Source organism: Varanus komodoensis, unplaced genomic scaffold (assembly GCF_004798865.1).
Source record: "Varanus komodoensis strain SLA01 unplaced genomic scaffold, ASM479886v1 scaffold28, whole genome shotgun sequence".
Lineage (NCBI taxonomy): Eukaryota > Metazoa > Chordata > Lepidosauria > Squamata > Varanidae > Varanus > Varanus komodoensis.
Window position 1 is genome coordinate 14,016,709 of NW_025335727.1, and position 144,179 is coordinate 14,160,887.

Genomic DNA, 144,179 nt, shown 5'->3' on the forward strand with positions numbered 1-144,179 from the left:
GAAAAAATCCGTTTAAATTAAACACCCTACAGATCCAATCTCATGTCAGTTGAGACAGAAAAAGAGTCCTACAACTTACAGTGTTCCCTAGCTGGCAAAAGAGCTGAGGCTAAACCATCAGCACATTTTAGCTTAATGCACTTCGTGCCAGAAACTAAGCCTGAGGAGAGGCATTTCGACTTTTGCCCTCCGGCGAGGGCAAGGTGGCACTGTGAAGATGCTAAGAAACCACCAAATCATTGATGACCAGGGGAAAGGGGTGTGGCCAGCTGGCCAACCTGGGGGAGCTCTACTGGGACCCTAGCAGACTAGACTGGTCCCCAGTGAACCATGTCGCAGCCCACAATGGGTGGAGGCTAGGGCTACAGCCATCCCACGCAGATGATGTTCAGGCATCCGAGACAGACTACCTCCACTGAGGACCAGCTGACGTACCATTTTCTACACCGTGTTGGCAGCTCAGTGTTGATTTTTCCCAGAGGATGCCGGTAAGTGCATCCTGAACTGGTTTTGTGACTATTCTGATGTACGGTCCATTGGAATGCACCTATATACATTCACACTGCATCTTTAAAAATATTCAAAAATTAGGATGAACAAGTTCCTGGTGTCCCATGATGTGATTCTGGGCTGACACATTCACAAAACCAGCTCAGCACTCCTGATTTATTGAGAGGGTTTATTTCTGATTTCTTAGAGCAACTGGCTCTTCTCTTCAAATGGCTTCCATCCAGAACTGCCCAGCTGAGACCCGTCAAGAAGGTTGCCTAGGAGAGAGCATGGACCAAGTAAAAGGTTCCACCTATCAGCATTCAGAGCCCCTTTGCATGCAGAAAGCATCTTCTGTTCACAGAAGGGCTGTTTTGCACCTCATGAGAGAGAGGGACTGGGCAACATGACAGCTTTCGGTCCCTTGCATAGTTTCCTTGCTGTTTGCCCAGGTGCCCTAGCCCTGGCAACTGATACTGTCTTGCCGGCAACTGACATTGCTGTGAAATATGTGTTTAATTATTTCTGTAGTGCCCAAGGGCTGTAAACTATCCAGCAGTTTGTAGAGGCTTCCTTTGTGGCTGTAAACTGGTTGGGGCAAAGGGGTCATTTAGTATGCGGGGTTCAAACCCCATCTGTCCTTAGTCATGCTTCCCCTAGCAGCCATTTTGTGGCAGTGCTTAGGACACTTCCTCGATTGCCTAACATACCCTCAGAATAAAAGGCTCCCTTCTTCTTGCACAAGAAAACTGAAAGTAAGTCAAAAGACATTCTTCTGCTTGGGCAGCAGCTTTCATAACTGGACCTATAAGAACAGTCTTGCGCAAGTTCTGTAGAACAGCAGGAGCTGCTGTCTTCCTTCCACTCATCCCTCTTCCAATTAAACCCTCTCTTTCCAGAAGTAACCAGACAGTTGCATCTGGGAAGCTAATGAAGGCATCAGCCCTGCCCTGTTTTTTATCCCAACACGTGGAATTTGCCTTTAGCTAGCATGGTTAAAACCCATTCATAGATCTATCCTCCTTTAACAGGTTAGAGAAAAAGGCTTGGTTCTGTTTCCAATAAATGGAAATAAAAGCAGTTATCCTGAGATTAAAAAAACAGTTATGAACTACTTCTTCGTTTTTTCTTTCTTTTTAAATAAAGGCCTATGCATGTTTAAAGAAAAGCGTTAAAAACATTTTTTTTCATAAATCTAGTTGTGAAATGCCGGACACAGAACAAAAACAATGTCTTTTCCCAAATTAATTCCACATTAGAAAGATATGTGTGAGCAATTACAAAATGGGAGATTGTTACAAAAAAGTTAAGGTTTTTTTCTTAATCTTTTGGTGCCAGTGGAGGTAAAGCTACAAACTTTTCAGATATAATGTAAGCTAAACTAAATGACTGGTAAACTAACAACTAAGAAGCATGTTAAACAGTTTCTTAACTAATAGTCTAATACAATGATTTAAAATGTAGCAATTTTCCTCCTTTTCAACTCTTACATCAGAGATAGTCAACAGAGAAGCTACTGCTTAAAGGTAATTCTTCTTGGATCCTTTGATTTTAATCAAAGCCTGGAATAAATATTGCCACACATATTGGCAATTTTGGGAAGTGGTTGTTGTTTCTAAAACTTGTGAGGCAGCTATTCCACACTTTATGGAGTCCTAGTACTTAAGCACAAGCAACCACGGAAGAATGGCAGATGGGGGAGGGAAGGAGTACCTACTGCAACTGTGTGCTTAGCACTGAAATCAACTGGCTGCGAAGAGGAGACAATGCTGTACAGAGATGTATCTCTCCCTTGCCAGCCCCCAGCAGGGAAGTTTCATCTTAATCTTTATTTGTGCAGGTTTGTATACACTGGGCTTATTTATTTTTCTGGAGCACACATGAGGCAACAACAAGAAAAGGCACACCATGTTCGTGCCATGACTCTCCTGACCTGAACAAGCAGTAGGTACCCATTCCTATTTGGAAAAGCCACGGGGATGCGGAGTGCATCCCTGCTACCGCATGTGTGTGCCAGACAAGCAAATGGTCAAGCGGATCCTCATGCAGGAAACATTGCTGGTCTGTCATTGCTCAGCCCATCCATGCTGATGATCTTATACCAGTGAAATACAGGCTTTCCTCAACCATGAAGTCTGGTGTTTACTTTATGACTGTAGCGCCTGACCATCCTTCAGTGGCTGGTGTCAGATTAATCAGACAGAAGAGCAAGCAGCAGTTACAGACAAGTGGAAATAGGCTAGAGGACACATGTTAGCAAAGACACCAAAATGAAACCTCCATGTGCAGCAGCAGTCTATCTCTGAATGCTGCGAGGCAACAGAAGAAGAGTATTGCCTTTATGCCTTGACTGTAGGTCCTCGGAGACAAATATCTGTCCACTTTTCAAAGGAAAGTATTGTGAGATGCGGCAGTGAGAAGAACCAAGAGAGCTCTCTCAGCAAAGCTAACCAAATAAAAAATGCTGAAAGAAGGCCTCAGATTGGTTGCTATCAGAACCCTACACATGCAAAATGGATTTAAAGCTACTCTTAAGTTCTACACAAAACTTGAATCAGATCATGATGCAAATAACATTAATGGAACTCCAAATATGAAAAAGAACATATGTTTTTTGGCTTCAGATGTTTCCACCAGAAACAGAATGGAACAAAACCTCCAGAAGCAGGGAGGGAAATGGTTACTCTTTATAACCATTTGGAGTAATATTTTTGCAGATGTAAAGAAAAAATAGGCCACTGAAGGCTGAAGTCAGCACGCTTTCCCAACAGATGTCTAAAGCAGCTTAAAATAGTTGAGGAGGAGTTAAAACTGCAGTCCTAAACACTCTAACAAGAAACCTAATAAGGAAAAAAAGCGCAATCCAGTGGGGCCGACCGTGACAAGGGTGAGGGGCAATTACCCGCCCCCTCCTGCAACTGGCAGCTAAGTCAGTCTTCCGGAAGCAGACCTTGCAGCCTCCCTGCCCTCCACAGTGCCCGCAGCCTCCGGAACGGAGGTCGCTTTCCAGCCTTGCTCGTGTTCTTTCCACGTCGGCTGCAAGGAGTTCCCAGGTCGACGCTGACATTCCGACCTCTCCTACGCCATCCGACGACCCCTGCGGTTGCCTCGACTCCGCCACTAGAGGGCAGGGCAGCGCAGTGCCCGGACCTTCGGGCCATCTACAGGCTTTCGTGGGTGCTGCAGTGAAGAAACGGGGCGGTGGCTGCACGGGGCGGGCCTTCTCCGTTCTGACACCCCACGTAGGGAATGTCCTCCGTACGGGGGTTGCCTGGTCCCCACATTGTTACTCTTGGAAAGCAGCCAAAGGCACTCCTTTTCTCCCGGGCATTTTAGCGCTTAATCCTTAGATGCAAGGACTTATATAGTATATAGTTTACACGGTATACTATAATACACCATATTATAGTAAATAATCTATACGTTGCATCGTCATTGTCCATGTCGTTCTTTCCCATGGTGTTCCACTGCTCCCCAGAGACTTTTTCTTTCTGTCGACACGTGCCTGCACGCATTTTGCTCTCACGACTACTAGTTTGCGGGCTGCCCCGCCTCCGGTGCCCGGACACCTCGGCTTGCCCGGGTGCGACTCACTCACACGGTCAAGGAGCGTTAGGGGCCACAGAGCGGGCGCGCAGGCGGGCAGGTCCCGCTTGGGGGAGCCGCGGCTTTCCCCCGGCGAGGCGGAGACCCTGCGGGCGAGCGTGGGCCGCCGCGGCCGTCGCCCAGCCGCCTGCCGGGCACGCCGCGGCGGGCAGCGCGGGAACGGCGGCAGGAAGCGCGTGGGCGCCGCCGAGGAGGACGCCTCCGGCTGGGCGGGCGCGGCGAGGGGAGGGACCGGCGCCCCGAAGGCACTACTTGTGCCGGCCCGGCCGCGGCGCAGAGCCCCGCTCCGCTCCGCTCCGTCCAGGCACCGCTCGCCCGCACGATGCCGCGACTGCCGGCGCCTCTCCTCCCGCCGCTGCTGCTGCTGCTGCTGCTGCTCTGCTCCTCGCCCCTTTCGGCCCGGGACGCCGGGCACGGCAGCTGGCCCGCGAGCAAGCTGATCCGGCTGGACCAGCTGCTGCCGCAGGCGTCCGGAAGGGCGCCCGTCGCCTCCGACTCGCGAGTGACGCGGGCCGCCCGGACGGCCGTCCAGTACTTCAACTACTTGCAAGGGTCGCCAAGCTCCCAGCGGGCGCCGGGCTATGTCAAGAAGGCTTCGGTTAAGGTAAGGAAGGGACAGGAGGGGAAGAAGGACGGGCCTCCGACAGTCTCAGCCTTGGGCGTAGCTGGAGGGAAATGCACTCTGGACATGGCTAGAGGCACAGCAACAATGTTGCTGCCCTCGGGAATTGGATCTGGGGAGCTGTGGCACTGGTGAAGCCTTAGAAGGCAGGGAACGCGTTCCTCGGAATCGTTGACCAGTTTCAGGCACCTCGAGCTGAATGATGCTTGGTTTTTCTCGGGTAGTGCCGGTATTATTCCCCCCCGCTGGGCTTCTGTCCCTTAAGATGGTGGGCAAGTTGCAAATAAAGTGTTTTCAGCTTTCTTTATCTCTTTTTCGGGAACGGTTGGCCTGCGAAATTCCTATCTCGATTCAACGACACAGAAATCTTGCTAGGGGAAAAATAAAACTTGGTAACTCTTCTGGACCTGTCTATGCCCCATGCGCCCTATTCACAAGTAATCCTTGTGACTGCGTCTACTTTGGGGCACTTTTCAAAGAGCGCATCAAAGGTGAGCGCATGTTTTACCCAACCAAAACCGTCCGAGGCGCTCCATCAAGCTCGCCTGGGGGGAGAACGCTCTAAGGCAGCTTAGCCTGCCCGCAGGAGATGGCCAAAAAGCGCAATGCATCTCTGGATCGCACCAGACCCCAAGGCTGCAACAAGAGAAGCGCACTCGCATCCGTGCTCCTCTCTCGCAGCGGAAGAGGCTTTTGGCACTGGAAAGCGCAAAACCCACCAGTTTCGATTCCTGAATTTACCATTCTCTCTCGCCTTCTGCTGTGGACTCTTGAATGGCGTTTCTAGACTGGAAACCCCAGCATTGTTCCTATAGACAGATCTTCCAGGTGACAGTTGTGAACCATTCATAACGTCATGCAATGGGGCCGCCGGGAGGGGTAGAGGGAGCCCTAATCAGCTAAGGCAAAACTGCAGAGTGTTGTATCCTGTTGGTCACTTAACAAAAGACCGTCAGATGTGAATTTCTTTCTTTGGCTTAAAGTGGCAGCAATTTTACTTACAGATCTTAACAGAAGAGCCAGAGCTAAGCTATTCTGCTGTGGTGAATACTGGGTCATGGGGAGGAAATGCCTTATCTGCTTGCTTCTAATAACTGAGCTCTTTTGCTGAGCAGTACGGTGACCTCCTTTTTTCCATTAAGCTGCATTTTACAGTTCTGGATGCTGCTTTTTCCAGTGCTGGTGGAGCATGACAGGCCTGGAGATTTTTTTGCAGTGTGATAGAAGGTGCATGAAGGTTGCACTGACACAAAGTGGCTAGCAGCGGAAAGCAGAAATGGCCAATCCTGAAGTAGCAATTAATAACAGGATCCAAAAACAGCAATACTCAACATTCACAAGTTATGACCAGGACAATACAAAATATAGCCAAGAGGCAAATAGACGGTAACTCACATAGAGCTAAAACTACATTAAGGCAGCCCCACTGCCCAAAAGTTCAACCCACAATCCGATCTGGCAGAAGAAGAGAAGAAGAGGATCCAGTGCCTCAAGCAAGAGATGCCCCTTGCATTGCTGGCTCTGTGCTCCCCTAGCCCTGTCTCACCAACAAGTGGGTGAAATCCCACATCCCTGGAAATGCAGCCAGTGCTCTCACAAGAAGCAGAATGCAGACTGAAATGAGGATGACCTGGCCTGCTCCCTGAAGGGCCACGCCAGAGCACGCCTTGTCTCAAAGGAAGAACCTGCCTTCACCCCAGCAATCCTTGCCAGCAGCCAGATGGAACTGCCTTCTTGGGTGGGACCACTTCCTGGAGGCATCTCTCTCTTCCTAGATGTGGCTCTTCATGTTTTATTTAACCACATTTAATATTATCTATAGATTTTAATTTTCAGCCAGAATAAATTGGGGGTTTTAATTTATGCTATTTATATTTTTTGTATTTGTATTGGGCACTATGTTGTCTATTTATGCTTATTTATGTAAGCCGTCCCGAGGAGTTAAGTGATGGGACGGCATATAAAAACTCCAAATAAATAAATAAAATAATGGTCTTTAGCAGCAGGAAGAGTGAGGTCTGCCAGTGCTGGGCATATGGGAGAGCACCTGCTTTGCACGCAAACAGTTTCCAGGTCAACCCCTTCAATCTAAGGCTGGACAGTGAAGAAAACCAATAGGAAGAAATGGATGCACTCAAAACATGGTACTGGAGGAGAGCTTTGTGAATCCCCTGGACCTTCTGAAAGACAAGTAAGTCCTAGATAAATCAATCCAGGACTTTCCCTGGAAGCAAAAATGACAAGACTGTTGCTATCATACTTTGGACACATCATGAAAAGGAGTCCCTGGAGAAGACAATCATGTTATTTATTTATTTAAAACATTTTTATGCCGCCCCCATCGCAACAAATCCTCGGGGCGGCTCACAACAAGAATGTTAGTGAAAGTTGAAGGCAGAAGACAAAAGGAAAGACCAACTCTGAGATGGATTGACTCCCTAAAGGAGGCCACAGCCTTGAACTTGGAAGAGCTGAACAGAGAGCAGTCATGGGACAGGACATTTTCATTCATGGGGTTACTATAGGTCAGAGACAACTTGGCAGTGCATAACAACAAAAATCTCCTGGTAGCGCAAGGAAAGAACTCCTGAGACCCTTGGTGAGCACTGCTGGGCTGGATACATTGAGTATGAGACAGCTTCTTACGCTCGCATGGAAAGCCACCTAACTCCAGATTGTCCCCAGTGCCACTACCGCAGCTGTTTTTCAACCTGAAGGGATGGTCCTTAACATGCATTCTCATAGGCTTTGCAGATGAAAAACACGCAATGGAAATTTCAGTAAACGACCGGTTCCTTCAGTTATTCTCACCATATACCTTTTAAAGTTAGGGCTCAGTGGCTAGTCTGGTGTCTCTAGTTCAGGGGCAGTGAGAGGGCCACATTCAATTTTGGAGAAGCACTTGAGGCTTCTTTCTGGGGGATGAGGGAGCAGTCCAAAGACTGACCTGGGGCCGGTGGCAAATGGGCTGTCAAAAAGACAAACAGTCCCAGCATGTTGTTGCTTAAAGGTTTAATTGATGGTAATTAAGCCTGAAGAGATATACCAGCTTTTTCACAACTTGGTGGAGAGGGAACTGCACAAAAGCTGAGAAATCACTAAAGAGTTGTGTGTCAACGGAAAAGGTATAGGTCAGGGAAAGGGACTGTTGGCTGCCCGGGGAACTCCAGACATTTGCAACCTGGGCCTGAAGTTTAAATCCTATCTCCATCCCGCATGTAGGAAAGTCCAACACAATTATAAATGGTAGGACTCTGATAACCGGACATCATCTAATAAAATATAATCAGGAACAAGTAGCATCTGTCTGCCTTGTGGTTCAAAATTTTCCCACCCACCCCCATGATTTCCGTCACCAAAAAGCAAGGGATTTAAGATTGTCAGGTCAAATCTCCCTATAAAACCACTTAAATTAGAAGCAGTCAGCATGTCCCGGAGCAGTACGCTTATGTTGTATAAAGGAGGAATTATTTTGGTCTTCTGCCATTGGTTTCTTTAGATTACCTGGAGAAGGAGACTTATGCATTTGCCAAGATACTCTAATTTTACAGCCACATTCATTTATGTGTATCAAATTGTATGCATAATGCTTGGTCAAAGTGAAAACAGCCACCCTGCTACTACTTTCTGTAATGCACTAGTCATTTGGGCTGAAATGCTATACACTTTCAGTCTGGGAATAAGTTCCACTGAGCTTCACAGGACTGACTTTTGCATAGGATCAGATATTCTTAAAGTGCTGTGTCCCTTGTTGTCTACGAACACTCAAAAACTGAGTTGTGCCAGGATAGAATTACAGAGAGAACAGGAGTACCTAATGAAACTATGTGTACATTTTCAGAAACCTTGAAGTTATTATCTAAATCTGCTAAGTAAGTTATAATCAATGCTACAGTCAACACAACTGCAAATCTGGAGATTTGCTGTGCTCTCCAAGCATGCGGATGTAAACTTGTTTGGCTCTTTGGAACAGCCTAGTACTGGTGCAGAGATAAAACGGGTGGCTTGCAACAAATCCCTCACTATACCTCTCCAGCTTCAGTTGTGGAAACTTCAAAGACTGCCTTACAAATCTAGTCCAAGTGGGTTAATACTGAAGCTGTTGGTGTCTTGGAACCTGCTGCAGGCGCTAATCTCCACTTGAGTATTCACTCTTGTCTAGCATTCAGTCCTTCTGAAAATAAAATTCTTGAAGAGGCAGCAAAGAGCCCTGGGCAACTTCTATTTATTTCTCTCTTTTACTATGGAGGTGTTTGAAGGTGGGGGGGGGGGGAGACCAGAGTAAGCGATCTTTGTAATGTTTTACAAAACAAACCAACTGCTGGCCAGGATTGAAGGAGGGTGTTAACATTTCCAGCCTTTGGACTTCATCAAAAGTATGTTTTTTGGATACAGATTGATCTGAAGCTGTTCTTTTGAGGGAAAGGCTCACATCTTTGGAGTAAAAAAACATAAACACAGCACCTTTTCATGTGATCAAAGGGCCTATGCAAGCCAGACTGCCTCTCTGATGCTCCCTGATGCTGCTTTGGTACAGCAGTTGCCAGCAACAGGGGCTCCCGTGCCTTTTATATCTTTTTGGCATGGGAGTGCATGGCAGAGGTAGCCTCTGCCAAACCAGGCTGCCCAGTCATCTGCTTATTACCCTTCTTGCGGGGGTTTGGCCATTCTTAGCTTATACGTTAGTGGCATTTTGTTGCTGAGGCCTGGGTCATATTCAAGGTCTTTCTTTGGAAGACTAAAACAAAAAAGATGGTCTTTCTTGGAACAACTAATCATCTTGTTTAAATTTATTATGGCATACCGCCATAATAAGGCTTCGGCGAATGGGGCGGCATAAAAAATGTTTTAATAAATAAATAAATAAATAAATACCTTTTTTCATCAGAATGTTTATACCGTAATAACTCTGTTGCTCTTTAAATTGGCACTAGACTCTGACCTGGTTCACATGTTACAGCAATTCCCAGGTTGTTTTATTTAGGAATTGACATGGCCAAGCATGAGCTTCTGCTTTCAAGCAACAACCCAGGAACTTTATTATTCAGGGTCTTTATTATGATGGCCTAGTCCAGCTCAGAGTTAAGCCGGTAGTCACACACAGGATGTTCTGGCTGTTTACTTGGTTATTTATTTTTATACTGCCTGATAGACAAAGTCCTCTGGTTGGTTTACAACAGTTCCTAAAGCAGGAACACACAATCAAGTTTTCTTCAATGCAAAATTTAAAAGCAGTACAGCAGCCAAGAATAATGTGCTATACAGTAGACTTGTTAAAAATACCAGTCATGGGTACCAAGCTCATGACATTAAATATTTTTGGATGCTTTAGGTACCTAGCAAGGCAGAGTCAGACAGAAGGCAAGGACAGAGGCAGGAACAGGCGGGACCTGGGGCATGGTCAAAGGCACAACTGGAGGCAGGACGAAAGCATGAGACAGCCAGCACAAGGGGCTGTGTGGCTGCTGCAGCACCGCGTTCTGGAGTCCTCCAGGGCTTCCGGCTGCACTGCATGATTGCCAGGCTCCAGCCCCCGCATGTACCTCCAGCCCCTGCGAGGTTGAGAAAGGCTGACCTGTCTAGTTTCTACAGTAGCCTGCCTGGTGCCCGTGGGAAGCCCACGAGCAGGACGCGAGTCCATCATCCCGCTCATGTTCCCTGGCCACTCAACATTCAGAGTGAGTGCCCCAATGCTGGAGGTAATATATCACTGCCTTTATTCGTAGCCATTGGCACCCTTTTCTTCTGGGGAAGACATCATTGGGCACAATGTTTGACCGATGATCTGCCTAGCCAACTTTGTAGTTCGCTCTTTCTTCAAGGAGCACAGTCATATATGTTGAATTATGAGAATCAGTCCCCACTGCTCCCTCTAGTGATCCCATCATTGCTGCACTGGGGAAAAAAAATCATTGTTTTTGTATAGCTGCCACTTCTCCTTTGCACTTCTGTTCCTTAAGTGTTCAGGTGGAATGATATGAGCAATTAGACTCGATAAGCCTGTCTTTGGTGCCCGGCCATAGTATAGGAGTCTCCCTAGGATGGAAGTTGGCTGTGTTCGGACTGCCCTCTTTCATCTCATGTCCAGCACTTATTGTTCCACCATGGACTGCTGTCCAACTGGGAGAGCTGGTTTTCATGACATGACAGCCCACTGGGGGTTGCACTGTGCCAAGTACTGATGCATGGCACATGTGAGCCCCTGGCTTGCTCTGGGTTCGTGTGCAAATCCAGGTGGCAGGGCTTGTTTGAAGTTTACACCATTCTCAAATAACCCTAAAACAAGCCATGGGCTGTTTGAAGGTTGGCTAGCCATTGCATGGCTCTGTATGACATTCCAGGACAAGTGGGCACCCTGGCAAACCAGCTTTGTTTAACAAAGCTTAAGCCCATTAATGTAGGAGAAACATAGGAAATAAGCCATATTTATGAGCTTGCTTAGGTTTGTGGTGTTAGGCACTCTTTTTCTGGGTCTGGGCCTCATCTAATGATTTTTGCAGGCCTTGAAATGAAACCCTGCATTAGCAGATAGCTACCTTTCCTTTGATGCTTTTGGGAATGGGCAAAGTATGCAATTGCTATGCTGTTTTTAAAACTCTTGTAAGAATATAACTGACAATGGCTACATCCAGACGCAATGCTAAACCACTTAGAATTTAGTATTATGTGAATGAGGCTCATACCTCTTCGCTAGGAGAAATGAGAAGGTTTTTGCTTTGTTTTTCAGCTACCCACAATTTGTCATTGACTTGCTTTGCATTCTCAGTGAATGAAATAAACCACCATGGCTTCTTGCAGCTACTATACCTGCCCGAAGCATGCTGGCTGAGTAGCCCACTTCTGTTTGTATCACTGTCATTTCTGGATGAAAATGCCATTAAAAAACTTCTTAAACAAATGATACTTCCTGAAACTTTAACAGCACTTGGTAGCCAGATGTTATAATTAAAATCATGCCTTAAGTTAGAAATCTCATTAAGGTTTTTCTTTCCCCCCCACTGTATTGAAGGATTAATCTGGTGGAGGTAACATGAGTCGTTAATGCATTTCTTTCCTAGTGAGGTTCGAAAACAATCATTCCATTGTCAGGCTTGTGCCTGCTGCTTTGGAATGTCTTCCACCCTTATCCATCAAATTGCATCCTTTTGGGCTAAACAGAAGAGGTGCTTGAAAATGGACCTGCTGTTTTGGGCAAGATCTGAGGAACCAAAGCTGTGCTGTAGGCAGGGCTGTTTCCACATGTCCACACATTTAAAATTAGCAAGAATTGCAACCTGTATGTAATGTAGGTGAGGCAGTGGCTGTACTGAACCGGTGCCTGGCCGAGGTAATGGGCTGGATGAGGGCCAATAAACTGAAGCTCAATCCAGACAAGACGGAGGTCCTGTTGGTTGGCGGTTCGGGCTTCGGAGAAGGTGACCTGAACCTTGTCCTGAATGGGGTTGCACTCCCTCCTAGGGACAAGGTCCGCAGCTTGGGAGTGCTCCTCGACCCGGAGCTTTCACTTGAAGCTCAGGTGACAACAGCGGCGAGGAGCGCTTTCATCCAGCTTCGGCTGATTCATCAGCTGCGCCCCTACCTGGAGTACGACTGCCTTGCAACAGTGACTCATGCGCTGGTGACTTCCCGTCTTGACTTCTGTAACGCGCTCTACGTGGGGCTACCCTTGAAGACGGTCCGGATACTTCAATTGGTTCAGAATAGAGCTGCCAGGCTGCTGACGGGGACTGGACGTTATGTTCACATGACGCCAGTTCTCCGTCAGCTTCACTGGCTCCCCATTGAAGTCCGGGCCCAATTCAAGGTGTTGGTAATGACCTATAAAGCCCTAAACGGCTTGGGTCCTGGTTACCTGAAGGAGCGCTTACATCCATATTTGCCCAGTCGCCCCCTGAGATCGGCGGGAGAGGCCCTTCTCCGGGAGCCCTCCGTGAGAGAAATTAGGAGGGTGGCTACTCGGAGAAGGGCTTTCTCAGCGGTGGCGCCTAAGTTATGGAATGCGCTCCCCAGAGAGGTCCGCCTGGCGCCGTCGTTATTTGTTTTTCGGCGCCAGGCTAAGACCTTTTTATTTAAGCAACATTTTAAATGCTAAATATAATTGAATTTTATCTGGCCAGGGCGGCTTATTTTATAATGTGAGTTTTAATTAAGATTATTTTATATGGATTTTAACTTGTTTTATCTATGTTGTAAGCCGCCCCGAGGCTTCGGCGAATGGGGCGGCATAAAAATGTTTTAATAAATAAATAAATAAATAATGCAAACTGCATCAAAACTGATCAGAAAACACTTGGTCTGGCTTGCTCTTCTCACTTGAACAGGAGCTAACAGCAGCAATCAGTTGCTGGAATTTTTCACAGTATAGAAATAATTATGTTACCTGGAAACCTGATGAGTTGCTATTAAATGAGATACCAGCTGAAAAATCTGGCAATCTACTGCTTACTTGTGCCCCCGGATCACCTGTTGAAAGTACAAAATTCCAGTCTGGTGCTGTTTGGAAGCTTCTTTATATTTCTAGCATAAGAACTGGATATGAATTGAAAACAGACCTTAGAAAGGTCCTAAATATTCTATACACACAACAAGTTTCATCTCAACCTGTTCTACTTAATGCCAGAAGATTTAATACACCTGCTTGGCTGATGATATCCTTGAAGAGGTGGATTGGTTTTATTACAAGGTAGCAGAATTGAGCAAGGTTAGAGAGGGTTTGTTTGTTTTTTAAGAGAGGCTGCTTTTACTTTCATTTATGATTAATTCATTGCATAGCTGGCAGAGTCTGGCAATACTTTTCTTTCCCACATTTTAGCTGTGCAGCTTAAAACTTCCCAAGTACATAAAATGGAATATATAATAAATGCATAAGCGAAGGTGGCAAGGGATATAGCATCCAGGAAAATAACTCAGCTATCTCTCAATTTCTTCTGCTTAATTTTGGCGTAATCATGCCCTCTGCAGTTAGAAGATTGCAGCACCAGTGGTCATGAAGGCCTTTGGAAAAAGTTTCCCTTGAGCACATAGAGACCAAAAAAAAACCTCTTACAATAGCAATCCTAAACTCCTCACACCTTGAATGCAATGGGATTTACTTCTGAATAGACAAACATAGGGTTTCCCTCCAAACTTGAAATGAGTGCTAATTAGAAGACTACCTTTTATGCAAGCAAACATTTACAACCAATAAATCAAGGGCCTATTGCCATAGACTTACCTTCTCAAAAAAACAAGCTAACTCTCAACCCAAGCAGATCTTCAGCCTTCACTGAAACCATCAAGCAACTTCCTACTTCTTGTATTGCTTACCTTGTCAGTTCTGTGAAAGATTAAAAGGAGCAGGAGCAGGGAATGGAAGGGTTGGATCGGGAGATGCATCGATCCAAAGCTCCTCCAATCTTTAATCTTGCCCCTAACAGAGGGACATGTATGCTGGTCCTGGAGCTGTTTGAATTGGGAAGGAAATGGGTCAAAAGGCACTCCTGGAACTGGAAGGGAGGGAGGAGGATGCCACTTCTCCCTCACTGCTGCTATTTTTGAAGAGCCTTTTTGTACATGTCAGTGGTTCCAACCTCTGATCATTCCAGCTCTTTTGGCAGATTGTTCTGTTCAGTGTCCAGAAATTTCCAGAAGAAAAAAGTGGATACCGGGCGGAACTGGTTTCTTCATTACATGGAATGAAAACACCCATGTTTTCTGTTTGACAATTTAAATATTCATATTTTTAGAAAATTACAAATGCAATATATAGCTTATTTTATGTTAGATTATAAGTAAGTTTCATATTTTCATGTGCACTTTGGAGGTATTCACTGGATAATCAATATTTCAGCTACAAAATTTCAATATATAAATCCATGTTTGCTGCTTTAACTTGGTCACATACTTTCTCCCCAGTTTAGGCTTGTTATTAAAATGGAGGCATGACCTCCCTGGTCTGATTCAGAAGGACTGTTCAACGCTTTGTAAACCACAGGGAATCTAATTCATTGCAACAGGAACCATGATGTATAATCCTAGGAACAAACCTTTCCCTCTTCCGGTTGTGAGCATGCAGAAATAAATACATAATGTGTGCTTCCACTTGCGATTTCACTATTGGAAGTTTGTTTTATCACAGTCTTACCTAAGTCCATCTGTGACCTGGAAATCATGGGTACAAATCCAACCTCCTACACACAGTCACTAATTAGCAACGGGGAATATCGAGCCCAGCTTTCTCCAACCTGGTGTCGTCCTCCTGTCTTGGACGGCAGCTTTCATCCTTACCAGCTTCTGGGAAGGGTGGGGGTTGCAGCCCCACATTTGGAGACCATCAAGCTGGAGAAGGCAGCCTCAGTGACCCCCTACATAATATGGGGATAATATTGGCCTCTTTTATAACCTTTACTTAGAGCGAGTTGATGCATAATCACACTCGATAGCTTGTAACCCTGCAGCTGTACTGCTCTACAATTCCCATTAGCCCCAGCCAGTGTGGCCAATATTTCAGGATGAGTTATAAGCCAAAATATCTGAAAGGTCAGAATTTATTTACCCCTGGTGTACAGGCAGCCCTTATAACCTGTATTATGCAAATGCTAATTATTACTTTTATTTTTTAATTAAAAATATAAGCATGCACATTCAAAAACAATATTCAAATTGGAATCAATACACACAAGCTGTATACAGTATTTAATGGTTAATTCTTCATCTTGAAGTTCTTTTTGAATGCTGTGTTCATTAACCGCATAAATCGCCTCCATTCATAGGGATAAAATTCTTTCATACCTTGTAGAGCCCTGAAATCTGTACTAGTGGCTAACAAAAAAGGTCTCACATTTTTGCTGTGGAAGCAGCTTAGATACATCCTTCTGTCCATCAATGCAAAGTATTATTGCAGTTTGATCTGACATTGTAAAGTGTTGCCTATGCTTTAAAAATGCTCTGAAGTTTAACTGCTTCTTCATTCCCTTGCAGACTATCCCAGGAGTTGGGCGCAAATACTTCCTGCAGTTTTCTACAAAAGATATTCAAAGTGGGGTAGGTCTGCACCTCAAAATGGAGCTTCTTGCATGCTTTTAAAAATACAGCCCACCAGTTCCCCCTTCATACCATTGCCCTCTCTTTTCCATGGCCGGCCATCTTTCTTGTATCACTGCTTGACTAACTTTCCTGGATATCACGGGCTTCTTGTTACACAGCAGCTCCCCCAGTGATGCTTCAGGAACACTTGTGCAACATAACCTGTGAGCAGCAGCCAAAGGCAGAGAAAGCATGTCCACCTGCTGTCTTCTAGACAGTCAGGTAGGAGATGGGATGAATCTTGCCCGTGCGACGGCAGGCACCGCACGCTCGGGCTGGTTGGGTGCCTTTGGTGGACAGTCATGATGGGTCCCACTGGAGAGACATTTGCTCACTACCACGAGATGCTGAGCAGTGTGTGCAAAGGCCTTTCTTCTTCATAGTCACAGCCCAGGAACATCTTCCGGCTGGTACAGCACATGGCCCGTGGGCGCTGACCTCACTCCTCTTCCCTTTCATAACATTCACGTCTCCTTTCGTACAAAGTTGGCCTGACGTGTCTCCCTGTTCCTTCCAGCTCCGAGGAAGAGAATTGATGCTGTTAGGTTCCCATGTTTTCCTCAGTGGCTATTGCAGGTTTTCTCTCTTAACTGGACTTGGGAGAAGCAACATCTCTGTGTCGTGAAGCTCTTAAGGACTCATGCAAATGAAACTGATTTATACAGAATCAGATAACTGGGCTCATTTAGCTTTTCTAAATCAAGGTTGATCAGAGCGTGGCCCATCAAGCCATTTCTGGCTCTCCACTAGACATTTCTATATGTGCCACTACCACCAATCATCATCATCATCATAGCATGGTGTCACTTTTAGGGATCTTTCTTGCTAGCCTACTGAAATTTCTTTCTTAGTGCCAGCAAAAGAAATCCTTTGCTTACCTCCAAGTTCTTAGCTCAGATAGATAGATAGATAGATAGATAGATAGATAGATAGATAGATAGATAGAGGAAGGGCTTAGGGTTAACAGTGCTAGCAAGCTGAGCTGCTTCTCCTCTCCCAGGAGTGTGTCAGCATGAGTGTCTGTGCACACATATTTTTATTTATAACATTTGTAGGCTGCCTATTATGCCACAGCACCTCTGGGCAGCTCACAATCATAAGATAAAAACCACAATCAAAAAGCTAATTGCAACAATTAAAAATACAGATAAAATACAAAGCAAAGTTTCAGTGGCATCAACTATTAAAATATTTTTTTAAAAAAGGAAGGTCTTTGCCTGGTGCTGAAAAAAGAATAAGGAAGGTGCCAGGCAAATCTCCTTGGGGAGAGCATTCCAAATATGGGGAGCAGCTGCAGATGCAATGCTTGGAGCCAAAACTATTGAGGAGTGCTGATCTATTTTGATTGATTACCCCAGAGCTGCAGACCTGGACAAGACATTCACTAATTCCTCAATTCTCTGAGGTGTTGTGATTAGATTTCTTTGAATTTTTTTAAGCATCTGCCCATGTGGTGGTGAGGTATTCTGCAACACTGGCATAGGGATGGGAGGGAGTGGGCTGGTGGTGGGATTCATAAAACATTTGGGAGTAAAAAGTTCCACCCATTGTGTTTGTTTTTTAAGAAAAATCTAGGGACGTGCCTTGCAACAGTGTTCTACCTGAAGAAAAAGCCTAAGCCATTTGTTGAAATGCAGTGCTTACTCAACAAAGAGAAAGAACAGCGCCTGCATGATGACTTCGGCTTGTACCTTAGCATCAGAGGTATGTCTGGAGTCAATAAATACACTGCTGTATATCCCTTTCAGATTAGCAGCTTTGGTTAGCTCATACCCATTCCTGGAAGGTGCTCGAGGCAACTTCACCCAAACTGGTGCCCTCCAGTTGTCTGGCCAACAACACCCATAATTGTTGGGAACCAGGCTTGGGACAGCTACTCCAGGGTGGCAGATTTAGTGCACCTGCACGAAGTAGAGTTGCAATAGCTGCTTTTCCATGTACAGTCACTTGTAGAGCGTTTTAGGGAATGCTAGCCATTTTCTTCTCTTTGTGGGAGAAGTAGGGCAGCCACTCAATATCCTTTTGCCTTCCCAGTGGACAGAAGTTCAGTCTATTGGTAAGGAGAGCTAAAAATGAAGCAGAAGAAATCCATTGCTGTGCTGCTTCAGAATTCTTGGCAAGGAAAGAATTTAGGATTTTATGATCAGTCAGCACAGATTTTTTAACATGTGGTGTCCATGTGGGTTCATCACTTACATGACAGACACACATACTGGCAAGTTGAACATTGGATCATTAATCCAGAGAGAAGTGTCACATGCATTGGTAACTTCCCGATTAGATTTCTGTAACGCGCTCTACGTGGGGCTGCCCTTGAAGATGTCCGGATACTTCAATTGGTGCAGAATAGAGCTGCCAGGCTGCTGACAGGGACTGGGCGTTGTTCTCATATAACCCCTGTTCTATGACAGCTTCACTGGCTCCCCACTGAAGTCCGGGCCCAATTCAAGGTGTTGGTTATCACCTATAAAGCCCTCAACAGCTTGGGACCTGGTTATCTAAAGGAGCGCTTGCATCCATATATGCCCTTCTGCCCCTTGAGATCGGCAGGGGAGCCCCTTCTCCGGGAGCCCTCTGTGAGGGATATTAGGAGGGTGAGTACCCGGAGGAGGCCCTTCTCTATGGTGGCACCCCACCTATGGAGTGCGCTCCCCAGAGAGGTCCGCCTGGCGCTGTCGTTATTTGTTTTTCGGTGCCAGGCCAAGACCTTTTTATTTAAACGATATTTTAATTGTTAATCTGTGTTTTATTTAATGGTTTTATATTATCGCCGAGAATGCCAAATTTTTAATATTGTTCTATGCTTTATTTATTTTCCTTGTGAGCCGCCTCGAGGCTTCAGTGATGGGTACGGCACAGAAATGTTATACATACATACATAAATAAATAAGTTCTTTTTTTTTTAACTAGCACACTCGCTGTTGTTGGTGTATGTGGTCAACCTTCATGGTATCTACTACCCAACTAACACGCATTAAAAAGTGGACCACCTCTGCCACCTTAAAATTGTTTGATTTCTATGCTGCCTATTAATGGAGATGATTCTTTGAAAAATGTTAGAGATCTCTTTGCTAAAGTTTAAAAAATCTGGTTGAGGGTACTGCCTTCCTGCTTGCACACGCACAAGATACCTGGAGCCAGTATCTGCTTACCATAAACATCTCACTGATACATTTGCTAAACCATTCCTATCTTCTGTCCCTTGCAGATAGTAATGAGCCCCCCCTCGAGCATCTGTGGGCTTTGGCCAGCATTGGCAGCAGTTACATTGCATGGGAGAGGTCAACTGAAGACTTTGGTTACAACATGGCACAAATCAAGAGCATGAAGCAGTGGGTAGGTGAAGCTGATGTAGTTTGCATGCAAAGGCAGCAGCCCTGCCGGAGGGGGTTTTGTGTACCCCCAGAAGCTTGGCTTTCCTGTTGGGTATCTTAACGTCCTTAAGTACACCACCTCCTGCTACACCATTATGGGAAATCTCGGTGAATGGTTTTCCACAGTTTTGCAGGCCATAAAAGCACTCCTGTAGCCTGCCAAAGCCACATGGTGCCTGTACTCAGTTGTTTAACCTATCTACATAACAGATGCAGAGCATTCTGGGATGTGCACAGATGGCTGCCTGGTCCCAGGCCACAAGCAGCCCATATAGATCTAAGATGAACAGCCTTCATACTGAGAAGGTTCATGCATATCTTGCTTGGTCCTCAAACTTCTCAGACTGGCAGATGTTGGCAGTTAAATTCTCAACCCGGCAGGGTTTTTCAGGCAAACTAGCATGATCCTTTGATGGAACGGCATATTGGATTTCCTGACAGTCCCAACACAATTCTGCTCCAGGGGTGCTGTGGGGGGGCACTCCAGTGGGGAAGAAAGATTTTGTAGTATGAGCAGAAGTCTGTTATTACTGAATTACATTTATATCCCCCCTTCTTCCTCTTACAAGGAGCTCAATGGGGTTGACATAGTCTTCTTCCACGCCAGTTTATCTCACTACTTTGTGTGGTAGATTAGATTAAGTGTAACTATCCCAAAGTCACCCAAGAGCTTTGGCCAAATGGAGGTTAGATCCTGAAACTCCTAGGTCTCTAGTCCAGCATCCTAATGAGCCTTCCATGCTGGCTCTCAATGTTGTGTCTACACACAGCATTTTATATGACTCCTGGCTTGCTAGATGTTTTTAGCCACTATATATAGGACCAGTAGTGGTTAAGACTGTCTTCCTGTGTGGCTGTAGCCTGTAATTCTATTCAAGGCAGGTGCAATGTAGTCCTAACTAGGTGTAAAGTAAAACTCATTAAATTCAATGATGCTCACTCACTTGTAAGTATATTTAAGATTGCAACCTAAATCAGCAGGACTTTATAGGTTCATGTGCTGAAGTGAGCTGCTTTCTCTGCTACCAGATGGAGACAGCACATATGCATTGGTTATTGAAGAACTGGCATAGCCTCGCTGCAATATATGGAGCTAACATGCTCCAAATGGAAGCTATTTTGTGCAAAAGCAAACCAGCTCTGTTCATGGTGTATGAAGGTGGTGAAGAGAAAAATATCTGAACTACATTGACAATACTTGTAATAAAAGGACATGGATTTACAGAAATACCATGAAGAACATACAAGGACATAGAATCTCAAATACACACCTCCCTACCAGACATTTGGCACAGTGTTTGATGACTTCATAAATTACAATGCCTGAATGCCAACAAGATTTTTTTTAATGACATTTTAATTTTGACTGACAATCTTTGTTCTATTTCTTTGTCTAGAGAAGAGCTGATGATGCACTTGAGTTTGACTACACTGTTCTGCTTGATAGTGATGCTTCTGAGGTAAGAAAACCACAGCACTTTAGCAATTTTCTCCTAAGAGATGTCGAATCTACATGAGTGAAATTACAGAGCAGTAATCTTATTTCTTTAGCCACATTTGGAAAGCTTGCAGAGCAAAGGTGTTGAGACACTAAGCCAAAGTTAGGAAGTCCCTGCCATGAAGTCACTAAGTTTGAAAACTCATACACACTTTCTTCCTAGTGATCTCAATAGGACTTCCTTCTGAGTATACATCTATACAATTGTACAAAAAGTGGCTGTAGTCAAGCTACTGTTTCTCATTCCAACAACTCATCCACAATCTAGAATTACTACCAATATACAACATTACAAAAATAATTGAGGGACTGACTTGGTTCACGCAATCAAAATAAGCTACCAGATTGTTAGAGGGGAAAAACAATCTTCTAATAAACCCATGATTTGTAGCAAGATTACTGGAAGTTTGTTTCCTTCTCCAACAAACCATGGTGGATGACATGACAAGCCATACCCAGGCAGTGGTTATTGAAATCATATTTTTTTTAACATGTGAACTAGAACATTTGTAACATAATTCCATGCATACTTGAAGGGGTCTATAGGTCTATTCAGTAGGATTCCCCCCAAGAGGACTTTAATACTCCAAACCTCTACAGAAATACTAATTTTTTTTACATATTTCTGCAGCCTCTTTCTTGCCATATGCGTGTTATCTGGCACCTGGAGAAGCCTCTGAAAGTGAAGTATGACTGCTCTGTGGAAGAGGGATCATCTGAATCTGCTGATGGTTCTGGCACAGAACTGGGATCTGCTAGTGGGTTTTTCATGGAAACAGAAAGTAATTTTTAAGCAGGAGGAATGCTTGTGTTTATACAGGTGTAAACATTTTTATAATGGTGTGGAGCACCTATTGTTTTAATATTCCAAAATCAGTATTGTTATTATACTTCTATATAAATCATTGCAGTATATTTGCAAATTTTGCACTAGTCATTCTGATCCACCATGAATATATTCTTTTCTAGGTAACTTCATGGACAAAAAAGTGTTTGTTTTTTGTTTTTGTATCTTCCTAAACCACTGTTTGCAGATCCTTTAATATATGTAAGAAGAACTACTGATTTGTCATCAAATGCTGGAACTAGGGATAACTTTGTATGAGACAAATTTTAATATATATCTGAAGAAAAGTCTTGAAGTTTTACAAACCACCATTTTAGTGAAATATTTGATAAAATATTTTAAGTTTTGAAAAGCAGTATTTGAAGCTCTTAACTTATCTCCAATAAAATGAATAGTGGTACATCTTGTGTGTGCTATTTTGTATCAGTTTGTATCAGTTAAGCCACTTCAAAATTCATTTTCCATGTTGTACAAAGATGACAGAGTGGGACTAGAAAGGAAAACTGATAAAACAGCATAAATTATACAAGCAGATAATGCAGAACTAAAGCAGCTGATCCAGATAAGGTTAGATAATAATATACTATGATTGACCTTTAAAAATAAATAGCAGGATCCCCCAAAACAGTTTGACTGTCTTACTATGTGGGCCTAGTATAGGTCAGAGCCCATGTGCCTGCTATTAGCATCAGAAGAAAAACTTTCTTGGTACAAATGGAAGCCTTGCTCTGATGCAAATAGAAGGTGCAGGCTGGAACCACACTGAAGGCCAAAAGGTTACAGCCCTTCTGTTAGACTCCATATCAAGCTTCTGCACCTGCTGCCCAATTCTGAGCAGCCATACCCACAGTAGCTAATGGTATATAGGGTGCCCTATCTGCTCTAGCCTTACTTGTACCAAAATCCTCTTGCTCCGTTGATTGCTACAAATTTATATAAATGCCATCGTTTTTTATGCTATCAAGCATCATATTTCACTTAGGCAGCCTGTTTAATGTGGATTTTCTTCCACGGAAGCTCCCCAGCCTGCCCGTTGATATGGGAGGTTATAGCAAGTCACACAGCAATCCGCTCATAGAGAAGTGAGCTGGTGTGTTGTGCTGCCCTTGCTGGGACCTCCCATGATTGTTGTGGGGGTAAGACAGAGAGCAGGACAGGGATAAAGCCTCTTTGAGGTCATTATAAAAGCGGGACTAATCAAATAAAGACTGAAAAAAGACATGCACGTGGGCTAAAGTGGCAAACCTGTTTATGGGCTTTCTAGCAACCAGTTGGGCGCATCCACCACTTGACCAATGGACTGTATTCCTCCCTCCCCAACAGCAGACCCCCAGGCCTGCCTTCTTTGGAACAGCCCCCACCTTGCACAACTGTTGAATGCTATCTGGGTGAGGCATGTAACTATACAGATTCTTTTTGCCTCTGTTCCTGTACTCAGAATGCACGTATTTTCAAGTTTGGCTTAGGTTTTGCTTTTTGCTTTTTTCTGGTGGGCAGGGTGTGGACTGATAAAAAAAGCCCCTCTCCAGGACTGCGAGAGCACTGAAACCCTTACCTCAATCACAGCAAACTGCTCAGAACAAGAGTTTTGAAACAATTTCTCCCAGCATGTTGTGATTTAAATGAAAACACACCCACTTCTGGTACACGGAGAAAGTCATGAGTAATGGAGGTCCAAATGCGTGCTTTTCTTTTGTTGTATGAATCGAAGACCATCCCCTACTTTGGACTCAGGCGTGCTCCCTGCAGAGGCACCAGCAGCCTCACAGACAACTCTCTCTCAGTAGCCACAGTATTGTTTGTACAATTTTGAGCTGTCAACTTTTAACTTATTTTAAGGTTTTTTAAAGGTTAACATCACTTGAATCTTTTAAAAAAAGAATGAAATCTAGCATTTCCAGAATTTCTGTCATACTATATTAAGCCACTCTCTGGGACTCTATATGGAATGGCTTTTCTTTATTGAAACTCTAGGACTTATTTCCAAGGCAGAAAACAGTGTGTCTACCTACAAAATACAGTCTTCTAAGAAGTCCCAATATTTCTAAATTCATGCTCCCATATTCTGCACACATGCAAAAGTAGGTGAGGAAACACAAGGAAGCAGATGCATTCATCAAGAAAGAATGGGAGACCTTCCTGCTACCAAGTTTATACCCCGGGACTATAGAAATACAGGGAAAGAATGTTGCAGCCTTTCACACTCTCCCTTTGGACAGTTAGTAGTAGTTCTTTCCAAGGTGCCCAAAAATACACAGCAAAGCTTTGTTTTTTGTCACTCCCAATTTTCCCAAGTAATTGCCAAAAAACAATTGCCAAATAATTTCTTGCCCTTTGACAACTGCAGAAGACTGCAGTTACATAAAAACAGCACTGGGGAATGTGGATGAATAATAGGTTGTGGGGGTACCTGCTGGTTTTGAAAAACAGCATTTAGAGCGCTGAGCCCTCAATCTGCTGGTAAGCCGAATTGGCCCCATCAAGCAAGCTGATGGCTTGCCAAGTGGTTCCACTCACAGCTGTTGGATCAGTGATCCGCACCAGAACCTTACTACAGAAATCACCATTTCCTGACCCGAGTTAACCCAGCTTCAGTGCTCTGTGTCACACGGGGTCATGTATTTCCATTTATACCAGAGAAGTCCAGAACCTGCTTGCCTCCACTGACCCTTGCAAGTTTGGACAGAAACAGAAAACACTGTTGGTCGTCTATCGTGTTCCACCAGCTTTTTGCCTCAACTGCCTTTTGCTTGGCCAGCTAATGTTCTCAACCTTGCCTACCACAACAACTTGAAAGGATTTTTATTTTTATTTTTGCTCAGAGGCATTAGGAGTTAAATGCACCTAGTCTTCAGCTTGAGGAAGAGATTAGTTGCACCAAGGGAAAGGCATCTTGCATTGATCTATATTGAGGAGGACATTAATCTACCAAGCACAGACTGTTATTCTGCACCCTCTTTTGTTGTGGCTGTGACTGGGTTATAACTCAGTTTCTTTTACATCATATTTGTTGGGAGCCCAGCCATTTTGTGCAGCTTTTCCCTGGTCAGTTAGTAGGAAGAACATCAGCCAGGTCCCACAGGTTAGGCACACATCCTGTCTGTCATCCTGACCATCTGCAGCCAAGCCAGACTCTCAGGAATTTGTTTGGCAGTAACGGAAGTCACCGCCTTGAATTTAGAACTACTACGCAGGGATGTCATGGATAGGACAACTTTTTGGAGGACCTTCGTTCATAAGCCAGAGGTAACTTGATAGCACATAATTTTAGTTTGGGAGGATTGTTCTTTTTAGGTTTTTCTGAGAGCCTCTTAATTCACATTTTAATTATTGTTTCGTATTGACTTAATTATTGTCTTTACTGTTTTACAGCTTTCCATCTTTAACTCTCTTCATTTCAAACAGTGAAGAAAGCATTCAAATCATCTCTCATTTTTTAAAAAAATGACAGTCATCATCATTATTTTCTTTGTCGAACAGAATCTCTCTGGAGCAATTACTTTTGATAAACTCATACATTTTCTACCAGGCGTCATATGAAAAAGAAGACAAACTTTGACTGTAACCTGAATATAGCCTGTCATTATGCGTAATATTTTGATTTGTTAGTTTATTTCTATTAGTTAATGGAACTTGAAAAGAGGATCTCATCTGAAAAAGCACTGAAATTTTGCTACTCAATGATATATGTAAATATATACATACATATTGTTTTATACCTGATTATATGTATATTAATTTTTTCCAGCTCAAGGAAAACCTGACTCTGACCTTGGGTGCTGTGAGAATTGCTTCTACCAGACCCCACAAACGGGCGTTCTGCCCAGGTGTCTCAGAGACTACAAAAAGGTCTGAGTGTTAGGAGGCTCCTTAATACCTGGTCAGACTATCCGTCCATGTTCTGAACACTTGGCACAGCTCTTCCACAGCCTCAGGCAGCAATCTTCCAATTCACTTATTATCTAATTCTTTTAACACAACTGGGAAAGGTCTCCAGGAATGGGAAAGAAAAAATGAGAGGGAATTTCAGAAGGTGCAGGATGAAGGAAACAACATTAATAATTAGTATAATTCCAATACTAAGCACTTAAAATTAAAGATACTTTATTAAATTAATACAATGATTAATGGAATTTCCAAGTGAATATTTCACCGACTGTCTCTTGAGGCGCGCTCCTATGCCCTCTGCTGCAGGTGCATGTAAGGCCCCAAACTCAGAGGCTTATGGAACAAGGTGCAGTGATGACTACTACGGCAGCATCTCGCACAGTGCGTTTCATCTGGTCTACACGAAGCAGCAGGGACTGACAGGGAAGGAGGCCGGGGCACTAACAGGACATGGCATACACTGTTGGCTCTAGCTGCCTCCCCTTCTCTTTTCCCAGTACATCCCCTTTCCTCTTCCCTTGAGGCCCAACTGCATTATTTGGTGAGGGAGTCCAGTGTGGTTCTGCCTGCATTCGCTGTGAGTTTGAGGCCTTCTGGTTTCTAATAATCCTACAGCTCCCACCCCAGATAACACCAAGAAGCCACAGAATTGCGCCCTTAATGACTTAATAAAGTCAAAGTATTGATTCAAGATGAAATTCAGCAACCTATTCTGAATTTTCTCACGTTTATAAATCAGCTGAGTGTTGCAGCAGCAGAAGCTTGTCAACAGATCTTTACGATCGGCTCATATGGAGGTGAATCAGCTCTTAGCCTTGCCCTTTTTCCCAGAAACTTGTCCTGTTGCTTCCAAGTATTGGTTATGTAATTCCTCTTGTACACTGGGTGAACAGTGATGATATCTACTGTATTCCATCGTGTATTCACCTTTTCCCTGGGGAGAAACAATCTTTGTATTACAGACAATATACACTAATACTTGACTATTACATTACACATTTAAAATTTAAAAATGGCAGAGCTTTTACAGAATTTGCTACGAAACACATAATTAATAGAAAGGTAAAGAAAATGACCAGTGTTTCTTGGCAGGCATTTCACATTACATTTCCAAAAGGACAAATGATGTTCAGTAACAAATTAGCATTCATTCCCTTTTCAGGCTCCTGAAAATCTGGTTAAGGCAGACACAAATCATCATTTTTCTGTGACTGTTAACCATATGTACATTTCCTTTCTCTCTCCCACTTTTTCCCTTTCTTTGGTTCCTTTCACTTCTTCCTCTTCTCCTCACTTCTCTAGACTAAGGCAAAGGGAAGGTAAATCTGAAACTATTGGTAGATACATAGGTGATTTGCAGTAGATCTGTAAGGAGTTTCAATTCCCAATTGTTTAAACATTATCAGCAGGATTTTTCTATGGAAGGAATAGCAACTATATGCTGATGTACAAAACAAATCCCCTTTCAGATTTTTAAAAGCTGAGTGCATGTGTTTTGCACTTGATTCCAAGTGGCGAATCTTGGGGTTCTGATAAAAAAACAAGGAAGATCCTCCGAGCTTGATATCCGACCATCTCTGTTCTCAATTATTCATAGACTCCTTTTCTAAACTCCCTTTGCTTTCCTTAGCCTATTTTCCTAGTTGGTTCCTTTCCAGATACCTGTTTCATTTACACTTTCTTCTTTAGACTTTTCTGCCTGATCTGCTGCTCTCTAACAATAGTAAACAGACCCTTTTGTGCCAAGTTTGCTGCTTCATTACATTAAGAAAACTCATCCAATCACTACCTGAGAATATAGTGCGGTTTCCATTAAAAATCTTGGCTATTACAATAGAAATTATGCTATAATTCTGGTAATTAATTTTGTTGTGATCTGCATTTCTTAAGAGGGATTCATAATGGTTTTAATCTGCTCCAATATTTTTGCTCACTTACCTCTGTGCTTGACCTCAGTTCTGTAGCATATCCAAACATATTGTTCAGTGGCACCTGATAACAGATAATCTTAATTTAGTGAAAAGAAAATGATTTTGCTTTTTGGAAAATCTGCACTGAGCTTGCCTGCACACATACACTTCACATCAATATTAATGTACTTGTTGTCTCGCTCTGGTTGTTTTAAAAGCATTAACTTTAAAACTGTTCAAAATGTGCATAGTTTGAAATGTTTTACCCATTTACACAATATAAGTTGCATTCCAGAATTCTGTAGATTTCTCTAGTTTTGTATCAAAAATAACATAAACCAATTATGTCCCATTAATAGACTATCAATGCTTAATGATGCAGAAATTGGAAACCTTTGGAATAGTCAGCTAAAGCCTAAATATTGTCTAAAAATTAAGCCAAGACATGCGAGTATGAAGCTTACTCTAAGTTCAGCTGAACTGGAGTCTCTGAATTTAAAGCACATTTAAGATGACCAAAGCAGTGGTTTTGAAGCACTAAAGCACTCAGTATCTTTTGCTATCTAAGCTGTTATCCTCAGCTTGGCTCCAACAACAGAGGGGGAAGGATTCTGTTATCTTGCTCCCTACCCTGCAGGCCCCTGAAAAACTGATCTGTAAAGTGTCTTACAAGTGGAACAGGAAGCTGTAGACAGGAAGAAACAACATTTGTCCAGAAATCTGCCAACACACACACTATTAACACAGAATTGGATCCAATGTGCGTATCTTTAAAATAGCACAATAATTAATTTTAAAACATACTGTTGTGTTGCAATATTCCAGCACAGCTGCCTTCATGTGTGGTTTCTGAAACAATGCAGTGCCTATTTTTCTTAGCTATACTGGGCAGCTTAGCTACACTAATTAGCAACTCCATTCAAGTTAATCCTTTGTCTTATCCTTTAGTTGAAACGTGCACCTTGCAGTGATATCTTCCTTTATGATGTGCTAACTCCCAAACAAAATTTTGAGGAATGAAACCTCAAGCTTCCACATACAGTTAATATAAATCAAACTGGCTTTTACAGGGTTTGTTGTCACTGTCAAATTCCATGGTGTACAGCCACATGAGTGTCCTGGGATGCTGAATTAACTGTTGTGATCACAACTGTACCAGATGGTTGTTCCACACAGTCATGTATCTCTGGCATGGAGGAATTAGACAGCATGACCAGGCTCAGAAAAGGCAGGATAAAAAGGAGAGATCAGTATCTTAATAGTAACTGAAAGAAGGGGAACTCCTCTAAGTACTCTCAAGAAGTAATGTTACAATTGTACTTTTAAAATTTTTTGTGAGGTTCTGTTCTGTTTTATGATAAAGAATGGGTGAAAACTCTGCACACGTACATCAGCATAGATGGTGAAATAGTCTTCTGCTCCATCTTGTCCCGTGATGATGCCATGGCGACGGTTTATTCCTGCAATCACTGCTCCTTGGAATTCAATGGGTGCTACAACTTCCACAGACATAATGGGCTCGAGAATACATACTGATGCAGTATTCATAGCTGGGTCAAAAATAAAATAAGTCAGAATACTTTTACTGTGTCATTTGAATTTGTTCTTACTTAACATTTCAAAATACAACGGAATCATAAATATGCACTCAAACTTCTGTAAACAAGCAGAACTAATTCAGTCTGTTGCATGAATTTCAGTGCATGTGCAGCTATTGGCTGTAGTGAGAATTACTTTGACCAAGTTTTGGAAATCATTCAATAAACTAAAAAAAAACTGGTTAAGGTAATTTTGGATTAACTTAGTTAAATTAACTGCTTATTCAAATTCTGACCAGCTGTCACCAAGTAGATGAAATGTGGAGATTAGTCAATAATATTAAAAAAGATGAGAAGATTAAAGTGAATAGTGCTAAGGAATCAAAGATTGGGTGATCTCTAGATTAAGCAATGTATTTTATTATTTATTCTTACAGGAGATGGTTATCTTGAACTGCAAATATTGCATGATGAAAAATGAAACTGATGTCTTTTTTAGCTATTTAACTAATACTGCATGCATGTGTGTGAACACATAACACACATGTGAGAACCAGTGTGGTGGCGCAGTTAAAATACTCAACTGGGTCTCAGGAGATCTAGGTTCTAGTTCCCACTTGACCAGGAAGTTCACTAGGTGATTTTGGGCCAGTCACTGTCAGTCTAGCCTATCTTACAGGGTCGTTGCGAGGGTAACATGGAAAAAAGGAGGATCATATAAGATGGCCTGGGTTCCTTGCAAGAGTAATAATGGCTGTGAATAAGCATATTTTACACATACATGTGCACATATATACTAGGGGTGGTGGTAAAATCTGAAATGGAGTCAAATGAGTTTGGAGTTCTATGAAACTGACTTGCAGTTTCATCATCGCCCTAGCCCATTCTGACACCTAACATATATGCACATACAAATAATGTCAATACAAGTATGGTAAAGATAGTACAATCATTCATATGACACAGAACTAGTAAACATTCAAAGCAATTATATTCGGCAATAACTTAATTTACATCTACTCTCATTGCTAGCCTTAAATTTTTCCAAAAATAAACACCCTTCTTTGTCTCACATTGGAAAAGCAAAACAAAACGCAGAACATTTATGGGGGAAACCCATTTGATCATTAATGGTTCTTCAGCTGCAATGCTGTAATGACTTTCTTAAATCACCACTCAGTAGTGGATGATAGTAGTACACTTTGCACAGTACAAAAGACAGACAAAATGCCTGTCTGGTCCAGAGGTCTACCATGCACTGTGGAGGACAGAACTGCAGCAGCAAGAGGCAATAACCATTGCAAGGCCAGAAAGCTGAGGCAACAGCAGCCATAACTGGCAGAAATAGCGATGCAGAGATGGGGGAAGCGGCAGATCCCAGGTCAATGCAGGAGAAAAACCGGAAGCAGGTTTGTGCATAGAAGATCAAAGAGCTTCGTCACAGCAAAGAGAAGAGATGTTCACAGGACTGTGGAGGCGAGCAGCTTTAAGGTAATCAGGTCTAGCTGTGGGAGGTTGCTGAAGAAAGTGGCAGAGCTGGGTACAGCTGGAAAGTGAGAGCACTCAATGGACACATTGTAAGGAGAAAGAGAAAACAGAAGGCCTGTGTGGATGAGGCTGAAAACCACCCATCTCTGAAGTGATACCTTGTTTCAGGGCACCTTCCCCAGCTCGGATGAAAGAGATTTCGTTTGAGTCCACCATGTGACTAGCACCATCCTCTAAGACAAACCGCACCCCTGAAATCTTGTGCCCTGTCAAAGGGCCCTTTTCACAGGCTTCACGAAACCCCTGTAAAAGAGATGAACAATCTCAGTCTAAAATGCAGAACCACCCTGAAAACAAGTAGAGAGGAAACCGGAAGCAAAATAGGAATTTGTTGTCAGAATATTATTGGACCAAAAACCTTGTGCCTGAATTGAAAAGAAAACCCCTGAGAGAGCAACCCAGTGCTATGATATCATAAAGAAAATGTTGCATTTTAAGTTGAATGTCCATGATACCCTAACCGTGATGTGTGTTGCAGCAGACTACAAAGATGTATTAGCATTTGGTGGGAATTTAACCCTACAGTGCTCTTGCAAGCAAATTAAAGCTTTCAAAAGTTACTAATGCTTACTTAGTAGACTGGAACCCAATTCCTGAACACACAGACTTGCAAGGAAATCTCACTGATTTCCATGGAAACACTCTCCAAAGTAAGTGTATCTTTGGCTTTAGCCAACAGAAGCTAAGAAAGGATGAAACAAAAAATACAGATGATCTGGGTTCTAGTCCCCACTCAGCCATGGAGCCAACTGGGTGACTTTGGGCCAGTCACAGACTCTCAGCCCAACCTACCTCACAGGGTTGTTGTTGTGGGGATAAGATGGAGGAGGAGATGTACGCTGCCTTGAGCCTTTTGTAGGAAAAAGGCAGGATATAAATCGAAAAATAAATAAATAAATATCTGAAATACCTAAATAAATACCTTTGCTGAAGCTTCACTGGCTCTCGATCTTCAAAACAGACCAAGGCCAAGACAACAAAAACTTCCTCATGGAAAGCCTCACTGAGGTCAGAAACTTACCACTTTGTAAGAGAATTCTGGTTATCCTAACAACAGGAACTTCTCATTTAGGTCAATAGCTTAGCTAAGCCCTTGCTATCACCAAATTTTGCTTATTTAAACAGAGAGGCTAAAAATCAAAAAGGGGTTAGCACTACAACTGCATCAGCATATGTTGGATTGCTGTAATTTGGACAGTTTCTTGGAAGTTTATCAACTTCCTTCCACTGCCACTGTGGATGCAATTCTAACAAAGGTTTTCTGCAAACCATCATTTTTAAGTCAGGAGCCAGCCTTAAAGACACACACACTTGCTGCTTACTTTTCCTGTGCACAGCAAATACCTGCTCTCTGCCAATGGCAGAGTTGCCAGTATCTCAGCCACACAGGTGTGCTGGTAAACATGTTAGCTCATAACCATAACATGCTTGCTCACTTTGAACCACGCTCCCAAACTTTAGTTTACAGAAGATGCCATCAATGCCCGTGCATGTTTACCATGAAAGGGGTAAAGTGTAACCTTACACAAATGTATTTTATAACAGAGATGTCTTATTAGAAGTTAGCAAGCAGTTCTGCTTGCTTGTTCTTAGCAATGCACTGCTGAATACTGAGAGTAAGGCACTGCTGGAAAGTGTTCTGTATGTGTGTGCATCCCTTCAAAGGAAAGAATCCATTGCTATGTCTGTGTTTCATCACATGAGGGTGCTTTCAAAAACGAGTCAACATGGAAGGGCAAGGATTTCTTATTTTGTGATAACAGTGAAAGCCACAAGGGCTCAGCTCTGGTTTCTTCAAGTATATGGCACAGAGTACTTAGATAATTTACTCTGGGAAGACCTTTGGGAAGGGCCTGAAAGCAGAAGGCAGAACTGAAGGGGCTTTGCTTCTGCCTGAGCTGCCCAAAAAGAGGTACCATAAATCCCCAACAGCAATTGATTGGCTTGACAAAATATCCATTTCCATTTGGGGTTCTGTCAAAACTGCATCACCTTAAGATGTGGATTAAAAGATGTGGACATGCCCAGTTTGGTATATTATATACATTACCTTTTCAATAGCTGGCACAAACTGCTTTGGGACATTTGTTCCAAGTGTTCTGTCATCAAATTCCAATTTGGTGTAGTTCTCTGGCTCCAAAGGCTCTAGATATCCCGTCACTTTTCCAAACTGACCTGCCCCACCAGACTGCTTCTTATGAGTGAAGTCAAACCTGCAAAAAACAAACAGTGTGACTCTGCAATAAGTGTAACTATCTATACAGTTTGTGTAATACCCACACAGGGAATGATGCAACTGACACTGCTGTTCTTCTGCCTCAAAACCCTGGCCTTTAGGTTTACAGGCACGGTCCTCTCCTTCTCAACCCAGTGCTGCTTCATCCATTGAGCATGGGCTTCCTCCATCCCAACAAAACAATTTCTTTTTCTTGTATAGTGGACAAAGCACACCCTGACCCAGGCTCTACAAGGAGACAATAACCAGCCATTTTCAAAATGAGGGTAGTGTTTTTTGTATTGTTCTCTTTCACAGAAATAGGTGCAGAGGTTCCTGATTCACACTGAGGTTCTCCCATGTGATACTTTATGCTAGCTGGCAAATAATTAGCCAGTCCACATGCTTGCCTCTGCAATCAAACATTGCCATAGCAATTTTCCTACACTCTGATAAGCCCCATGCAGCTCTGTCCTAATTAGAGGGAGAGTCTTACAAATAACTTTCCAATAGCTAAAGGAACAGTCATAAAATTTCACTGCACTTTAGGCAGCCCAGGAAAGGAAGAAGGAAAGGAAGTCTGAGGTGTACTTTCTGGAAGAGAGATGCAGGTAATGGCATAGTTTGCCACTACCTTTGTGGGTGATGGCATAGCTTGCCACTTAACCAAGAGTTACCTATGAGTTCTTACTCCTGGTTGGTGCAAATAAGATTTGTATTTGTTAAAATGTGGACTTTTCCTCAAGTTGTCAAATGACTGAAGTATAGTCATACAAGAATTAATTCTTGTACACTCATACAAAAAGTAATTTATGCTGAATTGATCCTAAAACAAAGAATAGCTATGTAGGAACCTTGTTTGTGATCGAGAAAATATGCACATATTGCAACAGGCACCCTTTCAGAAGAGGCATTCCCCCTCAGTGTGAGAAGATATGGAACAGATTTGAAGTGATACTGCTGAGGCAGAACTGCTCTGCCCAATTACAGCCGACACATTGGCAAGGGTCAGCAACTAAAAGTGATGGTGCTTGATTATTAGGACCAAATTCTACCTTACACTGAAATGGGTATGAAAAGGCTGCATTTAACCTTATACTCTTAGGGTGCAATCCACTGAGGAAGGCTTCAGGTCTTCAGACATCCTATGCAGAACAGGAGTACAGAAGTATTTACACTTCCACATTCTTCCTGCCCTGAAAACCAGCTATACAGCAAGGAGGTGCTGTCCTCTATAGGAACAGAAGGAGGCTAAAGTATAGGTAGGATATGCCATATCCTGGCGGACTCCCTCTTTTCCCCACCCCACCTTGTGGAACATCTTTACCCCTTCTTTCAGGTCACTCTCATGAGCCCCAAGATGCAGCTTTGCAGTTCCTTTGTGCCAGATGCAAGGGAGGGGAGAGCAATCTGAGTATGAATCCGCAGCTCCAAGGTCAGATCTCTTTTCCTGCCTCAAAGCTGGGAATCTGAGTGATCTAGTGGCTCACTAGACTCTACCCATCTGCTGCTTGTTTTTCCAGTTGTTTTACTTCAGAACCACTTGTTACAGTGTAGCATATAAATAACACCAATAAATTGCTAAAGTACTGAACTGACAGTTCCTTTGCAACCTGAACTTCTTGACTACACCAGATGCAGTCTGATCTTCCAACAGTCTGATGCAGTCCAACACATACACTGGAGGAAAGTTCCACTAAGTTTATTAAGATTTACTTCCTGGAATGCATGCAGCTTTACTAAAACAAAAAATACTTCCGGGTGATTTCTAAATGAGCATGTTTAGGATTTGGTACTCTCCAAAGTTGCTTTCCCCAGTCTGGTGCACTGCAGGTACTCTGGACTACAATTCCCAGCATTTCTAACTGGTTGGGAGTTAAGGGTAGAAGCTCTCAGTGCTGGGCAAGCTGCACTGAGCACCCCAGAGGAAAGTTCAGTGAGGTGCGCCTCCTAGAATGCATGCTGTTTTAGAAGTCACGGGAGTAAGAAATATCATAAGTCGACTAAAGTGGGGATTTAGCATTGTGCTTAGGATCTGGGTATCTCTCTCTAACGGGGCCAAAGCACTCTGGCTGCAGTCCCATGCAGACTTCCTTCTGAATAAGTTCCCATCGATTCTCACAAACATGAACAGTCCTGGCACTCCTGCTGTCCAAGATTTTTGGCCCGTGGATGGCGTGGGTCATTTCAGCCCCACCCGCCAGAGCGCCTTCCAGCCCTAGCCTAGCTCCGCGGCGGTCTGCGCGGGAGCCCGCCCCAGATGCGGCGCTTAGGCGGGCAGATGCGGCGCCCCGGCGCCCCAGCAGCCTCTGCTCTGCTCGCTCTCCTCCTCCTTCCTGGTTCTCTTTCGCCGGCGGGACAAGCGACCATATTGCGCGCGGCGCCCGCCACCGATCCAGTCCAGCCCGGCCCGGCCGACCCTTCCGCCTCGCCGGAGAGGAGCGACCAGCGCCGCCGCCTCTTCGAGCAACCTCCGGAGCGCCCCGGGGCCGCGCCCATGGAGATCCCGCCGTCCCATTACCCGGCCACCAGGGCGGCCGACGTGGTGGAGAACTACATCAACTACCAGCACGGCAGCCCCAACAAGATCTTCGCGGTGGGGGAGGTGCACCACGCCAGCCGAGAGGTGAGCACCTGGCGGGGCGCGGGCGCCCCCGACTCTGGTTGCGCGCTCCCTGGAAGGCGCCCGTGCAGCTCGGGGGGAGCCGCCTCCCCAAAAGGCTGCCACGACCGGGGCTGCTTAGCGGCACCAGAGGAAGCGGCAAGCCTGATAAAAGATGAGAGGCGAGCGGCTGACGCCTGGGATTCAGTAAACGGGGCGGGGGATGCGGGATCCTCCACTTCTTTCTCCTGGTGCGAAAGGGCCACAATTTCGGCTCTGCCGCCTCCTCTTTCTTGCTGGACCAACTACTACGGGCTCAAACAGGCACGCACGCCGCTCACACTGCCCCTTCATCCAGGACTGCAAGCATCCCTCGGTGCTCGCTTCTCAAAGGCACTGAAAACCCTGGCAGAGCTCCGAGCCACCGCCATTGCTGGCAAAAGAAGGCAAAGCCAGGCGGCTCCAAAGCTGTCTCTTCCCTTGTCGGGCTTGCCACACGGTCTTCAAGCCAAAGGCCACTGAGCCCCAATGAGCAGTAATGTACACAATTCTGATGAGCTGAAGACTTCGGCCCGAAGACACAGTTTGCCCCAAGCCATCCTGTTAAAGATTTAGCTATTATAATCTTCCTCTAGGTGTCCCCGGTTTCCCTGCCTCACACACCCTTCAATTACATGCAGAAGAAAATAAAAACTGGCACTGTAGCATTGCTTTTGCTTTACTCCTCGAAAGGGAATAAAGTAAATGCCTAACAGATGGAAGCCTGATCGTTGCTTTTGTTTGCTCTCCACCCATAACAGTTAATCTAAAACAGCACAGTCCTGATTTTACCACCCCACAAACTGCAACCAATACAGAAGTGCTTTAAACATCCCTTGCATGGCAAATAAGCATCAAATTACTCTCCCCCCCCCGCCCGAAAAAGAATTCCCGTTGCTTCTTTTGCAACTATAGCCAGCTATAAGGCATATGCCATTCCCCAAACTGAGGCCCTCCAGACACTTTTGACTGCAAGTCCCATCATTCACAAGCACTGGCAGTGCTACCTGAATCAAATTCTTTTTTCACTCAGGACATTCCGGGCATTGGACATAAATACCGCCTGAAGTTTGCAATGGAAGAAACCCTGAAGAAAGTAAGTTCTGGTTCTTTGTTTATTGTCAGTCCGGATTTTTTAAAACAGCTTTCTAATTGCACATATATTTCCTGACAGGCCTTTTTTCAGATATAACCCACAAGGAAACCACTCCCTAAACAAAGGAAAGGCAGAAAGTCCACAAAATATATACTTGGCTTTCTGTTAATAGCTCTCTAAGTGCCCTAATCCTAAAACCACTTATATTGTGGGAGGAGCCTGAGCATTACCAGCTATGTAGAAGATAAATGGGACAGGAACTGCCCTCTGTGTAAATCACATTAAAAGTTTAAACTTAAAGTTTCAATGAAAATCTAAGCTGATGTTGTTAGTTCAAACAGTTATGCTCACCACCTGATGACTTAAATGTATGAACTGACTGTTGCAGATGGAAATTTCACAACCTCCTGCATTAGCTCCAAGTCTGCAGAAGTCCTCAAGCAATATACATATTTACTGATTAGCAAGTAAGAGTAGGGTCTGCATGCAAGCAACCCCTTTTTAACAAAAACATTCCTTACTGCCAGTAACTTACAATTTCAAGAGAGTATATTTTAACTCTTGATAACCAGGTGTCTGCCTTTACCTACACACCCCTTGAATTAATGAGCGGCATCCATGGAATCAGTTCCTGTTAACATAGGATCCTCAGATAGGATGTGCAAGCTATAGTATTCTGAAAATGTTCTTTTTATTTCTTACATAAATGGTGTTGGTACGTGTTGCCAGGGACGGGACAGCACTGCAGATTAAATCACCTAGCACAGGGTGTATCTACAAAATGAGAAGACTGTTACATTTCATTTCTATATAATCCCCATCCACAACAACTGAAGAATGGAGGAGGGGAAGAATGTGTATTTGGCAATGTTCCTGAATTGAGAACTGCCTACATTTATGTGGAACATGCAGGGTTCAAGAAAGGATTTGAGTAAGGGATGTGTATGGACAATCTTGAGAACAAAACGGCTTCCATATAACTTGTTCAGGTGGTATCAGGCTTACAGTAAAAAGAAGCCTCAGCTGCAAATGTACTTCTCTTCAGAATATGCCAGCATTTTGTAATGATTTTAAACTTTTCTGATCATTTTTGCAATAGGAGCCTCCTGTGAACTGCACAGCTGAGATTCTTTATCATCATGGTGACCCACATGTTGCTCCAGAAGTGCATTATACCGTGGAAGGGGAGTTTGGGACAAATACAGAACAAGCAGATAACAAATTTTACAACAGAATCAAGAACCTGCCAGAACCATTAGAGGAACAAAATATCCCAGGTTAAAAAAGGGTGTAATTTTCATTATTAATGTTAAACTGAACAACATTAGCTATTTCAGAATTAGTCAATCGCAAGTGGAATATGCAACAAGTGTACCTGTTCTGCTAACAAGGGTGCTGTTTCTCAGAGTTCTAACCAGCCATTTTCTCCAAGCAGGGCACTAGTCTCTTTGGCCTCAGGCTTCCTATTTTTCTTTTCCAGCTGACACTCCAGATGCTGTCACTACCCAGCAAGCACAAATACTGTTTAGTTGGCCTTGTTAGGTAGAGTTTTAAAAACAGATTTTGGTTTCTGAAGCATGCTAATAACTTCCCTGTTGTTTCTCAGTGGCTCCATTTTAATCAACACTATATGAGTGTATTATTAGAGGGACTCTGCTTGAAAACAAGCTGACATTTTTTAAAGTGAAGGATAGGTAACGTTTCTTCACTTGGGTACAAAGATGTTCATTAGTAATAATGTAATCTCTTTCAATTCTAAAAATGTCCAAGTTAGTTGATATATTTAAAAAAAACACAAAAGGCAAGAGTACAAGTCCTTGAGGGCTGCTTTGGTACTCTGTTTGGTACACAACCCCCAAGTCTCTTAGGCCATCCCAATCTTTGGCTTTGCTGGGTTTAATTATCTAGTGCAGCAAGGTGGACTTCAGTATCTAGTTCCACTAACAAAAACAAGCTGACAGTAGAGGCAAAAGGTGACACAGAAACCCTTGGTGCAGCATCCTTACTGCTAGCTGTGACTCTGCTTTAAACCAGCTGCAATTAGTCATTACTCGGCAACAGCAGAATGTAAACATGACACTTACTGGCTTATTCAGTTATGCTCTCAGATTTACAAATTAGTTTAAAAACATACAGCATCATATGATTTGAGATGACTGAGCAGGCTGCACAACCAAAAGAAATTGTAATGTATTTCAGCAAGTATCCAACCATGCTGGCCAGTTCTACAATATTTTCAACCCAAGCCACAGGATTGTGAAATTAAAGAGTAAAAGAATAAGTTTTGGCAGATATAAGTCCAAAGCTGGAGGATAAAAAAAGTTCAGCAGTAGTCAGAGGTAATGTAAATAAAGGGCACAGCCCTGTGAAGTTGTTGCACATTCAAAGCACTGACTTTCAGGCTTCTGAGGGGTCAATGCCCCTTTAGTTTTCCTCTGGGTGGGTCTCAGAGCACATCTAGAAGAGGGCTGCTGCTAGGGGAGGCATTGGGGCTGGAAAGGCAATGAAAATTTGGTCTCTCCCCTCTCTCTGCACTGGAACACACCCTTTTGACCTCTATAAGGTCCTCCAAGGCTCTTCTGACCTCAAAAAACAGGTGCCTCAGGGGAGTGGGAAGGATCAGATTTTGGACTCTCTCACCCAAAGCTGGAGCATTGTCTATAATTTTTGAAGGGAGAAATCTGAAACATTCCATGATCCTCTAGGATATTGTCTATTTCTTGCCCTTCATATCTCTGACAGCACTGATTATTTTTCTCCTTCTTACACATAACATCTGCTAATTTAAGAGAATATTCTATGCATATGTGGTAGGTGACTCTGATCCACAAAAGCTTAGGTCATACTCAGGTCTTTAAAATGCCACAATACTCTTTGCTGGTTTGCAACAGACTGACATGACTACTTATCTGGAAAATATATTCAATGTTTCAAGTATCCTACATGTGCAAAACCCTTGAATCTAGTACAGAATTTGGAGACACTTTGCTTCCATTTTTAACACAGCAAGCTCGTACAAATTATGTATGTTTGGGATGAAGTACACAGCATGCACATAAAGTTCTAGCATGTGAACATCGGACTTGTGCAGCTAGCATAGCTGTGGTTCTCTTTGAGATGACTCCTTGTCATCACACCCTAACTATGCAATTTCAGTACAGCAGACCATGCAACTTGCGCAAACCAGTGCAAGACACATGTATTTGCATATCGTTTGTTTAACTATAAAACATCCTCTTTTGGTAGCACAGAATTGGAATATACAGTGCGTGGAACCAAATCTTTAAAACCAAACAAAACTCTTACAATTTTCACCAGTTCAATACAAACTTTGTTTCTGTTGCCAGACAGCTATGGAAATATGCCTGCAGAAATGGAGCCTATTAAGCATTTAGCCTGGGTTGCCTGTGGCTACATAATATGGCAAAATTCAACTGAAGACACCTGGTACAAAATGGTGAAAATTCAAAGTGTCAAGCAAGTGGTAAGTAAGCTCCACTCTTAAGTGACTTTCATTAAGTGTTCTTCAAAAACGCTTTTCAAACATTGTTGTGTGGGAAATAATCTGTGTACCAACCTAAGCTATGCACACAACGGCTGATACCCCTCCGCACTGCAATTAATTAGGTTAGCCAAATAATACAGGGTCTCTTCTGCTCAAGAATCTTCAGATATGAGTTATACTTGACTAAAAAAGTAAGAGTTAAGTTTTCCTAAGCTTAACACATTTCTAGGGACAGCAAAACCAGTCCCCCACCCCTCCCTGCTCCTCGGCCTTTGCTTACCAAAGTGTCCAAACACAGGACCAGGTTGCAAGATTAAAATGAGCTGGACTGGCTTATTTAACTTAGAACATGTCCAGGGTATTATTTCCATCATCACTGCCTAAGCATAGCTTGTCATGTTATCCAAACCTGGGCAAAAGAGCTTGTTGTAGGAGGAAACAACACTCTAATAGTCATACAGCAGCCAATGGGTTACTGGAAGGTCCTTTCTTTCTCCAATTAGCCAGGAACCTGGGTTTGGACAGCACAAGCAGCTACACCTGGGTGATTATGGCAGTTGCACCCAATATGCACCACAATTTGAATAAGTCATAGTGGTTTATTCTGATAACATGAACCTGGTTACAGTCTTCCTTAAATTGACAAGGCTCACTATGAATTGTTCCTTATCAACAAGAACTAAAAGACAAGAACTATTTGTTCAGGTGTTCCATTCAAGGATAAATTTCAACCTCAGGAGTGCTCTCATCTCCCTATTGGGGCCTCCGAATTTTAAACATGTATACTTTTTTGAGGGACTGCACAAGTGCTTCTGAAGAAAATGCATTCAGATAAACATGATACAGCCCAGTTCACTGCATTTTCCCCAAATGGAGGATATACATGAAAGTGCAAGTTTTTACTGTAGTAACAGCATGTTTCTTTCAGGAAGAACTATTTCAGTATTTCTTAAATAGAACACTTCTGATTATTCTTGTGCTGCATATTTTAGACGCTATTTCATTTATGGAGCTGTGGGTTTGTTCAATGTATTTCTGAATCATATATATTCCTTCATCATGGTAGCTATAGCTGTTTTTTGGAAAAAAAAACATGTAAATTTTTTTAAAAATCTCTGTTGACAATAATATGCTGGGCAACAGTATAAGGAATGTAAAAACCCATAGCATTAAAAGCAACCATGCTAGTAGGGTTATCCTGAATGCATTATAAATCTGTCCATTACACTTTCTGCAGCATACTGTCTTTTTAGAGATCTTCAGTTCCATTACTTCTTACCAAACCCTAAAATATCTGTGATCACAAGAATTCAGACCACTGGAGGGTAAGGAAAGAATCTACATAGTAATTAAATCCCTAGATGCAATGAGCAATGAATCAGTTCTACCCTGTCAAATTGTTTATGGAAGCAAGAGTATTTGAAAAAAATACAAAATGCCATCCAGTTGTTTCAGAAACTAGATTATTTAAACTACTTTGTGGGTTTACTTTCCAGATGTTATGTGGTTAAATGAAAGTTAGGAGGGAGAAAATAGGTCTCCCATGTTTATTCAGCCCTCTAGTATTTTATGCTTGTTAAAGACATTTGAAATTAATTAGCTATGTTTGAAAGACTGCCATACTTACTAAAGTCAAGAGTATTTTCCCCATTTTGTTGGTTTCAGAAAAGAAATGATGATTACCTTGAATTTTCCTATGTGGTTTTAATCCACAATATTGTCTCCCAGGTAAGTAACAACATTGTAAACATTAAAGACTAATGTGGGAGTGGGGTGGAGGCAAGACTTTTGTCTGCAAACAGGGAAATGTTAGCACAGTAAATCCACAAAAAGTCAGAGACACAGCTAGATGGTAGAAGAGGAGAACACATAAAAAAGAGCACCAGAGCCTGGGAGCAGGACCATAGGCCAAACTAAGAATCTCATAGGAATCCCTAGTTCCTATGCCTGCTGTGCAGCACAGCAGAAAGGTGAGCAGTCTGAAAAGTGAGATGATGCCACTGTCCATGTCTGCAGGCAGATTACAACCCTGATTCAAGAAGAGGACTAAGGTTCCAGAGTTGTACATATGCCTTGATTCAGAGGGAGAGGGAAAACTTCCCAAATGCATATACAGCAACCGAATTCAGCTTCCTGAGAATGCTTGCACACACTTTTACAATAAAAGAGTACCAATGCTCTGAGTTCCATGGCTGCAAATATGAATATGAAAATGAGTCATTCATGCTTGTTGCACTGTCAGAAGCAAAAGGAGGAACTGAATAAGACGTCTAAGGCCAGCTGACAAACCAGAATGTATCAACCAAGTTAAGCAAAATGCACAAGTAAAAAAAAAAAAAAATTACAATTCTGAATAAATTATACAGGTCATTGAATTCCCCAGTTCCCACACTGTAAAGGTAATTTGGTTTGAGTTAGCTCAAAGCATGCAGCAAAACCTAATGGCAAAATAAGGATTTTCCTATAAATCTATTTCAGCAAGAAATTGCACATGAGAGATCAGTCTTATACTGCAACCCACTGGTTAGAAAAAAAATCAGGAAACAGATTACCTACATACTGCCAATGAGAATGCAACACAAAGTCAGAACTATGAGTGAGGTCCCACAGAAAGATATAAATACTATTCTCAAATGCCAAAAGAACAAAATGCACAGAGGCTGACTCAGGGCACAACTCTATACTTGACTAGTCAGGAAACAAGTGCCAGAATGCCCCAGCCTGCATAAGGGGCTGTTTCTTTTATTTTTCCAGTTTAAATGTGCATGTGATTGTACCTTGAGTGGCACTGCCAGCTTCCTCTTGTAATGTACTCTGCAGCAGAAGTACAGGCTACCAAATGAGGCCGTCTTACTATGGACTATGATTATGTATTAACTATGAACATGTTTGCCTTACACTTTGAAAAGCCTACTTTCAAACAGCACATGGCATTACTTGGCATTGCTTCAACAAAACTATTTCCTCCCATTTCTGTCATTCATATTCTGAGCTATCGTGATCTACAATTCACCACACTTAACATATGAGTAGGAAAAGACAAGTGAGAGGAGGATGAAAGAAATATGACCTGACACAAATTGAATGGAGTGAGCAAAGCATTACTTTTGCCCAGAGATGAAGCACAGTTTCCTGCTTTCTCTAATCTTGGTTTTTTTTTTCCCCTTCTCATACGTGGTACTTTTTATCCACAGGAAATTATTCCTTGGCACATGCAAGTTCTATGGCATCCACAACATGGAGTGAAAGTAACGCGGAATAGCCACCAGCCGAAACGTGCAGCACATGAATAGCAACATGGCTTCACGTTACTCTTAGAGATCATTAAAATAGTCCTTAAGGTAACTGTATAGAACTAGAAGAACACCTGTGTAACAAACAAGCTGACTCAGGTCCAGAAACTTTGTCAATTCCATGTGTATTGTAAGAACCAAAGCAAATGGTTTGGTGGCTCTTGCAGGACTGAATACTTACGGTACTGATGCCAAAATGCTCTCTCTAAAGGCCACTTTAGGTTTTCCAGTAACACAGGGGCAACCATATTCTCTTTCCATTCGCTAGATTAAAAAGCACAAAAAATATAATGATTAAACATGCTAACAAACATGTATGTTCCTAGCTAAGGAACCCAATGAATTAATCTTGTCACTTAGTATTACAAGTAAAAATACTATTTTTTCAGTAGAAAATGTTTCAATTAAAATTGATTTTTGGTAGTTAACTAGAACTACTTAGATAACCCTGTAGACACCTCTGCTTCATATACAGATTTTTAAAAAATAATGCTTTAATCTAGAAACGTAACTGCAAAAAAAAAAGAATCCTCAAGAAAACTTTATGAATTATTACTACAAGAAATTGCTTGCATTAATCCCATGGCAGGACTTGGACCAGCATTATGTGATTTATATCATACATATGACCAGATACGCAACCAGCAAACATAGCTGGGCAGTAACATGCTGAACTAAAGAAATGATTTTTTCAAATGAGACTCAACATCACAGTGTACCAGTGTAGGTATGACAATCACCTGAGCATAGATTTCCAGATGCAGTTCTCCCATTCCTGAAACAACAGTCTCTTTACTCTCTGTGTCAAAATAGATTCGGAAGGTGGGATCTTCCCTTGTGAAGCGGTTAATTCCTTTCGAAAACTTATCCAAATCATTCTAGAAGACAACAAAATCTTGAGGGTAAATCAGTGTTTTCTCAATCATTTAATAATCAATAGTCAAAATAGGTGAGTGTCCAGTGAAACCCAACAACATGGAGTTGGCAGTTTCTGTAAAATACAAGCTATCCATGTATGGGCTTCAGAGCATCACAAACAGAGAATGTCTCACTCAGGGCTGTGTTAACTTTAGTAAAAACATACCTGGAACTCACTTTCACACTTTCACTCACTCATTCTCTCTCTGTCTCTTTCTTACTTACACACAAAAACTCACTCACTCTCTCTGTTGGCTAAGGCAACAAGCCTATCAAAACTGTGTAGATGGGAAGATTTCATACTAGAACATGTGATTTAGTTACTTCTTAACAGAAACAGAAAGTGCAATAAATAACTAAGTTCACAGCATTTCTTCCACAATGTAGAACTATTTTTTTATATTGATCTTTTCCTACTGGCAAACTCACACTCCTACCTTGTTGGCTGGCTTCATTGCTACTGAAATGACAGGATCAGGGACATGAATAGATTCCTATAGAATGTAAAAGAAAATCACTACAAAGAACATTGATAAAACTGCTGAAGATGATCTTTGCATAATGCTTATTTACACTCACCCCGATGTATAGTCAAAAACTTTACACAACTTTCATTTAAAAGATGTTTACTAGATTGCCTTCAGATTTCCTCTTTGCAAGATGAACACACATACTTCTGGGCAAAATTTGGGCCAGGTTTAACTGTGACAGTATCTGTCAAACCACAGCATATTAGAACAAAAATGTTTCAAAGCTCTCCCTTTCCATTACTACAATTTTTCAGGATTTGTTAAACCAGTTTTCCACTAGAGAACCTGATCCTGTGGAGTCCAAGATTTAAAGCACAGTTTCACAATTTGAAGATAACGGTCAGGTTCACACAACACATTAAGCCTTAAATTTAGGCTTAAATTTAGCAAGGCTCCTACAACTGTGCCAACACATAATCAGGTACAGTGGAAGTCTGGAGGCACTAACTGCCCCTCAGCCTTCCTGCAGGAGGGGCACTGCAGGAGCATCAAGGGAAGTGAAGCAGGGATTGCTGACAGCCCTCATCCTAACTCATGAATAGACTAGTTAGTACTGTCTCCTTTTTCCTGCAGTTCCTGCCTGCCATTTCAGGATGGTGGGAGCAAGGAAACTGTTCCAACCAGACTGGAGTACCTCATCCACCATTCAAAAGGCTCTTTGCTGGGATTGGTGGCAAATTGTACTGTGCCCCACTTGCAACAGTAATTGCATAGCAGCAGCAGCAGCAATTAGATGTGTGTGTGTACACACACTGTTTGGCTTCCTTTAGAGGAGGCCAAGCAGAATGCTATTGTAGCATGGAAAGCCTCTGACAAGTACTCCCAAGTGTCACTGCTTGAGCAAAGCAACAACCGTTTTGGCTACTCAAAGCTTAAACCATCATCCAAGATCAGATGACCCTTTAAACCCAGAGGTGGCTTATAAACTCTACATCAAGCTACAGTGTTGCAGGGTGGTTTATAAGCCCAGTAGCTGGGCTTATAATTATTCCTTGGGAAGTGCTCTGGGTTTGGACAACACACTAAGCCACCTGGGTGTATAGACTGTAATGGGTAACTGATTAAATAATAAATTCCCAAACTACTACATTCTGATGCGCAAAAGCAAAGTGTGTAAGCTCTGGTTTATTAGGCTGAGACTGATGTGTTTGAACTGGGCCCAGTAGTGTCTATATTATGTACATATACAAAATTGTATCACATACTGTGGTTTTGAGAAACAACCCTAAAAATGTAAGAGGTGTGAATTCAACATATATTTACCATGGAGATATCCTTGTTAGAAAAGTGGGACTAGTTGTACCATTCTGCTAGGTGTTCATAGGCTCTGCACAAACCTAATTTGTTTATATTTACTGCTAAACACTCATCTATTTGCAAACAATGCAAAGTATTTCCTTTGCTGACAAGTATGACTGCATTCACCTCATGCAGGGCTTGGATGACCATACCCACTCAAACCATATTTTATTTCTAACATTTTATCTGGGGTGAGCAAGTTTTAGAGGAAAAAATGGAAGCGGATTCAGATAAAGCCTTTGCTCAATAACCATGGAATTCTTCTGATTTGCCCAGTTGAAGGGGAGGAGAGACGTCTTAAGCCCGCTTCCAATTCCTCCTCTTTACCCCCCTGCCAATCCAATCGAATGCTGGAGGTGAATGGTCTCCTAAAATGAGGCATTCAAATATCTCCCTTCTGGAGAGTATCAAAATAAAATTTTATGCATAAGAGAACCTAACACTGTCACAGTGAAAGCAAACATGCAGTGGTATTCATTATCTTGTATATTTGTGATTATGCCCTTTCATAGCTGGAGAACTTATAATAGTCTAAGCATAGATATTGTTATGCATTTGTTTTAAAAAGTTTGTAATAGCTGTAAAATCATTCCAAAAATAAAAGTGCCTTCCCCCGCTCCAAATTAAAAAGTTTATTTTGTAAGGGTGGCATTTATACTGTGATGAAAAATTGGGATAGTTTTTCAAAATTAATAAAGAAAGATATAGTAGTTAAACTATGGGGGAACTTACCATGGATAGTTCAACGTTAGCTTTATTAGTGAATGTATCACCGCTAGCACAGTCAATGCCAAACAATGCACAGATATCTCCTGCATAAGCTTGTTCTACATCCTACGAAAACAAAGAGTATTTAGGTTCATTTAACAGCTCTGGACAAGAATAGATATTCATAGAAATGGCAGGGAAGATCTAATACTTTGGTTTCAAGTGAAACCCACTTGTAGTATCAGGTAGGTAGGTAGACAGAATAGGCTTATTGAACAGCAGCTGAACAGTTCTACCAACAGTGATAAGGTTCCCTACATATACCTTCAAAGTCTGTCCCTGATTGCCTGATAAAAGTTCACCTAAAAGTATAATCTTTTGCTTGAAGGAAACTGTTCCAGTGTTTCTCAAAGGCAGTTACCAACGGAAGTGAGTAGTCTTGTACTGTAAAAAGTACATTAATCCCATTAATCTATTTAACAGCATCATAAAATCCACTGGTAAATAACAATGTTTGCAGGTAATAATGTGTGCACGATTGGGGTTTTCAGGTTGAGAAACATGGCCTTTGTTATTTTCAGAGCAAGAAACACTGGTAAAATGTCCATTCTTTACTGGCATATGCCAGTAGTATACAGTAAGAGAGGCACAAGCTGACTAGCCCCAACCCATCTCAGACAGAGGCTCTCTTTTTCCTGCCAAGTCACCCAATGCTTAAGTTAATTAAAATGGGTAAGAATGCAGAAATTAATCAAGTAATGAGAAGCTTCCCAACAGCATAAGCAACTATTTTTTTTAAAAATGGAAGTTTTTATTTAAATCAGTTCTAAAATAAAATGCTTTTTCGGAAAAAAATCTATCTGTTTAAGATGCATTATAGTCCAAAGGTTGTTCATCATGAAGTTAGGATTAGTTTTTAATTACATAGCATGAAGCTGTATATTCATGCAATGTTGGTAAATGAATTCCATTAATCCATTCACAATGTCATGCTCTTCCAGAAGTTTCTGTAAGATTACTCGGCAATTTCTCTCTCTAGAAGATATTATCACAGATGGTTGGTTTTACAGTTCTCAAAACTGTGAATTTATGTCTGTAGAGATCACATGCCTCTTCTTACAGGAAAAATGTTATAAAATAAACATGCAGAGCTGAAAAAAAGACCTTAATCCCATTGTTTCTTTGCAAATTTATGTACAGAGAATCAACCTCTTACCTCTTAAGGGCTAAGTTTCAAAAAAATCAGCAAATAGAAGATTGTTGGGAGTGGAATAGATCTGTACAAGAAGCTAAGTGTGTGGGGGGGGGAGGGCAAGCTGTAAACATTCAAGGAAAACCTTTTCAGCAGAATACTCCACAAGAGGCTGGATGTGGGTTTTATCATATTATTTCCCTGGAAGAGAAAGCCTATAATGGCAGCAGGCCGGAAAAGAGATCCAGATTGGGAATATTTTAATAAAGTTCCTCTAATTATGGGTAAGGCAAGCATTCATGCAAATTACATAGAAAAGCATGATTTAAGTCTAGTCTTACTGACTAGTGATTTAAATCAATTTGATTAAATCATAACCACCTGGTGTTCAGAAACTTGCATTTCAGGAAAAGCCCTGTTATCAGCCACAATTCTTAAGGTGGAATTAACTCTTAATATTGAAATATCAGGAAATTCAGAGACAGCCCTATGCCAATGGTCAACCAAATTGAAGAATCACATTTCTTTTTCCTGCCCCAAGAAAAAGAGCACCCAAACTGATCTAATTTTCAGGCATTATTTTTTAAAGCCATAGCATTTGAAGGCAAATTCTATAGAAGTAAATCAATTTGGAGTCCTGCAATTAGACAGTTTCAATCCTTGAAACAAAGATCTTCACGTTTTGCAAAGAAAGTAAGTGTTACCAGACAGTGGGTGGGGGCAGTTTCCTTAAACAAAAAAGTCTTTAAATAAAAAGGGGGAACAGGTAGGGAAGGATAGGATAAATCAGGGCAGAGAGTATTGTAAAACCTTCTGAGAAGCGTTGGCAGCATTTGTTAAAAAACGTCTTATTTTGACTGCAGCAAGGGCAGAGGAATCCACTGTCACACAAGGTGGGCAGGTTTCTTTGGTCAGAGGTTTTAAAGGAGAGGCTGGATAGCCATCTGTCGAGGATGCTGTAGATTCTTTGCACTAGTAGAAGCTTGGACCAAATGATCTCTGAGGCACCTCCCAGCTATAATAGGTCACCAACAGTAATTCCTACTGCTGGCTCAAAGCAATATTGTTTGGAGAACAGGCAAACCTATTTGTCCGCAGCATGAACAATGCTCATTTGCCCATACTACATAAGGAATTAAATGTTAAAAGAACTTTGCCAAAATGGGCTATGACTTACAGAACCTTTCATCAGAAACCAGATCACTTAGGCAAGAAATTGTTAGATATAATTACCTGGAAATGAAACCATATTCTGCATGCAAGGAACTAAAATGTTTGCCACCTTATTTGACTAGAAAGACTTTGCTACAAATTGTATAAGAATAATTTGTATCATATGGATCTTCTCTTTTGACTCTTAATTGCAATAAAAACGCCTCACATATTATGTATGAACTCACCTCCAACATATCTGCATGCATGCGGACAAGTCTCTGCACCCGCACCTTTTTCCTGGTCCTGGTGTTGTAGATGTAATCACTTTTCTGTAACATCCCCTGATAAACGCGAATGTAAGTGAGCTGCCCATACCGTCCAGCCTGCAGGGGCAAAAAACAGCAGCACATGTATTGTGGGAGGCAAAAAAAAAGGGATACCAAGAGACAAATTAGTGTAATAAACTACCAAGATATAACAAATGGTCACTACTACTGTCCTGGGTTGTCATGGAGACAATGCATCTCTATTAATCAGAAACATCATCAAACTAAAGAACAAATAAACCTACCTCAAGTTTAAATGCCAGACCCAAAAATGGCAAGGAATTGTCTCTGGCAGAACCCAGCAACAGCTTGGATTTTTCCTCAGAATTCCTTTTTTAAAAGAACAAAAGTAGTTTAAATTACAGTATTTTAACAGTGTTTATAAACCTGCTCTAGCTGTGGAGTTTTATGTCAATCTAGTTAAGTAAGCATTCTCAACAGGCCCAGAAGACCTATGGGAGATTTAGACCCCTTAAGATGAGCCCTGTCTATTTGGCCCTGTAAGACAGACAATTGTGTTTTAGGAGAGCTGATGGTAATATATGAAAGTGGCTTTGCTGTCATTTTCTACATTCCTATTTCTATCATCTCAATATTAATTCTGGTTGAACGAGACTTTTCAGGGTTTTATATCATTATAAAAAAATCAACAACTAGTTTACTAGAGATGACATTGAGATTAGCATCCTTACTACAAGCAACAATGGCTGTATCATAGCACCTTCATCTCTTAAAAAAATCCTGTGTCCATCTTCAACAATCAAGCTGTTGTATAGACTTCATGCTTTAAATAAATTACTTGTAAGAAGGAATTAGCTAAACCAAGCAGTAGTTGTGGCAGTTAATATTATATCACATTTACACACCACCATTTTTTCGTCTTGAAAGGCACCTTAGGTGGCTTACAAGAGCTTCCTCCTCTCCACCTTGTCATCAAACAAACCTGTCAGGTAGACTATGCTGAGAAGCGGCGACTGGCCAAACTCACCCAATGAGGTTCATGACAGTGTGTGTACTAAAACCCTGATCTCCTGAGTCACAGTCCAGCTCTCTTAATCAATACACCATACTGGTTCTTAATGATGTTTTAACCAGATGTGAATATTTGCTGTCTGATTAATCAAAGTTCCAGATCTTTTCACAGGTCTACTGCCTATAGGTCATGAACAAGCACCCACCAGTTGAGGAGATGACTTCATTAATCTGACAAAAAGGGCTCTATCCTATGAAAGCTTGTGCCACAATAAGTTGTCTTTTAAAGTTGCTACAGATGGGTTTCTAGTTCAACAGATTAACAAACTAATTATTTTCAACTTATAACTGACATACAAGCTTCTTCCACATTTGATGGGAAAGCGAGTTTTCTTTCTAGTTTCCACCCACAGCTAGCATGACATAGATTGAAGTATTCAGCTGGCCTTCTGCATAAAACAGAGTTTTCCTTTTAAGAAGAACTGCAGGCAATGGCGCTGTGCAGAATCAAAATCAACATGTCTTAGATCTGGATCCTCCACAGTAACATTTTGAACTAATAGTTAAACTATATTCACTCTAGTGGTTAGTCTACACATAGCAATTGCAATCCACGCTATTACTTAACAATCAATGAGCAGCTGAGCTTGGCATCCAAACTTGGAATGCCAAGCTGTTTAGGAGCTGAACAATGCAACAGTTAACCCAACAAGCAAAAGATAAACCTGCTGGGTTAGTTATAGCTCAATAGCCCAATGTCTGGGCTTGGATGTAACATTAAGCAATCTACAAAGGAGCTGCTCATGGGTTGCTGAGTAAAGCCAGATGTAGTGAAACATCCACAGGCTGTTCACCTAGTCAGCCCTGCTCATGTTATGTGTGAACCAGGTCAATGTGTTAACTATAATAAGGAGTATTATCTATTCCCAAATTAAATGAAAAAGAAAATGCTGAGGATGGACAACAGCTCTTTATGAAAATGTTAACTGGTTCATGCACTATAATTTATCTGGGAGAACTGGTGCTCCTGCTTATAACTAAATTAAAAGACTTTAGAATAAGCAGAATTCTTTTGTAAGGCAAAACTGCCATTAAGATCAATGAAGTTTATTCCCAAGTAAATTTGTGTCAGGCAAGTAGTTCAGATCTTAGAAGAAAGCATATCATAGTAGGTACTTAATTCCTTCCTTCATGCTGACCTTTCACATCCAAGAGATAGTAGTATGGAATAGTTTTTACTCTGTATGACTTAGAGCTCTTCTGCTCATTTTTACTGAATACTCACTCCTGATTGAGAACAGCATAGTTCTGCACTTCTGATGGGTTTGGAAGGTAGTCTAGAACAGCATCCAAAAGAGGCTGTACGCCTTTATTCTTCAAAGCACTCCCAACCAACACAGGTGTGAAAGATTTACTGATAGTTGTTCTTCTGATTGCATGCTAGAAAAAAGTGGAACATTTATGATTCAATGTTTGTTAAGAGAATTCTGCATTTGAGAACTAACAGTACATGCAACCCACCAGATGGAAAACATAGTCAGAAAATATTTGTAACTAGACAGCATAGAGATAGACTTGCTGCTTTTTTCTCTGCCATGGAAAAAGATCAAAGTATCTTTTAAATAGGATACTTGTTCTTCCTGCAATATTTTTCCTCCAGCTATCTCCAGAGGTGGCTAAAATGCACAAAGGAAACAAACTCTCTACCACAGCCATCTCCAGCCAGGCACCCTCCTGATGTGTTGTGGACCAGCCCCTAGAGGAATGCTCCTGTTGATGGCCTGAGCTAGGCTAGAACAGAAGCCAAGCAATCCTGTTCAGGCATGGAATCAGGGGTAAGGAAGCTATCATATGCTCTTGACCAAAGAATGGGACACTCTTATCTCAGATAATCATCCTCTTCCACCAAGTGTTCAGCTTTGAGAGGCACACACATGGAGCAGGAAGGGGACACCTACCTAGCCAGCCAGATCAGCTGAATCTAGCTTGGTAGTCAATGGGCTGACAGATGTCACAACCAAATTGGCTTACATCCAGGTAAGGATGCAGAGTGAGGAAAAGGGACAGCTTTTTCTGTCTCACCTCTGAGGCCTTTCCCTGCTGAGCTAAACATTTTATGTGTTGGGAGACACCTCTGCCTGAGATAGACTGGCAGCAGCTGTACTGTACAAGAGGCGATTGCTGAGACGAATACCTCATGCAGCAGCTCAGATTAGAAGGCTAAAGTCTGGAACAGCTAGCGCTGAATATGAGCATTTTATATATAGTGGTGGTAACCAGGTCACAGTGATTCTAGAGACTAGGAAAGGGGAAAAGGAGTCCTTTTTATTTCCTCCTGACACATTTATATATTGTACAGGGAGGAGAGTCCTAACTTTACAACACATGAATTCCCTAATTTCTACCCCAATACTAAAAGCAATTATAGGCCAACTCCCTCTTCATCCTGTCACCTTCAGCTTCCTCTCCACCCCAACATGGCACCCCAATATTCTGTATAGCATGGAAATTCACAAATGCTTGTCAGGCCATTTTTGGTTAGTTTTTAAAACAAATAATTATTTGTCTTTTAATTCAGACACGATTGTACTTCTGAAGTTCCATGAGTTTGCAGAAACTGCTCCCTATTTTTGGATGGTCCCATTTTCCTTCCCAGCTACCTGGCATTGAAAACTTGAATGCGCTCTTAGAAGAAATGGCAGGGTGTCTGCAAATTTGTCTAACCCTTTAAACAAAGCCATTATCCCATGACAGTAACTCTAGACATTAATTATGTGTTCTGTGAAAGAAACACAAAGATGAACTGAATGGGCTCTGTATTTACAGAACAAACAGAAATAAATAAATATTTGACTATTTCTGAAACAGAATGTTTCTGAAAGAGAATGAAAAGACTCCAAGGCTGCAGTCTTATGAACACATGAACTTATTTCTGAAATAAAATAAATAAAGGTTTAAATATTTCTGCTGAATTTTCAAACATTGGCAGGGAAGGCCCGTTAAATTGTTTGGCCAATGGGCTGCATGAAAAGGAAGTTCCAAACTAATACTCTCAACAGAATTCTGGTGCATTTTGACCCTTAGGAATAACTGATGACTCAGCATTACTTAAAATGGATTTCTTCCTTTTAAGTGTTGTGTAAGAGGTGGAATAAACTGGAGAACAATTGCATAATGAACACCATGAAGCAGTTCTCTAAATCATGAAGTCATCAAAGGCTAATAAGGGTCACAGGAGGTTTATTTCCAGATTCAAAGCTGTATTTTCCATGCTCATCAAGTCCTCAAGCCAAATTCCCTCCTTGCCTAAGTGGGTTCAGCTACGGTGAAGCAGTGTCTGCTTACACCAACTGCACCTGAAGTTAGACACAAGGGGGCAGCGGGGAAAAGATAGTGGGGTTGATTGCATGGCACAGGAGCCTACCTGTGGTGCATACATAGTGCATGCAACCTCCATTTTGAATATACAACCTTTGTTCAGAGTTGTAATGCCACACATACTTGGCAAGCATAGGTTATGCAGGCATTAGGCAACCTTGCATACCCTGCAAAGAGTTTCTTGGTTATGCAAGTGTTGTTTTACCCTCAAATAACCTATGCCCTCCAGATTCCTACAACACAGCAATCCCTGAGTTGAGACTGCATATGCAAGCTGTGCCTACAACACCGGGCTTTGTTATCCAAACCCAGTCACTCTTAACATTTCTGCCTGCAAGCAGACTTTCCGAGTAAGTGTGACATAGTAGTGTTGGACTGAAAGTCTGGAAACTGTGTTCCTAGTCCATACTTGGCCAGGATGATCCTTGGGTGACTTTGTATCAAGTCACTGAAGCTCAGTCTAGCCTACATCACAAGGTTACTATGAGGCTAAAAAGGAGAGCTAGATTATGTGAGTGGCCTTGTGTTCCTTGCAAAAAAGGGGGAAAAGGGAGGATATACATAATACAATAAAAATAAAATCATCTACCAGCCACATTAGATTTTGCCTCAAAACAGTACAGATGTACAGGCCCAAATCTTACATATGTGTTTATAAGGCAGAAAAAAAGGGACTGCAGATGACCTCTATGATCTGTCAAAACTTTGTCTCTCACACTGAGCAGCTGACAGCTATCTTCTCCTCCGGTCACTTGTGGCTCTTAATGCCTGGCACTGAAAGGCTGCTACTTCCCTGGATAGCAGCAGAGTGTCATGACAAAGATATTGCAGACCCAGACTGTCTAGGAGTGCAAATAAGTTCAGCTCCTGAAGGCAATGAAATGTGATTCTGCAGCACACAAAGCTGTCTCTGAATGCAAGCTGGCTATATAATCAACACATTACAAAGTAACCGCTTTGCTAACATTTTCCTAACCATTAATCCACATTCATTTATATATAATTACAGCCCAGTGTTTTTGAGTTGCAGGATATACATGCCTGCTTTTACTCTCACAACAACCCAGTGAGGTAATGATGACCCAGACATTTATACATTCAAATCTCAGCTTAGCCATGTTTTTGCTTGCTCCAATTAAGTAATCTATTGTTCAACTTGGCAAGCCTAATTTATAGTTGAGGCCAGAACACCCAATAATTTGTCCAATCAAAGCAAATAAACCTTGGTTGAACTGAGATTTTCAGCAAAAGTTTTGATACCAGTGTTGTATCTACTAGAATGGAATAACTGGTAGACCCCAATGATTAAGCTAGAAGAACATAAAAGAGGAGAAGGCAAGGGTATGAATGACGCTAAGCAACCTTAAAAGCCTTTTGCCCCTGGGAATCATATACATTTGTACAGTCATCTAAACTAATTACTAGACAGTGCAGTGCCTGAATGGGAACACAACAGATGGGCAGTAAAGCAAAGAAGAGTTGCCCAGGTTCCACCATGACAGAACACAAAAGGACATGGTTCCAGGAACTACCACCCATTTTGACAACTGAGTAGGATGAGGTCCAAGGGATCACCGGTATGGTTGATAAATAGAGTCTATACCCTTTCCAGAAAGGTAAGTTCTGCCTCACAACCTATTCAGACTTCTTTGAGAATGTAAATAAGCACAAGGTCCAGAGTGATCCAGTAGACATTGTTTACCTGGATTTCTGAAAGGCTTTTGACAGAAGTTCCTCAACAAAGACTCCTGAGCAAGCTTAGTAGTTATGAAATAGCAGGGGGCTGGAACTTTATGGATCAGTAACTGTGGTTAAAGAACAGACAGCAGAGAATGGGAATAAACAGGGGATGTAAACAGTGGAGTTGCAGAGGGATCTGTATTAGGACCAATGCTTTTCAACCTATTCATAAATAATCTGGAATTAGGAGTGAAGCAGCCAAGCTTGCTGACATGCATCAAACTATTTAGAGTGGATAAAACCAAAAGGGATCATAAGGAACTCCAAAGGAATCTCTCCAAACTGGGAGAATGAGATCAAAACAGCAAATGCAGTTCAACAGAAGCAAGTAAACTGATACAAACTGGGACAAAAAAATTCAATTTTCAGGTATAAACTGATGGGACTTGAGCTAGCAGTGACTGGCAAGAAAGGGATTTCAGGGTTGTGGTGAACAGCTTGATGACCATGTCAAGGCAGTGTCCATCTGCTGTGAAAAAGACAACTCCACATTAGGCATAATTAGGAAAGGAACTTTCTATATAACTGCCAAGATTGTACTCCCTTATACAAATCTCTAATGTGAGTATACTTAAAGTATTGTGTGGAATTCTGAGTGCTCCGCCTGAAAAAAGACATTCTTTCACTGGAAAAAGCACAGAGAAGGAAAAATGATGATGGGGTTGAAGCAGCTCCCCTATGTGTTCAGACAGATAGGGAAAAACCCCCAAATACTTTCAACACCCAGCATGCCTGACTCGGCTGGTAAAGAGACAAAGAGAATGAGCTGTGGATCTGGAAGTCTTTCCTTAAAATCTCATTGCACTGAAGCACTTCAGGCAAGTCATGTTAGCTCCACTCAATCCTTTATGTGCACTATGGGACTAACAAATAGTTCTACCTTAGGGTTACACAATTGTTTTAAACATTACTGAGATTATGTAAGTAAGACAATCTGAATATTCAAACTACATAAATGCTAACCTTATTATCTGAAAACATAAGGAATGCATCACTACTGGATGGTGTCAAGAGCTTATAGCTCTCCAAACGCTTTGGTCTTCAACTCTCATCAGCGCTAGTCAGCGTTGCTAATGGTAAAGGATGATGGGACTTGCAGAACAAAGTATCAGGACCACCACAAACTGACCATGCTTATTATAGGACATGAAATAAGTATTGAGCTAAATTCCTTAATTCTGAATAATTCCTATGAAAGTGCCCAACCATATTTACTTTTATCTATACAAAACACAGCTACTGATAATGGTGGAAGCCATACATCAAAGATATTGACAACCTTGTGGAAAACAAACTGTTAAATCCTTTTACCTTCAAGTCAGTTATGGTTGGGATCTTTTCTTCAAGAAAAATCTCCCCAAGCTCTTCATCTATGTTTGCAACACATTCGATAAGTTCTTGGCGGCGATCTGCAGACTCTGCTCTGTATTCCGGAGGAATTGCATCATATTTTACAGTTTGGCTAGAAAAGAGGGAGAGTGAATGGCCCATCAGTGTTCTGTCATGGAACAACATATTTCAGAAATATGGCATAAAAAAAAATCCAGTTGTCCTCAGTATGAGAAAGGTCAGCTCAGGGTGAGGGGGAGAGCTGTGTTAAGAGATCCGAAATACTAACGGTTACCCTTACTAATCCATGTTCAGCAAGCAAAGCACTAAATTCTACTTCTGGAAAAGAATTTCTCCAATAGCATGATCCTGAGATAAATTCTCTCTATGTTAGATATTGCTCAGAAACCTTACCCAAATTCACCATCAAAGTATATAGCCTTTTCTTCAATGAGATCAATGATCCCTTTGAAATTTCCCTCTAATCCCATTGGAATCTGAATAAAGGCGGCATTCTGATTCAGCTTGGCTCTGTGAAGGTAAAAAATTATCCAATAAAAATCACTAGTACAGACATAATTTTCCAAATATGAGAACTATTTCTCCTTACACAAGCACACCTTACACCTTACCTTGAAGATCTAAAGTGCAGGTTGAATAAGGTTCTAGACTGGAAGGTGAGAATGGCAGATAAAATCAGATAAGACCTTTCCCTAAAAGCTTTCATCCCACTTACGTTACACAGGTGCTGTTGAAAACATGCACCTGGAGTGTTTTAAGAGCTTTTGATGGCATTTTTGGGAAGAAGCTACACACTGGGCTGGGCGGGGCTGGGCGACTTTTCTTAATTTTCTTAATTTTAAGAATCCCTACATATTCTTGTTTGGAACAAATATTCTAAAAGGCACCTTAAAATACAAACAAAAAGGAAGCTTTGATCCAGAAAGACTTATTCTCAATATGTAGAGTATTTGAAATAAGAAAAGTCCTTTTGGTATATATATCTAGCATTTTTGCTGAGAGAATAGATGAAAGAAATGAGCCCAGACAACCTGTATGTACCCCCGCACCCTCCAGGCATGGTTGCAAAAACATTGGAAGTTTTTGTTCCCACATGTCTTTATTTACGATATCAAAAAGTTCAGAAAGACAAACAATGAGATCTTGAGAACAGTGTTTGTTCTTGGAAATCTAGCCTCTGCCTGTATAACGGGCAGCAGAATTCCCACTGTACCAGCAAGTGAACGCCATATAAAATATCCAAAGTCTAGCTCAGGTACTGCTAAGACAGAAGAACAACAGGGAGGGCTGGTACTCATCTCACACATGAAAGCTGTTAAAGCGAGTCAGAAGGGCCAACTAGGGATGCATCAACCCATTATTGTAAGGAATCCTCAGTGCTGTACACATTATCCACCTATCACTTAAGAGGCATAATGCACTTGTCTGGAATGGTATGCCATACATACATGTACATTATCAATACAGATCTGAAAATGGAGGGTGGGGGTTACCGGTATAACTTCATACCTGAGTTGCTGCACAGCTCTGACTGGATTTGAGCCCATTCGATCCAGTTTGTTGACAAAGGTCAAACATGGGACATTGTATCGTTTCATCTGTCTGCTCACTGTCATGGTCTGGCACTGGACCCCTCCAACAGCACACAGCACCAAGATGGCTCCATCGAGAACTCTCAGTGCCCTTTCTACTTCTATGGTGAAATCAACATGCCCTGAAAAGGACACAAAAATTTCTCAGCATGTTTAAAACCTTCTTCTCAGGTTAGAGTTCCTCCTTCTGTTGCATTCATTCATTTCTCCTGCTGTTCTAAGTGGCCTTCAGAAATGGTTGTGGGCTCTCCCACACTATAGGCATTAAAGATGCAACTGGAGAGCCATCTCAGAGCGGAGAGAGTTGGACCCAATGGCCTTCTGCCCCTTCTAACTCTACTGTTCTATGAAACACAACATTTCATGCAGTTTAAGGTCACTAATCAATTTTCAGGAAATTGCCTTTACAAATATAGTGCATTCAAAGCAAGAAGTATGTAGAAGAATTTAATGCTGTCAAACTTGGTCTCCTAAATCATAAATGTAGCCTGGCATTGCATCAAAGCCAGACACTAAGAAATGTTCATTTGAGGTAGACAAATATAGCAATACAAGCAAAATTAACAAATAGGACTTGAAAGGATGGAAAGAGAAAAAGATGGAAATAAAGCTGATCTTGGTTCATCTGTTATAATATGCATATGCCAACTTTTTCCGAGGCGCTCGTGATAGCAGAATGGGCTCTCCTCAAACACTGTATCTTCACAGTCACCCTGTGAGGCAGGTTTGACTGAGTGACGGTCACCCAGTGAGTGTCATGGCTGACTGGGTTTTGAAATTGGGCCTCCCCAGTCCTAGATATTCTACTACACAAAACTGGAGTGGTCAACATGCCACAGTGCACATTTTTCAACCTTACCATAGAACAACTGGAGCAGCAGTTAATCTCCTGAAAACCAATGTACAGTAATACTATATTTAAAGCTGGCAACTGGGTTTCAATGTAAGAAACTCACATCAAAATCCCACAAGCCCAAACTTCACTAAAGATGCAATCCTGTGCATGTTTAGACAGAAATAAGCCCCACTGCTCCCAGCAAATACGGCTGGCTGGGGTACACAGGGAATTGCAGGCCTGACTCCTGTCCAAACAAGCATAGCAGTCCACTCTAGGCAGCTTTCAGCAAGTCATTCTTTCTAAGCCCAGCACACCTCACAGTGTTATGTGGATAAAACCGCTCCATGTAAATCACTCTGAGCTCTTTGGAGGAAGAGCATCCAATACATAAATCATAAACACTGTCTATGATATTCTTGTGAAGAACTGTGGACTTCTTGTATAGCAAAGATCTGACAGCAAATGTTCCATTTAAAAGGGCAGTTTAAGTCAGTGTTGGAAAAGCACAGTACTGGTACACCACCCTCCAAACCCGCAGGGAAACTTAAACTTCAAGACACACCCATTTTTGCAGAAAAGATCCTACTGAAGATGCCTGAATCTCTGATCTACAGCAGAAAAATAAACCTTGAGAAAGCAGTGGTAGAAACTACAAAATTTTGGAACCATGTTAATAGGAATGTGGTTTGTAAAAAGGCATGCAGGCCATACTTCATGTCTACCTTACCTGGGCTATGTGGTACATGACTGGTGATCTTAGGCATTTGAATCTCCAATTAAAAATAACAGGGTTAGTTCATGTTCCATTTAATACATTTGGTTTGAGGGAACTTACACAACAATGTTTATACCATTTTCTGAACTGCTGAAAGCAAGGTAAGAAAATAATGCAACTGATCTCCTTTTGGCTGCAATCAGAATGAATATGCTAGGAGTTTGCACTACCTGGGGTGTCGATTATGTTAATGTTTGTGTCTTTCCACATGGTATATGTTGCTGCAGACTGAATAGTGATCCCCCGCTGTCGTTCCAACTCCATCGAATCCATGACAGCACCAACCCCATCTTTCCCTTTTACCTAGGGTGAAAGAAAGCACATGTGTTTCTACAAATCAGAATATTTCTGCACAGCAAAGATTTGTTTCAAGATGCTGCATTTCACCCCATACAGAATTCACAGAACAAAACCTGTATCTAATCCTAGTTACCTAAGAGGTAGGTAGCCACGTTGGTAAATTTAAATAAATCCAAGAGTCTCAGCAGGCTAATAACTTCATCATGACCCACTAAAATACCACAAAATAGAGAGCAAACTGTCAAGTTCTCACTTTGATTTTTCAGCGATGAAATATGGGAGAACAGTCATTATTTCTTCATTGTTCCAGCAGCCTTTGGAATATCATGAAATTATCTTGCACCCATCACAGACTGAACCAAATAAATCTATCCTCATAAAGACACTTACTTTTTTGGAAGTCATATTTAATTCATTGAAGCTTACTTCTGAGTAGACATGTATTAGAATTCCACTGAAATTGTTGCTAACATTTCCCACATTCCACCTTAAGTCCGGCGGAGCTTTTTCGAGTGGTACAAGGCCTGGTTCACCCGGGTCCTAAGGAAGATCCGATGCCACCCTCAAAGGCCTGCTGTGACGACTTTGCCAGGCATTTCAGGGAGAAAATCGCTCAGATTCGTCACGAGCTGGACTCCACTAATGAATCAGAGGTCTCTGGGGAGACGCCAATGCTATCGTCTGGTCCAAAATTATTGGAGGAATTTCAATTATTGCGGCCCGATGATGTGGACAAGGTGCTTGGACGAGTATGTCCCACCACTTGCCTATTGGATCCTTGCCCGTCTTGGTTAATAAATAACTCCAAGCACGGGATTGGGACCTGGATCTTGGAAGTGGTTAACGCTTCTCTGAGGGAGGGTCGAGTGCCTGCCCCTTTAAAGGAGGCGGTAATACGACCGGTCCTGAAGAAAGCGTCACTGGATCCAGAGATGGCCACTAACTATAGACATGTGGCCAACATCCCGTTTCTGGGCAAGGTGTTGGAGCGAGTGGTGGCGGGACAACTCCAAGCACTCTTGGATGAAACTGATTATCTGGATCCTTTTCAGTCCGGCTTCAGACCCAGGTACAGTACTGAATCTGCCTTGGTTGCCCTGTACGATGACCTGTGCAGGGAGAAGGACAGGGGGAGTGCATCCCTGTTGGTTCTTCTGGACCTCTCGGCGGCTTTCGATACCATCGACCATGGTATCCTTCTGGATAGGCTAGCGGGATTGGGGGTTGGAGGCACTGCTTTGCAGTGGTTCCGCTCCTATCTCAACGGTCGATTCCAGAAGGTAGTGCTGGGGGACCATGTCTCTGCGCCATGGCAGCTATGCCATGGAGTACCACAGGGCTCCATCCTATCCCCTCTGCTATTTAACATCTATATGAAACCGCTGGGAGAGGTCATCAGGAGGTGTGGGCTGCGGAATCATCAATACACTGATGATACCCAGCTCTACCTCTCGTTTTCCACTAATCCAGGTGAGGCAGTGGCTGTGCTGAACCGGTGCTTGGCCAAGGTAATGGAATGGATGAGGGCCAATAAACTGAAACTCAACCCAGACAAGACGGAGGTCCTGTTGGTTGGCGGATCGGGCTTCGGAGAGGGTGGATTTGACCTGGTTCTGAATGGTGCAACACTCCCTCTTAGGGACAAGGTCCGCAGCTTAGGAGTACTCCTCGACCCGGAGCTTTCATTGGAAGCTCAGGTGACAGAGGTGGCGAGGAGCGCCTTCCTTCAGCTTCGGCTGATTAATCAGCTGCGCCCCTACCTGGGGTACGACTGCCTGGCGACGGTGACACACGCGCTGGTGACTTCCCACCTAGACTTCTGTAACGCGCTTTACGTGGGGCTTCCCCTGAAGACAGTCCGAACACTTCAATTGGTGCAAAATAGAGCTGCCAGGTTGCTGACAGGGACGGGGCGTTATGCTCACATGACTCCAGTCCTCCGTCAGTTTCACTGGCTTCCCATTGAAGCCCGGGCACAATTCAAGGTGTTGATTATGACCTATAAAGCCCTAAACGGCTTGGGTCCTGGCTACCTGAACGAGCGCTTACGTCCGTATATGCCCGACCGCCCTTTGAGATCTGCAGGAGAGTCCCTTCTCCGGGAACCCTCCATGAAAGAAATTAGGAGAGTAAGTAGTCGGAGGAGGGCTTTCTCTGCGGTGGCGCCCAACCTATGGAATTCACTCCCCAAAGAGGTCCGCCTGGCACCGTCGTTACTGGTTTTTCGGCGCCAGGTAAAGCCCTTTTTATTTAAACATCATTTTAATTGTTAAAATATATGATCTGGCCAGGGCAACTTTCTTCTTCCTTCTCTTTTCTCCTCCTATATTATTTATTTACTTATTTTATACTGATAATTTTAATTTTATATTATTATGTTCGTAACTCAGTGTATTTTTTGTATTTTGTATTTAATGGTAATTTATTATGTTCTATTGTATTTCAATGTATTTTATTGTGTTGTAAGCCGCCCCGAGGCTTCAGCAAGGGGCGGCATAGAAATGTTATAATAATAATAATAATAATAATAATAATAATAATAATAATAAATGGTCAGTCATTTTTCATCCTCTGCTGCTCCCATTCTGCTTACTTTTCAGCTTGAAGAAGAGTTCAGTACTATTTTGTGCCATTTTGGTTGGTCCTAATAGAGCTCTTCACCTGTTGTGATTTCTAGGTACCAAGTAACATTGTCAAAGTTTAAGTCTTGGGGATCAGAAAGATCTCCCACAGCTATCTGGCCTCCAAAGCATGCTTCCCACAAATTATACTTGGAACGAATAAAGAGCATCATAGCTATTTTTTTTCAGCACACAAAATTTATGAACAGTATCCAAAATGCTTTGAGGCAAGTAGGTAGACAATCATCCTTCTTCAAGGTCAAACACTTCTAACAATGAGAAGGTAGAATCCACAGAAAACATCCTGTTCTGTAACTTCTCTGTTGGAGTTCAACAACATATGATTGCTTTCCTGGCAATTTGGTCAGTATGGGGCCAAACTCAATGTTTTTATCAAATATGTGATGGATGATATAAAATTCCTATGTTGCCAATGAAAGCAGCTAAATTTGTATCTGTTGCAGTAAGAACAAGAGAACAACTCACAACAACACAACCTGATATTTGAAACTAGAAGGACCATATCTAGGGATCAAGTCCCATTAGAGGCATCTGTTATAAACCGCCCAGACAGCTTTGGATACTGCAGTGCAGAAGTGAAATAAATCAAAAGATCTAAAGCAGAGAGAGATACAATCTTTGTTTTCCCATCCTCCCACCCTGCAAATTCTGCTAGAAAAGATTTTAAGCTTGTTTAGCAAGGGTGCTTTGGAGGAAGAGGGAAGGAGGCTAGAGGTGGCCCAAGGTAATGTACATTCAGGGGAGATTCCTTCCTCCCTGCTCAATAAAACACCTCATTTCCTCCTCCAACAAAAATGGTTTTCTGAACTCAGAGGCAAAGCTAGTATGGTCCTCTCTGCACTGGCTGTGAGAGAACAGGGGAGTAGGACTGGATTTCTGAGTCGTTCCTGAGGTCAAAATGCTACTTCCAACCTCTGAAGGAGGGATACAAACAATTTTATAGTACCTAAGACACTTGCCAGAAGGTCAAAGAATTGCTGAATGAAACACATTTTAAAAGGAAATCAGAACAGCTGCTCCCTTAATTCCAATTAAATGCTCAGCTGTTGGAATGGTAGGGTTTGCTGGACAACTGATTCCATAAAGAGAGAAGTACAATCAAACAGGTTTTGCCCTTTCATAAAACAAAACTTACATCTCTGCCTAGTAAGAGTTTGATAACGGCCCTTCCCAGCAGACCATAAAGGGTGCTAGGACTTACACATGGAGCGTTTATTCTGGTGGCAAAGCAGAATCTAGGCCATTAAGAATTGACAAGAGGTAAGCTGCAGTTTGAATTGCACCCAGAAGGAAACAGGTTATTAGGGTAGGTGCTTCAAGATAAGTTATCTCCCAAGTTATATCACAGTGCCTTCAAATACAATGTTTTCCTCCCTGAATGTAGTCCTTACAGCTCGTTTTTGAGGCAAGACTTTGATGTTAACTCAAGTTTAAATACACTACACAAATCCAAAGTGCTATCTCTTTCCAGATTCAGATAGCACATCACAATTTCTTCTCACAATTACATAGGTAAGAGAAGAAAATGTTAACCAAACTTCATATCATTTCCCACATTTTAAAAACTATTTTTTAAAAAGCAGCCTCAGAATTCCTGCAAGTACCCCCTATTATAAGGCCTCTGCATGTACTTTTAAGTTCTATCCAACACCCTACAAGGGTTGCCCCACTGGGATGCTCAGTTGAAACAATGAGATCATAAAGCACTCAGCATATATTTACCACCTGAAACAACATATTCAGAAGTACCTCATGCATTTGTGCTATCCTTCCTGTATAGAAAAGAATGCGCTCAGTTAACGTAGTCTTTCCAGAGTCAATGTGTGCAGAAATTCCTATGTTACGAATCCTTTCATTGGGAATAATTCCTGAAGAACACCATCTGCAGCCATTTAAGAACACCTGAAATACAAGAATGTTGTAAAAATACTGAATACAAAAGCGCATATGATAAAGATAAGTCTTCAGTGTAATATTTTCATGATAGGAGTTGTTGTCCAGTCTGGAGGTTGGGAAAGCTACCTTAGCTCTTCTATCAGCAATTGCTCCATGCTGTACTATTCGTGCCTCTGAGATAAACAAGTTATATCGGCAGAAGTTACCAGGCATCTGATAGTTTAAATTCTGAATGTGCCATCTCAGTAATTCTGGCAACAGACTAGCAAGCATTCATTACAGATCAAGTACTGAGTATTGCTACAATGGTACATTGCAATACTAGATGCAGTAAGAGTAAGTGTGCAACATAGCCAGCTCTGGGCCTAAAACAGTACATACTGACTGGATTCACATAATCACCAGGGAAAAGAAAGCATAATGGCTTTTTTTCTCCTGTGCTGGATGTGCTGGTCGTGCACCAAATGATTTGCCTTGTTGCTTGCCAGGTGCCCTGTCATCTAAGCTCAGTGAAGTGCACAGTAAGAGTTGCTTCCAGAACCCCTACCACAGCGGTAATGAGGTAGATTGCAAAGGAGATGCAATGAAAGTGCTGCAGTAGCTTCTTTTCCCCAGCTACCATGCAAGCTTGGTTATTCCAAGATAGGTGGCTTACATAGTCCATTTTGAGATTTCAAAACAGCTCCTTCTTAGAAAAGCTCTTGGTAGTGGTTAAAAGCATTCTATCCAAATCATGATCCAACTGTTTGATTTTTTTTTCATTACTATTGAAAAATGGCTGCTCTCATACATATGCAAAATAAACTGCCACAACAGATCATAGTATGTGGTCAGTGGTGAGTTTTAGCAGGACTGCAATCATTGTTAACCATTTGAAAATGCAAAATATTTTGGAGAGATGGGATATATGAATTACCAGCTAACTTAAATCCTGGGTGCCAAAACTTAGGTTATTTTTTGTATACAGTTGGGCACACAGGTACTAATCAGTGGTATCTTTCCTAAAACACAAATGTAAGTTATGTCATCTGACATAACAAATGGCAATATTTATAGTTTACCAGTTCAAAAGATCCATGGTCGATTGTCAGTATTTGTACTTGTTCTCTGTATACACCAAACAGCTTCTATAATGATGGAAAGTATGTAGCTCTTACTCTAGAAGCATCTTCCTGACCAGGATAGCTGTTTTCATAGTCCATTTTCAAACATTATCCTACTGATGGAAATATCTTGAGATTTAATGTCTTGAAAATTAGAGCACTTTGTGCTGGATTTTCATGACAACCTAAGATTTGCAGTAATTCAACGTAAGCTATCTATTTTCCACCGGGATTTAAAGGCACATATTCTGAAGTTAAGATTTCCAAACTGCTCTGACAGGGTGCTGTGAAAGCAACTCACTTCTATCCTTCCCCAATACTAGGAGCAATCGTTTACTTTAAAACGAGCAGTTTGCCTGGACTGGGGGCTAAACGATGTATGTCGTTAAGCCCTCCCATCTTCTCCAACAGAAAGCATTTCCTCTCAGTGGGTGAGTGACAACAAGAAAGTAAGGGGAACAGTTTCTCCCATTACGACAAAGCTTCACCTGTTGATTTTCTGCCTGTCTGGAATGTCCCAGTATCGCAGGCTGTGTTGTTATTAACCAGGAGAGGGCTCAGGCCTCTCGAAATCCTTAACAGCGCAGAGAGCTGAGTTTAGGGAAGCCCTCTTGGCAGGGCGCCCGCCCTCGCGCATCCACAGAGGCCGGCCAGCCCGCCCGCCGCCCCATCGCCTTCTCTGCCCTCCCTACCTGTTGCCCAGGCAACGCCGACCGCAGGAGCCGCCGGGCCCGCAGCATGGTGCGAACAGCAGGTTCCCTCAGACCCGGCCGCTTAAAGTCACGCCGACTTCTCGAGCTCCACTTCCTGCCCCAGCCGGCTAGCGCTTCCGGAGCATTCAGAGGGACCATAGAAGTGGCCAGAGAGACGACCGTGTCGCCTCTCCAGCGCACGGCTCCTGCAGCGCCACCTGTGGCCGAGGAGGGAGGGAAGGCTCCAAGGAGGCAGGTGGCCGCCGCTCCCCGCGGAGCGTGCTAGGAGTGGGAGAGAAACGCTATTTTCCTCATGGTGTTCTGCCTCTTTCATGTTCCTGGGCTCTTTGGTGTTTTAACCTAGGATTTGTTTTCAGAGTGAAGGCTTATTCCGGGACCATGTCAGCGCCAGCCATTCCAGCAAGCTGTACAGGGAGAACAGGACCTTTCCACTACAGCGGCTGATGGAGGGGTTTTTCTCTACCCGCCCCACGCCTTTTCCCTTGCGTGTCGTGTCTTTGTAGAGTGCAAACCTGCAGGTAGGGACTGCCTTGTTTAGTTGATTATATATGAGAATGAGGAGCAACGTACAAGTATTTAAATAAATAAATACGATGTTGTGTTATTGTTGATACAGACTGTTGCCAATCACAGCACCCCAAAACACCCCAAAAGTAGTTGGCCAGAGGAAGACCCAAAAGTAGTTGGCCAGAGGGGGGCCACATAGGAAAAAAGCCATATTGAATTTCCTGTCTCAGAAGGGAGGGGGATAAGAGCAAAATTAACTTTGTGTAACCCATAGCTAACAAGCTAGCCTGACCTCGAATACAGTAATCAAAGGGACAGTGGAAATGAAAGCAGCAATGAGAGTTGTAAATGTGCAGGGAGTAAGAACATGGCAAGCCTGGGTGAATCTTGAGCAGATAAAAAATAGACATGAGATATGTCGGATCCTTGACAGAAGAAAAGACTCTTTGAAGCTAACAGCAGGGGAGGGGATGCATACAATGTATTGATGCATTAGATGTGTATTAGGTGACCTGATTGCTTATGTAGGGTATAAAACACATGTACTGGGGTGCAACTTTCAAGACACTGCTTTGGGCTGCATATCCCCTTTTGTCTCCCTATATTCTATAGTGCACTAGAATAAAGTTTGTTTGGCTCTAAGTCTCATATCAGGCTTTTTTTGACTTGGGGTCTGGGGTCTTCGCAGGGTCTCCTAGCTGTTGACTGGCTGAGTTCTATAACAAGACTAAGATGTAATCTTACTGCTCTGGTGTTTTCCTGCCTAACAGTCAGAAGCAAAATTCTGTTTTCTCCCTCCAGAATCTGGCTTTTCCTTCCACTGAAGTATGAGGCCTGGACTGGACTGGTCTAGGGGTCTCAGTCATTTTGGGACAGTGGTCAAATCTCAAATTTGGAGTCCATGTTACCTACCCTCTTGCAAAATAACTGTTATAGTGGGCATTGCTTGCTACAATTTCCAAGAAGACAAAGTAATGAGAATAACAACTAACTTGCCCACAAACCTGAATGCAAAGGAGAGTCCAAGATCTAAAACATAAACCACTCTTTTGAATGCAACTGTTTCCTTCTATAACACCCATTTTACAAAAGGCACACATAGTGTAACTCAGAGACCAGTGCTTTGGCCATAAAATGCATATAAGGCAGAAATATGGCCTGAGTCCCAATACCAATCATTTTGTGCTCCTCCCGTAAAAAAAAAAAAAATTCCCAGTATGCATTAAGCAACCTGGTGATGCACAGAGAAACACACACAGGCCATACACCTGTATACCTACACACACAGAACCCCCAAACACACACATTCAGGTAAAGCATATGCCGCACTCAAAACACACATCCCAAGGGAATTAGCCATGAACGTTATACGAGTCAGATCACTGGTCTATCTAGCGCGGTGTCAGTATTTGTTTTACACTTGACAGTGCTATGCTAAGCTTGTTTATTTAGAAACAGGTCCAACTGTGTTCACTGGGACATGATCCTTTGTAAATGCACTTAGCATTGCAGTCATCCATCCATCCATCCATCCATCTTGCATTCCCTTTAGAGACTGGATTTTGGAAACCCAGGTAATATATTTAAGTTAATCAACAACTTATGAAATGTTGGCTAACCAACAAGCATTTTGTAATTTAGTTTAGTTACAATGGCTACCTTACGTTGAAAGAACTGGGCATGTTTTAACCTGACATATGCTAGCACTCTTCAAGGCCTTGAAAGGTCACACAGAGGAAGGGCAGGATCTTTTCAGTCATGCCAGAGTGTAGGACAGGGAAGAATGGATTCAAGTTTCAGGAAGCCAGATTCTGGCTGGACATCAGAGAAAAATTCCTGAGAGTTAGAGTGATATGGCAATGGAACCAATGACCTAGAGAGGTTGTGGAGTCTTCACACTGGAAGCATTCAAGATGCAGCTGGACAGCCATCTTAGAGGGATGGGTTAAATTGGGAGTTCTGCATTGAGCAAGAGATTGGATCTGATGGCCTTCTTGGCCCATCCAACTCTACTATTCTATGATTCTGTGATTGTATATGTCAAGATAACATATGGACATGGAATGGAATACACTCCCTAGAGAGGGCCTCCTGGCGCCATTGTTATTTGTTTTTCGGTGCCAGGTTAAGACCTTTTTATTCCAACAATATTTTAATAACTTTTAATATTGGGTTATATATGTTTTTAACTGCAGCCAGTGTGGAACTGTAATTCATTTGTGTTATGTTTTATATTATTTTATTTATGTAAGCCGTCCTGAGGCCTTCGCGACTGGACAGCATATAAATATTCTAAATAGATAGATAGAGAAGATAAAGGATGTTACTGTATTCTGTGCACCTTGCAGGGCCAGCATCAAGGCCCAAGGCAGAGCAGGGGATAACTGAGAAGAGCCCCTTAACTTTACTACTTCTCTTCATTATTACAGTGGACATTCTGGCCCAGTCAATGGTGGTGGGGATGAAGAGCCAGGTCTACTTACTCACTGGCTCTCTCTGTTAAGCCAACAACAGGTACCAACTGTCTGAAGAGTAATAGCAACTGTTAACAATGACAGTGAGAAGGGAGTGGAGATACTGAGTGTGTTTTTCCTAAGAGCCCTGCAAAACCAGGAACTAGCATTGGTACCATGATTTCAGGATTAGGAATCCCTTTGTAATAAATGATCAGCATTCATTCTTTTGATTTTTAAGGTGCAATCTTAAGACACACTTATCTGGGAATAATCTTTACAAAACACAGTAGGATTTACTTCTGAATACTCATGTTTAGGATTGAGCTGTACTAGTCACAAACTCTCAAAATTTAAGTATGCCTAAAATCTATGGAGTTTTGTTTCTCTGTCACTGAATTCAGTAGGATTTAAAAGTGCTTAGCATAGGTATCATATAGAAGAAAATGAACATTACTTTTAGGAAATGTTTGGGTATAAAGTACTAGCTACCTTGACAGAGTGTAGTGGATTTAAAGGCTCCCCTCTCTTTCCAAGCTGATTGCAAGAGTCCGCAAAAATATTTCTTGGCCTTTCTGGAGCATAGGCAACAAAAAGCAGGAATAATCTGCAAACTGGAAAAAGCAGACAGGATTGGACGAGTACTGGTTTTCAACAAGATGCTTTGTATCATACAAAATATTGTATGATACAAAGTGGTCACTCAGCTTTCACCTCTAATTATGCCATTGTACCCCTGCTTTTCCAAAATCTGATGATGCAGGTGCATCATTCCACATGAGAACGTGTCACTGAAGTCATGGAGAACTGTTATTAAAAAGGATGCATTTTAGGGTTCCTATGTCTGAAAATGTGTGAAGTATGCATCTTCTCCATTTGCATGGAGGAAGGGAGGAAATAAAATTAATCCAGTAGGACAGACTAAAGCATGGGTCCTCAAACTACAGCCCGTGGGCCAGATCCAGCCTGTCATGCCCATTTATCCGGCCCACCTGAGAGGTTTTGGACTCACCACACCCGCCTGGCCCCACACGGGCCTGCAACCGCCTTACCACGCGTACAGGGAGGCAGCGGCTTGCTTACGCAGAGATCGTTTTGGACAAGCTCAGAGAAAATGATTTCCGAGGGAACAAGCCGCTGCCTGGCACGCCCACCCCTGCCTTTCTGCGCATGCCCACCTCTGCCTCGCCTCCCCTCGCATGCACCCGCCCCCACCTCATGTTTTCCCTGTGCACCATCGGCACCTTTCAACTGGCCCTGTTGAAAAAGTCTGAGGACCCCTGGAGGTTGGACTGCTTTATCACAAACCCTGATAGTTTCAATTGCTTCTGTTGGTGGAGCATCTGCAGGACTGAAGTTTACTCAACAGGACACATAAAGGTGAGAACTGAACCCTCATCTCTGTGCCAGGTATAGTTCTTCTCATTTTTCCATTACTAGGAGCATTCAGGTTTGAAGAATACACATAATTGCAAAGGCCTAATTAGTATTTTGCAGCAGCTATAGCAATAGCAACAGCACAGTGCCATTCTGTCCTGCTATATATTGCTACAGATGCATTACAGCTAACTTTAAAACACAGGTCTTTTCCGTTTTTTCGACAAGTTCACTTTCTTCGTTTAAATTGTTGAATATTTTGGGAGGCCATGGTAACTAAGCAACTCAGTCCTGGAGACAAATAATTTGTCCAGCCGGGGTCTCATCAGTCACACCACTCTATGTTTGGCACTTCTAATTTGAGAATTTAAAGGGTGTACAGAATGTGGAATGCTGCAAGTGCATATAGCACAGATAGAGTTTTGAGCATCTTTCACATTACGAAGAGGGGGAAACCTAGTTTATGTTTTTGCCAACAGTGCAATCTCAACAGAAAATGAAAGCATTCAGGATTTTTTAATTTTATTTTTCAGTGGTGTAATAGTCTGATGATCAGGTAATGTAAAAGTCCAATGATCAGGTAATGTATTTTGAAAATGATTTTGCAAGCATTACAAACAGATTTGCCAAGTACTGTCTGTACTGAAAACAAACTCAATCTGCTAATTCCTTAAAAGAACTGTTAACTTGAATAAACTTGTAAGATAAACACATGTACAGATCATATAGAGGAACACAAATTTCGGTACCCAATCACTGCCATCTGTGAAAAGCAGATTCAGTTACACAGTACTTTGAACTGGCCAAAGCAGAATGTGAACTAAAGTTGTTTACAGCTGCCTTGCTTAGCAACAGCACCAGATTAGCAGCTCTTAGTTATACAACAAAACTTGGCACTGTACCCTGTATTCATAAGGGCCAAAGAGTTTGCTAAATGCTAATTTACTTTTATGGCAATGCTGTTTCATGGTAATAGGGAATTTTTTTTAGATTTTGCTCATATTGAGGTAGCCTAGCCAGAACAAGAGAAACACTGACATATGTAGAGCACCTGTTGTCCTGTAAACGTGCTTTAAACCCCATTAAGTGTTCCCTATATAAAAACAGGGAAGTGCACTGGACAGGTGGCAATTTCAGAATCTATGCCTATTGCAATCCTTGGCTTGATCACATGCCAACTGTAATCTTAATGGAAGAAGTGAATAAATCAAGGGATATATGCCAGAACTCTGTGCTTTCCATATGCAGAGTACAGAATCATGTTCCTTGGCAAGCAGCTAGTAGCATCTGTGAAACTAACTCCTTTGCTAGTTTGAGTTAGCTAGGACCTGGCCAGACTATGGACAGTGGTCTTAGAATACAGCAACATATCCTCCTCTTGCCAGGATGATCAGGGATCAGTAATGTACTTCTGACCGTAGAGGTTCGTATCAGTGTTAAATGTCTATTCCGTAGGAGAACACACACTAAAAGTATAAAACTATTTCCACAAAAAAGTCAGCCTCATTAAGCTCAGTGAGACTTACTCCCAAGTAGCAGCCTTAAGGCACAATTCCATGTATGTTTAGGCAGGAAAAAAATCCCACAGTGTGCAGCATCCTCTGGTTGGGGAATTCTGGGAGTTGTGGGACTTTTTTCTGTCTAAACATGCGTAAAATTGTGCATGTCACCCCTAGTGACCACCATAATTTTATGAGAACAGGCACAGTATTTACCGATGTTATGTTGAATAGTTCTTCAAACCAAGTTGCCAGTGTTATTTTTGAACTTTCCATTAGATTTGAGAATTTGATTATGCAACACTGTCAGATGAAATACTAAAGATTACCAAATGTTTATTCATGATAAATATGCACACATATAGATTTCTGCCCTGCATAACATTAAATGTTAGAGAAATTATAATTGATGGAGATATTTTATTGAAGCAACTATACAGCTCCTTTTCTATTTAACAGCCTGTAAGACATTTTAACACATAGACAATGAATTGTCAGAAGTTCAAACTTTTTCAAGGCTATTCCTATACAAGAGCAATGTTTTAATTGCCAAGCTTGAACTAAACTTGCAGAACCCACAGATTCACATATGGTGCAATTCTATGTACATTCAGACATTAAAAAGACCTATAGCTCCCAAAATGCCTCAGACAGCAATGTTGGGAAGCATGGGTGTTTAGGTCTAAACATGCTCTGGAATGCACCTTTCATACAGTGTACAACTATAGATTGAATATAACCTTTTTTTAAAAAAACTGCTTGATAAAGCCCTGTGTATTAAAAGAATGGGACATCATGAATATTTCACAGTGAAGACACATATCCAACAAATCTGCATCTTTGCTATGAATGCAAATGTGTAAACCTTGCCAGTTAATATATTTTGCAAGTTTCTGGTTTTAAAAAGACAAAATACCCCCCAAATCAGAGTGCCCACAGCCTTTTGAACCTGCAGTCCATAACTTTCCTATTAAAAAAATAAATGAAAACAAAGGAGAAATTAAATAATAAATCTTCAAGAGAGAAATGAAGAAACTAAAGCAATGAAGGTAAAGAGCAGAGCACTAAAGACAGTTTTAAATGCTTGTGATATGCAGCTTTGAATCACCTGAAGTCATTTTGTGCATTTTTACTGCAAGCTAGAATTTTGATGGTCATGTGGGTTTTGATGGTCATTTATTTTCCAATTAAGAATGAATATATTAGTTCATGAAAATTAAAACTTTTTACAAATTAAAATGAATTATTAGCAATAAACATATATTTTTGGAAGGAAAACTACTTTATTAAAAATACAGGGAAAACAATACTTAGTGCAAACCATAACAGACAGACCTAAGTGGGTTACGTTAAAATATTAAAATATGCTTTGAAGGACACAAAAGGGTATCAGAAAGTGCAGTCCCAAATACCTAAATGCCACCATTCAAATTACTGATATTGTTTAGTACCCAGAAACCTGAACATGTTATGAGTTCTATTTAGGCAATTTAAGTTGGTAACTTATTCTGAACAGCCATCAGATATAGCATTTTATTTTTATATCTATATACTACTCTTTCATTACCTAATCACAAACTGTATACAAAACTAATTAAAAATGGATGAAATATTTAAATAAAAACCAATAAAAACACTTAATGTTTTATGTCCACAGTATGTTTTTAAACTTATGTTTAATTATTGGAATATCTGGAAACAGCTTATCTTGAACAAAGGTGGCAATGAATTACATTTCTGAATTGCTCACTAACTCAAATGCCTGAATAGTTAGCCACAAACCAGTTAAAGTGAGCTCTATGGGAAAGGCCTAGTGACGTGCTATTTAACCTATGCAAGGAATATGGTAGATCTAAAATACAGGATTATTTTTTCAAAGCAACAGAATGAAGAATGATTTAGGGGGCAGTAAGAACTCAGAGATGCACAACATTGAGAGAACAGTGGCAAAATTCAGTTTTATTTATGCAATTTTACTTTTTTTTGCAAGACTCAAAGACTGCTTTAAAGCTATAGGTATTTCTTTACAGTGCTCTAGACTGTGACTGACTCTTCACCAGAAGCACCACAGTGTCGCTCGAGTTATGAACAGCAGGTTATGAACAGTACTCCTTTGAAACCATGCACATGTAGTTGCAATGATACTTTTGGTTCCACAGCTACAGGAGCTTGTGGTGTTAATAAAAATGACATGTTTTAGTATTCTATCTCACACTAGAACAAGAACTCCATAAAAGTGCTTTTCATTATCAGTGTTTTTCCAGTACCACTTGAAACTAAATCTTGCCAGGGAGTTGGAGATGTCACAAACATTCGGTAGTCAAAGAGCAAAATCACTAGTGCTAAGAACAGAGAGCTTGGTCTTATTAATTGATCCAGAATTACTGTGTCCTCCCAAAAGAAGAGCCAGATTAATATGAAACACAACACAGCAATTTATTTTTTGCTGCTTTTGAGAGGAACGTGTGATCCCTTGACACTGAGCTTCTCTACAGAAGATGTAGACCTTCTGGGTTCCTCTATGGCTATTCTTGGGTGGGTCTTCTCCCTGAAACAGTAATCAGAAAGAGGAGATACTCCATGGTTAAGGTTTTTATGGAAAGCATGTTGCGCAATAAACTTTTTAACTATCTGCTAAAAAACAAGAATGTTGGTCACGAGTGGCTGATGTCTCTAAAGCATCAGTAAGTCAAAGCTGTGCTATAGTGCACAGAAACAATGTATGTTCATCTTAATCTATTTATGTATTGAGAGTCAAGCCATTAGAATCTATTTTTCCATAGACTCTATTTTTGCAGGCTGTTTAAACTGAAACTGGGCTGAAGGCTAGATAGAGCTACTAATCCAACCACAACATAAGCTTCCTTGCAAGCAAGAATGGTCCCAACACCAGATCACTTAGGACAATTCTCTTGAAAAAGCAATGTATTTGCATATCAGTAGCTAAAGGCATGCAAATATATTTGAGAATGTATTCCTCTAAAGCCATGCAGTAGGGATAACAATGATACATACCTTCTGACTGCATCTTCCTTGCTTACATGACGGATACTTCTGAGTCTTGAGGTGTTTATATTGTTTCTTCCTCCAGTGGTGTTGAATCTCAGAATTTCCTTCTGCCATTGTTCATCAAATGCATTAGCTTCAGCTGTGTAACAAGTTTTAAAGCAAGAATACCATTACTTGAGGAGGTCAAAGCAGTTAATCTTTAAAGCTGCTATATTTTTAAAAAATCACGCAGAATAATTTGTAACATTAGTACAGTTAATGAAGTGTCATTATTGTTAGAGGGCTGAATGGGGTCTTGGGAGTTCTGGATTTTAGTTCTCACTTGGCTATTAAGCCTCTGGATATCTCTCAGCCAGTTTGCACAACACAGCAGCACATCATGGGTCAGTCTATCCATGAGGGGCTGTGGTGTCCAGCAAGGGTTGTCATAGCTTGTCATGTTGTTGAAACCTGGTTAGTGGGGCTTATTTGAGCATTAAACAACCTTTGCACAACCTTCTGTCTGTGTATCATACAAAGTTTGTTTAGCACCCCCCCCCCAAAAAAACACAAAACTGGGATTGGATGACATGATAAGCCAAGGCAACCTCCAGCCGGAGCTTGCAAATGTCTAAAGGTGACGGGCACACACCACAGCACCTCACATAATGGGCTGTCATGCTATCTAAACCAGGTCACTGACTCTTGGCCTAACAACCTCAAAAGGTTGTTATAAGCATAAAATGGAAAGGGGGATGACAAGAGAAGCCACCTTGGTTCCTTACAAGAAGAAAAAGGGAGATATGTGATTAACACAACACTATAGTTTTCTGTGTATATAAAAATGATGTCACCAAAGGCTTCTTACCTTCATCTAAATTGACAAATTCCTGATTAATTTCTTCATCACCAGTTTTGTTGTTCTTTGCCTTCTGGACAATATGAGCACGATCTTGAATGTGATGACCAATAGACATTTTTTCGAGTCCACTTTCAGAGTCTTTGAGTGCTTTCCTAGTTTCTTTAATCTGCATTAAAACAACATTATTTACCACAAAGAAAAAAGCTATTTGACCAGTTTTTTGGATATTCCTTTTGAACCAACCTTTCACAAGATTATGCCTTAACTGTAAATGCAGCACAAGAGGAAAGAAGAGTGCAAAGCACAGAACAAGGCACTAACATCTGAGTGCAGATTAGGATCATGTACACAAGTGGATTACACCCTGCTATTTCTACTGCAGTAGCTTCCACCTTTGAAAAGTGGTTTTTCCATTAACGAAGCAGTTGGACTCTTTAGGAGCAATAAAAACCAGCAAGCAGCGAACTAACTGTTTGCCCAATTTTCTCTCCTGAATGTACTTCTTTGAATTTTGGTCAGGCCACAACATGTATGTCTGTGATTCATACACAAAGAAAATCTTTTTCCACCATCTTGAGGTCTCAACAACATTCTGTTAGAATGGTTTCAAAAACTACCAAAGCCTAATCTAAATATAGTCTAAGAATGGCGCTTTCAGCTATAGAGATAAGTGTTCTGGTATTTGCAACATGAAAGAGACACCATTAGTGTGTCATGCTAACCAACTTGAAAACCTTGGCTACTGCTTATCGGTGTGCTCATAAGTATATTATTAGAAGCTTTTGATAACCAAGTACAAAACTGAAGTGATCTGTGGTGGGTTATTTTCAACAGTCTTCTCCTGCTTACATATAATCTTTCATGAACCTGACTTCAGGGTTCAAATTCAAATTTAAATTTCTTAGCAAAATTAGATGCAACAGCTGTGGGGAAGCCAAAGAAAGGGCATCCTAAGCATTATGTAAGCACTTAAAAGTCAAGCTTCATCTTTTAACACTTGATGTGAGCAGATAAATCAAGGCAGCTATTTTGTGCTACTGCCAATTATTTGCAGCATTTTAGGGTAGGACTGTGTGTACTTTCACACCCAGATTTTAATAATTTATCTGCTTAAGTATGCCAACATTTCATTTAATTTCAAAAATGAATAGGTTGAAAACCATTCACTTTATTGATTTACCAAAAGATATTTTGAGATGAACCCTGTGCTTGCACAGCCACTCTTTCCTGCGCTCACTTTCCCACTTACTTCTTGAATTAAAAAATGGTATTATGTGCCATTACATCCAAATCACAGCACATTATGTTTTGGACCTGCTTGACAAAATAGCATTATAAACTAGAATTAGAAATGTGCCTGTTTTCTAAACTGCAAATTACTCACCAAATCAAACACGAACATTTGTGAGTTTATGGTCACTATGCATTATTGGCTAATCATGCCTTACAAAATTGATCCATCTCAAGTGGAGGAACCCCAAAAGATTAACTTACTCCTCCTGGAGCTACACGCGTCTGAGCTGAAGCCTGGAAAACCTTAGGAGGTTCATCGCCCTTCTTGGAATAGGTCATCACTGAGGAAGAACTGAATGAGTGGGCATTTGGATCAACAGCCATTTTATCCTGGGATCAAACATAATTTAAAACAGAGTAAAAATCACCAATAGAAGATATAATGGAAGCCAAGATTTAATGGTATGTATTAAGTTCCTTTAGACATTGAAAAATTAAATCTCATGGAAATGTAACTCACTGCAACATGGTTGCCCCAAAATCCAGGCCAGCAAAGTGTTTAGAATGGTAAGCAATGGAGCCACTACTTAAGAAAAGAACTCAGGATGGAATATATTGCATGCAAGAAAAGGCTTTGTGCTGAGTGAAGGAATTACTAAAAAGGGACATTTTACAAAAGCAAGTCCCCTCTTTCCTATAAACAACCAAAGACTACCATAGCTATGCACAGACCAGTTATTAACATTTGTAAGCTTTTCATGTGACAGGGACAGAGACATGTGTTCACCTGCCAAGCAGCAATTACTTGCAAGATGAGGGGATGGGAGAAGACAGTAAGATAATTTGTGAAAATGATTCCAACAGATTGTATGCATAAATATTCCAACTCATTCCTGTAAAACAAATCCCCTAAAATGTAGACAATTCAAAGATAATTGCACAGTTTAAAATAGAACGATTCAGAGAGAAGATTCCAAGGCATTTCCCCCACCCAAAATGGAAAATTTAACTATTTTGGATTATTAAATACTTAATTCTTGAATGAATGAAATAGGAGGTTACATTGCTATCCAACAATATTGTTCCCAAATTGATTTCTACAAACTACATAAGAGAAATTTACTATAGGAAAAATTAGTGATGCAAAATATCTGGAAATTTTGAGGTGATGAGAGGTTTTTTTTTTTTTTAATCCATGTTGTTCAATTCCTGGCATAGTTATTTCCTGCATTCCTTATTAATATTATTGATCTGAAGTATCTTTTACTGAAAGACATTTAAGGATGTTTCAGCTTCTACTCAGTTTCAGAACACATGATTAGAGTAGAGTAACTATCCTAATACATGCAAAAGATGTGCATTCCTGACAATTTGGATTTTGTCTTGTTTCTGGAATTGTTTGAGTTACATGCTGCATCAGTCAATGCATGTAGTTTTAAAAGCCACATGCAAGAGAAACACTGCACATTATGCCACCATTGCCAACACATGCAAAGGCAGACTGTGTGCTATCTCACCATTTCCTCCCCCCCCCCCCCCCCCCCGCCCCACACACACACCTTTAAAAGTTAGATCTTGGGTCTATGGAACTCATTGCCATAGGTTTTACTAAAGTTACCAATCAAACCTCACTGTCAGGGTAAGCAGCCAACTATAAAACCTGCCAAAAAATACTTTTATACCTAAAAGCATCTTATCAGCATGGTTCTTATGACATGACACCATTCTATGTTTCTATCAAGGATAGGCTAGACATGCACATGATAGGCATGTCATGAGTGGACCTGGCTAGGGCCAGGGGTCAGATTAGATGGCCTGGCAGGCCCGTTCTGACTCGCTTTATTTCTATGTTTCTATGACTAGGAACAAAAATCAAGCTATTCACTCATGGGGTTGTTGCATTACAGGGTTTACCCGCTCTGGGATGCACACCCTAACCTTGTGAGGCAGTCTGAGAGGGTCAGAGAATCTACGAGTAATGCAGAACAAGGCCAGACTCTCTCACTGTATGATCTCCTGGCAGAGTGACCCAAGGTGGAAAGGTCAAAGCTGAGACAAGAGTCTAAGATGCATCCACCCTCATAAGGACTAATGAATACATCAGCAGAAGAGAGCAGAAAGTCAGAACCGGAAGAGGAGGAAAATCAAATACAAGATGAATTGATTCCATAAAGGATTTTACAAGAGCTATGCAGGGCTGTCAAGGCAAAACGTTTTGGAGGGCATTCATTCATAGGGTTGCCCTAAGTCAGAGATGACTTGATGACATGTAGCACCAAATTCATGGGATTTTTTTTACAAAAGAGAAGAAAATGTCACTCTTCAAAACACAAGTTGAGATTTTTAAAGCATCCTTAAATTAAATAGGCTTGGTTATAATTCCTAATAGGGGAAAAAGTCTTCCTCAGTGAAATAAGCTCTCAGTACCTTTACTTCAGACCACATTTCTTTAAACTACACCAGAGCCAATTTCTCACACCACCAACAGATTTTGCATACAAGTCTTTCTCTGCTTCCAGCTCTTCTGGCTTCTGACCCCCTAGGATGCTTCAAATATTTCATGGACTATCTATCTATTTAAAACATTTATAAGTCATCCTTTATGGACAACTTGATAAAGGGCAGAGTTACAATCCTTTACCTTTCCCAAAGGGTGGGAAATTCACCCCACCTCATGGGAAGACCAGCCCAGTGTAGGAGCAAACCAAGTAATGTACAATATATTTTACTTTCCTAAAATAAACAAGTGACTTTGGATATATAAAAAACACTTTAAAAAGTATTAGGTGGTTAGTGTTTTTCAATTTTTCTGAAAATTCTACCTCTGCCCTCCAAAAAGAGTAGGGAAGAAACAGCCTTCCTGTTCTCCAAAGCTTCAAAATTTTGGAAATTGAATATACTCATTTACAATGTTCTGCTAACATTTCTACACTGAATTCTCACAGTTACCTTTCAATATTTTATATTTTATACAGTGGTACCTTGGCTCACGAACTTAATTGGTTCCACGACTCTGGCCGTGCCCCAAATTGGTCATGAGCCAAGTCAAATTTCCCCATAAGGTTTAATGTAAATAAGGTTAATCCATTCTGTAAATATTTTTTTTAATCATAGGGAAGACGGGCACGATCGCAGGCATGGTCGGCGGGGGGGGGGAGATGGGAGCAATCGCGGGTGCGCTGGGGGGGGAAACGGGTGTGATAGTGGGCGTGCTCGGGGAGACGGGCGTGATCATGGCCATCTCCCCCCACCCCAAGCACAATTGCGCCTGTGCAGGGAAGACAAGCGCAATCGTAATCATCACCTGATGCAGAGTTTGTGACCTGAGGAAAATTTTTCCTGAAATTTCTGTTCACAACCTGATTTGGTTGTGAACTGAGGTATTTGTGAGCTAAGGTACCACTGTATTCTCTGACCTTTTCTCTTCTCCCTATTACTTTAATGTTGTTGCAGTTTTTAGTTCAAAATTAACTAAACTCCAACTTACAAAATTTCTTTGCAATTCCACCATGCTGTTTCTCATGTTTGACATCATTCTATCCATTGCTGAGAAAGGATCCCTGAAATCCATGTTCTGCAGAAGAAAGGGGAAAACATTAGAGAGAAACAATAATACATCTGACATATACCTTGTCACATACCTTTAGTTATATACATACATACAAATATTTACATTTTGGTAGAGTGTACCAGAAGATTGAGAAAGCAGCAGCTTAAATATCCCAATTAAACAAAAAGCAAATGCAAAAAGCAAGCAAAAGCATCAGGGTAAAAAGATAGTGATTAAAGGGCAAAGCAACAACAAGCCTTGAAGTGTGGGAGGTGGTAAATGACAGTTGTTGGGCTCTCTCAGACAAAGCATTTTTGTATTGTCATCAGCTTCTTTAAAACTCTTTCTGTGCAGAATTGAGAACTAAGCAAGGCATCAGGCAGAAGATTTTGGGTTTGGTTTCCCCCCACTCTCTATAAAACTAATAGCTAGGGTGAGACAATTAAAATTGCAAGAAAAGGTTAGGACACTCTTCTCCAGAGTGACATTTCCTTTGTTTTCACAGTAGCTCCCTGTGGTTATTAAGCATTTTTCAACTTCTACTGCACACTAACAACAGTATATTTCTATCACCAGCAAAACAAAAGCCAGTCTATATCATCATGTGAAAGAAAGCAGGCATGTTTCCTCCTCAGGTTGAGAGATCAGAAGTTGTTATTCAGCAAAAACATGTTTATGCTTCTCCCTTTTATGAATCACTATTATTATTATTCTGCCTTTTATGAATCATTATTATTAGTATTAATGTTGGGACAAAATAGAGTCCTCTCTTTTACAGCATAGTCTCAAGGTTAGAGTTGAATGCTCATAAAAGCTGTACCCTTTAGCAGAGATTATTTAGATGACTAGGCTAGGTCAGCAATTTATGACTTAGTGAAAGTATCCGTAATTCAGATTCCCTTCTGTGATTTATTATTTGTGATTTAGGAATAAAATTTCACTTGCTGTTAAAGAGGGTAAGTTCTGATGAGAGAGTTCTGCAAGCAGACTTGTATGACAAACTGTTGACTTAGTTCCAAAGTCTATTATGAATTTTCAGTAACCAAGGCTTCCGTTTACATAGATACCATTTGTCACAAGCATTCCAACTCATGGGTTACCACCACAAGATACACACAGAACATTAGCAGAAGAATGCAAAAGCCTTTATAGGAAGCCCAGTGAATTCACAGATAGTTTTAATGCAGGGTATAATTGTACACATGCACACACACACCATCTGCCAACCCTTCCTATTCTGCCCAAATAATTGCAAATAAAACCCAGCTTTTGTGCAGAAATTAGAGAAGTATATAAACATTTGCTTTGCATAGTATATTTTTCTGTGCTTAGATTGCCACACAATTTGACATTTCTGAGGTGGCAAAAAGAAAGGCAAGGTATAACCAGGGAGACTGCAATTCAAGAGGGCTGGCCCAGGACAGTTTGCTACTCAAGGCAGAACAGCAAATGGTGACTTGTTCCCCATCCCCAAATCTGGATGAAAAGCACTGGAACAATGTTTTAACCTAGAGTATGAGGTCACCAACATTTCAAGAATCATGAGTCAAAGATGCAAGTAGAAGGCCTTATGCAGTCTTCAGTGTGTATCCCAACTGCACAAAAGAGAATGGTGCCCAGTTAAAAGGCACCAGATGGTATCCTCATGCAATGGCTTGTGGAAAAGAGGCAGTTTTACTTTCATTATCCTAAAGCTGATTAGGTTAATTCTGGAATAATCACTAAAAAGAAGACCACAGCATTAAAAAAACCCATTGCATATCTTATTCATAGGGTAGGTTGTGGTGTCATGAGAATTTGGCCAGCATGTATTTTTTGAATGGGAAAATTATTTGAAGACCACAAGGATTTGTTACAGGAGATTTGCAAGCAGACACAGGAAGACAAATCTGGGTCATCACTAAAGGTATCGTGACAGCCACACTTACTCAGCACTTGCAATAGGCATGCTAGCTGGAGAGCAGGAAAGGGACTTTGAACCAAAAAAGAAAGGCAGGACATGAACAAATAATTTAAATATTTTCATAGCAAACAGCTATGAATTCTGGGGAAATGCAAGTATCTCCATGACACTACCTTCAAGTAACAATAACACATTTATTTTGTTAAAACCATGTGTAAAGTGCTTCAGATGGCCAAATGTACCTACAATCTTTTACAGGCGGGGGGGGGGGGCATGTCTAGACTTAAACATTACCAGTTACCTGCTCACTATAGCGCTATCTTGTAAAGCAGCAGTTTCCAAACTTTTTTGGTCATGCAGTCTTCTGAAGACATTTGTTTTCCCACAGAACCCTAATTCTATCTCTGATTTTTACAAAGCGTTGTGATCCCACAATATTCTTCTTTCTTTCAACTGCTCCTATTACCTGAGTGTTCTGCATAACATAGGTTTGGAAATAAGAGAAAATATTTGAAATATAGTGAATGAATGAAGTAATATCCCAAATGAATTCTTTTGATTATTCCCAACACTCTGCAACAAAGTCCTAGGAACCAAATGATATCATGCATTTCCTTGTTTGCTGCTTGGATGCCAACTGACAATAGAATAGTTGGCCTCGTCTAGTTTCATTTTAAAATCTGTTTTAAATTTAATTTTTGAGATTTTTCTCTGGACCCCCACAAGGCTTTTGTGAAACCCTAGTGTTCCACAAAGCACAGTTTGAGAACTGATGCTCTAAAGCATAACATGCTGTGATACACAGCAACAATTACGGCAGTGATAAGAAGATGAAATAGCATGAGGGACACAACATTACAGCCCTCTCATCTGGATCACAGTATTAACTAAACATGATATAATGAGCTGAAGCAGAGTTTATCAATTAATACAGAAATAATATTGCAAACACTACTGAAACTTTAACTGGGTTTTTATTCTTGTGGAAGTTGTGAGAAAAAGTCTTTTACATTAGTATTTCAATCTGCACAGTCATTTTAATTAGGACTTTTAAATGTTTCATAAAATGGGGAAAAAGAACACTAAAATGCATTTCACAAAGCAAGTTGTAAAAAGCTTAGCTTTAGTAGAAGAAACAGGGGGAGGGGCATACCAGTATCACCAAAAATTAGAAACTTGTGTTTTTAAGATACTAACCATTCCACCAAAACAGCCAAATGGCATAAGAGGAAAACTCATGGCCTGAAAGAGAAATATCAGCTCATATAAATTGTAGCATTAATACCAGGGCGTAAAGAGTGCATACATGCAGGGTGCATCCAGACTGCAGCTTTCATGAAATATGCTGCATAATGAAGAGATTCTGTCCATATTGCCAACCAACCTCACTTCCTATACTTCATATGCTATCTTCATTTCAAGAACCTCAAGCTTTTGTGCCATTGGTTTGGACAAGTGCCTTTCGCTGTTCATCATCCAGTGCTTCTTTTTTTTTTTTTTTTTAAGTTACTGAAACCTTGCCAACCTGCCTCCCTCAATTTTTTAAACTTGACCACATGTTCACCTAGAAAATTTATCCATTTCTGTCTGCAATTTTTTCAGTATGTAAGCTAACAGCTGTAAGCTAACTTAGCCATTTCATTATCCCACAGTGCACTGACTTCCTTTTTAAGGTCTCTCAGCTCAAAAGCAAGGTGCATCTCTGAAAATTCAGTGTCAGTTAACAGAGAAGTAGGTAGAAGATAGTTTGGGATCCACTGAGAGTGATACTGGTTTCTGACGTGGTTCCTGCTGCCACCACCCATCTTGCTAAAAAAGAAGGCTTGGGAGAAAACTGGGGATAGATTTTGTATGGAAGAATTTCTCAGTTTGTTACTCATACCAGTAACAAATCCTTGAGCTGCACATGTGCTGAGAAACACCTTACCAAGTCCCTTAATTCTTAGTGTATGTCCACCTGCTTAAAACTAGTATTAGCACGAAGCTTCTGTTGGCAGAGCTCAGGGTCCCAGTCAAAAACCAAAGTAGACTTCAGAAGCCTGAAATCTGCCCATCATTTGGTTACCACACACACAAGAAAATGAAGAAACTATGGGCAGTATCCTATTTGGCAGTAGTGCTGATGTAAATTACATTGCATTAGCGGACACAGTCTCTAGCACAATGCCAGTAGTGTCAGCTGATGTGATGAGAACCTGTTGTGCCAGGAAATACTGCTGGCATTAAGTTTATGTTAGCATAATATCAGCCAAATATGATCCTACAGGAAGGAAGATGAACAGGTATGCAGGAGCAACATTTTAAGATTTGTTCCTAGAAAGAGAAGAACCAAAACCAGAAATAGAATATGATAGGAATACTAGTATGGACAGGTCTGCATAATGACAATATGACCATATCATGAAATGTTAGCTATCAGCATTTCTTGAGTATACTGACCATGTGACCAAAACTGCCAAAAGGCATAAGGGGAAAACTTGTTGCCTGAAAGAGAAGTATCAGTTCATGTAAAATTGTTGCTGTAATACTATAGTGTAAAGATTAAAATGTAGAAAGAAGGTATCCCCATATCACCAAAAGATAAAAGTTTTATTTTCTTTAGTATACTAACCATGCCACCAAAACTGCCAAAAGGCATTAAGGAACAGCTCATTGCCTGAAAGAAAAATATTAGCTTGTAAGAATTGCTGCCTACCACTGTGAACTAAGGATTTATACTGACTAGATGAAATCTGAAAAAATAAAACTCCTTAAGTGTAAACATAACAGCATAAAAGAAAGAGGTGACCAATTGCAACATTTGCTTGTACTCATATGTTACTTACATATTCATGCTATTCAAATAAAAAGCAGGAGATGGGCATGTGTCTAATTCTGCCTACAAAAGGGTTATGAGATGAACTTACCGTCTCTTAATGATCCAGGTCTGGCACAAGAGGCTACAAACAAGTAAGGCAGAGGAGGGGGCAAGATTTAGCTCCCCTCACTCATGTGCCTCATTTCATGCTATATCTTTCCTAAGCATTATGTTCTACATATCTGTTGTCAATATTAGCCAACTCAGAAGAAGAGATGTTAATTAAAATGAACAAATCTGTTCCTACTTAACATATACATTTTAATAATGAAACCATAAAGAGCTGAAATTACAAATCACAAAAAAGAGCAATGTGGCCAGTCCATACACAAACAATTATTTAATGTAAAAGCAAGAGATTACATGGAATAAGCAATGAAATACATACAGCTTCCCTAAAATATTCAGAGCCCTGTTGATAAACCAAATCATCTCTCCCATGTCAGCACTTTCAAAGGTAATTGCAAAGAAATTCTAAATAAATCTATCATCATCTACAAAATAGTTCGACTTATAAATCCACAGCAAAGAAATTATTTTCTAGTGCACACATATATAAATAGATGACACTCTGAACACCATCTAATGCAGTTACTTTCAGAATTCAGCCAATTGGGCTTGAATATCTCTGAGTGGAAAAATTATTGAGAAGTCTAAATATAAATTTGAATTTCCAAAAGCATGGATGAAAGGTATAGTTATATGCAACTATCACTTGGAATAGTATTTTACAACAGCTATTTTAAACTTATTTAGTAAACACGGAATGCTTTCTACAGTTGAACTGCAAATCCAACATACTTATAAAACCAGCCCCGGCCCATTTGTGGCCTATTACTGCTGTACTTTCTCAGTCCCATGATCCATTTATCCCTTGCAATCCCCACACTTCTTATCCCCATTTCTGTGTCTTCCCATTCAAGAGACTGAAAAGCTGATTTTGCTGGCCCAGCGGTGACTAAACTGTAACAGTTTGGAGTGCTAAAAAAATTCCTGCCATGTGCTTGTAAAGTCCTCCCTGGGCTCAACTAAAATGGACAATTTACTCCACAATACAATGCTGCCATGCACCAAACCCACAGTAACTGGTTTTGAAAGAAGCAGTAGTAACAACGAGCTTCTCCTGAATAGTCCAGCTTGTTCTAATTGGCACCTTGCTGTACAGCATTAAGATTTAATCTCTTAATGAAAGGACATTAACATTGCACATGACTAGTCTAGTTAGAGTATTAGCTACTCATATGTTCTACTGAAGAGGTTCATCCCATTTCGATGGACCTGATTCCATCTGAAGGCAATAAATGTAATCATGCAATGACAAGCAAAAGCACTACAATCTTTGAAAGTAGCAATCTTCCGTTGTTTCAGAAACAAAGAAAAACGAAATTAAACACTGTTTGAAAACCTGATTGTTTCCAAGCTGCTGCACAATACAATTTCCTTCTAAAACGAATGCAGTAATACATACTGTGTAACCCAAGAACTAACAATGCAATCAGGTGCAGAGCTGATCATTACAGGAGCCCCACTTCTTAAATGCACAAACCCTCCAGCTGGGTAATTCTATCTGCCAGTCACACTGCTCAACTTTGATGCGTTGCTCAGTCTCAAAATACATTTAGATAGGGCTTTTCTGATTGCTAAAAATGTGACTTTCTGGATATAAACTACATTCCCTACATATAATTTTAGTGATTTCACGGAGAGTTTACCAGTTCCCCATCAGCTATAATCATAAACACAAAACAGAAGGCCTGCAAAAGCTACATAAAAATTGTATTTGTTTAGATTACAAAAATCATGATTGTATATATAGTAAACAGCACTGAAATATACAAAACAATTTATAATCAAAACAATCATATAACATGCACAAAAGAAAAATAAGTCTGACAAGTACACAATGTTGCAAGGATGAATGAGGCACATTTTCAATTGTTTCCAGCTAACAGAAACTCTCTTTATTGCAAGAAACTGACCCAGACAGCTGCACTTTATCTGTTTATTTATTAGATTTATATCCTGCTTTTTCCAATGAACTCAAAGAGGCTTATGTCATTTTCTCCCTCCTGCTCTCAATCTTATCTCCACAACAAGAACCCCGTAAAGTAGGTTGGGCTGAGAGCCCAAAGTCACCCAATTGGCTCCATGGCTGAGCAGAGACTAGAAATTTATATTGTTATTTATGTATTTTAATTTATTTATTTGTCAGCCACCCCGAGGCTTCGGTGAATGGGGCGGCCTAGGAATTTTCTAAATAAATAAAATAGAACCCTGAACTCCTGAGTTCTGTGCACACTCTTAACCTCTACACTACACTGGCTGTTTGTAAATGGGTAATTTGATAGCTACATAAATCCTCCATTGCTCTCTCCTGGCAGACAGCAAGGTAAATCCTCCATTCCCTCTACCAAGGGAAAGGACTGACTTTTGGATTAGTCTGCACCATTCTATTTTTAAATACCCTTTATAACCATTGCCAATTGACTGCCAAAAAAGTAAGCCTATGAAAAACTGTATGACTGCACAAGGTGTTCAGTCTCAGTTAATGAGATTTTTTTTTAACATGGGGCATAATCAAACTTAATGTAAGTAGAACTCCATTTGCAGAAGAGAATTACCATTTATCATCTCCCATGCCCCCTCCAAAATCTGCTCCAGATAGTACCCTAATTCTCTCAAGACGTTTTTCAGCGTAATGTAGGGCTAGGGCTGCAAAGAGAAGGGAACTGCCTTTTCTGCCCGTCAACATCTGTTCACAGAAGGAGTCCTGTTGGTTGGAGATCCATTGAATCTGACCAACATAATGTACAGATAATTACAACCATTTCAGATCAAATTAAAATTGCACAAGAAACTCAATATGGAACCATGGACTGCATTCTGAGCTCTTCCCAATAAAGGCAGGCAGGATGGACCCAGATTTCTGATCCATGTAAGATATGAAATTCCATAGTCAACTATATTTCTACCCCCTCCATTTCCAGATGAATGTTTTGCCCCCCAAAATATGAATTTATCACTATGAGTGTATGCTCATAACAAAGTTTAACATAGGGCAAAGCCAAAAATTATTGCAACCTCATATTTGAAAATTGTTTGTTATATTCTCGATCAATTTACCTACCTAACTGGAAGAAATTGCTGTGCCAGTGCAATCCTATACAAGTCTACTCAATTTGTAAACCACCCTTTGGGCTATGGGACAGTATATAAGTGTAATAAATAAATAAAGTAAATTCCCTTGAATTCAATGGGACTCACTTCCAGGTAAGTGTGCAAACCATGATGGGATCAAGTCCCAATTCATCAACATGTCATTAGAGTCAGTGTCACAGCAGTATTGCAAGGATGTTAACTTAAAAAATACAATGCAAATTTAAAGATCAATGAACCAACAGATACAAACTTTCAGAAAATCGGATCAGTTATTTAGACTCTCTGTCTCAACTGTACTTGGGTGGCTATTTAAAAGGTATTTAAACATACTTATTCCAGATATACATGCAAGAAACTGTATGCTGACTTGTTCAACAAATAATCAGAAGAATAGCAACTAAAAAGAAATCTCAGTGAGAAGTATCATATCTTGATAGTGACAATAGGTTGTAATGAGATGCAAGAGATTAAGAGAATACATACCTTGTGGTTGTCCCGCAAAGCAATTTCAGAATCCAGATGTCCTCTCTGATGTACATTACTGTGCCCACCATCTTTAATAGCAAGAAATGGATCTCGCCCAAAAGGTTCAGAAAAGAAACGCCGTAGATGTTCGTTATGTGCACCAAAAGGTTCCCTGAAGACAATATTAAAATGGGGATGGGGGAGAGAAACAGCTTATTTCTAGCTATGCATTTAGATCACAGGCAAGCTTCCTTTTACATTAAAAATTGTAAAGGATACCACTCTCTTGGAGGCAGAAACACAGTGTTTGTGGTAAAAGACATACTGTTTTTCAGTTAAATCTGATACACATTTCACAGTTACACCAGAAGAAACTAGAAGGAAGAACACCCACAGTAAGCATTCTCACTAAGAAACAGAGCACTATTTCCTTCAAGGACAGGGCGATATGGACGTTCAAAGTCTCTTGCTGAAGACACACAAGATTACTTACCTTCAAAGGAAACTGAATAGAAGTCTCTGGGAGTTTTACAAAAGTTTAACTTATTCATCACAGTATACTAATAGTTCTATACTGGTATATTCTGGCATTGCTGAAATAGTGCATCTTGCTCTGTCCTTGGAGACCGAATATACATAATTAAAAAAGAAAACACCCATTCCACTATACATGTTCTCCTATATATGCTTATTTTGGGGGAAGAGTGTAGCATTATTAACTTTTTCAGAAAAGGGCAGCTTGTTTCATACAAAACACTAGCTATAGCAGAAGACTGTGTGAAAATATTACCGGGCTACTCTTCAGACACTAAATGCACAGGACTGCCTTTCGCAGAAAGGAAATTGTTCCTGCACCTGTCTGCACTATTCAGGAAAAAAACTTGGCAGGAGTAGGAAAGACTTTGACTGAGATCTACCAGAGCTTCCCAGGAACAGCTGCTTGCTCAGAGAGACATTTATAAAACCAATTTTATCCTAGACAGTATTTCTGGCTTGCCAATTCAAGATCTCTCCTTGTGAGGTGGAGGAAGCTTTCATATTAGCATACTATTTTAAAAGTTAATCCCAAGGTGAAGTATCCTCTCCACTTGACCTAGCTTGCAGCATCTAGAATAGATAGAACTCACTGCTAGTGAAATTACTTTTTTTAGACTCTGAAGAGCTTCTAAACCAGACAATTGTCAGCTACTGTGGCTACTGCAATAGACAACTGCATGATCTATATAAAATAAACACCCTCCTCCTCCACAACTACCTATTATGACAATAACAGAGTTCACAGGTCGCTTAAGTGTGGAATCCTGGCCTACTAAACTGGGGAGTTATTTTGCATGCAACAATAAGGCATTGTAGGTTACAATGTGTGCTGGCTGCTATTCCGACTATGCACGTTGTGGTGGATGCATGCTTTGTGTGAACCCAGGCAGCATGGGTTATCTGAGGGTTCTTCTAGGGTTATCCGAGGGTTTTTTTTTTTTAACCTTTGCCAAACCCTCACTACATGATACAAGCCATGGTACATGTCCACCATTGTTTATATATTCAAAACAGCCTATATATGCAAAAGGCCCACTCTCATACATACAGCCAGTTCACACCCACTTGGCTCCCCACACCTGCAAGAGCAGGCAAACAAAGCAGGCATCCATAACTTAGTGTTATGGATCCTAAGCCAACATTAAAGGAATATTAGCTTATGGTTTATGGATGCAGGCTTATTTGAACAGAATAAACCATAATCCCACATGCAGGCACAACACTAAGCTATACTTGCTTTGTTTACTCATGAATAGGAGAAGCAAAGTAGAATCAAATGGGCTACACATTAAGTAAGGACTCCTTGATTCAAGTGATATGGGAACATGATCAATAGTTGTCTTCAGATGAAGCAGTGATAAGCCTTGCTTCCTCCTTCCAGACCAGCCACGAGGAATTCAGAAAACATGTAAACATCACTAACTAGTCAAAGAACAGAAGAGAGAAAATGGGAATAAAGGGCAATTTCTCCTAATGGAGGGGAGAAAAATAGCTGAATTGAGATTTGTACTGAGCACTTCTAGGTTCACTGCTCAGTATCTTAGCTATTATGCTACGCTAGCGCCACCAATATGATGTTTGTTTGTTTAAACAGATATCCATTTACATGTTGGCAGTTCCTTTGCAAACAACTTATCTTTATGCATTCCAGTCCATATGAAAGTTTTTTCTCCACCCATTCAGTAGCTTTATTCCTTCTCACATAATACAGTGTGAATTCTACTTAACCAGTCCTCCCTCATGTCTACTTTGGGGATGACAGTCCTGCTCCCTTGAAATATATTTTCAGTTCAAACACAAACAACTGAGATGCCAAAATAAACATCCTGTAAGAGATTTTTACCAAAATACCCTAGGGAGTGCTGGCTATAGCCTTTTAAATTTGTCCTCTAAAATTCTTATAAAAGTCAAATGACTAAAAAATAAACTAGTAGTACGACTGAAGGCTCAGGACACTTTGGCTCTGATCCACCAACACATCAGTTTGCAGAATCTAGCACTGTGTGAGCATAATTTTGCTTATGCAATAGGACTTCTGCCTCCTCTTCCACCTACCCCCCTGAATCTGCTCTGGAAGGTCCCCCATCTTTTGGAGCAGATCTGGAGGTGAACAGAGAGTTGCATGGAAAGGGGAAATTGTGCCCTCCTGTTCTGTTGACATAAGTCATTACCTAGATACAAGTTTGTGTAACTCCTAGGGGTGGAATATATATGGACCAGTGCTTTTGCTTTATTTGTGCTCTAATTTTTCAAGTAGAAGCAAGTCATTTTTGGATTCCTACATGGCATCAAAAAAGACAAGCATCTGGTTCAAATGTGGGAAAATTGAGCACGAAGGAAAGAACCTGCCTATGCATGCAGGTTTTTGGATCAATGCCACTGGATTTCAAAAGAGTAGGTGTTGGTTGCAAAGCTGACATAAACGTTGAAAAGCTTGTGAAAAGAGCAGCCTAAAATAGTTGCTGACACACAGTAAAATAATTCAGAAATTCTGTTCTGATTCCAAAATGTCTGGCATCATGTACTATATTTTAGCTTACGAGGGATACACCAAAAGTTAAGTCTAGGCATGTACTGACTGGGGGAGTTCACCATAACACATACCTTGGTATACAGCTGGTAAGTTAGACCTATGCCGAATAACAATCAAGTCTAACTATGAAAGCTTCTAAGTGTGTATAGGTATAAGAAGTTAGTCCATTTAATTATACAACTTTCTTTTTCAGGGTGTTCATCATTCAAATGGTAAATAAAAAAATCCATCTCTGGTTAAACCAGACAGGGCATACAAATAAAAGGCAAGGAACTAGCTACACATTCCTGTTTCCACCTGATCTCAAATACAGAAAAGTATATGGCCATATCTGATATAAGGTTCTGAAAAGGAATACCTTAAGTATGCTTAAGTGGATATAAAGAACCAAAACCTACTTTCCTAGGTTTGAGTTACAATTCAGAAGCTAAAGTGTAAAATTTGGAGCCTGATCCTTCTATTTTTATTCTGGAGTGAGCCACTGAGCTCTATAGTTACGCCTATAGATGATTTTTTTAAAGAAAGGGAGCATACAGTACAATCCTATACATGTTTACATGTAAAAAAGATTACATTGCATTCAAGGGGGTTTAAACCTTAATGTTTATGATTACTATCTAAATATGGGGTTCTATGCATAATTAGACAAAATGTCCCACAACTTCCAGCATTCCCTAGCCATCCTAGGTAGCTGGGGAATACTAAGAGCTGTAGGACTTTTTTCCTGTCTAACCATGCACAGGATTGTATCCTTACTCTTTGCATTTAAAGTCTGAAGTTGGAGAAAGGGATTTAAGTTAATCAAATACAATCCCAGGCATATGCAAAAAAGTGAGCAAGAAGCAGTAATCCCAAACTCTTTTAGCCTAAATTGCTAGAAGAAGTTAAGCTACAAGGAATAACTTTAAGTTATAATGCAACTCTTGCCTTGCTTTTTTTTTTTTTTTGCAAATACAGTTGCGATAGGGCAGTGTATCAAATTAATGTTTTCCTTCTAGTTTTCAGCAGTTATCCAACATAAATACACCAACTAAACAGCAACAGTTAAGATAACTATTAATTGCACTTTCAAACTGCAGTTCCCTGAAAAAATGCCCCCTTTATGTAAGCATTTTTCTATCCGTGTACCTACAGTTCTCTGCCCCCCTCCAATTGTACATAATTGGGCCTTGTATTGTAGAAGTGAAGAAGCCATAGGAACCTTACACTATTTAATTTTAGAAAAATAAGGTGTACACGTTAATTCTTGTACTGCAAACTTAAAATACAAAATACTTATCCCTGTTTAAAAAAAACCTTTTAAAAGTGTCCTTTAAGATCCATGAAATAAACTGACATTTTCTTGTAAGTGATAAATATGATAGCAAGTTATAAATATGTATTTTCAGTACTTGGTGAAGACAGGGCTGAACACCTTTTTCTGTGATCAGGTGTGAGAACTCCACTGTTTATAACAAATGTTAGTTGGGATGAGCCAGCGGGAAGAACCTAAAGCAAAATACTGTCATACTGCAGCAAGGGCAGACTCCAGTCATGCTTCCTAAGGAGGCCAGTGGCACAGTTCCAGAACCCTGGGAAGATTCCAGAAGGGTATCCCTGTTCATTTGTTACAACTGATCTACTGGTGGTATCTCATTAATGCATGTATTGTAGCAAAAGCGTTCATATATTAGAGCTCTCTTCATCACGTGCACTGAGTGTTATCCTCAGCTGGCATACCTATCCCGTTTTCAGATGCACACTTAGATTCAGGAAAAGACTAGGAATGCTGAGGTCCAAAGACTATGGAAAGGCAGCACCTTCATATACTAGGAGAAGGAGCATACGCGTATATTACAAAAGCGAACCTGCGTCTTAGGCATAAGCGTTCATGGACTAGAGGCTGCTGCATCAGATGGGTCAATGTCATCCCCAGTTGGCAAGTCAAACCGCAGGATCACCCTACCGCCTTCTCCACCCCAAAACCATGGACATGCCAGCCAACCGAGGGCAACACCTCGTTTATGTTGTGAGCCGCCCCGAGGCTTCGGCGAATGGGGCGGCATAGAAATGTTTTAAATAAATAAATAAACACTTGATGACTTCTGCCACTGACAAGCACCTGCGTCTTTAAAACACCCCATGCTTCGCTGATTTCACTCCGGCAGACTAACAGGAAAATAACAACAGGACACATTCAGCAGGTGAGAAAGAGACCTACTGAAATGTGAACAGGGATGCAAAGATCGGTCCTTGGTTAAAGGATAGAAGGGGGTTCGTTCGAGTCTCCTCTCCGCCCCACCGCCGACGCCACCGCCGACTCTGAGGGGCTGCGTCTGCGAGGGCGATCGAGCGCTCCCTTTTCCTAAACTCCTCGCCAAGGGGGTCCCCAAGCGGCCCATCTCCCTCCCCGCCCCCCTCACCGAAAGAAAGGGTCGTCCTCAAACATCCTGGACAGCCCCCCGAACATGGCGACGGCTTCGGCTTCTTTCGCGGCTACAGCTTCGTCCCGGGTCTCGTCGGGCACCGTTCGTTGCCGCTTCCCCCCGAGAAAAGCCCCAGCGCCGAGCCGCCCCCGCCTCTCCCCGCCCCGTCCCTCCCCCAGAATCTGCGCTTCTCCCTCGCCATTGGCTCTGGGACGCATCCAACATGGCGGAGGGCGACAATGGGGCGGGGCTGCTGCTATGGCAACCGGCCCGGGCCTCCCGCTCTGCTCCAGTTTGTGCCGTAGTTTCTGTTTGCGGCTGCAGTTCTCTCGCATCCACTTACCCACGCGCCGCACCCCGTCCTGCGGGGAAATGGCAGAGAGTGAGAAGGCGAGAGAAGCAGCAGCAGAAAGGACTGCGAAAGGAGAAGCCACCAAAAAGTACCGCTGACACGCAACGAAAGGGTAGGAATCCGGATCAAACCCGCAGTTGGCGTGGGATCAAAGCACCGGCTGCGCAGTGAGAAGTCGCGCAGTCAACACCTCTCGGGTTGGCAATTTATTAAGATACAGTATTACTGCACCTGTAAAGGGCAGGCAGGGCGGCTTTATAAAAAGACAAGCCAAACTAGCTTTAAAATAGCATTAAAAGCATACATTAAATCTTCATCTGGCATAATGCATTATTTTGTTTTAAAAACACGCACTCTTTTCCTGTTCAAGGCTTGGAGTTGATGGTCTTACTGGCCCCTTTCCATCCTATTATTCTGTGAGGACGACTCTCAAAGGTGTGCGCGGAGATGCAACTGTCAATGCTACTTTTGTCTTTGCATTAAGCAACGTCCATAGTCTAACAAGTGTAAAATTAAGAAACAAAACTGCACACCTTCAAAAATCTTTGTTAAATGATCCTAAGTAAGTGATCCTCTTGTTTCTTTGAGGCATTTGTTTGAATGCCTTCTGGTGAATAAGGACATTACTGAATTGGAAGAAAATACAGAAAGGGGCAACGAAAATTATCAAATGGGGAGCAGTCACAGCGACTGGGAATGTTCAGCTTAGAAGAAAGGCGAATATAGGGAGACAGGATGGAAGCGTTTAAGATTATGCACGGAGTGGAGAAAATGCAGACATTTCTCTCTCTTTTCCACAACACTTTTCTCTCTCGCCAGGTCATCCTGTGAAGTCGATAGAAGTCCACTTTTCAACTTCACAATGCTTAGGATGTTTGCCTTGTCAGCAACATTGTCCTGCTCTACTTACTTGCTGTGCAATCCATGGCATGTTTAGACAAAAAATCTTATACCTGCGAGCATATCTTCAGTCATGCTGGCTGGGGCTTGTAGGAAATCGTAGGGCTGTTTTCTGTCAAACCCTGCAGACAATTTCACCCTTGAGCTTTAATATAATTGTCACAGTCTGCATTCTTTGAATTTCATTTACCTCTGACTGATTTTCACAGAAGAATAATGGTAGGGAATGTGGAAGGCAGAAGGCATCCTATGTTTTGCAAGGGCAGGCCATAATGGAGGGCATGCTTTCATAGGGTCGCCAGGTCCCTAAAGCCAGGTCACTGTTCTTTCCCCACTGCCTCTCAAAAGACTTAATCTTGCTGGTTTGTGGCTGGCAGATGCCATTGTGTTGGAGTCCTGAATTTAATGGGTTAAGAACAGGGGTGCTTTTTCAACAGTTCTCAACTGGGAACTCCCAATCTGGAGAGGCCTGCCAGGTATGCACATATTTTCTGTGACACTTTCCTTCACAGTCAGCCTCTGCTTCTCAGCCAATAGGAGCTTCAGCTTGCCTTTGCTGCTCCAAAAATTACCTCCCCCCACCTCCGCATTCAGACCACATATTTAGAACACTTTTATTCCACTTTAAACAGTCAGTACTTTCCCAAAGAATCTTGGGTACTGTAGCTTGTCAAGGTACTGAGTGTCTTTACTGGACACCTATTCCTTACACCAAAAGGTACAGTTTCCAAAGATTCTGGGGAAGAGGAATTAACTGATAAACAATTCTGGGAATTGTAGCTCTCTGAGGTGAATAAGTGTTTTCTAGCAACTCTTAGCCCCAGAATTTTTTCGAATCAATAATGGCTAGAATGGAATAAAAGTATAACTGCAGTATATTCACTGGAATCAATGGGGAAAATTAGCCATGACTTCTTAAATTCTGCTTACTTCAGTTAGACTATTTTACGCATGATTCAGCACTGATCCAATGAGAGCACAATAAAAGATTCCTGGATATTTTGGAACCCCTACACTATGGATTCTGGACTTACGGAGGATCTCCCACACATGGAAAGTCAGTGGTTGCAGAGGCCGCAGAAAATTAAAAGAAACCAAACCGTGATTGTCAATCCAGCCTGCTGCTGGATTGATACTCGAGTTTCCTTTTTCTTTCTTCCATCTCTGTCCCTTTTCCTTTGTATGTCATGTTTTTAGATAGTAAGCCTATGGACAGGAACTGCTTTATTAATTTGACATAAGCCACTCTGGGAACTTTTTAATCTGGTAGTAGATGTTAATCTGTTTGGGTAGATTTGGACAACAAAACAAGCAATGGTGATCTGCCATGTCATCTATGTGGTATTTCAATGTGGTGCATTTGGTTCTGAAAAAACACAAAAAGACACATCAGTTTGTTCTATGGTTTCGCAGTACCCCAATTGCTTGTTGTGTCATCTGAACTAGAAAACACAGCTTGGTGTGGTACCACCTTAGTGTGATACAGAGGCCAGAACCATAGAGCCAGTGGTAGAGCCAGAGGCAAGAATCTGCTGAGCAGTGCGGCAGAAGGAACACCACAGCTAACCTGATTCCTCCTTGCCTCTTTGCATCTGCCAAAGGAAAGCTCCTCTTGTGCGCAAACAAGCCTCCAGTGGGCAACAAACGACCGGGTGGCAGTGCTCAGTTGGGGGCTGTGTGCTGCAGCAGACTCCCAGTTTCTCTTCTTTCTCACTCTGGCTTGCTAGGGTGGCATCTCCAACCCAGCACCAACTTTCAGTCCCCTCTGCAGCAGCAAGGAGGGTGCCTGACCGGTTCTTTGTCTCTCGGCTGAGCTTCAGGGCATGAATCCTGTTTGTGTAGCAGAGACTGCTTGAGAACCACAGTGAGTCAAAATCAGGATACAATTGGAGCTGCCAAAGTAAGCAGCTTTATTTCTCCCCACAGGACCACCTGGTGTGCCAACTTAGATGGAAGAAAATGGCAGGTGGCAGGAGAGTTACCATGATGAACCTAACATCTTTCAGGGCATTCCATGCAAAAACACCACACACAGTGGAAACTACATGGTATTGCTTGTCATGACATGTGAATCTGTCCACTGACTGACATTTGAGTCTCCACGGTTTAGGAAGGCATTTTTCTGCCCTGTTCAAGGATGCCAGGAATTGGAACTAGGATTTTTTTTGCATGCTGTACCACTAAGCATCAGCTTTTAGCTCACAAAAATAACAAGAAATGAGTTATGATGCTACTTTGCTCTGTAATCATCAAATAGCTGTTCATTTATTGCTGAGATTTTATAAATAAAACTTTTAAAAAATCCTTTTTCCCTTTAGCTTGACAAAAGCTATGTTCTGGATTCTTGCAATGGCAGCAGAAACATGATCTGGATCATTAGAGGAACTCAGCAATCCTACATCAATGACATCATCATAGATGACAATCCATCCCTAGGACTTAGCTTGATGCAGTTTTATTCATCCAGTACCTAGACAAATATTTGTCATCAAAAGAACCTTAAAGCTACCTTGATTTGCTAAATGGCCAGTCAGTTTGCCCAGCTGGTCCAAAAACACATGCAAAATAATAAATGCCATCTTGGTCAGCATGACTCCCTCCATCCCCTTTCAAGGACAGCTCTACGGTATTATCTCCCCAGCACACATTCCTCCTGCTATTACCTGGTAACCTCACTCAAGAGTGAGGATGAGACCTTCAAGAGGCTGATTATGGGGCAGGACCAGATTGCTATGGAGATACTTTGGGGGAAATTAGACACCATGAAAGCTTGTGGGGTGGGAGAGCATGCCATGGTTGTGTGAGCCCATGGGATGGAATTGGCCCCAAAGTTCATTGTGGGATCCATTTGTTGTGAAACAAACTGATTAGAGTAGGAACACTACCAACCATTTCTAAAAAGAGAGAAAAATAGATCTTTATATCTAGCAGAGTTCAGAATGGTAGAAAGGGAGACATAAGGAGGAATGTGAAGAACCTCAGCTAGCCACAGGTCAACAAATGACGGGAAAATTCTTTTCCAGCTCTGGATAGAACTGACACTTAACAGCAGCCTCCCAGGTTGAAGAGGGCAAGAGGAATCCTGGCAGCAAAAAAAGAACATGAATGCACCTTTAAAAAAGCCTTAGAGAACCAGCTGAAATTTTCACCTTTGGCTGTGCTCTAAGTGGAAAAACACATTTCAACCAGTCTAAATAAGTGGGACCATTCAAAACTGGCACCCCAAATGACGGGTGCTCTTTCCATTATCTGCACTGTTCTTCCTCCGGCTCATGAGGTGACTGTGAGAGGCCCTGTGAGGACAGTCCCACAGCAGCTGCAAGACCTTCCATCATACTGCTGTAAGTCACATGCTTAATGTACCTGAATTTTGGGATTCCAGTCATAGTAACCTTCTGAACCTGGATTCATTTCTTTCCCTCTTCACGTTTAGAAGCACTATCACAGTCAAACTACTAGTAATACAATTCTATGGGATAGCTGTAGCACAGTCCTTTGACTCAGGAGCTGCTGAAGGAACAGGTGATGGGTAGGTTCTGAAAAGGAGGGCAGCTGCTTTCAAGACAACTATGTCAAAGGAGGGTATCAATTGCATATACAAATGTGTATGTACAGGTGTAAATGTAGGAAAAATTGTTGTTACATAAATACAAGACATACCACCAGAGTGGAGAAAACTGATTAGCTGATCTCTGTGCCCGCTTGCTTACTGTGAACATGCAGGTTCAAGGCCTCTTCTGTTACCTTCATGGAGTTCATGTAAATTCTACTATCCACTTTTCAAGGAAAGGCTTGTTTTCTGTCAGCTCTCCAAAACAGAGGACTGTCCTCTAAGCTATATACCCCCTGGCTATCCTAGGAGGAGACTAAAGAGAGACAGCGGAAAGATTCTGAGATCTGAGAAAAAGAGGAGAAAAGATTCAAAAGGAATATGTTAGAAGAGATTTTGAAAGGAGAGGAGGACTGAAGAGTCAATGTGAAAGAGTAGAAACATAAGGATCATCAGAAGCTGGAGATGACTTGACAACATATTTACAACAACAAATATGATACAACAGCCATCTCCTTAATAAAAAAATGCCTAAGTTGACTAATTAACTGAAGGTATTACATAGCCAATATTTCTTTTAACCGTACATTTTGGCAATGCCCAATAATTGCTTCATTTTGGGAGGTGGTTCTTACACAGAAAAACTTTGCACTGGCATTCTTACAAGTTACCGATATATGTCGCCTCTTAATTTAGCTGTTTCCTGGAAGTTAACACCTGATGAGTGCAAATGAATTTTCTGTGCTATTTTGTAAGCTAAAAGACTGATATTGCAGTATTGGAAGGATAAATGCTAACTTCCTATATTGCAATGAATGAGAACCTAATGAAGCTGTGAGCAGCTGAATGCGTGCTATATAAATGCCACCTGGATATTTGGTCTGCCTTTGTTGAAACTAATGTCTAATTCCTAGAAAGCTGTATCTATATTCATACATGCATTATCTGCATGTAATAAAACTGATATATTCAAACCAGTGAAGTTACTTTTTTTCTTATCCTCTTAATGGTTTTTTTTCTTGAACTTTTATAATAAAGAATTAATTTAAAAAACAGCAACACTGCATGGGAAAATCCATGAACATGGCCAAGATCTTTTGGGAGGAAGCTCAAGGTAGAAATGAACAGGTGGATGTATAGGGGTAGGTCCAGGTAATTAAGAATGCCATTTCAGAAGATGGGATTACCTCTCCAATTCATTCAATTTGCCGAAAGTATACTATTGCACAAATAAGGAGGAGCTTTAGAAACTGTTAATTCTTTTGGATGTTAGAGTGTCCTGTTGGATAGAAGCTCATTATGAGAGGCACACTAACATGCTAATGTCAGTAGTCTATTTCCAAGAGTGATGTCTCTAATTGCTCAGACCTTTTTACGATTATTGTCTGATTGAGTTAGAGTTCTTTTATGCAGATAAAAAGGATTTTGGAGGAAATCATCTCTCAGCTACATGATTTTAAGTCTGGAGGGCATTTCCAATGAGATTAATGATGTCGCCAGTAATACATGAAAACTTTTGCATAAATGAGATTATATAGTCTGCAGAAACCTGCCAAGTGGCATTCATTCTGAGTAAATATCTTTAATTAAAAGTTTTGAGGTATTTTTATTCCTGAACTAATGAGTTCTGCTGCAATTCCCCTTAGGAATTAATTTACCTGATTAATTCTTATTCATTTCTAAGATATGGCTATTTAAATCTTATTCAGAATTGGCACCTCATTAAGCTGATTCATCAGAAAAAAGTCATGTTACAATATTGATGTGTTGTTGATATTAATATAATATTGTTCAATTCTGTAAAGATTATCTAGAGGTTTTTGTTCCTTAAAATACAATACAATACAAAACAAAGGGCACAGTGCACCACCAACTTCTCCTGTGGAAGCTCTCCTTAACTAATAGTGTGGATTAGAGCAAATCCCATTAATTTCAAATGTGATGTGATAAACTATACCTTCCTATCTGCCTGCCTACCTACCCATACTATTTAAATTCCATGATGAAGAACCAAAGGTGTTCTTCATACAGGGGGATATACTGTAAATTCAGGTGATTCAGGTGAGTTTTTATAAATTAATACTTGGATAAGTTCTCCCTGAACTATATGGCTTACAATGCATTCCAAATAAAACAACACAGATAACAGGTATTTAGGAGGGCCAAAGAGGCATAAATGTCTTCATCCAGATCTTAAATGTTGTATCTGCCACCCTGAATTGGATTTTTCTGGGCTGTGGCAAATGTCAGAGAATATGGTTGCTGCAGCGGACAGAAGTTAGTCCCTCAAAGGGACGACACTCTCACCTGGGTTCACTAGAGATGTCTTGCAGTTTGGGCTCCTGTTGGTAGATGCAAAAGATGTAGATGAATCAAAGGTGTTTAAGGTCTTCCCTACTCAATGAACATTCCAACTACAGAAGATAATTACTCAAAGAATCTGCTGAAGTTCTACTTTCTGCTGATATTTTATTACTCACTCGCCTTTGTCTTCTGATTCTTATAAAAGTTCAACAATGTTGCCAAGAAGAATGAAAAAAGATATTCATATTTAGCTACACTGAAACTTCAGATATTAAGGGGAACATATTACAGACATATTTAGAGAAACTATCACCTGATTAAGATTCCAACTTTTTTTTACATTAGCAAGAATAAATTATAACTGAAGGTGAAAATTTCATTATGGGCCATGTATAACCTTGTCTTAAGTAGGTAAACAAATTTCCAGTGCATGCTGGAAGAAATGGCAAAGAGAAACCAATGTAGTTTTACAAATGCTTACTCATTTGTTAGCTGGTTTCATTGGAATGTTTGCTACTGTATACATGCTTTCCTCTTCCAAAAATAAACACTAGCTTTAGTAATTACATTTAAGTAGTAGCATATTACATACACAATCTAGTACTATGAGGAACTAAAACCAGATTTGAAGATTGGGTTGATGGGTGCCACCTTCTGGGTTAAGATGGAATTAGCATACCTAATAACCTGTGTAACATCCCAGGATCTACATACAATGAAAAAATTGCCCACAGTTTCACTTAAAAGGAACATTAATCAAACAACAAGAAATAAGTGATAGTCTGTACATATATATTTTTTAAAAACTTGTATGTACATTTTTGTGCATAATACTACATCTGACTGCAAACAGGAAAGCTCTCTTTAAAAGACAATGCCAGCTCTATTACGGAGTCTGGCAATGGTTTTTTATTGTTATTATTTGCATAGCAATGTTAATGTGCCTAGGCCTTCATAGATAATAAGACAATGGCAAATTCCTGTTCTGAAGAGCTTCCTATGAAAAGCATAACAGAAAACATAACTGAGGAAGGTAGCAGAAGATAATGCAAGGGTAAGCAACTAGACATCTACTTCTGTTTCATTGACAATGCTAAAGCCTTTGATTGTGTGGATCACAACAAATTGTGGCAAGCTCCTAAAGAGATGGGAGTACCGGACCATCTTATTTGTCTCTTGAGAAATGTCTATGCAGGTCAAGCAGCAACAGTGAGAACTGGACATGATTAGTTCAATATTGGGAAAGGAGTGTGCCAAGGCTGTATATTGTAGCCCTGCCTATTTAAATTATATGCAGAGCACATCATGTGCAAGGCCAGGTTAGATGAATCACAAGTTGGAATTAAGATTACTGGGAGAAATATCAACAACCTCAGATATGCAAGTGATACCACTCTAATGGGAGAAAGTGAAGAGGAACTAAAGAGCCTCTTGATTCGGGTGAAAGAGTGCAAAAGTTATTTTGTTTTTCGGCGCCAGGCTAAGACCTTTTTATTTAAAACTTATTTTAATTGCTAAATTATTGACTTAATTAGGATTTTAAAATTTTTAGCCGAGAATGCACTGGGGGTTAAATTATTTTTTTCTTTTAAATTGTTATATTATTATTATTTATGTATGTTTTTATGTATTCTTTGTGAGCCGCCCCGAGGCTTTGTTGCGATGGGGGCGGCATAGAAATGTTTTAAATAAATTAAATAAATGAAGTTGGCTTGAAACTCAACATTAAGAAAACTAAGATCATGGCATCTGGTCCTATCATTTCCTGGCAAATAGATGGGGAAGAAATGGAGGTAGTGACCGAGTTTATTTTCCTGGGATGGAAGATCACACCGCAGACGGTGACTGCAGCCAGGAAATTAAAAGATGCTTGCTCCTTGGGAGGAAAGCTATGGCAAATCTAGACAGCAAACAAGAATATAACAACACACAATGATTAACCCAACCCCAAACTGGCAATTAAAAGACTGAAGTTTAAAACTGCATGACTAGTAACATTGTCAGAAACTGCGCTTACTAACTCGTAGCCTCCATGCACTCACACTTTTCCTTGGTCTTTCAGACCCAAATCCAAACGGGGAGGATAGAGTGCCTGGGACCAGCAAAGATGTCCCATGTTGACCTGGTGTTATATTACCTTATAAAGCACTGGGGCCTTACTGCTTTGCTGAAAAACCATCCTGTGAGTTGACCCTTACCTGTTTGTTGATTAGATCAGCAGCTAGCAAGAAATGGCATGATCACATTATCACTACATTGTGTAGCTATGTAAGAAGGGGTGCTGTGTGGTCAGTGTGATATGAGATAAATGATTTGCGGGCAGAGCTTTGAATAAAAAGGAGAAGGCCAAGATGTTGACTGTGGAAGGTCGGAAAGTAAAATCTTGCAATAGTCAGGATGGGCATCACCAGAGTATGAACTATTCTGTTAATGGTTTTAAAGTATTTTAAAGACTTTTAAAATTCTAATGAAGGGGAAAATAGGCAAAAGCACAGTTTGCAATGTTAAACAGGAAGAGGCATGCTTTGGTGACAGACTGGGAGTATGGGAGAGGAAGGAGTCAAGTCCATATACATGGGTTCATGCATTCCTAACAGGAAGATGATTACATTGTTACAGAGCAAGTTAGGAAAGAAGGTTCTGGGAAGAAAGGTGAGCAGCTTGTCTTGAACACACGACATGCGAGTCCTCCATGTATGAATTAGGGCTGAGTAACTTTGCTCAGTTTATTTCTTTCTCCTTGAGCTTTCCATTAGAACAATTTTTAAACATTTACGTGAGTTTGTATTAAAAATATTCCCCAAACAGAAAAGCTTTCCCTTTCCAGCCCCACTTGTAAATGAGAAGGGTCTAGGGCTAATAAAAAAATGATAAAGGCTTGCTAGAGAAAGTGAAGTCCTAATGGCAGAAATGGGGTGATGATAGTTGGATCTTGTTACAGGCCAAACTTGTTCCCCCCCCCCCGTTCCCCCCTTTAATCATCCAAATAAGACTCCCAGAGTGACTTACAAAAATAATTACTAAAACAGCCCTGCCCTCTGGCTTGCAGTCTAAAAAAACACAGGACATAATGGGCAACTTTGCATGTCACACACACACTAAGCAACCCTGAGGGGAAGCCACAGTGGACAGGTGGCTTGTCACTTCCAATGACTCATCAGATGCCTGGGGCTTTTCTCCTTCTCAGTCTTGTATGCCTTTGTCAGCACGTGCCTTTGCTGCATTTGCACCCTCTCTGTAACTGGTCCAGTGGGCTTGCTGCCTGATGAAGTAAGCAGCCCTTTCTGCTGCATCAGTTCACTGAATGGATCTAATTTTACAAGTCCCCTTTTCCAGGATGCTCTTGTAAAGAAGGAGACGGCAGGGGGTGGCCTGTCTCTCACTCATTACAGATGCTTGAGAGAGAGAGAGAGAGATTGCATTTACACCACTTTGAAAGAGACAAAATGGTCTCAGTTCTACTTTGTGTGTAAAACGGGTTGTTGTTATTGATAGTAACAGTGATACTTTTTAATGTGAATAACTTTAGACAAGCAAGCTCCAATTAAAATACAAAATATCCTAAGCACCCTTGTGTGTATTTGGTTGGGCTAACCATATGAGAAGACTGGTTATTGCATAAAACCTTTCTCAATACAGTCTGTAAAGTTACTTGAAACCTGTGAGTGTGTGCTCGCACATGTGTGCAAGCGTGCTGCTGCCCTTTCCTCCTAGGTATCCAGTGGGCACTGAAAGACATTAAAGAAATCCTTTACACACACTACAGAAAACAAACACCTTTCCCAGGATTTCAAGCAGTACACATTAATCACTGATAAAATCATTTTAAAAATCTCCATTAGTAGATCTGCCATTCATCATTATTGCATAAACAGACCCTACACTGGGACTAACTATAGATAGAGCCATCATTGATTTCTACAGGTTCTTGACACTGGCAGACCCGCTTCCTTCCATCATACATGAATTAGAGCAGCATCAATAATTTACAAGTAAATAAATAATGCTTATATACTGCAGTCACGGCAACAGAAATCTTTTATACTATGTCAGAGGTCAGCAGCTTGTGATGTACCTCTCAGAAAATATTAATAAGGTTGCAAATCTATAAAGCATATTCTTGCTTTGGAACATTTCTGTGGTCCTTTAAGAAGATATTAATATACAACCAATACTGTTTCATTACACATCTTTATTAGGTTAATGGAGAACAATGTCTTCCATACTCATCATCATGTCAATAACTACATTGCCTTCCTTAAAAAGAGTATTTTGCAATAAGAGATTTTAGTGTAATTTATTGCAGGTTCACATGGCCCTATAGAGAGAGTAAGAATGAAAATATCTAAGGCTTAATTGTGAGTTTGGCAAGAAGTTTGTGAGACTGTTTTACAAGCATGGGTTGTAACCCGTCTTGTATGAGCTATGCTGCAGTATACACCACTGCATGGAGCTTGGCAATGCAGTGTTCAAAAACAACCCAAATTCTCAGCACACCAGTTCGGTATTCTATAACTTGACTTGACCCCTTAGGCAGAGTCCAAGGGGCCATAGAATATTTCAGATATCTGGCTCCAAGGTCAGACTCAGTGCTCCAACCTTGGAGGTGGGAATCAGAGCTTTGACCTCTCCTCACACTGCAGTGAGAGTGGGGACTGGAGTGAGTGAACTTGGGAGAGGATTAAAAAGGGGGTGTTTGGTGTGCAGCAAGTGGAGGAGACAGGGAAGCCAGGATGCAAACTCTTCCGAGGCTTTTACAACCTCCTTCCCTCCCACTATAGGCAAAAAGCCCATCTATGCAAAAATTCAGGATGTAGGACAGGGAGGCAAAGATCAACTCTACTGTTCCACCTGTCCTGCATTGTAAGGCAGTGCAATCCTATGAATGTTTGGATAGAAAAAAGTTGTACCACTCCCAGTTTTATGCTGCTAGCAATGTTTCCAGGGAAAGGCTGGGTGTATAGGACATTTTCTGTCTAAACATGCATAGCAGTGTGCCCTAAGAGGCTTATCAGTAAAGAAGGAAAAAGAACTTCATTATGGTCAGGGTTACATGAATTACTCACAGGATGATATATGCTCAACCTTTGGAAAAAATACAGTAATTTGGGCCCAGATAATGCAAATTAAGACTCAAGAAAATTTGCCTCTTATAACTTGCATAAAGTATACAAATTAAGCATATTGGAACAAATATGTGAGTAATGGGGAGCTGCAAGAATTTAGAGGATAAAACTCTGCTACCTGGAAATCCTTCAAGGATGTTTCACTGGAGACCAAGGCCAAGATCAACCATGCTATTGTAATCCTGATGAGTATGTTTGGGTGTGAAAGCTGGACAATAAAGAAACTGGTAGAAAGAAAATAGATGCATTTGACACATGGAGGAGAGATTTGGGGATATCCTGGACTGACAGAAAGACAAATAGGTAGGTTCTAGATCAAATCTAGCCAGAGTTTTCCCTGGAAAGAAAAATGACAGAACTGAGGCTGTCATACTTTGGGCACATCATGAGAAGGTAAAACTCCCTGAGGAAGGCAGTCATGCTAGGGAATGTTGAAGGCAAAAGAAGCGATCTTGAATAGGACATTTTGGAAGGCTTTCATACATAGAGTCACCATGAGTCAGAGATGATTTGAAAGCACACAACAACCATGTTTCTAAGCCAAAAGTCCCAATCAGCAACTAACTTTCATTTGTCTTAAGGTTTTTGTCTATGATTTTGTTTAAAGTACACCATTTAATTTTTATCACCAACTGAATGAACAGTATCTAAGAAATAAATGAGGGGTGGAAGGCTAGATAGAACTGGATCTAGTTGCTAACAAGCATGCTACAATTAGGAAATGTGATGAATACTACAAGTACCAATGTAAATTCCAAGTGTCTGTTTCACAGGAGTCTTGAAACAGGCATTCTCTCCCTCCATAGGGAATACCATCACATACAGTCTACACGTTTCCTACTTAGAAACCACACTATTTACGTTGAAGGGGTGTTGTTTGCAGACAAAGTGTTGATCCAGAAGAATTTGCCTCACTAGAATCTATCATACTGATTTTTATCTTTTGCTGTTTTGTGTGCCTTCAGAAAGGATCTTCCAGGTATCTAGCTATCTGTTAGGCCTGGACTGTTATGAAGAGAGTACTGCTGACTTGTTGGACAGTGGACAAAGTCAAGGATCATGTTGAAGCTCTGGCAAGTAAACAGAACCAGGCTGAACTCTTTTCCTTCAGGCACTGGGGTTGTTCTGAATGTGCTACCTTCTCATAGAAATGTTTTAATAAATAAATAAATAAAATGCTTGGATCCCACAAGTTGAAGATTTAACTGTGACAAAGTAGACAACTCTTTTATATTTACACTATCTTGCTCCTGCAACCCAGTTAGGAAATTAAATAATTAGAATCCTCCAAGAGATAACAAATTGGATTAAAATTTGGAATTCCAGTCACTAATGCAATGCAGCTTGGCCTCTTGGTTTAAGTGTAATTAAACTTGTTTTATCTTTGAGGCTTTCCAGATGCAACATCTAAGTGCCAAATAATTAGTGATCAATGATGGGCTCATCAGTACTTCTTCCTGATAAGAGCGAAATCCAAACAACAGGTGCTAAGTTTTATACTTGAGGCACCACAGGTTCAATGACCATATTGGACTTATAGTGACATAACATAATTATGTTAATTATAAAACAGGAATATGATGAGACAATATAACAAGACGGATAATTGCAGATCAGAAGAGATGTGTTTGGGGAACATGTACCCACAAGATGGGATGGAGTAAAAGAAAAAATTCTTGTGTTGCAAACAAGCCAATGTCACGAGATTTTGGAATGTTTTTCTAGGTATGATGTTAAAATCATTTATCTCAATAAGTAATAGTTGCATTTAGGCATAAATGATTTAGAACAAATGTATCCTTAAGAAGGCAGCTTAATGGGACATAAATAAATAAACAAAGTGCAAATAAGCCAGATATTTTTGAGGCTCCAGAAAGTATATGAAGAAGAATTTGAACATGCAACATTGGGAGTAACATTTTGGCCAGCAATGCCTGACACACTGCCTGTAAATCAGTTTGGTCAACTTGCTCTGCTCAGCGGCTTTCACTTCACATGATGTTGAATTTATCATATAGTTGTATGTATGCATATATACACACTCTATTTAGTATTGTTATGTCATTTTTTAGTAAAGAAACAAAGGACATGGAGTTATTGTTGGAAATGAATAGTATATAAATTAACAGGCCTGCTTATGATTCAGCACTTTATATTACTGAATAAAGTGCTTTGTCTTCTGCTCATCTTTCACACAAAATAAAACATGTTTTATGGCATAAAACAAAGTTTGAATGGTCATATGATGTATCAAGAAAAAGTGTGCTTTATATCTACAAATGTAAGGGAGAAGATATAGGTATGATGCCCTGAAGCTGGCTGAGAAGATTAGAAGTGCATAATATAATCCCCCAGAGCAAATAGTCTTACCATACTAAATGCCTTTAGCTTATTTATTTATTTTCAGTGCCCACTGAGAATCTTAAAATCTAGCCAGCATTGTCAGATGGGGGAATCAGTTTGATTCCCCCCTCCCTTTTTTTAGGGAAAGTAAATGATCACCCATAAGCCTTTTGACTATCTCCTAAATTTTGTACTATTATTTGAGTACTTGGTGACAGCAAGCAAGTTTCTTATTCTACATTTTCTTCTATTCCTAATTGTTGAATATATATCTAGTAAATAATATATAAAATATAGAAAAATATATAAACTAGCTGACCACCTTCCCCACTACCCACTAACCTTTAGTATCTTTACAGAAGGTATTGCAGGGTGTTACCACATCCCATCTCAGTGGCAAGCCTTCTTCATACCTATCCTCTGAAACTCTCTTCTCCATGCAGAAAATGTGGTAAACTTCAAATGCCTCCTGAAAATGTACTTGTTCATCCAAGCATTCTCTGGCTTGAAATTAATTGCAATTAATCATATGCTTAATCACCTTAATTATAATTAATAATCTGATTGCACCTTGTATTGTTTTGTTATTGTAACTGTGTTTTAGCAGTGCATTTAAAATATAATTTTTAATAGGTATATGTGACCCATATAGGGATGTTATTATATGAAGTGGTATATATTACAAAGAAATAACTTAGATAGCATTAACTGAAAAAGGAACATATAAAATTTTATATATCACTCACTTGTAGCTTTAAAACATGCCCTCAAAATCTGTCAACTATTAAGAGTTACGAACTTTAAGAATTAAGTAAAATGTTAACTATTTAATCCTTGCATTGTACAGGGAAATGAAAAAAAATGCATAAAGTATTAAGAACAAAAGTTCAGGCATTCTAAGACAAATTATTAGAGAAAAGCTTAAGTAATTACCATATGTAAAAGACACTTTACTAGATAGGAGTATCAGAAGAGTCACAATGGATCAGACCAAGGGTACATCTAGTCCAGCATTTTTTTCACCGAGCTTCACACAGGATTCCACAAGCAGGGCATGCATGAACAGCACCTCCTGCCCAAGTTCTTCAACACCTGGTGCCACTGGTATTGAAAGTTGCATACAGCCATCAGGACCACTGGCCATGGATAAGGCTCCTCCTCCATGAATTTGTCCAATCCCCCTTTAAAGTCATCCCAATTGGTGGTGATTACTTGTGTATGCAAAGTGCACAGTTGTAACTATGGACCATGTGATGAAATACTTCAATATAAGTATAAGCTTCATGGGATGACACCAGGTATAATAGGAAAGGGAGAAAAATGTCTCTCTCTCTACTTTTTCCACACCATGCATAATTCTGTATACCTCTATTATGTTTTACCTTACTTAACTTTTTCCTAAACTAAACAATCTCAGCTGTTGTAAGCGTTCCTCATAGGGAAAGAGTTCCAACCTCTTCACCGTTTTCCAGCTTTACAATAACCTTCTTTAAGGTGCAGTGACCAGAACTGAACACAATATTAAGTGTGGTTACACCATAGATTTGTATAATGGCAGTATGGGCAGTTTTCTTTTCCCAAATATGCCCAATATGGAGTTTGCCTTTTTTTCCCACAGCAACACACTTAGTGGATATTTTTTATCAAGCTGTCCACTACAACCCCAAGATCCCTGATCTTGGTCAGTCATAGCTAGCTTAGATCCCATTAGCTTATTCTTTTGCTAGAAGACTGTTTCTGTCTTTAAAAATAGCCATATGATCAGTTCTTTATAATTTCTCTGTGTTCTATGTTCACAGCAAATTGTTGCAAAGACAAAAACGTATATGATTAAAATTTAATGATGATGATGATAATGATGTCAAAAAGCAGAAGAACTTGGCTTGCTTTAGTTGGGAGAGGAGATATATATATGTATATATTCATTCAGTTTGATAAAGGAAGACATTCTAGGTTACTTATTATTTAAAATAAAATAAAGGAATAAAAAATATCTAATGCTAGATAAATTGTGCTACGGAAAGTAATCGTGCTAGGAAAAGTCAAAGGCAGAAGAAGAAAAGGAAGACCAAATAAGAAATGGATTGATTTCATGAAGTAAGCCACAGCCTTGAATTTAGAACAGCTAGGCAGGGATGTAATAGGACATTTTGAAGAGCTTTCATTCATAGGGTCACCATAAGTAGGAAATGATTTGATGGTATATAGCCACAACAATTCTAGGTAACTTTATATTACTTGGTTTTCATTATAAAGGAATTGTATCACAGCCGGCAAATGGCTTGAGAAAAATCAAGTTATTTGCAGCTATTTCTAACAGGCATAGATTCCATCTGAAAGCCCAGCCAAGGTCTCTTGGCTGCCTTCAGGACAGTGCCCCAGCAGTTTGTCTAACGCTCCCTCTTACCTCACCTTTACCCATGTAGCATGCTCCAGCTATTTAGACAACACACCATTATATCATAATAGTATTTTTAAAAAAAAATTATATAGTACTGACTTTATTTTATAGTGCTGAATTAAAACAATATTGGCAACAGAGACAGGTTAAATTTTTCCTTTCTTCATAGGCCATATTTATTCGGACATTCATCCAATGTTATCACTGGAATTTCATAGCACAGAAGACAATGAAATTGGATAGGCTATTTACTCAGGCCACAGGACTACCCATTAGCCTCTCTTGTCGAAGTGCCATCAGTCTCTGGAACCATCGTTCTTCTGCTTCTGCCTTGTCAACAAAGAGCTACAAGAGAAGGAAAAAGGTCAAGCTTACTTAGGTGTCCTACTGAGATTGGGGTTTGAGAGTTCTGCAAATGCCCTGGGACATTCATTGTCAGAAAACTCAATCAATATTGCTGAGGGGAATGTACATTCAAATATCTAGTCAAAGTTAGGATTGTGCTGTTGTTCATTATCTGTCAGATTGTGCTTCAGAGCTTAGCTCAGGATCCTATTTTCAACACCAGGAGATTCCATAGTGCAGCTAGAACATTTATAGGGAAATGTCCCTGAGAGAGTACTTTTCTCTCATAGGTAAGTAAGTACTGTGTGACACTAAGTACAGTCTGTTGCTACACATCTACATAGGATTGGGGTCTGCCACCCATAATTTAGAAATTAATCCCTTTATCAGACAACTGAATCCTTCATACATCTTCCTAGATTTCACTGTGTCAACTAAAGAATGGATACAAAGCCTAAAGCTAATTAGGAAGGCAGTTCAGGAACAAAAGAGCTTCTTCAAGTATCTCTGAAGATCCTTTATAATGTCTTAATAGAAAAAATCTATGATGACAGACACCTATATTGTTCCCTGTATACAATAAAAAGTGACTTTTCATTACAAAGAAAGTACAGCAGGGTTTATTTGAAGACTTAAAATACCCCAGTATCTACACATGGGTCACACAGAAAACATAACCTTGCCTTTGCGTGCCCTATGTAAACTTTAGTAATCAAAATGTTCCATAATAATAATCACTAAACTTACATTAGGGTGGGCAAGTGAGTTCTCATCTTGGTATTTGATAGCAGTAGGAATACTTCCAGCCACTGTTTCTTTTTCAGTAGCAGTCAGACCAACATTTCCCATTTCTGCTATTGCAGGTTCACCTTTGACTTCCACAGGTTCTGTGGTCTAAAAGGGAGAGGAGGATCAGAATAATAGTCACCTAGTAAACTTTATATTCAATCTAATTCTGTCCTGAGTAGTTGGAAATACCCCTGACCTGCAGCAGTAGACTGATGTGGCTGTGGGATTATTGAAGGGTGCCAGATATATTATAGGGGATACTTTTATCTTGACAAGGAATTACATTTCAGCAATGGAAAAAAGCAGAAGAATCTCTCAGAAGTTGGTTAATATGCTGAAAGGTTATTCTGTTCTATGCACTCCCAAATCTACAACTCTGTGTGACAGAGATTGTTTACTTTAGTTAGCCCAAATTTCTCTGGAAGAATTACTGTTTTAAATCCAGACTGTATTTGTAATCATGAAAATAGATATGTATTGGTTTCCTTTGTGCATGGATGGATGGAGTGCTAATGCTGTCTGGCTGCAGCTTCTTGCACTACATCACATGCCATTTAACGTGACACTACATGGTCATCTGGTGTGATGACCTGGAACTATTTTTGGGTGGGGGGAGATTCCCCAGACATTGTCGCTGGAAAGGGAAAACAAATATTCTCATTTGCGAGTAGACTCAACCTTGTTTTCTTATCCAAACATTAATGCTTTTTATTGCAATATGTAAAGTGTGATCGCTATGCCAAAATAATTATTTATTGGAGCATTTTCATTTCACAGTGACTCAAAAATATATACATTAAACACAGCATTTAGGACAAAAGTGTAATTTTCTTTGGTTAAAATACACACCATATTACAAGATGCATCATGATACAAGATGCATCATGACTGGGATCCATATTTGTCTGATTTCTGATGACTGGGAATTAAGATTATTAGTATGAACAGTCATGTCAATGCAAATTGCATTAATACACCAGCTTTACACTGGTCCACAAGGGTCTTTAGGCAAAGAAAAGAGATTGTGAGATTGAAAACTTACCTTTTTGACTTCTTTACTTGATCTGAATGTCTGAGGAACAAAGGAGTCACTTTCAATTGCTTCAATTTCTTTTACTCGTTTCACTTGCTCTACGAGGCTGGTTTGGTCTATGGAAGAGGGTATAATGTCAGTATGGTTTAGCATACGCTTAGAATCACCCCCCTACAATGTTCTTCTAAGTATTTTTTTCAGCTTAGGAAAAAAAACATTAAAAAAACTGAAGCAAGCTATGCCTCTGTCGAGGAGGAAGTATTCTTGTTTTATTCGGGGGAAAGAATGGAAAAGCTAAAAAATTTTTACAAATGAATTTTTTGCTTTTACACTGCTGACAAGTGAGATCCTTGATAGTACTGAGAGCCAGTGTAGTGTAGTGGTTGAAGTGTTGGACTGGGATCTGGGAAATCTGGGTTCTAGTTCCCCCTCAACCAGAAAGTTTTACTGGTGATTTTGGGACAGTTACAAACAATCTATCTAGTGTGCCTCAAAAGGTTTTTATGTGGATAAGATGGTGAAGAGATGGAGGATGATTATGTATGCTGAACTGACTTCCTTGAAGGAAGAAAGGGTGCGTATAAATATGCAGACATCCCCCCACCTGTGGCAAGAAAATACAAATAGTCCAGTATGATGCTTGAAAGAAGTAGAGGCTTGGTATTGTGTCTCTTGACTTAATAAAGTTCACTCATTATCTGGCAGTCCAACCCTCTCAAGGAGGCCTCCTTCACACCTTGCGAATTGCTTCTATACAGCGATGGTTTGATTTTACAGAAAGCCCATTGTCTCTCAAAAGCAGATCTCCATGAGTATCAATATTGTATTTATGTACAGTATTTTAACATTCTGACGTTGCTTCCATGTGACATTTTAAAGCATTTTTCAAGCTCTGAACAACTGAAATAGTTGAAAAATGTTGTAGAGTTATAAAAAATAAATTCTAAACCCATTTCCTCTGAGTTTCAGTTTAATAAATATGAATCCTACTTTTTTTTCCTGCAACAGAAATAAAGTTAGTAACATCGAGCAAGCATATACCAAAACCAGCAAAAAGATATATCAGAATAAAGGTATTCTGATGCACACTGAAAAACCCAAAGAAACATCACCCCTATTTGCTGAGTTAGGAAGGGTCTCTGGACAGTGTACAGCTAGACTGAGAGAGAAAAGCCATGTTCCTGCATCTAAACTTCTTTTAGGTACCTATCCTAAAATGTATTAGAACCCCTTTTACTCTTTCCCTATCTAAAATTGCATTTCAGTATTATTTATTTGGAATACTACATATACATTTATTATATTATATCATTACATTACGTTATTTGTTTAATAACTGAAGCTGTCTGGATGGTTCACATTTTACTCAAAATAAAATATAATATGAAGTACGAACACAACACAGAATTCAAAGGGTGGATTCACACATGTTGATTTTCCTACATGAGTGACAGGTATCCCATCTGTATGGGAAAAAAATATACACACAATATGTATATTGTCACATGTGACCAACATACCTGGCTATTTCTGCAATATCAAATATTCAGTGAGAAACTATGAGTAGGCAAGGGTATGATCCTTGTATTTGTGCGTGCTCTAATGCGAATGACAGTCACAAACTGGAGACAGGTTTCCCAAGAGTACCAAAATCACAGACTGTTTTCCTGAATTACTTCAGTGACATTAATTGGATAAAAATGGACTGGAAGGAAGCTTTATCCATTAGTCTACAATATTGTTGACAAACACATTATTGGTAGATAAAATGACTTCCATATAATGTTTGTCAGATGTCAGTAGAAAGGATATATATTTCATAGTAAAATCAAAAATAATGGAGTCAGAAAGCTAAGAGGGTACAGACAAAAAAAATCAATACTAACTCATTGGACAGCAAGTCCTTTCACTTTGGCCAGACTGAAAATACAGAACTATTTGTATTAGTGACTGTTGATGCCATTTTTCATACATAAATCATTCCTTGTATAAAAATCACAAACTTGTTCCTAGTAGCGCTTCTGCTTTTATCTTTAACGGTGGTGGAAAAAATAAGAGAAATATGAACACACAGGAAAACTATCGATACAGTTCTGCAGGATGTTTGGCAAGGTGTTCATATAATAAGCTTCAATTTCAAACTGTCTCTTCAAACCACATGGTTTATCTTTGTAAATTAAAACAATAATTCTGTAGTACTGACCTCCTGGAAACAGCAGGTGGCACTACATTACCAGTGAAATCGCAATACATAACTGAAGGGCTTGGGGGGAGGGGGGGTTTCTTGTATTTAGTATCCAAAGTACCTCTTTAAAACGCTCACATTCACAAGCATGTGCACACACAAACACAGAAAACAGCAAGTCATTTGTCTTAAGAATATTCAATGAGTTTTTGTAAACATCATCATAAGCATCTTTAATGTATATGCTATTCCTATAAACAATGGAGAACTATTTGAGTGGCTAACAGTAATTAAAATCCACAAGAGAAAGACATGGAAGTTCAGGCATAATTAAAATAAACCAAATTCTATATGGCAATTTATAGAAGACTGAATATATTGTGACTCATTCTCATTTAAATAAGGTGTTATATGCAAAACATGCCACAATATGCCTACTAGGTAATTTCCTGATGTAAGTTCACTAAAGGAAAATAAAAGTATTGAACACGTATAGGTAAGCAGCAAAAAAAGCTCAATGTATACAGAAAATGTCTGTGACCTGGGAATTTCTAATCTGCCTAATTCAGATGACACAGCTGAAGTGGGAATATGAGAAAGCAATGATACAACAGGAATGATAAAGCATAGTGTAGCAACTGGGATTGTCATATTTCAGGGTAATCTGCAGCATGGACTGTGGCAGGCTGGACGTTGAATCTCGTGTGGTATGTGAACAATGACTGCTTTGCAGCACATTCAGAATTCTGACATAAAACAGGCTCAAGTGAATTTGTAAATACCTTTTTGTGCCCATGCATGGTTTTTAACGCTTAAAAGGTGAACTGTATATTGAAATCTTGAGACATTCTAAAGCCACAGGACTAACACCTGCCACTGCTAACAGCAAGTTCACCTTTTCACAATCCTCACCTAGTCTCTCTCCTAAGGATGATCCCAACAGCAACATACTTTTCAGTGGCCGCTTCACAAGTGCAACTTCATTGCTCATCTCATCTCACCTTCCCCGCAACAATACCTTCCTTCTTCCTAAGTTACAGCCCCTTTCAGCCCCTGGCCCTTGCTGCTATCCTTCCCCTGCTCCAAATCCTACTGTCCATTTCATTAGATTATCCTCCTTCCCTACTTCTTCTAGCTAGCTTCTTGTTTAAGACTGATTTGGAAAGGACTACTTGCTTATTTATTTAATATCCATACCAGCCCATAACTGAAGCTCTCTGGGCAGTTTACAACTATGTATAAAATAACACACACAGACACAGCTATGCCATAAACAATGTTAAAATGAATTTAAAAGTAATTCAAAATAACTAAAATATATGCATAATAGAAAAGGCCCTGCAAAGGAAAAGAATCACCTGGATAATCCACTCAGACCCCTGGATAACCAAGGATATCTTTTAAGGACTCTGCATGAAGGGCTGTCTTGACCCAGTGATGAAAAGATGGAAAGTTTGGTGCCAGGTGGACTGCAGCAGGGAGCTTGTTCCAAAGATGTGAGTGTACTACAGAACAGGCCCTACCTCTTGTTGCCATCCTCCAAGCCTCCTGTGGGGTTAGCACCTGGGGGAAGGCCTCAGAGGTTGAGCATAATGTCTGAGTAGATCATGGTTGGGAGGGGCACTCTGACAGGTATTGTGGTCCTAAGCTGTGTAGAACTTTATAGGTTAAAACCAGCATTCTAAATTGGGCCCAGAAGCATACAAGCAGCCAATGCAAGCAAACCAGAACTGGTCTTATATGTTCAGACCTACAAGTCCCAGTAATTATTCTGCACCACCAGCAGCTTCTGAACCATTTTTAAAGGCAGCCCCATATAGAGTGTGTTGCAGTAATCTAATCCAGAGATCACCAGAGTGTAGATTACTGAAGCCAGGCAGGGGCGTAGCTGGGCTACCAGCTGAAGCTGGCAGAAGTCACTCTGAGCCACAGAGGCCACCTGCACCTCAAGTGACAAAGATGGATCAAGGAGCACCCACAAGCTACAAACCTGCTTTTTCAGGGGAGTGCAATCTAGAATTGGTTGAACCTCTACCATCTGGTCAAGAGACCCACCCACCAACAGCATCTTTATCTTGTCTGGATTGAGCTTCAGTTTGCTAGCCCTCATCTAGGGAAGGAGGAGAGCCATGTATATTTTGTGTGAGGTGAACACATGTATGCAATAGGGATATATCAGAAATTGGTTTAATAAGTTGTTTTTGTTGAACAGCATTTACCCAGTCTGCACCTCCTAAACCTGAATGCAGACTCAAACACAAACTGTGTGATTCAAGTTTGTTCATTTCAGAGCCTGTGATGTTATATGAGCATCAAAGTCAATGCACTGGACAAAATGCATCACACTTTAAGCAAGGGGAGCAAATGTATACATTTCAAAAATCTGCACAACTGATGGATACATTTGGAAAAAGGTGTAACTTTTGTGTGAATAGGATAAAGTTTACAATCTGGTATGAACAAGTCAGAATGAGTTTTATGTTAAAATTCCAAGATCCTCAATGAGCTACAGTTTCACTGATTCACACACACTTAGTAAAGCACATAACACACAGAGTTTTTTCTTTGCCACTTCATTTTACTGTCCACAAGCTTATTTTCTTAGTCCTATTTTCTGCTTGAATGCTTTTGCAATTCATATGCTGGCTATGCATGAATATTTTAAGATCACAATACAGTTACAACAGAAAATTAAACACATGATCTATGTAAAACCAATTAACCAATTCATATGTTGTTTTCTATAATAACACTTGGAGGAGCAAATATGAATATTTTAGCACGTCTCAGTTTTGCACCACAAGGGGGGGAAAGTTCCAGTTTCATAATGTTTTCAACAACTTTAGATATGTGGTATATCTTTCAGATTTATCACAAACTTTTGTACAAGCTTATTTTAAACTGCCAAGGGTACATCCTAAGCATAGTTAAGACAGACATGACCTGCAACTCCCTGCAAGCATATATAGGACTGTGTTCTAAACATCTGAAATGCCAGTTAAATAAAACTTTTGTTTTACCTTTCCACTGAATGCAGTGGGATTATCTATTATCTGTCAGTTGTGGTTCTGCAGGATCACACAGAGCTGGAAAGGGAGGCCCAAGGAAAAAATAGAGAGTAAGGGAGGGGCAGTCCACAAGAAGAGAAAAATGTGAGAGATGTCACAGGGAGCTGAGATAATCCTGCTTCTATACATCCCCTCTCCTAGTGAAGTATGTAATTGGCATGGGGGGGGGGGGACTCAGGCAAAGCCTTTTGAGCTTTTGTTTTTCAGAACTCCCCATTCCCCACTTATACTGGACCATAAATCTGTATGTCAAAGGACATGTTGCTGCAGGGAACCCATTTTTGCACATGTATTATTATCTTTTAGCTAAATTATTAAGATGTATTTACAGCAATATTAGCTAGACAAGTACTCAAACAGCACAATTATAGAGAAATATTTAAAACTCAGAAAAAATGGAAGGAAATACCAATAATGTCCTTAAGACTGTTGGATGTTTGAGAGGGGCGGGGGAGTTCCATCTGCAGCCACATGAACTGGCCAGACTGCAGCCTCTACTACTGTTGCTAGCTGTCCATTTTAATTCTCAAAATCTTACTGACTCTAATTAAATTTCTATAGATGGAAGAGCTGTAGGTTTCTCAGGAACTTGCCAGTGAATGTTGTCTGCCAGCCATCTCCAAACACCCCATAACCACACACAACCAGCCTGTCAGGAGAGTTAATGCAGACATAGTGGGGCATACCACATTTGTCACTGTGGCTAATATCAGAGATACTCAGCTCTTTTTTCTCAGCACACAAAAGCATGATATGTAATTCAATGCTCAATTTACCCTTGTCTCGTAGGAGATTTTTCCCCGCTAATTGATAGAAATTAAGCCATTAATCAAGCCACTAGCCATCATTCAAACCAGGGAAGATGAATACAAACTTTCATCATAACCACCTTCCCCATTTTAGTGTTCATTAGCATTAATTTTTAATGCAATTATGCTATTCTTTTACACTGAGCTCATAAATTACTGCTCTTTTGTTGCTGGCTGGCCTTGTAAAATCCAAGGTAATGCTTTATGCTCTGATCTTAAAGGCAATTACTAGCTTCTTCTATCTTCTATCTATATAGTCCAAAAAACCCTTTATTTAGCATGTTCACTTGGCATGGGTATGCTTGCATATATAACACATATAAAGCATGTACATGCTCCTGATCACATGCACAGAAATACAGACATGCACACAAACAACATATTGTAAATGGGTAGTCAAAATGAAAATACAAAGATGGACAGAAATTCACTAAAAGGATAAGATTATAGCCAGACATATATAAGAATAGATAGTGTGCGCCCCAAAAAACTATGTAGAAAGCAGTAGGTGTGATTTTCAAGTAGCTCTCATTAAGTTTATTTCTAGGCTGCCCAAGTTCAGTGGTACGAAGAAAACAGGTTTTAATTGTCATGACTGTGTGGGAAGGAAGGACAAACATCTATTTGGCATGTTTTACAGCTACCTAAATGCACCCCTAAATGCAGTCTTTCTCCCATGGAAGTGAGTAACTGCTTCCAGGAAAATTGAAAGTGTGCACTTTGGGAAATGTTTGGGATGAAGGCAAATTCAGATCATCACCAGCTAATACTGAGAGTTATGGAAGAAAATGAAAGTTACCCCAGAAACCACATAGAACATCTAGTCCTTAGTTATGTGTATTATTAAATAAGCCTCAGTCAAACAACATATGGATAACCACACTTCTGGAATAAACTATGATGCTCCAAAAATCTATACTTTTAAGAAGGGCTTGAAAAATTATTCATTACTCTGGTATTGCTTTTGTTGCTGTTTTTACTGTATTATTATATTTTTAATATTATGTCCGTTTTATGCATGAATTACCAAGAGGCATCAAATAGCACAATTTTGTGTTTTTATTTTAATCTGTGCAAGGGGCTCTGACTATTAGGTGGTAGAGAAATGTAACAAACAAATAAATCCACTGAAGGACATATGATGAAAGACCACATGATATAGTTCTAGATGTACCTTAAGTATAATTCCAACTTCTAGAAGGGACAATGTCTAGATGCAGGGAAGATTTATTTAAAATAAATCGGAAATTCAACTTGTTTATGGTTAAATACATTGCAGGAACATCTTTAACAAGAAGATGTATAACTTCTGCATCATAGCATTTATAAATTATAAATATATCAAACATTAATAATATTAATAGAATGCCATAATTTACTTTTATTATAAAAATTAGTAACAAAAAGAATACGGTACAATGACCCCAAATGGGCTCAAAGAATCTCCTGATCTTCACACATGATTCTAAGTTCATAGCTGAGGTGCTTGCTCTACAGATATATAGCAAAATTCATTTAGTCTTATGGATTCAGTGTGGATTACAAGATTCTTTGTGATTTTTCTGATCAAAGACAATATATTTTAAACACAAATTTCCCTTTACACTCTGCAAATTTCCCTATTTGTTCTGTTTAAAATATTTTAGGATCACCATTGTTCTGGTTCTAGGACAGATCATACAACTGCTAGATTCTGGGATAGGGTAAAACTTAAGACCGCAATCCTGTACCTTATTGAGTAAACCCAATGAAAATGTTAGAACATGTAACCAGACATGCATAAGATTGCACTAAAATGTGTTATAGAGGCTAGACTCTAGAGACTATAGAGATTTTTGCTGTTAACCAGCAAAACAGCAAAAACAGATAATATAAATTATCTTAATAAGGATTTAACTTTATCTCCCTGTAGCATTTCCATGTGTTACACAAAACAGTTATATTCATTCTTGGTTTGATACTACCCACTTCAAGCAAGAAAGAACACAATCAAGAATTCTCTCTCTCTCTTTTTCTTTTAAGTAAAAAGTGAATAGGTAAAATTTATCTATGGCAATAGGTAAAACTGCAAAAATGTATTAGCTGCATATATAGTGAGTTAAGTTTAAGGTCCGAAAAACTGTTTGCCATATAAGACATGTTAACTAGTAGAAAATGTGCAATTCTATGGTGTGCAAAAAGAGGGGGAAAGAAGAGCCAGAATGGAAGAAAAATGAAACTTGAGACAATGGTCTTTGACATGTGTAGCAGCTGCCAAAGAAACAATCAGTTCACTGATCTCACAATGTGAAGTTCTGTTTGATCCATCCATATATAAATATGTTACTCTAGGTGTGGACCGAAGTACAAAATACATTTTATAGATCATTAACTTCTCCTAAACTGAAGTTCTTAACATATGGTACATCTGACATTCAGAAAGGAGTGGAAGAAAGAACTGGAATGTCACAGGGCAATGGAAGATGGCTATGACTTTGGTATGAAATATTTCTCCCAGCCCAAAATTATACCTTACACTGAAGAAATGGCTATTCAGGATGTACTGGACACCACAATGCCTGTCATCTTCCAGTTGATGTTGGCACTGTGGGACAGTAGGTACGTGTGATGTAGGCCTGTGCAATGGTGGCTCTCTTCTGGATAGACAGTGTTAGAAATATCCATTTTGTCTTTGAGATTCTTATAGTCTCACAATGTAAAAAAATATTCATTGCCAGTGGACTACCAAAGTTCTCACACTGATTAAGAGAGGATACAGCATGGGTAGAAGCTCAAGATACAGATCTCAACCATGTAGCGGGCTGAGGATCTTAGAGCTCTTGCCTCCTTTGAAAGAATACATTCCAAAATATTGCTTTGCCCTGACAAATTCTTCTATATGATCAGTCTACACACCTGTTCTGAGTAAGTTGGATCAGGAGGACGTGGCTTCTGTATGTATTTTATTTTATTGCATTGGTATATCTATTGCTCTTCTTCACTTTTTAAAAAGATTACATTTATGACTTTACTTTGTGTGTAAGTTTGGTTATATTTGGAAATATAAAAGTTAAATTTAAACTGTGAATATATGTTAAAATGTCTTTAGCTAAAATGTCTTTAGCTACTGTCCTCAAATAGGAACCATTTAAAATTATTGAATACAATATACATATATAATTATTAACTGTAACCATCTCACATTTATATTACTTCAAAACATGGTAGCTTATATCATTTGTAGAAAATATCCAGACCAAGGATCTAATTTAACCAACTAGAGGTAAGGGAATATATTAAAACACTGTACCAGGACACCACCACCAACCTTATTTATAACACACTTCTGTAAGTGATCTGAAGGATTGCTTATTAGTAGTATTTAATAAGCAGTCCTTCAGATCCTCCAACCCATGGTTTATTTAATCCATGCTTTGCTGCCCTAATGAGTGTTGGTCAGGCAGCCAAACTGTGTTTTGTTTTCTTAATCTCCGTGTTGTTTGGCCCTGTATGCTAGGGCCCTGGTGAGGGCAAGTAACAGCCAGCATTACAGGTCAATCACAGAGAAACAGGAAGAACAGTGTATGCCTGGAAAGCTCAGGGCAAATGGCTCCCATGTAGTTCTTACTGTAGTTAGCTTGGCACACCTACTTTCAGCTGTTTTGTAATTTTATGTCCACTATCATCTGTACTTGAAAAGGAATCCTCAGAGTACCTGTTCACCAGAGGCAAGCTGCAATCTGGGTCAAATGTGACAGTCTGCTTCACTCAGTGTATCAGCTCTTTTAATGATAAAAATCCTATTTCCCAACTAGTTCTGGGTAAGTATTAGAATGACAGGCCTTATTTTATTCTCTTAAATATGCTATGGGGTGTTGCACTCACATAATGTATTGGTATATTTATAAGAAAATGAATCTGGCAGTGATCAGGTAATAGTTTTTGACTGAATTGATTATTCACTGACAATACCCAACTCAGCCTTGCAAATGCATCAACTGTGTAATAAGGAACTATTAAGAACATTGATTTTCTGATTTCAATTGATAGCTAACAGGCCAAAGTTACACATCAATATTTGCGTAACTAATACCCAAGAGCTAACAATTTTGACAAATGCAAACCTCAATGGACCAAACAGTGCAAATAAATGGAAATTTAAAGCCTAGTTTTCAGCTGCTCAAATGATATACAGCAATGCCAGATTTTAGTTGGACAGTATCTCATGCTGTTATGAATTAAGGAGCTGAACATACACACATATAAATAACTTTTATCAAAAATGCCACTAGTTCATTCAATGTACAAAACTGAGGTAAGGGGCACAAGGAATGGAAAGGGGAAAGGAGAAAGGAAACATCCTCCTATTAGTAGAAGTGTATTCAAATCAATAACATTTATTTTGGGCAGTATATGGAATTCACTGCAGGTTTATTAAAAATATTCCAGGTAATGATAAAATATCTGAAGCATTCTCTCAAGAAAAAATAGTTTAAATAAAATGCGTAACTTACTCGTGGTATTGCTAAGCTACTGTTTATATAATTAAATGTTGAAGATGAATTAAAGATACTTATTAATGCACTTTAATCACACGGGAAATAAATCACTTATTTCCATAACTAATTACCTTGGGTTCTATTTATTCAAAATGCCACCGTGTTATCATAATGACATATGGAAGAAAAATATCCCCCCAAATATGCCAAAATAGGATACATGAAATGGTATTCCTGACTTTGAAGGACCAGGGCAGAATAAGAAATGTTCATGAACTCAAATAATTAGAGGTTCCAGAAAGTTCTTAAGCCAACTGGCAATAAAGCAGATGTAGAACATCTGTAGACTCTTAAAGAAGGCATTTCAGCCTGAAAAATCCTTTACGATATATCAAACTAATAATATGGATTTATGTTTTCATCTTGTGAGGTAGCTGTTGTGCCCCTTGCAGTTTCTGTTAATCATCAAGGATAACAGTATTTTAACACAAAATCTCCTTCACAGCCCATTTTCTTCAATTTTGAACTTGCAATCAAGCCAATGCTAAATTGGTAAGACCACAGTACTTCCAAAGCCAGATGCAATTTCACAAACAGATTTATGGCTTTGCTGCATTAGGACTGTGAAAATAATATTGTAAATAATCCAGCTCTGAAACTGTGCCCTTTCAAAGTGACAGAAATTACCTCAGATTTTCTGGAGTTTTGTATTTAAGACCAATTTCTGCTAACTCTATAGTTTGTGATAATCAACAGAAATGCAAAGTAAAGTAGTTAGTAGACTTTCAAGAATAATGAACCACTAATACACATTTCTCTCTGCCATTTGCTGGTAGGAAAATGGCATTTCCCCCTCATTATTAAACTGGAGATAACCTTTAGTCAACAGAAGGCTTAAATTGAGATAACAGCCACACTTTGAAATATTTTATTATGCAGTAGATAAAAATGCTTTTGAAAACCTAAATCATTTTGATTCTTCTGTACATGACTAATTGAGCAAGGAAAAGTAGGGAAGAAAAGGTATGACCATGGGTGCTATCCTTCACTTGACTGAAATCAATACAAACCTAGTCTCTCTCCTTTCTATTCCTATCTAAAATACTCGGCAGCAGGAAAATCTCTACAATGTTTACTTTTTTGGCATAACAGGAAGAAAAACATTTTTCAGAAAGTGAAACATTTTGTTTGGCTAGCTGGTTATTTTGTAATGAGTGATCCATGCAATATACAGCTTGCCCCTGACCTTTTTGATCAATAGAACCCAATATTAAGGACACTTCTCATTTTTATCACTGTTAAATTGGAAACAGCATTTAATGAACAGCAGAGGTTTCCTGTTTTATTTTCTCTTTCTTCCCTTTAGAACTTCAGCTTCACTATATTATCATACAAACAATGTCACATCTTGATATATAAAAATAGGGATTTACAAAGAATGAAGTTCATCTGACAAAAAGAATGTGTTAAGCAGCACTAGCACTTTGGTGGTCTTCTGGGACTTGAGGATTTCTATGAAGACATTTTCTATGAAGTGACTTTTACCAACTGCAGCCTCATCTGGGTGTGGTGGATCTCACCTTAGTTACTCATACTCTGGCTGCATCCAGACTAAAAATACTGTGACTATTTTTAGTTTAGAAGTTTTATTTAGTGCAAGATGGAATGGTCTGATGTTGGTGGGTGTGTGGTTGTTTGAACTATCTTGTACTTATTTGCTCAAACTTCTTCTGAATTCAATTCTAAGAGCTCATGTTGGCCATAAATGGAAGAACCACTTGCATCCATACCAACCTCCCTCAGCTTCATGATATCAGCTACAGGGATGTCCCCACCCTGTTTGTCCATCACCAGCAACAATTGAATTTATGGGCAGAAGAGTCAGGACCTTTTGTCAGTAAGAACATATTTATGGAACTCCCTCCCCTGTCCCGAAAAATGGCTTACTCTTTCCATTAACAAGACCCTAAAGATCTTTCTCAGTTATTCTGTTTTTCATTAAACTTTATTTCAAGAGTTTGGGCTGGTTTTTTTTTTATCTGACTGGATTTTGAATTGTGTTTCCACTTCTTCACTTTTGTAAATAATACTATTTTAAGTAGCCAAACATACTGCTTTGAGTTGTAATATTGTTTTTATTTTATTTTAGAGAAAAAGACCATTATTTTGATTAAAATATAAATGCATACAGATCAATAAAATAAAGATTTCTTGAAAGACAGTTTGATTTCTCAGCTTTCCTTTCCAACTTCAACGATGTCAACCATTCACCCAACTTCAACGATTTATTAGTTGGTCTATCCCCTTGATCATTTGAGTTATTCTTTTTCAGAACTCTTCCTACTCTACAATTTTGTGTGTGTGTTGACCAGAACTGCATGCTAAAAATGGTTGCACAATAGAATTGTATAAAGGAATATGATACATATTGGCAGTTTATATGTAATTACTTTTCTAATTATGCATATCAGCAAATTCAGTCTCCACAGCAGTCATAACCCAGCTCTTGACCCCATAACATGGCATCAACAGAGAAGGACAGCCCAATTAGAGGAGATATGCTCCCTTTCAAAGAGTATGCGGAGAGGAGATATGCTCAGAAGGCCCCTCCCAAAGGGATGAGGCCCAGGCATGCTCCTACAAAAAGTTCCTGGAAGTGAATACTAGATTGGATTGAACAAACAGCTCTGTGCATGCTCAGAGATTCATTCTGTGTACTTTGTGAGTCTGAGCCAATAAAGAATGCTCTGCAAGGAGAAAAGTCTGTGGCTTTTGAATTCACAAAGGAGGAACATCAGCTTGTAACAGCAAGGGTTGGAGCTGCCTGGTCTTTGTCTGAGAAACTCCCCTGTTCTGAGGCCCCTTCCACTAGCTGTCCATCTGGGTTGTTCCCAGAGACTGCCTGCCCACCTGGGGAGTCCAGCCTCGAGATAAGCATCTCTACTTCTCTCATCTCAGTGTCTACGGAAGTCCCACATTCTCATGCCCCCACCTGTTCTTCACTCCCTTCGCCTTCTGATTTTGATCCTTCTGAAGTCCAGCCAGCAGACCTTGAGAGCAAGGACCCCAAAAAAGCCATCTTTCTTACTCCCAACACAATGTCACCTGATTCTATCCAATTACTTCAACTTGTCAATTTGGAAAACTTCAGAAATAGGATGACTAAGTACATGAAGTGAAGTTTTAAGAAGCAGCAAAGTAGGATGAAAAGGGATGGGAAAGAAAATATCAAATCGGCAATAATGCACTCACTTGCTATATTTTATTTATTTATTTATAAAATTTGTATGCCATCCAATTACTTGCATCTCTGGACGGCTTACAGCATAAATAAATTGAGTGATAAATTAAACAGCACATTAGTTCTTATGTTCTAATCAGCAACAGGTCAAGTTAAAAAAATGACAAAAAGCTTGAATAAAGGAACCAGGCTTTCTTCCTCTTTCTTTGTAAGGGAAGATTTGGATTTGTCCAGTAATTGTGCATAAGTACAAAAATACTTGAATGTAGAAGTTCATAATAGAAATTGTACTAGCAGACTGGGAGGAAATGGAGATAACATACTATTCTTGTGAAGCCAGTCTAAAAAAGAAGCGCTTAACTGTAAACAGGAAAAGATTTGTATGCTTTCTGGTGACCAACATTAATCATAAGCAACTATGTCACAAAACACAAACAAAACTCTTTACCAATTTAATGCAGGATTCTAAAGATACTTCACAATTTGGTGATCATCTGATTTCTATAGTGCATTGTACCTATATTAAATTGAATATCTGCAACTTTTACTATACTAATGAATTGATTTCTATCACAAAATCACAATAAAAGAGGAATCATATATAAAAGGAGATCATAGTATGTACCAGATGTTACAAATTCTCTAGAGATTGGAAATTCAACACCAGGTGGTTATGTCAGCCTAATGAAGCAACATCTATACTCTCCAGGGACCTAATGGGTGTAGTTGGAAGCTCTCAGATATTGCTTAAATATTAAAATATGCCATTTGTTAGGCATTAATTGAACAGTTTGAAACTCCACTGTTTGTATAGTAAATCCATATATGCATTTAATTTACACAATATCATATGAGAATTTTTGCTTAATGTTTGAGCTTTCTTTCATTCAAAGATAGACACTTCAGTTACTAGAATTTACACTGGATCAGACAGCTTTTGATTAATAAAACAATAACGAAACCATATGTTACCTGAAATTAAAATTGAGTTCCTTTCCAAACACACACGCACATGCACACACACGTATGCTTCAAAGGCCACACAGTCAGAGTTCAGGTCACTGCCATAACAATGAACTTCAATAAACTTAACTGAACATAAAGTGTGACCTTTGGCAATACCTAATGAATTTAAGGACATCTAAATATATTTTCTTATCACTTAGTACAGCACTCTACATTATTACAGTGATGAGGGCTACAGAACATGACCTCATGAAACTGAATTCTGCTGTACCATGTTCAGCCATGTTTTCAAAAAACAGCATCAACCTTAACTATCTGAAAATGTATAAAATGAACCTTACCTTGCTAAACTTTGGCAAAGCTGTGGAGGCTATCGTAGATGAGCAAGAGAGTTTGAGTGTTCCAGAGGCCTCAACCGTGTGAAAGGTCTTGTTCCAGAACTCTGCATGGAAATAATCTGCCTGATTTTGGGGGGCTTGTTCAGTGAATGTCTGGCAATGGGGCCACTGGTCTAGGACATGTCCTTCGCCCTGGCATAATAAACAGCTAGCACCAATTGTTTGGCAGCAGCTTAGCTCTGCACCACACATACTTGCAGAATGGCGTCCTCAATGCCATCAGTGAAGCAAAGAAGGGAAAAACAGAGGGAAGAAAAGACAGGCATTCAAAGACATAGTCTGGATCAGAGAGGGAAAAAATGAAGAGGTTTTATAGGAAGGGAAGTAAAAGAGAAGCTGTTAAAGGGGGGGACTCACAAAAGACCTGAAGAAAAACAGGCAGAGACAAGACACTCAGAAATATACTGGGGAAAAGGCAAGACAAGCGGGGGGGGGGGGGGGGGGGGGATGCTCTAAGAGAAAAATAAAGGAGAAAGAACTTCCTGAGGTACCAAATACAAAGAACTGAGAGAAACAAAAGGAGCTCCTCCCTTTTATATGGATGCCTGGGTAGAGAAGAGGTTCCCACCAAAACATTCTTACCTATTAAATCTGCATGGCAACAGGCTTCACACAGGTGCAGAGTCCATATACGTGATGCACAAAGAGCGGGTAGTTATGGGAGTTTTAAGGTGTTTCTAGATAGAGGGCTCTTAGTGAAACTGATCAAAAGCCATTGTGTAACTATTCTGTCTTTTCTTTATTAACATATTTGGGGGGATGAAACATGGGAGAGTTACATGTTGATGATGTCATCATCTGTGAATGAGGCAATGTGACTGCATGACAAAGGCGTCACCTAGAAATAGGCATAGCCTTAAATATCTAGATGGTATCAGGTTATTACACCCTTGGTGCTCAGGTACAGGGCTTCTGAAGATAGTTGTGTGGCTGCAGTTTAGGAGGTGTGGGCTGCGGAATCATCAATACGCTGATGATACCCAGCTCTACCTCTCGTTTTCCACTAATCTAGGTGAGGCAGTGGCTGTGCTGAACCGGTGCTTGGCCGAGGTAATGGAATGGATGAGGGCCAATAAACTCAAACTCAACCCAGACAAGACGGAGGTCCTGTTGATTGGCGGATCAGGCTTCGGAGAGGGTGGATTTGACCTGGTCCTGAATGGTGCAACACTCCCTCTTAGGGACAAGGTCCGCAGCTTAGGAGTACTCCTCGACCCGGAGCTTTCATTGGAAGCTCAGGTGACAGCGATGGTGAGGAGCGCCTTCCTTCAGCTTCGGCTGATTAATCAGCTGCGCCCCTGCCTGGAGTACGACTGCCTGGCGACGGTGACACACGCGCTGGTGACTTCCCACCTAGACTTCTGTAACGCGCTTTACGTGGGGCTTCCCCTGAAGACGGTCCGAACACTTCAATTGGTGCAAAATAGAGCTGCCAGGTGCTGACGGGGACGGGGCGTTATGCTCACATGACTCCAGTCCTCCGTCAGCTTCACTGGCTTCCCATTGAAGCCCGGGCACAATTCAAGGTGTTGATTATGACCTATAAAGCCCTAAACGGTTTGGGTCCTGGCTACCTGAATGAGCGCTTATGTCCATATATGCCCGACCGCCCTTTGAGATCTGCGGGAGAGTCCCTTCTCCGGGAACCCTCCATGAAAGAAATTAGGAGGGTAAGTACTCGGAGGAGGGCTTTCTCTGCGGTGGCGCCCAACCTATGGAATTCACTCCCCAAAGAGGTCCGCCTGGCACCATCGTTACTGGTTTTTCGGCGCCAGGTAAAGCCCTTTTCATTTAAACATCATTTTAATTGTTAAAATATATGATCTGGCCAGGGCAACTTTCTTCTTCCTTCTCTTTTCTCCTCCTATATTATTTACTTATTTTATACTGATAATTTTAATTTTATATTATTATGTTCGTAACTCAGTGTATTTTTTGTATTTTTGTATTTAATGGTAATTTATTATGTTCTATTGTATTTCAATGTATTTTATTGTGTTGTAAGCCGCCCCGAGGCTTCGGCAAGGGGCGGCATAGAAATGTTATAATAATAATAATAATAATAATAATAATAATAATAATAATAATAATAATGAGGCTTGTAGATGTTTCTTGCCTAAACATGCACAACTTAATAAAACTAAGTAGCAGTCAGCACTTGATTACTTTCACCATGTGCAACAAGCTGAATGAGTGAATCTACATTACAGAGTGCAATGTAAGCTCATCTTAAACATGCAGTTCAGAGATTGCAGGAATTGATCACAGGGATATGGGACACTAATACTGAGTCCAGCTGGTGCCAGTAATGTTGGCACCAGCTGGACTTGGACATTTAGCAGCAAAAGTAGCTATAGTAGCCAGGTTCCAGATTTGCACCATGCAATTTGCTTAATTATCCTTCCTGTTTCATACAAATCCAGGGACAGGATTTCAACAGGTTTTCAAGGCAGGAATTTTTCCAGCTCTACCTGGAGATAATGGGGATTCTGAGAATTTCTGCATGAAGATCATGTGCTCCACCACTGAGCCACTGGCCCAATGGAACTTCAGGTATGTCAACAGTATTTCTTACTGTTGCACTTGATGTATCAAGTTGCTGTTCTGGGGATAGGACTGAGAGCAGAAGGAGAATAATGCAAGCTGCCTTGAGTTCTTATAAGGAAAAGGCAGGATATAAATCTAATAAATACATAAAATAATGTATCTATGTTATGAAAAAGTTATTTCATACAAATGAATTATTTATTTACAGGATGTCTATATTTTCATTCAGATTTTCCAAAGGAACCTGTAAGTTTTATGTGAAAGAGAATGCCCTTTCTAAGTAACAGAAAAGTAATTCAGGTGAAGGTAAAGTATTACTTAATGCCTTATCAGAGTCCAGCACTGACCTTTATCTTATGGTATTGCAGGAAAGGATGAATACAGAAGTCAGAATTGCCAGACCACTTTTTAGTTGATGTTACTACAAACCTATTCCATCTTTGTGATTAAATGTAAACAGAAAATTGATAGAGCCCAAATCTCTCTCTCACCTCCGCCACAGACCTCTTACTTGATCTTGCCAGCATCTGAGCCTAGCATAGTTTAAATTAATGCAGTTTCTACACGTATATTCTGTGTGCTCTCTTAGTTAAACTAAGTAAGTTGAACAATGGTCTGACTAAGCATATAAGGCAGCTTCCTCAAATCATGTTCTTAAACACTGTCTTCTGTGTCTTCTCACTTATCTGAACTTTTAATGATAGTTAAAATTATACACATTTTTAAAGTATAGAATCAAGTTTGATTTATTTAAATAGAAAATTTGGACATTCTAGTCTAAGCATTAAAGGCTGTGAAAGAACAACAGCAAGGATCGAAAGTTACCATTGACTGAATCATTATGCCACCCATTGTTTCTGGCATAGCTAATACAGTTTTTCACACTATATCCACATTTTGTATTATCACACTTAATACCCTTTTTTTAAAATTCCAAACTCCATATTAGCATAGAATTACATTTATTTTTATCCAAACTGATATCTGCCAAAGTTGCTCTTCCCACAATGAAGAACCTTGAGATCTAATCTACTTAGTGAAATTGTAAAGGATGTCCTGGATATTCTTACCAGACCTCTGACATACTGGTCTCTGGAATGTCTACTACAAGACAAGGCTATAATTGATTTCAGTAAGTGCTGTTGTCTACCCCTTAGAAGGATATATATATCCTGTGTGGAAAAAGACACTTGAGTGAACCCAAGGTTGGTCAACACATTAAATAATGTGTTATATCATTTGGACTTTACTAATTCATACTGGGCAGATATCATTTGGTTCAATATCCCCAAGTAAAAATCATCCTATGCAGAAGTGGCCAAGTCATGCCTTCTTCCTGCCATGCTATTTACTGTGTATAAGAACCTTTAGAAATGGAATGCACCACCTGCTTTCTGAAAGGTACAGCCCTCTATGCTTCTCTATGTATGTAATCAGCTCTATACAAATATGACCTACATCAAAATGAAATGTTTCCATTCAGGGTTCCAGTCAGTCAATAATGTCCTCTCCCTAGTGAACCATTCCATCAGCCCTCTTCCAGGTTTTCCATCTATCCCCACTCCCAGATATGTCTACCGAGCTCGTTCAGTCCTCACTGAACTGTTTTTGACTGTTGTCTTCCATCTTTAATGACATTCCTTAAATACCTTTACTTTTACATAGCTTGGCTTCTCTAAGCCTCTTGTGTGTGGATGGTATATTATGACTAAATAGTGCTAGGCATTTGAAAAAACAAAAAAACAAAACAGTTTGCTTTTAATTTACCAGGGGCACATAGCTGCCATGGTTCTGTGCCTTCTGTCTGTCCTTCCTTTCAATTTATGAATTTAGTAATTGGAGCTACATGTTTAATGTCAGATAATTCAGGAAAGGATGAGAAAAGCAATTCCTCTGTTTCTTGGCAAGTGCTATGGGATCACATAGTGCTAGATCTTGTCCTCCAAAGCTATATGAAGCTTCTGGAAGAAGTAATCGATTTGAAGTAAATTTTCATTAAATGCAGATGACACCCAGCTCTTTTTCTCCGTGTCAGCTAATGCCTGAGACATTGGAAGAGCTGAAGAATTGTCTCAGCTCAATACGAGACCGAGTAAGTGTCAGTAAATAGAAGCTCAGTCTCAACATGATGGAGGCACTGTGAAGGTACACTTCCTTGGTGCAGGAAGGGACGACTCAGCCTGTTTTGGATGGGGCAGTACTTCCCTGGAAAGATCAGGTTCACAGCTTGGGATTACTTCTTGACTGAGCTTTGTCACTTGAGGTGTAAGTGTTCTCAGAGAGAAGGGACTTACGCTGGTACAGCAGCTACTACCAAACTTAGTTAGGGGCAATCTAGAAACAGTGATCATGTCCTATTAATATACTATAATATGTTGTATATGGAGCTTTCCATGAAGATAGTTTGGAAGCTGCAGTTTGTTCAAAATCAGCAGGCAGGACTTTAACTTGGATGGGTTCACATATAACATAGCTTGATGACTTGAAAAGATCAGCACTGGATGCAATTAATTTCCAAGTTCAATTGAAGGTGTTAGATTTTACATATGAAGCCCTTTTTGGTTTGAGATCTAAGTGACTAATCGATAAACTTCACCCACATCAACTTGCATGGGAGTTAAGATCTTCTAATGAGGCTGAGTGCCAGCACCATTAGAAACAAAATGGTTGAAAAGCCTCCCCTGGAAACTTGTGATTTTCTAGGTTATTATCTTCTAAGCACCAAGATCAGCTTTTTTTAATTCTCAAAGGCATTTTAAATGGAATGATGCTTAAAAGATCTGATTAGGTAATTGAGTCATCCATTCTACTAACTCAATTGATTATGAAATTGTGGTGAGCTGGAAAATGTTTTTGAATTAAGTGTGTTTTATAATATTTTAATTATGTGCTTTATCATAATTTCTTATTAAGAACTTCTCTTGGATATCATTGTATGAGGTTTGGGTAATAATTGCTACAGAGTCTAGAAAGTAAGCATACCTTTCTTTTAACAAATCTGACCACCAGTAGAACAAAATCTACCCACTGAACAGAATGAAAGACTGAAGAACATATGATCAAATGTGGTTCACACTAGAAGCTACAATACCTACCGGCCTTAGCTGACACTTCCCCTTTCATAAAGTGATGTCACTGCTCTGATATCTCATAAAAAGGGACAAAGGCTTGTTTGAGAACAAATATATTTGATTTCTTGAAATCTAATTTGATGCCTATGTAGATGAGTAATTTAGCATCCCTGCCACTCAAGACAGAACCTTCCCTAACAAAAAGACATAAGGAACACTTTTTTCCCACTTGAATAGTAGCAATTCAAGCTATTGAAGAAATATCAGTGAGACTTGCAGACAGAACCTAAAGATTATCCCTCTCTAACCTTGACTTGTCTAAGATCACAAAGAAGAAAATGATTGCTAAATAATATTTAAATATGGGGTCTGCAGGTGGCACAGTGGTTTAAACTGCTGTGCTGGTTGATTGAAAGATTGCTGGTTTGAATCTGCACAACAGGATGAGTTCCCATTGCTCCGTCCCAGCTCCTGCCAACCTTGCAGTTTGAAAGCATGCAAATGCAAGTACATAAAAAGGTACCAATTCGGTGGGAAAGTAACAGCTTTCTGTGCACTTCGCTGTTTAGTCATGCCGGCCATGACCGCAGACACTGTCTGGCTCCCTCGGCTAGGAAACGGAGATGAGCACCGCTCCCTAGAATCAGACATGACTGGACTTAACATCAAGGGGAAACCTTTACCTTTACTATGGGGTCTGCTGATTTGGAAACTTTTTACAGCAACTTTCAAACAACTCTTTCTTCTGCTACCATGAAAGGGTAGTTTCTTGGTAGTTCTAGAGCTCATCCTCCTGGACTATGTCACCAACCCTGTCCATTGTCAGAAGGAGCTGCAATCGCAGAAGTCAGGCTGTTGAGAGAAGCACCAGGTTGTCAAAGTATCTCTGAAACTCACAGGATCAGCATCCTTTGTGAATTCAAAAGCCACAGACTTTTCTCCTTGCAGAGCATTCTTTATTGGCTCAGACTCACAAAGTACACAGAATGAATCTCTGAGCATGCACAGAGCTGTTTGTTCAATCCAATCTAGTATTCTCCTCCAGGCTGTTGAGAGAAGCACCAGGTTGTCAAAGTATCTCTGACACTCATAGGATAAGCATCCTAGATTCTCAAAAGTCATATCCCAGGATAAGCAATGCTACTGAAAGCTCTGGGGCAAAGCTTCTTCCTCAAGAAATGGTATGTCTAACTGGAGAATAAAGGTAGCAGTGAGGAGTGGTAGAAGCCACACATCATTTCTCGTAGCACCAATGGTGAGAGCATCCAACTATTTGGAACTGAGACAAGGCACTCTTTTTCATGTTGTAGTTGTTTAGTGAAGTCATGTCTGACCCATCGCGACCCCATGGACAACATTCCTCCAGGCCTTCCTGTCCTCCACCATCCCCCGGAGTCCACTTAAGCTCACACCGACTACTTCAATGACACCATCTAGCCACCTCATTCTCTGCCGTCCCCTTCTTCTTTTGCTGTCAATTGTTCCCAGCATTAGGCTCTTCTCCAGGGAGTCCTTCCTTCTCATTAGGTGGCCAAAGTATTTGAGTTTCATCTTCAGTATCTGGCCTTCTAAAGAGCAGTCAGGGTTGATCTCCTCTAAGACTGACTGGTTTGATCTCGTGGAGTCCAAGGGACTCACAGGAGTCTTCCCCAGCACCACAATGTAAAGGCCACAATTCTTCAGTGCTCAGCCTTCCTTATGGTCCAACTTTCACAGCCATACATTGCAACTGGGAAAACCATAGCCTTGACTATACACACTTTTGCCAGCAGGGTGATGTCTCTGCTTTTTAGTAGGCTGTCTAGATTTGCCATAGCTTTCCTCCCAAGGAGTGTCTTTTAATGTCAGACTTCCACTATCTGGTACCCTCCAAATGTTTTGGACTATAACTTCCAGCATTCCTAACCACTGGCACTGCTGGCTGGGACAAATGGGAGTCAATGACCAAAATATATGGAAGGCACCATGATGGGGAAAGCTGACTTACATGTTTCAAACACTATTTTCTTATTACTTCTTTTTTGCTCTGAATGCCATCTGCTGTGAACATAATCAAGGCTGAGCTCTACTCTGTGACAAACTCTTTGTACTGTAAGTGGGATTTCTAAATGGAGGATTGAGGTGGCTATATAAGGTGGAAGGAGTCCACATGACTTTTCTCCTAGCACAGCACAAAACCAAATATGGTAACATGCAACTCTTCTGAAACAAGGTAAGATGCATTGCTTAAATATCCTTAGGGTCTTTGCAAAAGCAGCAAACTAGATGTAGTTAGCTTGACCCCAGTGACCCCTGGGCTTCATTCCGCCTCCTTTGGTGGGCATTAGTTACCAATGACTGGGTCAAAGTCAACATTAATAATAATCATCATAATAATCATAATAATAATAATTCAGGGCCAGTTCCCCCTTTGTACCCTGTCAGACTACCAGATGGGGTTCACATAACTAAATAATCTTTATAATTAAGTGTATGTGCAACAATTTATTTATTTTGTATGAACGGACATACACATGAGTCCTCACCTACATTCTGAAGTGGTAAAGCTTAGGCAGATAACTTCAGTGAAAGCAGCCCTACTTCCTATCTCTAAAATAAAACAAAAAATTACCCTATCCATTGAGTTGTGAGGATGAACAAGAGATGGATCATGATACAAAGTTATGTTACAAAAACTTTAACTGCAGGAACGTTCATTGATAATGCAGATGCCAGATCTACATATTATGCACTCTTCAGAAGATCTATATTTGGTGTCAAATATGCTATCCTTCCAGGTAATACAGTACTTGTAATTTCTAGCAGAAGTCTATTACATGCTTTCCAGAAGATTTATGTCCGGTGCCAACTATGCTTCCCTTCAATAATATATACCATTTTGTAATTTTTAAACACTATAACACAACTATTAGTTCCTATTTTAAAAATACAGTTCTTTTACTCAAAGAGAAATTTATTAAATGTTTTTCTTGTTTGTACTCACCCTTTCTTTTTGCTCACATGGGCTTTATTTCCAAGCCTTTTCAATATGATGTTTTCCAAGCATGTACCATGTGCATTGTTCATATAAATGGAGCAAATTAAACTGTCGCCACATATATCCTATCACATTTGTAGCCCTGATTTCTCTCCTTAACACGTGGCCAAGACACCGTATTATCTCCCTGCAGAGGTTGACCTCAGGATATTAGATTCTGCCACACAGCTCTCTTGTACTAAACTGAGGGGAAACACTTAATCACCCCCTGCCTTTTCAGGGAAAAACCAACTTTAAATTTGCCATGATGAAAAATCAATAAAGCAGTAATTGCTTGGCTTATCATTGTGTGGAGGAACAAATTGGGAAGCGAAGCTTAGCATCCACACAGATTTCAGTGAAACACGTGGAGTTTCAGGATCACTAAGCTAGAATAGGAAAAGGTCTCAGAGCAATAATTAAATCTACTCATGCTGATTTTCTGCCAAATTTATTTCCCTAGTGTATATAAAATGTTTCACTGCTTACTAGCTAGGCATAACTAATCAATTCAACACTGGGCCAACACACATGAGAAACAAATATGTAAATTCAAGAATGATGGCATCAAGATAACATATTCCTTTAAGTATTAATCAATTTTATTTCTTAAATTCAAAGAAACAAGTCCTTATTTAGCTTTCTTCCTTTGATATTTAAGACTACTTTTACAAATGTCTTTTCCCCATAATCCCTTTTAAGCCTTTTTACACACTGATTCATTCCAGGTAGTAAAATAGTGTTATCACTGTCAGATATTTTAATAATCTTCCACTTCAGATTTTCCACACTGTATGTTTTCATGAGCAGCTCTATTTTAATACATTTAGAAATCTTTTAATTGTATTATGCAGGATATAGTAAACCCAATCATTTAAGTTTCTCATAGCAGTAATCCAGATGCCTGATTTTAATAAGGACAGGACCATTCTCTTCCTCACCAGTATTTATATTGTACCTTACAATATTGTGATTACTTAATTTATTTTGAGCTAGACTAGCCAGGCCTAGAGTTAAAAAATCAGCTCTGCCAATAAAGCTGTCATAACTCCTGATGCCATAATAAATAAAATTTGAACACCATTTTCACTTAGGTCCAAATTAAAACACCCTCTGCTATTGAAAACATTCTTGTAAAAGTGGTGTATTTTTATTAATAGATTTAATGTCATGCAGCAAATTAGTACAGCTCCAATGAAAGCACAAATACAATAGCTCTGTCAAATCTATATTAGGCAGGAGATCTCTCATGTGTTCTCTCCATTTCTACAGAAAATATTTTTGGGACAGAATCTTTCAACTGGCTATAGGGAATGTGGTAATTAAAACATTTAAAGTAGCACAAGCCCCCTAGTCTCTAATACGCAGCTCAGGTCAGCTGTCTGTAGATTCTAATTTGTCCTCCATTTGTATTCATGACAGAAAAATGCTGCATATGTAACAGCAGACCAGCAGAAGGGTGTATTGGAGTGCTTGGAGGTCAAATAATTTGATTTCTGAGCAGATTACATGTAACATCCAACATCTAATCTCACACCTGATTTGGCAATAAAATTACAATAAAAGTAATGTTAAGACACCATTACTAAGAGGCAGATAAAAGAATAACCTTTCTTGCATGGTGTGGAAAACAATATGCTTATTTAAACCACAGATTTTGCTTCATACAGCAATGGAACTAAAGCTTTTAGAATCCTTCACTCCCAGAATCCTGCTACTTGCAGAATTCTCCTTGAAAGGCGCAGGGAGATTTCATAATATTTATTTTTAAATGAACTCCTACAAGCCAAGAGGGGACAAAGAAAAGTTAAACATCCAAAAATGAGTCTTCACTTACAAATTACTATAGTTTTTGCTGGATACAGTAATTTTGCAAACTGCATATTTGAATAAAATATTGTAGATAAAAACAAGTTATACAGCAGTTCAAAAATAAGACAGAATGCATCTCTCATATTTTCCTCAGATACAGGCTTCCACTTTCAGAAGGTTATATCTATTTTTTCCTTCTACACTGATTCATACACTATTCTAGCATGCAAATATTCACTTGGTTTCCACCCTGATTTCAGTGAAAATTATTCAAGTAAATTATACTGATAGTATTCATGATATGGACAGTGTCAGTGAATCTAATGAGCAAAATGTGCTACTCTTAAATTCCTCTTTGAATATACCTTAAGCTTCTGTTTGCTGCTCTCTTAATGATGAATTATATTGTAAGCTACACAGAACAAAGCCCTGTTTTTTAGTTATGCCACTCTCGAAAGCACTATAGGCAATGATGATGCTATATTTATTTATAAACTTATAGTTTATCTTGAAAACTTTCCAGCTAAGTGGGCTGGCAATGCCATCAGTTCCCAGATGAATCACTTCATATCCTGCAAGGGATGCTATGAACACAACTCTCTACTCCTGTTCCTGATTGATACCATCCATCATTTCAAAAAGAAAGCTGATCAAGCACACTCTGGCTTGATCTCAACACTACCTTCAGTTCCATCCTTAACCACTGCATCTTCAAATCCCTGGTTAAGTTTAGCATGCCAGAGGAGTTCCTTGTCTGCTCCAAGAACTGTATGATGGCCACATCTCCATCATACAAGCTGTAGATGGGGAAACTGACAAGGTCTGAATCCTCTGCAAGTAAAGCAGGACTCTCCACTCAGTACCAGTCTATTCAGCTCTAGCCGGATTACCACAGAATAAATTCGGAACCAGTATATTAAGAAAAAGAAATCCCTTACGACTCTGTCTATAGTTGTAGAAAAGAGTAACGACCATACATCATAAAAGACCTTTAGTGAATTGCAAAGAGAGAAGTGGAACTCTAAAGCTTTCAAACTTTTGTCCTGGAATATAGTAAATCTTACCTTTGGAAGACATTATAAGAAATGAAGTAACATGGCACATGCAATTAACTTCAAAATAAGCATGTAAAATAGTGGCTAAGGGCCAGACTATGCTGACACAGGAGATCTGTGATGGCTTCTTTCAAAGCTTAAAAACAGCCAAAGAAGGATGCAGAATTAGCTCAAGAACAGCAGTGCTGGAGAAGGAAGTATTTAACCCTGGCACCTTGCATTATGTTTCCTGATCAAAATCCCCCTCCCATAAAAAACCTCCTGCCACTGGGGAACTACAGGGCACCCATATTATTTGTTCAGTGGATGGAGAAAGAATGTGACGGGTGGGGGGGTGAATAATGGATAGCATAGTGGGAAATACAATTGTATTTTTTGTCCAAGACAACTCCCCCTTTCCTAGCTTACAGATTTTCAATGTCATATGTAATTTATGCATAAGACAGACTGGACTGAAAAGATTTTGGGATCCTATTCTCTGTTTGTAAGTTGACTAGACTGCAGTTGCATTAAAAGGCATACAAATGAAGACATGTTAATAATGGGTGATTTCAAGTATCCCCTCAATCCAGGCACACATAAGCATGTCGAATGGATAAATGCATGTTCCAGTCATGTTAAAAGTTAAATTAACAATGCTCTAAATGGCTGTGCTCTTGAAGAGTTAGTCATGGAACCAGACAGAGGGGAGTGTGCTGTGGATGTGAATCTATGTGAGGCCACCCTGGACCTGGTGAGAGATTTGAGTGTTATCAAACCAGCTGGAAAGAATAACTACAGTGTTTACTGTAGAGCAGATTTAATATATATTCAGATGGAAAACAGCTAAGAAGTCCACCTTACTAGATGTCAAAAGAGGAAACTAAAAAAAGGTAATTCGGTAAAAAGGATGTTGACAGCAAAAGGTTACTCAAAGCCATAGTAATAGAATGCATACTACATGTTAGGAAAGGCAGACTCAAGAGGTTACCAGTTTGGTTAGCAAGCAATGTCAAGGACGGCATTAGAAAAAAAGAAATCTTTAGAAAATGGAAGTCTTGCCCAAATTAGGAGAATAAAAAAGATCACAAGCTTGCACAAGATCAAGCAAAAAGAGATGTAAAATGCATTTTGAGGAAGCTTTCGCTAATAACATCAAGGCCAAAAATAAAGAAAACAGATTAGTGACAGGAATGTATTTATTTATTTATTTAAAATATTTCTATGCCGCCCCCATCGCAACAAAGCCTCGGGGAGGCTCACAACACACAAAAAAATACAATCAATAATTTAAAAACTGGTACCATCTCGGCTATATATTAAAATCTATAAATACAATAATAATAAATTAACAGTTAAAATAACTTTTAAATAAAAAGTTCTTCGCCTAGCGCCGAAAAGCAAATAATGACGGCGCCAGGCAGACCTCTCTGGGGAGCGCACTCCATAGGTGGGGCGCCACTGCAGAAAAGGCCCTCCTCCGGGTACTCACCTTCCTAATATCCTTCACGGAGGGTTCCCCGAGAAGGGCATCCACTGCCGATCGTAGGGGACAGGCGGGCATATATGGACGCAGACGTTCCTTTAGATAACCAGGTCCCAAGCCGTTAAGGGCTTTTTAGCTAGGGCCACTGGATTTACAGTGGAGTTAAAGAAATAACAGAGGATACAGAGATTGCAGAGAGGCTGAATGAATTTTATCTTTTTATCTCATTTTACTGTAGGCAAAAATAGGGCAGAACTCATATTTTTAGAAAGGGAATAAGAGAAGATAATGTTCTCAACCTTACTGATAAACTGAAAGCTAATAAATGACTATAGTATCCAACCTAGAATGAATATATGAAATTGGTAATCTTCTAAAAACAAACAAGCATTCTGCAACCTGTCCTTAAAATCTTTGTATCAAAAGCCTGGAGAACAGCCAATGTAATATCTATTTTTAAAAAAGAAAAAGGATCTAGGGAATTACAAGCAGGTTACCTTACTGTCCATTCTAGATAAATGGGATAAAAGAAAAATAAGTAGAAGTATATTGAAGAACAAATCCTGCTGAACAAAAATCAACATGGCTTCAGCAAAGTTAAGTCCTGTCTCACTAGCCTTTTAGAGTTCTCTCGGCATGTCAATAAACATATCATATGGTGTGATCAGTAGACATTATTTATTTGGGCTTCCAGAAGTCCTTCAGCACAGAATTCCGAACAAAGTAATCATTCATAGAATAAGGGTAAAAGTCCTCTTTATGGATCAGTAACTGATAAAACAACATCAAGCAGTGCAGAAATAAACAGTAAATTATTCTAACAGGAATGTTAGCAGTGGAGACCCTGCTAACAATGATTAAGATCAGTGATTTCAATTTATCCATAAATGTTCTGGAATTGAGAGTGAGCTCTGATGAGATTGTCTGCTGCTGACTTGAAGTTGTTAGAATGGTTAAAGCAAAAATGTATTGAGAGAGGTCCCAGAAAGATCACTCCAAACTTGGAGAATGGATATTAAAATGGCAAAGACAGTTCAATCTAAGTAAGTGTAAAGTCATAGAATGATATACATTGGGGGTAAACTCTCAACATCACATATGTGATCTGAGCTAGCAATGACTGTTCAAAACAGCTTGATGGAAACATTGATCTTGTGTTCACCTACTGTCAAAGAGGTAAATTCTAATTTAGGCATAATCAGGAAACAAATAAAAAATAAAACTGTCAGTATTATTTTACTCTCTTCTATTATGCAATCAGACTTGGAATATTGGCTACAGTTATGTTCATCACACCTAAACAAATGTAGAATTGTGAAAAGGGCAACTAAACTGATCAAGGAGATCAGCAACTTCTTATGAGGGAACATTACTGTATCTGGGACTGTTTAGAGAACTTAAAGAGAAAAAGTAAGTGGGGGGGGATTATACATGGTGTGGAGAAAGTAGATAAATAGTTTTCTTTCTCTCTCATAATACTAGGACCCAGGCTGATCCTATGAAATTGATTGGTGGTTCAGGAAAAATAGAAGGAAGTACTTCTTCATATAGTGCGTGCATAATTAAATAATGGAATTCACTAGCACAAGATGTGAATTATGGATAGCTTTAAAATTCAGTCAAATTCATAAAAGATATTGTGTGCAATGGTTAGTAGTCCTCCAGTGCTACCTCCAGTATTAGAGGCAGTATGCACTAGCACACTAGTTGCTGGGACCTTTGTTCTGATCCAGCACGTCTCTTATGTTCCTAAGGAAAACAGATCACTTTCACATTAAGCAAATTACACTGAGATCTTAATACACTCCTGATATAACTTCTTACATGAAAGCTCCCAGACTTGAAAGTGCTTAATCACCTGCTGAGTACCATTGAGATGACAGACTATGTCAGAGGAAGCTCCATTCCCCTTTGAAGTCAGGATGTCCATGAAGCATGGTTAACAAGTTTTATTTTCACATAATGCCCTTTTAAATACTTTCCAATTTAGGTTTACGTCAAAGTAAAACTGCCCCCTCCCCTCAAAAACCTTACCC

General features: G+C 40.3%; 5 protein-coding genes across 7 annotated transcripts in view; 2 read left to right on the forward strand and 3 right to left on the reverse strand.

Annotated features, from left to right (window-relative positions):
• Positions 1 to 4,350: 4,350 nt before the first annotated feature.
• Positions 4,351 to 21,900, forward strand: RARRES1 (retinoic acid receptor responder 1). Its single transcript, XM_044434389.1, has 6 exons — positions 4,351 to 4,699; positions 15,677 to 15,739; positions 17,347 to 17,485; positions 18,990 to 19,117; positions 20,553 to 20,615; positions 21,285 to 21,900. The coding sequence occupies exons 1-6, from the start codon at positions 4,418 to 4,420 to the stop codon at positions 21,444 to 21,446; spliced, it is 837 nt and encodes a 278-aa protein (XP_044290324.1). The 5' UTR covers positions 4,351 to 4,417; the 3' UTR covers positions 21,447 to 21,900.
• On the reverse strand, positions 21,746 to 66,679 carry GFM1 (G elongation factor mitochondrial 1). 2 transcript variants are annotated; one of them, XM_044434388.1, is made up of 19 exons: positions 66,541 to 66,679; positions 64,599 to 64,751; positions 60,078 to 60,210; positions 58,212 to 58,416; positions 57,096 to 57,212; positions 56,664 to 56,814; positions 51,520 to 51,674; positions 49,508 to 49,592; positions 49,182 to 49,319; positions 46,614 to 46,715; positions 44,490 to 44,546; positions 43,875 to 44,012; positions 43,316 to 43,398; positions 32,435 to 32,597; positions 30,483 to 30,627; positions 28,688 to 28,848; positions 27,327 to 27,380; positions 26,316 to 26,322; positions 21,746 to 25,491 (listed from the first exon to the last, which is right to left on the reverse strand). In XM_044434388.1, the coding sequence occupies exons 1-19, from the start codon at positions 66,586 to 66,588 to the stop codon at positions 25,472 to 25,474; spliced, it is 2,115 nt and encodes a 704-aa protein (XP_044290323.1). In that variant the 5' UTR covers positions 66,589 to 66,679; the 3' UTR covers positions 21,746 to 25,471. The 2 variants fall into 2 exon arrangements, with proteins under 2 accessions (XP_044290323.1, XP_044290321.1); XM_044434386.1 differs by lacking the exon at positions 21,746 to 25,491 and having other exon boundaries at positions 25,588 to 26,322.
• Positions 34,902 to 44,811, forward strand: LXN (latexin). Its single transcript, XM_044434390.1, has 6 exons — positions 34,902 to 35,225; positions 36,274 to 36,336; positions 37,436 to 37,613; positions 39,684 to 39,820; positions 41,507 to 41,569; positions 43,036 to 44,811. Exons 1-6 carry the CDS (start codon positions 35,097 to 35,099, stop codon positions 43,132 to 43,134), a joined length of 669 nt encoding a protein of 222 aa, XP_044290325.1. The 5' UTR covers positions 34,902 to 35,096; the 3' UTR covers positions 43,135 to 44,811.
• A 6,118-nt stretch (positions 66,680 to 72,797) lies between the features above and the next one.
• MLF1 (myeloid leukemia factor 1) lies at positions 72,798 to 95,015 on the reverse strand. Of its 2 annotated transcripts, XM_044434595.1 has the most exons (8): positions 94,887 to 95,015; positions 89,433 to 89,586; positions 84,131 to 84,175; positions 80,968 to 81,054; positions 77,742 to 77,870; positions 76,254 to 76,413; positions 75,413 to 75,545; positions 72,798 to 74,945 (listed from the first exon to the last, which is right to left on the reverse strand). In XM_044434595.1, exons 1-8 carry the CDS (start codon positions 94,931 to 94,933, stop codon positions 74,834 to 74,836), a joined length of 867 nt encoding a protein of 288 aa, XP_044290530.1. In that variant the 5' UTR covers positions 94,934 to 95,015; the 3' UTR covers positions 72,798 to 74,833. The 2 variants fall into 2 exon arrangements, with proteins under 2 accessions (XP_044290530.1, XP_044290531.1); XM_044434596.1 differs by lacking the exon at positions 84,131 to 84,175.
• A 16,996-nt stretch (positions 95,016 to 112,011) lies between these two features.
• Positions 112,012 to 144,179, reverse strand: part of RSRC1 (arginine and serine rich coiled-coil 1) — a 185,498-nt gene continuing 153,330 nt past the window's right edge. The window contains exons 9-11 of the mRNA XM_044434411.1: positions 114,042 to 114,148; positions 112,958 to 113,104; positions 112,012 to 112,210 (exon numbers count right to left, since the gene is read on the reverse strand). Of these exons, the coding sequence (XP_044290346.1) occupies positions 112,118 to 112,210; positions 112,958 to 113,104; positions 114,042 to 114,148 (347 nt within the window). The 3' untranslated portion in view covers positions 112,012 to 112,117. The remainder of the gene's footprint in view (positions 112,211 to 112,957; positions 113,105 to 114,041; positions 114,149 to 144,179) is intronic.

What these genes read in the sequence shown, in the direction of transcription:
- RARRES1 (XM_044434389.1), top strand. Translation starts at nt 4,418, where the DNA reads ATGCCGCGACTGCCGGCGCCTCTCCTCCCGCCGCTGCTGCTGCTGCTG. An exon ending in TCAAGAAGGCTTCGGTTAAG is followed by an intron (nt 4,700 to 15,676) that starts GTAAGGAAGGGA and finishes ATTCCCTTGCAG; the next exon opens with ACTATCCCAGGAGTTGGGCG. An exon ending in TCAAGAGCATGAAGCAGTGG is followed by an intron (nt 19,118 to 20,552) that starts GTAGGTGAAGCT and finishes TTCTTTGTCTAG; the next exon opens with AGAAGAGCTGATGATGCACT.
- LXN (XM_044434390.1), top strand. Translation starts at nt 35,097, where the DNA reads ATGGAGATCCCGCCGTCCCATTACCCGGCCACCAGGGCGGCCGACGTG. An exon ending in TGGAAGAAACCCTGAAGAAA is followed by an intron (nt 36,337 to 37,435) that starts GTAAGTTCTGGT and finishes TTTTTGCAATAG; the next exon opens with GAGCCTCCTGTGAACTGCAC. An exon ending in TCCACAATATTGTCTCCCAG is followed by an intron (nt 41,570 to 43,035) that starts GTAAGTAACAAC and finishes TTTTATCCACAG; the next exon opens with GAAATTATTCCTTGGCACAT.
- GFM1 (XM_044434386.1), bottom strand. Translation starts at nt 66,588, where the DNA reads ATGCTGCGGGCCCGGCGGCTCCTGCGGTCGGCGTTGCCTGGGCAACAG. An exon ending in TGCATGCAGATATGTTGGAG is followed by an intron (nt 46,716 to 49,181) that starts GTGAGTTCATAC and finishes TTGTTTTCGTAG; the next exon opens with GATGTAGAACAAGCTTATGC. An exon ending in AGCATTTTGGCATCAGTACC is followed by an intron (nt 32,598 to 43,315) that starts GTAAGTATTCAG and finishes TGTTTTTTGCAG; the next exon opens with GTTTGACTTCACTCATAAGA.
- MLF1 (XM_044434595.1), bottom strand. Translation starts at nt 94,933, where the DNA reads ATGTTCGGGGGGCTGTCCAGGATGTTTGAGGACGACCCTTTCTTTCG. An exon ending in CTTTGCGGGACAACCACAAG is followed by an intron (nt 84,176 to 89,432) that starts GTATGTATTCTC and finishes TTTCTCTTTCAG; the next exon opens with GCCATGAGTTTTCCTCTTAT. An exon ending in TTGGCTGTTTTGGTGGAATG is followed by an intron (nt 81,055 to 84,130) that starts GTTAGTATCTTA and finishes TTTCTTCTGCAG; the next exon opens with AACATGGATTTCAGGGATCC.